General features: G+C 45.8%; 1 protein-coding gene across 3 annotated transcripts; it reads right to left on the minus strand.

Moving 5' to 3' along the window:
* Nucleotides 1–3,592: 3,592 nt before the first annotated feature.
* On the minus strand, nucleotides 3,593–99,562 carry LOC144508691 (short transient receptor potential channel 4-associated protein-like). Of its 3 annotated transcripts, none has more exons than XM_078236979.1 (19): nucleotides 99,410–99,562; nucleotides 84,679–84,810; nucleotides 79,883–79,999; nucleotides 71,326–71,383; nucleotides 68,055–68,110; nucleotides 57,578–57,706; nucleotides 50,920–51,121; nucleotides 46,719–46,910; nucleotides 44,571–44,713; nucleotides 40,719–40,847; nucleotides 35,695–35,753; nucleotides 32,518–32,619; nucleotides 32,158–32,241; nucleotides 31,259–31,349; nucleotides 29,350–29,490; nucleotides 26,569–26,680; nucleotides 25,413–25,525; nucleotides 12,747–12,953; nucleotides 3,593–5,320 (listed from the first exon to the last, which is right to left on the minus strand). In XM_078236979.1, the coding sequence occupies exons 1-19, from the start codon at nucleotides 99,533–99,535 to the stop codon at nucleotides 5,183–5,185; spliced, it is 2,331 nt and encodes a 776-aa protein (XP_078093105.1). In that variant the 5' UTR covers nucleotides 99,536–99,562; the 3' UTR covers nucleotides 3,593–5,182. The 3 variants fall into 3 exon arrangements, with proteins under 3 accessions (XP_078093105.1, XP_078093104.1, XP_078093106.1); XM_078236978.1 differs by having other exon boundaries at nucleotides 68,049–68,110; nucleotides 99,410–99,560; XM_078236980.1 differs by having other exon boundaries at nucleotides 68,049–68,110; nucleotides 84,679–84,803; nucleotides 99,410–99,507.
* Between the last annotated feature and the right edge of the window lie 12,698 nt (nucleotides 99,563–112,260).

Below are 112,260 nucleotides of genomic sequence, written 5' to 3' on the forward strand. Positions count from 1 at the left end.
TGGTAGGCTCTCCTGATACCTGGTGAGTTTTACAGACCATAATACACCTGGGAAGACAACATTCTCATTCCTGGGTTAGCATTTGCAAGGAGCATTAGAATTCTTTCAGAAATGCCTCACTGGAGAACAGCCAGTTGATGCCACTGTACAATCACAAGCACGGAACATGACAGCTTTGACTCATTCTTTTTGATTGATACTCAATGAATCTCTACTCAGAACTGAAGTAAAATCTCAAATATCATCTGGAATTTAACCACCGACTGCATTATTTTCCAGGAGGGCATTGGGTCCTAAACTCAAATGAATAAAGACTGCAAGCCTTTCCCCGAGCCTCACACCACTTTTATACATCTTGTATAAAACCCGCCTTATCCATCCCTCAAACAAAATCCAGCCTGCTCTGTTTCAATTACTGCACAGGTAATAAGCTGAACAACCAAATGAACCTTGCCAGTAGTTCCCCAACTCCATAGGATCCCTCTGTTTTTAAAATCCTGCAACAGGCTGGGATCTGTCTGACATGTCCATTAAGGGCAATGCAGAACACTCCACTATTTAATTTCCATTCATGTGTCCCATTGGCTTTGGGTCAGTGCTTGGTCAAGTCTTATAGAAAATGCCCACATGTTCGGAGTGAGCTGGACTAGCTATACATATTAAATTATCTAGAGAAACCTTTTATATCCAGTATGACAGACTTGGCAAATGAAGCAATAATTCTGCATCATCTAGTCTAATTGCATGGCCTGAAGGATAAGGTAGATCACTGATGCTCTTAACTCAGACGCATTGTAATCTGCTGCCAGCTCCTGGCCTCTCAATGTGCTTCACAATGTCATCACTGTTTCCATTGATGTGTAGGAATTGAGCACAGCATCAAAGACTCAGCCTGTTCTATTCCTTTTGCAGCCAATGGCAGAAATAGTACGGTGTTAGTCTAAAGTTCCGAAATATTTGCGAAGCTCTTTATTGACCCATTATTATTGATGGAGCATGACAACATTCATACGCTGAGCAGACATATGGCTACCAACTTAGATCCCCAATAGTCCTTGGTTTTTCAAGGAACCGCAAATGCAAAATGTACAGGTAATATTACACAGAGCAGCCCAAAACGTTGTGGATGCTGAGAAGTCAGAATTTTAAAAATTTGATGATTGCTAGCTTTTATTTTTAGAGATAAGAATGTCAAGAGATATAGAGTGAAAGTGAGTAAAATGGAGTTGATACAGATCACCCATGACTTTAAGAGAATGATGGAACATGAACAAAGGGTTGAATGGCCGACTTCTGCACCTATGCACTTTGTCCTAAATGGAAATTCCATCCTCGAAGAAATGAACTGCATGCAAATCCATAAAACAGATTGCAATCTGAAAATTTTAGGTTCAGCTGGAATTCAACAATGGACTGAATGAATGGGAATGACTGAGAAAATCACACGCCTCAATTATGGCAGAGAATGCAAAGTCTTTTCAGTGAGGCATGTTTTAGAGTTTCATCAGACAAACATACTAATATGGGAACTCAAAGTAGAGAGCAATTATTGGGTTATCTATAATCAGATAGTCTGGTCACTTAACAGATGTAACAATGAGCTTCAATAGGTCAGGAAGGAGACAGGTATGTGTGGCTGCAGACATGAATCTGCTTTCGACACTGGCATCCAAACACCACAAATTCAAAACTCTTGCTACAATAAGGCAGAATCTGAATTGATCATTTAGCTATTTGATTACCAACCGACATTGACCCAACCGCTCTGTAACCAACAGCCATTAGTTGGCCCAGGACTCTGAAGTTTGAACTCTGGGGTAAAATTGAGGATTGCTCAGCATTAAACCTATATAGGTTGTCAAGCCCAGGGGCTGAAATGAGATATAACCATTGCAGAATACATCCTGATGGGTGGGTTATAAAAATACCCTTGGGAGCTCTCTCTCAGTGCAGACAGTAAGCAGCTGAGCAATATAGCCCAGGTCCAATTCCTTTCCAAGTTACTGATTTCTGCTCACAAAGCACCAACTCTGAGTTAGGGACAGAAAGTCTGCAAGGTTCACTGTGTAAGTGCACTTGTGGAGGCTGTGACATTCACATGTTTCAGAGACAGATGCAATTAAGATTCACACAATAGTGATCACCCAGATGAGGCACTGGAGGTGATGAGGGACTGTAGGATGAAGAATGGAAGCAGTGATGAAAATTGTCAGCAGAGGGCAGGAGGGAAGCACATCAGTAACTAGACAGCGATATCCAAGGTTTAGTTAACACCTTTCCCCACAAACTCTTGGCATTAGCCAGATTGTTACAATAAGATACTAAGAAAACACCAGATGTACGAGAGGCAGAGAGCACATTCTCAGCCTGGTCACTTTGGGGAGGGTGGTGATGTTAAAGACAGTAAGGAGTCTAACAGTTAAAGTCCAACAGGTTTATTTGGTAGCAAACGCCACGAGCTTTCAGCGCGCTGCTCCTTCGTCAGGCGAGTGGAAGATCTGCTCATAAACAACAGGGCATAGAAAGACACAAACTCAATTTACAGAATAATGAATGGAATGCGAGTCTTTACAGCTGATCAAGTCTTAAAGGTACAGACAATGTGAGTGGAGAGAGCATTAAGCACAGGTTAAAGAGATGTGTATTGTCTCCAGACAGGACAGCCAGTGAGACTTTGCAAGCCCAGGCAAGTTGTGGGAGTTACAGATAGTGTGACATGAACCCAAGATCCCGGTTGAGGCCGTCCTCGTGTGTGCGTCCTCAGGTTCCGCACACGAGGACGGCCTCAACTGGGATCTTGGATTCATGTCACACTATCTGTAACCCTCACAACTTGCCTGGACTTGCAAAGTCTCACTGGTGTCCTGTCTGGAGACAATACACATCTCTTTAACCTGTGCTAATGCTCTCTCCACTCTCACTGTCTGTACCTTTAAGACTTGATTAGCTGTAAAGACTCGCATTCTATTCATTATTCTGTAAATTGAGTTTGTGTCTTTATATGCCCTGTTTGCTGTTTATGAGCAGATCTTCCACTCACCTGACGAAGGAGCAGCGCTCCAAAAGCTAGTGGCGTTTGCTACCAAATAAACCTGTTGGACTTTAACCTGGTGTTGTTAAACTTCTTACGATGTTAAAGACGACAAAGATGTCCAAGAGAAAAATGTCACCACACTCTACTGTGGCAGTGCTTTATATAACCGTTCTCGACTATCACTCCTCTGCCCTCTCCAAATTCCCGGAAGGAATGCCAATTATGGCCAATGAAGGAACTCGATCAGAAATAACTCCAATAAATATTTTTCTCACCTTCACAAACTTGTAACAAGTTGACAAACATCTCACCAGCTCAGACCCAAATAACGTGCACACCAATTCAGTAAAAGTTCAGATAGGAATATAGGGAGTATTGGTTTGGGATTCCAAAAATGTGTAAAAATATTAAAATGTGAAGCAGATCAGCTGCAAAATGGGAGAGCGGCTATGAGCCAAGTCACACAGGAAAACTGTTCTTACTGATGTACTGCACCTGGTTTAACACTTGGAATTATTTTGCAGCCTTGGCCAGGAATGAGATGACACCACTTGGAGATTGAGATTCAGTCTCAGTATTAGATTTACTTGATGCACTGCAAGGTAGACACTACAGGGAGAATCACGCTTAATCCAATACATTAACATTTTGCACCCACCTCATGCGAATAATGGTCTTTATTCATCAACTCAAACACCTCCATCACCATTGATAGACCTGCAATCAACAGTATTTTACCCTTATGTTCATTGATCATAAAACTCTCCTCAGTTAGACGTTTGGAAAGGTGAAATCTGTACTGGTTTGCCACTGTGCATGTGGACATAGCATAAACATCTCATGCCTTATACACTGACTGAAATAGTGATATGATTTTGTCATTTGTGGTCATACTTTTTTTAAACTTCCACCATCTCTCCACAAAATTATAAACTGCACTAAGTCAGGCACATTAAATCATTATTTTACATTTATATACAGCCCAGTCATCTAGTGAAGTGTAATGCTTTTACACAGTATGTGTGCCTCAATCAGCCTTCAGAAACAAACTCTCCTCATGGCTCAGGTTTTATTCTGAGCTTTACAGGCCAGGAAGATTCCCTTGCCAACTAGCAGCTGATCATAACCAGCTTGGCTTCAGAACACAACAGGGTAGAGAAAAAAATTAACCCTCAATGCGTACAGCTGTTCAGGAACACAACTTGGCTTACTTTTCAAGTACCCTGCCTATAGTCTGCAGAAACTCACTGCAAATTATCAAGCTTGGGTGAAGTGCTTAGGGGTGACCAGCACCCACAGAACTGCACCTAGTAAGCAGGCACCATCTTCAGGAAGGAAATAGGCAAGAGAGAAAACTAAAGTTAAACAGATGAAGAGGAGAAAAGCTCAATGAAAAACCATGCATTAGATCCTTTTACAAAATGGAAGCTTTCCAGACTTGCTCTACAAAAACCCAAAGGAATATTTAGTAGATTGTACAAGTCAAACTTTGGGAGTATTTAGCACACAGTATATATTATAAACTATGAGTATTTAATAAGCTGGACATGCTAGGCAAGTTTTAAGTTTGATCCTTGAAAGCAAATTCCCAAGAGAAACAGCTAACTTCAACCTGATGACAGCAAAAGTTTCAAAGTATTCAAAATAAAACAATGCTGCAAATGAAATAAAACCTTTAAACTCTCAATATACATTGACATTGTGATTCCACTAAAGGCTGCTCTGTTAGCCATTAGCATCTTCACATAACCATGAATTGTCGATGAGAAGATGCCAAATGACACTTGGAAGTAAATAATTAAAACACCGAATTAGAATTGGACATTAAAAAAAAATAGATTTTAAAAGTGCTCCACAGTATCTTTGACCAAAGGCAGTGCTGGCTCTCAGGCAGCTGTTCCTCTTGCACCCAGAATGGAACACATTTCTTCCGCCCCCCATAACACAGGTTCAGGCAACCCAAAAGGATGTTAATAAAGACAAAAGGCATGGTTATAATAAAATCAGCTGCTCCAATCATCAACCAGCTCTTCCAATCTCCAGTCCAGGTGCAAACAAACATCAGACAATAAGGCTTGAATATCCATGGTCTTGGGCTTACTCTGAAGCTGTATGGAGCATTAGTCCAATTAGCCCACAAGCTGCACATCAGTCTTCACTGAAGTCTTTATCAATGTTCATGTACACTTCATCAATGTAGCTAATGATTGCACAAGGAGCAGTTTGGTCAGGACATAGGAGCAGTGACACTGTCTCTTTCCAGTAACTGAAGCTAATGCAGGAGCTCTGTGGAAAAGGAGAATCAGGTTTAAAATCAAACTTGTAATAAGGAGGTCATTAAGTTTCTTCCCTCAGTCCCAAAGGAGGCAAGCAATGTTGGGATATAGTTCCTAGGTTCCAAGAGTCATACATTACCTCACCCAACTGACCATTTATCTCATGCACGAGGTGTTTTTTGTTGTAATGAAGGCAATTAGAGGGCGATCGATAAAGATGTTTGAAATGATAATGCAATGAGACAATATGGCTGGATAGTTAATGTAGTGAGTGGACAAGGGATCAAGAACCATGAGATAGATACAAGGTTAACAGAGATTCAAGATTGCTTTTTTAAAAAGTGTTAAAGGTCAAGAATGTGATCAAAGCAGAGACCATGGCAACAATTTGGTTAGACTGCTGTGGCAAGAAAGAGAATTTGGGAAGAGAACACATAGGAATCATAGAAAATTACAGCTCAGAAACAGGCCTTTTGGCCCTTCTTGTCTGTGCCGAACCATTTTTTGCCTAGTCCCATGCACTGACCTGCACTTGGACCATATCCCTCCACACCCCTCTCATCCATGAACCCGTCCAAGTTTTTCTTAAATGTTACAAGTGGCATTTACCACTTTATCCGGCAGCTCATTCCACATTCCCACCACTCTCTGCGTGAAGAAGCCCCCCCCTAATATTCCCTTTAAACTTTTCTCCTTTCACCCTTAACCCATGCCCGCTGGTTTTTTTCTCCCCTCGCCTCAGCGGAAAAAGCCTGCTTGCATTCACTCTATCTATACCCATCAAAATCTTGTCCACCTCTATCAAATCTCCCCTCATTCTTCTACGCTCCAGGGAATAAAGTCCCAACCTATTCAATCTCTCTCTGTAACTCAGCTTCTCAAGTCCCGGCAACATCCTTGTGAACCTTCTCTGCACTCTTTCAACCTTATTTACATCCTTCCTGTAACTCGGTGACCAAAACTGTACACAATACTCCAAATTCGGCCTCATCAATGCCTTATATAACCTTACCATAACACTCCAACTTTTATACTCGATACTCCTATTTATAAAGGCTAATGTACCAAAGGCACTCTTTACGACCCTATCCACCTGTGACGTCACTTTTAGGGAATTCTGTACCTGTATTCCCAGATACTTCTGTTCAACTGCACTCTTCAGAGGGGTCATGGGGGGGGGGGGGGGGGGGGGGGAAGAAGAGAGAGAGAGGGAGAGAGAGAGGGAGAGAGAGAGGGAGAGAGAAAAGAGAGGTTTAACACGGATATCAGAAGGACGTATTTTACACAGAGGGTGGTGGGGGCCTGGAATGTGCTGCCGGGCAAGGTGGTGGAGGCGGACACACTGGGAACATTTAAGACTTATCTAGATAGCCACATGAACAGAGTGGGAATGGAGGATTACAAAAGAATGGTCTAGTTTGGACCAGGGAGCGGCGCGGGCTTGGAGGGCCGAAGGGCCTGTTCCTGTGCTGTATTGTTCTTTGTACTTGTCTGCGTTAAATTCCATTTGCCATTTTTCTAGTTGGTCCAAATCCCTCTGCAAGCTTTGAAAACCTTCCTCACTGTCCACTACACCTCCAATCTTTGTATCATCAGCAAATTTGCTGATCCAATTTACCACATCATCCAGATCATTGATGTAGACGACAAACAATGGACCCAACACCGATCCCTGCGGCACACCACTAGTCACAGGCCTCCACTCAGAGAAGCAATCCTCCACAACCACTCTCTGGCTTCTTCCATTGAACAAAGAAGAACAAAGAAGAACAAAGAAGAACAAAGAAGAACAAAGAAGAGCCACCCACCTCCATGAATACTGACATTTTAAATATGTCTGCCAGGGCCCCTGCAAGTTCAACACTAGCTTCCCTCAAGGTCCGTGGGAATACCCTGTCCGGTCCTGGGGATTTATCCACTCTGATTTGCCTCAAGACAGCGAGCACCTCCTCCCCTTTAATCTGTAAAGGTTCCATGACCTCCCTACCAGTTTGCCCTATTTCCGTAGACTCCATGCCCGTTTCCTCAGTAAATACGGATGCAAAAAAACCATTTAGTATCTCCCCCATCTCTTTTGGTTCCATACACAGTCTACCACTCTGGTCTTCAAGAGGACCAATTTTATCCCTCGCTATCCTTTTGCTCCTAACATACCTATAGAAGCTCTTTGGATTTTCCTTCACTCTGTCTGCCAAAGCAACCTCATGTCTTCTTTTAGCCCTCCTGATTTCCCTCTTAAGTAGCTTCTTGCACTTTTTATACTCCGAGCATCTGATCTGTTCCTTGCTGCCTGTACATTTCATACAACTCTCTCTTCCTCTTAATCAGTGTTACAATCTCCCTCGAGAACCAAGGTTCCTTATTCCCATTTACTTTGCCTTTAATCCTGACAGGAACATACAAACTCTGCACTCAAAATTTCTCCTTTGAAGGCCTCCCACTTCCATTTACATCCTTACCAGAGAACAGCCTGTGCCAATCCACACTTCCCAGATCCCTTCTCATTTCATCAAATTTGGCCGTTTTCCAGTTCAGAACCTCAACCCGAGGACCAGATCTATCCTTATCCACGATCAGGTTAAAACTAATGGCATTATGATCACTGGATCCAAAGTGTTCCCTCACACTCACATCCATCACCTGCCCTAACTCATTTCCCAATAGGAGATCCAATATCGCATCCTCTCTAGTTGGCACCTCTATATACTGATGTAGAAAATTCTCCTGAACTCATTTTACAAACTCTACCCAGTCTAAACCTTTAACAGTATGCGAGTCCCAATCTATATGTGGAAAATTAAAATCCCCTACTATCACAACTTTGTGTTTCTTGCAGTTGTCAGTTATCTTCCTGCTGATTTGCTCCTCCAATTCTCGCTGACTATTGGGTGGTCTATAATACAACCGCATTAACGTGGTCATACCTTTCCTGTTTCTCAGCTCCACCCATAGGGCCTCTGTAGACAAGCTCCCTAATCTATCCTGCCTGAGTACCGCTGTCACATTTTCCCTGACCAACAATGCCACCCCCCAACCTTTTATCCCTCTGCCTCTATCCCGCCTGAAACATTGGAACCCTGGAACATTGAGCTGCCAGTCCTGCCCCTCCTGTAGCCAAGTTTCATTACTGGCTATAATGTCATATTTCCATGTGTCTATCCACGTCTTCAGCTCATCTGCCTTCCCCACAATACTCCTGGCATTGAAATAGACACACCTCAAAAGGTTATTTCCACCACACTCAACCCTTCCATTTGTGATTTTGCTTGAACTAACCTGTCTTTTTACCCCTGCTCCACTATCTGCTCTGGCACTCTGGTTCCCATCTCCCTGCAAATCTAGTCTAAACGCTCCCCAATAACACTAGCAAACCTCCCTGCAAGTATATTGGTCCCCTTGTAGTTTAGGTGTAACCCGTCTCTCTTGTACAGGTCCCACCTGCCCCAGAAGAGGTCCCAATGATTCCCCTACACCAGTTCCTCAGCCACGTGTTCATCCGCCCAAGCATCCTACTCCTACCCTCACTGGCACGTGGTACAGGTAGCAATCTTTAGATTACTACCCTCAGGGTCCTGCTTTTTAAGTTCCTTCCAAGCTCTTTGTACTCACTCTTTAGGAGCTCCTCACTCTTCCTACCTACGTCATTGGTACCAATGTGTACCACGACATCTGGCTGATCACCTTCCCACTTTAGAACGCTGTGCACGCGATCAGAGACATCCCTGACCTTGGCACCCGGGAGGCAACAAACCATGCGGGAGTCTCTGTCCCGACCACAGAACCTCCTGTCCGTACCTCTGACCATTGAGTCCCCTATCACTACTGCTCTCCTCTTCTTCCTCCCACCCTTTTGTGCTGTAGAACCAGACTCTATCAGAGTTCCGGCTGTCGCAGCTTGTCCCAGGTAAAGCATCTCCCACAACAGTATCCAATTCAGTATACCTGTGTGGAGGGGTATGGCCACAGGGGAACCCTGCTCTGCCTGTCCTTTCACATTGGATTAGGATACTGCTCAACATGGACCTGGTTGGGATAAACAGCCCACCTACAGAAAGAAATCCTTTGTTACAGCTTCAAACCCAGACAGCAAGAATCACCTAGTTATTCATTCGTAGACCATGAAGGCCATGCCTGGTTAAATCATGCTTCAGCACAAATACACACAGGCACTCTCCAGACCTGCTGAGAAGCTCATTATCCCATTCCAGCAAGGTTTAGCGTCCTCAGAATCCCTACAGTGCAGAAGAGGCCATTCGGTCCATCAAGTCTTCTGACAGAGTACCTTAACCGGTTTGAAGTGTGTATACTTCAACGCCAGGAGCATCCGGAATAAGGTGGGTGAGCTTGCAGCTTGGGTTGGTACCTGGGACTTCGATGTTGTGGCCATCTCAGAGACATGGATAGAGCAGGGACAGGAATGGTTGCTGCAGGTTCCGGGGTTTAGATGTTTCAGTAAGTGCAGGGAAGGTGGTAAAAGAGGGGGAGGTGTGGCATTGTTAGTCAAGGACAGTATTACGGTGGCAGAAAGGACATTCGATGAGGACTCGTCTACTGAGGTAGTTTGGGCTGAGGTTAGAAACAGGAAAGGAGAGATCACCCTGTTGGGAGTTTTTTTATAGACCTCCGAAAAGTTCCAGAGATGTAGAGGAAAAGATCGCAAAGATGATTCTGGATAGGAGCGAAAGTAACAGGGTAGTTGTACTGGGGGACTTTAGCTTTACAAATATTGACTGGAAAAGCTATAGTTCGAGTACTTTAGAGGGGTCGGTTTTTGTCCAGTGTGTGCAGGAAGGCTTCCTGACGCAGTATGTAGAGAGACCAACAAGAGGCGAGGCCACATTGGATTTGGTACTGGGTAACGAACCAGGCCAGGTGTTAGATTTGGAGGTAAGTAAGCACTTTGGTGACAGTGACCACAATTCGATTACGTTTACTTTAGCAATGGAAAAGGATAGGTATATACCAAAGGGCAAGAGTTATAGCTGGGGGAAAGGAAATGATGATGCGATTAGGCGAGATTTAGCTGGCATAGGTTGGGGAAGGAAGTTGCAGGGGATGGGCACAATTGTAATGTGGAACTTGTTCAAGGAACAGCTACTACGCGTCCTTGATAAATATGTACCTGTCAGGCAGGGAGGAAGCAGACGTGTGAGGGAACCGTGGTTTACTAAGGAGGTTGAATCTCTTGTGAAGAGGAAGAAGGAGACTTATGTTAAGATGAGACGTAAAGCTCAGTTAGGGCGCTTGAGAGTTACAAGTTAGCCAGGAAGGACCTAAAGAAAGAGTTAAGAGCCAGGAGGGGACATGAGAAGTCTTTGGCAGGTAGGATCAAGGAAAACCCTAAAGCTTTCTATAGGTATGTCAGGAGTAAAAGAATGACCAGGGTAAGATTAGGGCCAATCAAGGACAGTAGTGGGAAGTTGTGCGTGGAGTCTGAAGAGATAGGAGAGGCACTAAATGAATATTTTTCGTCGGTATTCACATTGGAGAGGGACAGTGATGTCGAGGGGAGTACTGAGATGCAGGCTGTTGGACTGGATGGGATTGATGTTCATAAGGAGGTGGTGTTGGCAATTCTGGAAAGGGTAAAAATAGATAAGTCCCCTGGGCCGGATGGGATTTATCCTAGGATTCTCTGGGAGGCTAGGGAGGAGATTGCAGAGCCTTTGGCTTTGATCTTTGTGTCGTCATTGTCTACAGGAACAGTGCCAGAAGACTGGAGGATAGCAAATGTTGTCCCCTTGTTCAAAAAGGGGAGTAGGGACAACTCTGGTAATTATAGACCGGTGAGCCTTACTTCTGTTGTGGGCAAAGTATTGGAAAGGATTATAAGAGATAGGATTTATAATCACCTGGAAAGGAATAATTTGATTAGGGATAGTCAGCACGGTTTTGTGACGGGTAGGTCATGCCTCACAAACCTTAGAGTTCTTGAAAAGGTGACCAAAGAGGTGGATGAGGGTAAAGCGGTTGATGTGGTGTATATGGATTTCAGCAAAGCGTTTGATAAGGTTCCTCATGGTAACCTTTTGCAGAAAATACAGACACATGGGATTGAGGGTGATTTGGTGGTTTGGATCAAGAATTGGCTAGCTGTAAGAAAACAAAGGGTGGTGGTTGATGGGAAATATTCATCCTGGAGTTCAGTTACTAGTGGTGTGCCGCAGGGATCTGTTTTGGGGCCACTGCTGTTTGTTATTTTTATTAATGACCTGGATGAGGGCGTGGAAGGATGGATTAGTAAATTTGCGGATAACACTAAAGTCGGTGGAGTTGTAGACAGTGCGGAGGGAAGTGGCAGGTTACAGAGGGACATAGATAGGCTGCAGAGCTGGGCTGAGAGGTGGCAAATGGAGTTTAATGCGGAAAAGTGTGTGGTGATTCACTTTGGAAGGAGTAACAGGAATACAGAGTACTGGGCTAATGGTAAGATACTTAGTCGTGTGGATGAACAGAGGGATCTGGGTGTCCATGTGCATAGATCCCCGAAAGTTGGCACTCAGGTTGATAGGGTTGTTAAGAAGGCATACGGTGTGTTAGCTTTTGTTGGTAGAGGGATTGAGTTTCGGAGCCAGGAGGTCATGCTGCAACTGTACAAAACTCTGGTGCGGCCGCATTTGGAGTATTGCGTACAGTTCTGGTCGCCCTATTATAGGAAAGATGTGGAAGTGTTGGAAAGGGTGCAGAGGAGATTTACCAGGATGTTGCCTGGTATGGTGGGAAAATCGTATGAGGAAAGGCTGAGGGGCTGGAGGTTGTTTTCGTTAGAGAGAAGGTTAAGAGGTGACTTAATAGAGGCATACAAGATGATCAGAGGATTAGATAGGGTGGATAGTGAGAGCCTTTTTCCTCGGATGGTGATGGCTAGCACGAGGGGGCATAGCCTTAAATTGAGGGGTGAGAGATATAGGACAGATGTTAGAGGTAGGTTCTTTACTCAGAGTAGTAAGGGCGTGGGATGCCCTGCCTGCAGCAGTAGTGGACTCGCCAACATTAAGGGCATTCAAATGGTTATTGGATAAACATATGGATGCTATTGGAATAGTGTGGATTAGAGGGGCTTTAGATTGGTTCCACTGGTCGGCGCAACTTCGAGGGCCGAAGGGCCTGTACTGGGCTGTAATGTTCTATGTTCTTAACCAGGCCCCTCTCCCTCATTCAGTGGAGAATGAGGAGCTCTGCACAAGTGAACATTCAACTTTCCTTGGCATAAAGGGTTGACTATCAAATTCACCACAGAGTAACTCTATCCATCATTCCCCATTCCAAAGTTAACATTCCCAGTAAACAGCATTCCTCAAGGTAAACAGTTCAACACAGGATAGCCATTAGTTTGCATTCTAAATTAATTTCACCTAGTTTATTAGAGAAGATTCAACTTGTATTTAAAATAATTGCAAAGCCTCAAGATTCATGCCTCAGCTATCCACACTCACGTTCTCCAGGCATGTGCTATCCTTATCTTTGTTGAGGTAATGCTCTTGCCAGAAGCGCAGCAGGCTGTGGAAATTGTTGAGAAGGAAGCCAGGATATTTCTCACAGAGCTCCTTCTCCTGCAGGGCGTTCAGGTAGAATGGCAGTTTGCCCTTGCGTCTTGCCAGCATCAAGATGACCAGGCTCGTATTCAGACAGCTAACATTTTCCTTTAACAGGACAAACACAATGTCAGTAAGATGCATTAGCAGTCAACCTCTTTCCTCCTCGGACGCACCAACGTGTTAAGAACAACACATTTAATAGAGTAAACGGAACAGATTTGGCTGATACCCAGTACGAGTGATTGGTCCAACTAAACAAAAAACCCATTCAAAATGAGGTTTCTTCACACATCATTTAATTGATAAACAAAATCAAGGGGCTTGGATGAAATGGATTAGCACAGTGGTCAATGGTCGGGAGCATAGATTTAAAGCGATTGGTAGAAAGATTAGAGGGGACTACGATGTTGTGGCCATTACGGAGACATGGGTAGAACAGGGACAGGAATGGTTGTTGGAAGTTCCGGGGTATAGATGTTTCAGTAAGTGTAGGGTAGCTGGTAAAAGAGGTGGAGGAGTGGCACTGTTAATCAAGGAGTGTGTAACGGCTGCAGAAAGGCATTTCGAAGGGGATCTGCCTACAGAGGTAATATGGGCTGAGGTTAGGAATGGGAAGGGAGCAGTCACGTTGTTAGGAGTTTACTATAGGCCCCCAAATAGTAATAGAGATGTGGAGCAAGAAATTGCTAAGCAGATTATGGATAGGTGTGGAGGTCACAGGGTAGTTGTCATGGGGGACTTTAACCTTCCAAATATTGATTGGAACCTTTATAGGTCGAATAGTTCGGATGGGGCAGTTTTTGTGCAGTGTGTGCAGGAGGGGTTCCTGACACAATATGTGGATAAGCCGACAAGAGGTGGGGCCACATTGGATTTGGTAATGGGAAATGAGCCGGGCCAAGTGTTGGATTTGGTTGTGGGAGAGCACTTGAGATAGTGACCACAATTCGATGTCTTTTGTTATTGCAATGGAGAGGGAGAGGGCCATACGGCAGGGCATAGTTTACAATTGGGGGAGGGGTAATTATGATGCAATCAGGCGGGAATTAGAATGGGAACAAAGATTGTCAGGCAAAGGCATTAATGATAAGTGGAACTTTTTCAAGGAACAAATACTGCGTGTCCTTGATAGGTATGTCCCTGCCAGGCAGAGAGGAAATGGCCGAGTGAGGGAACCATGGTTCACAAAAGAGGTGGAATGTCGTGTCAAGAGGAAGAAGGAAGTGTATGTTAGGTTGAGAAAACAAGGTTCAGTTGGCTCGATGGAGGGTTACAAGTTAGCAAGAAATGAGCTGAAAAAGGGGCTTAGGAGAGCTAGGAGGGGGCATGAGAAGTCCTTGGCGGGTCGGATCAAGGAAAACCCCAAGGCTTTTTACTCTTATGTGAGGAATAAAAGAATGACCAGGGGGAGGCTGGGGCCGGTCAAGGACGGCAGTGGGAATTTGTGCATGGAGTCAGAAGAGATAGGCGAGGTGATGAATGAATACTTTTCTTCGGTGTTCACCAAGGAGAGGGGCCATGTTTTTGAGGAAGAGATGGTGTCACAGGCTGATAGGCTGGAGGAAGTAGATGTTCGGAGGGAAGATGTACTAGCAATTTTGAATAAACTGAAAGTTGATAAGTCCCCTGAGCCTGATGAAATATATCTTAGGATTCTTTGGGAGGCAAGGGATGAGATAGCCGAGCCTTTGGCTTTGATCTTTGCATCCTCACTGTCCACGGGGGTGGTGCCAGAGGACTGGAGAGTGGCGAATGTGGTTCTTCTGTTTAAGAAAGGGAATAGAAATGACCCTGGTAATTATAGGCCGGTTAGTCTTACTTCGGTGGTCGGTAAGTTGATGGAAAAGGTCCTTAGGGATAGGATTTACGACCATTTAGAAAGATGCAGCTTAATCCGGGTTAGTCAGCAAGGATTTGTGAAGGGCAAGTCTTGCCTCACAAATTTGATGGAATTTTTTGAGGAGGTAACTAAGTGTGTAGATGAAGGTAGTGCAGTTGGTGTCATGTACATGGATTTTAGTAAGGCGTTTGATAAAGTCCCCCACGGTTGGCTTATGAAGAAAGTAAGGATGTGTGGGATAGAGGGAAGTTTGGCCGATTGGATAGGTAACTGGCTATCTAACAGAAGACAGAGGGTGGTGGTGGATGGAAAATATTCGGACTGGAAACCAGTTACCAGCGGAGTGCCACAGGGATCAGTGCTTGGTCCTCTGCTATTTGTAATTTTTATAAATGACTTGGAGGAGGGGGCTGAAGGGTGGATCAGTAAATTTGCTGATGACACCAAGATTGGTGGAGTAGTGGATGAGGTGGAGGGCTGTTGTAGGCTGCAAAGAGATATAGATAGGATGCAGAGCTGGGCTGAAAAATGGCAAATGGAGTTTAACCCTGACAAATGCGAGGTGATTCATTTTGGTAGGACAAATTTAAATGTGGATTACAGGGTCAAAGGTAGGGTTCTGAAGAATGTGGAGGAACAGAGATCTTGGGGTTCATAACCATAGATCTCTGAAGGTTGCCACTCAAGTGGATAGAGCCGTGAAGAAGGCCTATAGTGTGTTGGCGTTCATTAGAGCCGTGGGGTTATGCTGCAACTGTACAGGACCTTGGTGAGACCACATTTGGAATATTGTGTGCAGTTCTGGTCACCTCACTACAAGAAGGATGTAGAGACACTGGAAAGAGTGCAAAGGAGATTTACCAGGATGCTGCCTGGTTTGGAGGGTAGGTCTTATGAGGAAAGGTTGAGGGAACTTGGGCTTTTCTCCTTGGAGCGGAGGAGGTTGAGAGGAGACTTGATAGAGGTTTATAAGATGATGAGGGGGATAGATAGAGTGAACGTTCAAAGACTATTTCCTCGGGTGAATGGAGCGGTAACTAGGGGGCATAACTATAGGGTTCATGGTGGGAGATATAGGAAGGATGTCCGAGGTAGGTTTTTTACTCAGAGTGGTTGGGGTGTGGAATGGACTGCCTGCAGGGATAGTGGAGTCAGAAACTTTAGGAACATTTAAGAAGCTATTGGATAGCTTCTTAAACTATATCCTGGCCGGTAGGTTGGCTAAGGCTACTGGGGAGAATTTAAACTAGATAGGTTGGGGGGAGGGGAGCTGGAAGAGTTGACCGGGATCAAGGAACTAATTGATGGGGGGGGAGGATGCAGGGGTAAGGGGAATTACAAAATTAATGGTAGAGGAGAGGGTGCAAGTGAATGAAGGCGGTAATTTAGATAAGGGAGTAGAGGGAGAGGGTGTTCGCGACTCATCAAAGCGGGTCCAGATAAAAGCTGGAATAAGGACACTTTGCCTGAATGCACGAAGCATTCGGAACAAGGTAAATGAGTTGATGGTGCAAATCAGCACAAGTGGGTACGATCTGGTGGCCATTACAGAAACGTGGCTGAAAGGTGACCAGGACTGGGAGATGAATATCCAGGGGTATCAGGCGTTTAGGAAGAATAGACAGGAAGGAAAAGGTGGTGGGGTCGCGCTATTAAGACCATAAGACATAGGAGCGGAAGGCCATTCGGCCCATCGAGTCCACTCCACCATTCAATCATGGTTGATTTCAACTCCATTTACTCGCTCTCTCCCCATAGCCCTTAATTCCTCGAGAAATCAAGAATTTATCAATTTCTGTCTTGAAGACGCTCAACGTCTCGGCCTCCACAGCCCTCTGTGGCAATGAATTCCACAGACCCACCACTCTCTGGCTGAAGAAATTTCTCCTCATCTCTGTTCTAAAGTGACTCCCTTTTATTCTAAGGCTGTGCCCCCGCGTCCTAGTCTCCCCTGTTAATGGAAACAACTTCCCTACGTCCATCCTATCTAAGCCGTTCATTATCTTGTAAGTTTCTATCAGATCTCCCCTCAACCTCCTAAACTCCAATGAATATAATCCCACGATCCTCAGACGTTCATCGTATGTCAGGCCTACCATTCCTGGGATCATCCGTGTGAATCTCCGCTGGACCCGCTCCAGTGCCAGTATGTCCTTCCTGAGGTGTGGGGCCCAAAATTGCTCACAGTACTCCAAATGGGGCCTAACCAGTGCTTTATAAAGCCTCAGAAGTACATCCCTGCTTTTGTATTCCAAGCCTCTTGAGATAAATGACAACATTACATTTGCTTTCTTAATTACGGACTCAACCTGCAAGTTTACCTTTAGAGAATCCTGGACTAGGACTCCCAAGTCCCTTTGCACTTTAGCATTATGAATTTTGTCACTCTATTAATAAGAGATAATATCAGGGTAGTACTGAGGGATGACATAGGCTCTGAGGAACAAAACGTGGAATCATTATGGGTAGAGATGAGGAATAGTAGAGGGAGAAAGACACTAGTAGGTGTGGTATATAGGCCCCCGAATAATAATGTTGAGGTAAGGAGGGCTATAAACAAGCAGATAAGGGATGCGTGTAAAAACGGAACGGCAATAATCATGGGGGACTTCAACATGCACATTGACTGGCAGACTCAAGTCGGTAAGGGTGGAATGGAGGAAGAGTTCTTAGAATGCTGTCGGGATAGTTTCCTTGAACAGCATGTTACGGAACCGACGAGGGAACGAGCTATTTTGGATCTGGTATTGTGTAACGAGGTAGGTAGAATTAAGGATCTTATTGTGAAGGACCCTCTTGGGTCTAGTGACCACAATATGGTCGAATTTCTGATTCAGATGGAAGAGGAGAAAGTTTGGTCCCAAACTAGTGTCCTCTGTTTGAACAGAGGGAAATATGATAGGATGAGGGATGAATTGGCTAAGGTAGACTGGGAGAGCAGGCTGGCAGGTAGGATAGCTGAGGAACAGTGGAGGATTTTTAAGGAGATCCTTTTCAGTTCTCAGCAAAAATATATTCCAGCAAAAAACAAGGATTGTAAGAAAAGGGAGAACCAGCCGTGGATAACGAAGGAAATAAAGGAGAGTATTAAAATAAAAACAGCTGCGTACAGAGTGGCCAAAAATAGTGGAGAAACAAGTGATTGGGAAAAATTTAAGAAACAACAAAGAGAGACTAAGAAAGCGATAAAGAAAGGAAGGATAGACTATGAAGCTAGGCTCGCAATTAATATAAAAAATGATAGTAAAAGTTTTTATAAATATATAAAAAGGAATAGAGTGGCTAGAGTGAATGTTGGACCCTTGGAGGACGAGAGGGGGGAGTTAATAGTGGGAAATGAGGATATGGCTGAGTCTTTAAATAAGTTTTTTGTGTCGGTCTTCACGGTGGAGGACACAAATAGTTTGCCAAATATTAACGATAGAGGGTTGGCAGCAGGAGAAATACTTAATACAATTAATGTTACCAGAGAGGCAGTGCTGGGTAGACTAATGGGACTGAAGGCGGACAAGTCCCCGGGTCCGGATGGAATGCATCCCAGGGTATTGAAAGAAATGTCAGAGGTAATAGTGGATGCGTTAGTGATTATTTATCAAAACTCGTTGCATTCTGGGGTAGTGCCGGTTGATTGGAAAACGGCTAATGTTACGCCGCTGTTTAAAAAAGGAAGGAGACAAAAGGCGGGTAACTATAGGCCGGTCAGCTTAACGTCTGTAGTAGGGAAAATGCTGGAATCCATTATTAAAGAGGAGATAGCAGGGCATCTGGATAGAAATGGTTCAATCAATCAGACGCAGCATGGATTCATGAGGGGAAAGTCGTGCTTGACGAACATGTTGGATTTTTATGAAGATGTGACTAGGGCGGTTGATGGAGGAGAACCGGTGGATGCGGTGTTTTTGGATTTCCAAAAGGCGTTTGATAAGGTGCCCCATAAAAGGCTGCTGAAGAAGATTAGGGCACACGGAGTTGGGGGTAGTGTGTTAAAGTGGATTGGGGACTGGCTATCCGACAGGAAGCAAAGAGTCGGAATAAATGAGTGTTTTTCCGGTTCGAGGAAGGTAACTAGTGGCGTGCCGCAGGGATCGGTACTCGGGCCGCAACTGTTTACCATTTATATAGATGATCTGGAGGAGGGGACGGAGTGTAGGGTAACGAAGTTTGCAGACGACACAAAGATAAGTGGAAAAGTGAATCGTGTGGAGGACGGAGAAGATCTGCAGAGATTTGGACAGGCTGAGTGAGTGGGCGAGGATATGGCAAATGGAGTATAACGTTGAGAAATGCGAGGTTATACACTTTGGAGGAAATAATAACAAATGGGATTACTATCTCAATGGAAACAAATTAAAACATGCTACCGTGCAAAGGGACCTGGGGGTCCTTGTGCATGAGACGCAAAAGCCCAGTCTGCAGGTACAACAGGTGATCAAGAAGGCAAATGGGATGTTGGCCTATATTGCGAAGGGGATAGAATATAAAAGCAGGGATGTCTTGATGCACCTGTACAGGGCATTGGTGAGGCCGCAGCTGGAATACTGTGTGCAGTATTGGTCCCCTTATATGAGGAAGGATATATTGGCATTGGAGGGAGTGCAGAGAAGGTTCACCAGGTTGATACCGGAGATGAGGGGTTTGGATTATGAGGAGAGGCTGAGGAGATTGGGTTTGTACTCGTTGGAGTTTAGAAGGATGAGGGGGGATCTTATGGAGACTTATAAGATAATGCGGGGGCTGGATAGGGTGGAGGCGGAGAGATTCTTTCCACTTAGTAAGGAAGTTAAAACTAGAGGACACAGCCTCAAAATAAAGGGGGGTCGGTTTAAGACAGAGTTGAGGAGGAACTTCTTCTCCCAGAGGGTGGTGAATCTCTGGAATTCTCTGCCCACTGAGGTGGTGGAGGCTACCTCGCTGAATATGTTTAAAGCGCGGATGGATGGATTCCTGATCGGTAAGGGAATTAAGGGTTATGGGGATCAGGCGGGTAAGTGGTACTGATCCACGTCAGATCAGCCATGATCTTATTGAATGGCGGGGCAGGCTCGAGGGGCTAGATGGCCTACTCCTGCTCCTATTTCTTATGTTCTTATGTTCTTATAGGCACATGGAGTACTTCGGGATGATAGGGAGGAAATAGCTTGATCTGGGTTTCAGACAAAGCTCGGCACAACATCGTGGGCCGAAGGGCCTGTTCTGTGCTGTACTGTTCTATGTTCTATGAGGAAATATTTTTTCAGAAAGGGTTGTGGGGGTCTGCAACTCAGTGCCCGAAAGGGTTGTAGAGGTGGAAACTCTCAACCTACATGTCCAGGTGTGTACTTCACCTTCCAGGCTACAGACCAGGTGCTGCAAAGTGGGATTAGGCTGGGTGGCTCATTTTCCGGCGATGAAGGGCCAAGTCACCTCTTTCTGTACTGTAAATTTTAGGAACATAGGAACAGGAGGCCATTCAGCCCATCGAGACTGCTTCAATATTCAGTTAGATCATGGCTGATCATCGACCTCAACACCTCTTTACCACGCTATTCGTATATCCCTTTGTATCCAGAGATCTATCGAGTTCTGTCTGAAAGATGCTCAATGATTGGACTTCCAAGATCCTCTGGGATAGAGAATCCCAAATATCCATCACTTTCTTTCTACGATTCGATCATATTTTTGCGTACATTGAAAGGATGTCACAGGTAAGACCTCACGCTATAATTATGAACCAAGTATGCCATTAAAAAAATAGTTATACCTCATTCAACAAGGTTCAACGTCTCCAAAAGGTTTCTACAGTAACACTAACGCCACACAATGGAAGATTTTGTCAATTCACTGATTGCTTCTGGAACTTCAACACAGCACTCTGGAGAAGCCCAGGATCAGTGATACAATTTCTGTGTGCCATTTCACACAGTTGAGTGCTGATATATCAGAGATTATTCGGAGTTTAGCTTTTTACCTCCTTCTTCAGGATTACCCTCACTGCTGGATCCAACCTTCGCATTGCTTTTTTAAAAAATTATTTCACAGGATGTGCGCATCACTGGACAAGCCAGGATTTACTGCCCATCCCCAATTGCCCGAAAGTGATGGTGAGCTGCCTTCTTGAACTGCCCAGCACTCCATGTGGTGTAGATACACCCAGTGCTGTTGGGAGGGAATTCCAGGATTTACACCCAGCGACAGTGAAGGAACAGAGGTATATTTCCAAGTCAGGATGCTTGGTGGCTTGGAAGGGAATTTGCAGGCGGTGGTTTTCCCATGCATCTGCTGCCCTTGTCCTTCTAGATGGTAGAGGTCACGGGTTTAGAGGGTGCTGTCATTGGGGTCTTTGTGAATTCCTACAGTGCATCTTGCAGATGGTACACGGCTGCCACTATAGGTCGGTGGTGGATGTTGAAGGTGTGGATGGGATGCTAATCAAATGGGGCTGCTTTGTCCTGGATGGTGTCAAACTTCGAGAGTGTTGTTGGAGCTGCACCCATCCAGGCAAGTGGATAGTATTCCATCACACTCCTGACTTGTGCCTTGTAGATGGTGGACAGGCTTTGGGGAGTCAGGGAGTGAGTTACTTGGCACATGATTCCCAGTCTGACCTGCTCCTGTAGCCACAATATTATTTGACAGGTCCAATTCAGTTTCTGGTCAATGGTAACCCCGAAGATGTTGATATTAAGGGATATTTAGGGGTGGCATGGAGAAATGGTTGGATTCTCCCTTGTTGGAGATGGTCATTGCCTGCACTCATGTGGTACAAATGTTACTTGCAATTTATCAGCCCAAGCTTTGCTGTCTCTGGATGTGGACTGCTTCACTATCCAATCAGCTGCGATTGGCGCTGAACATTGCAGTGACCATCCCCACTTTGACTATGATGGAGGAAAGGCTTTTGATGAGGCAGCTGAAGATTGTTGGACCTCAAGACTATCCTGAAGATCTCCTGCAGTGACGACCTGGGGCAGAGATGATTGACCTCCAACCACCTTGCTTTGTACTAAATGCAACTCCATTAGCAAGTTATTGCTGAACAGGTGCTGCTTCAAAGCACTGCTGATGACCCCTTCCATCACTTTACTGATGACTGAGAGTAGACCGATGGGGCAGTAATTGGCCGGATTGGATTTATCCTGTTTGTGTACAGGACATACCTGGGCAATTTTCCACATTGCTGGTTGATGCCAGTGTTACATCGAAACTAGAAGCAGGAGGTGGTCATTTGGCCCTTCGAGCCTGCTCTGCCATACATTTTGATAAATCCAATATCCTGATCCCTCCTCTCTTTCCCCCCAATATCTCTTTAGCCCCGAGAGCTATATTTCGGCTTGAAATCAGACAACATTTTGGCCTCAACTACTTTGTGGGAGTGAATTCCACACATTCACCATCCTCTGGGTGAAGAAATTTCTCCTCACCTCTGTTCTAATGGGTTTACCCCTTATCCTCAAACTAAAACCCCTAGTTCTGAATTCCTCACCATTTCTGAATCTGCCCCTTTTAACCCTGTTAGAATTTTATAAGTTTAGGTGATCCCCTCACTCTTCTAAACTCCAGTGAATATAATCCTAACCGACTTAATTTCTCATATGACAAACCTGCCATCCCAGGAATCAGCCTTCGCTGTACTCTCTTTATAGCAAGGACATCCTTCCTCAGTTAAGGGCACCAAAGCTGCACACAATACTCCAGGTCTTACCAGCGCCCTATACAATTGCAGCAAATCATCCCTATTCCTATACTCAAATCCTCTCCCTATGAAGGCCAACATACCATTTGCCTTCTTCATTGCCTGCTGTACCTGCGTGTTTACTTTCAGTGACTGATGCACGAGGACACCAAGGTCTCACTGAGTATCCACCTCTCTCAATTTACACCCATTCAAATAATAATCTGTCTTCCTATTATTGCTCCCAAAGTGGATAACCTCACATTTATCCACATTATTCTGCATCTGCCATGCAGGTGCCCACACACTCAGCCTGTCCAAATCACACTGAAGTATCTCTGCATCCTCCTCACAGCTCACCCTCCCACCCAACTTTGTATCTGCAAATTTGGAGATAATAGATTTAGTTCCCTCTTCCAAAATTAATATATAATGTGAACAGTTGGGGTCCTAGCACAGATCCGGCAGATCAGAAAAAGACTCTTTAAGCCAACTCTTTGCTTCCTATCTGCTAACCAGTTTTCTACCCATCTCAAGACACCACCTGCAATCCCACGTGCTTTAACTTTACATGGTAGTCTGCAATGTGAGACCTTGTCGAAAGCCTTCTGAAAGTCTAAATAAACCACATCCACTAGTTCTCCTTGATCAACCCTACTAGTTACATCCTCAAAAGAATTCCAAAAGATTTATCAAGCATGATTTCCCCTTTGTAAATCCATACTGACTCTGTCTGATTATACCACTGCCTTCCAAATGCTGAGTTATGAAATCCTGGACAAAAGACTCTAGTAGCTTTCCCAGTATCAGTGTTAGGCTCACTGGTCTATAGTTGTTGCAGCTGTACTGGAACAGTTTGGCTAAGGGTGCCAGTAGTGGAGTCTTCAGTACTATTGCTGGAATCTTGTTGGTGCCCATATCATATCCTTTAAGTATCCAGTGCTTTCAGCTGTTTCTCACTATCACGTGGACCCAAAATGGGCTTAGTTTTGTAGGAGACAGAGGGCTGCTTTAGCGACTGGAAGCCAGTGTTCAGTGGTGTTCTACAAGGATCTGCGCTGGGTCCCCTATTATTCATCATTTATATAAATGACATAGATGAGTATGTGGGGTGCAAGGATTAGGATTAGTAAATTTGCGGAGGAGACAGTTTGGGCAGGTGGTTAACAGTGAGGCGGAGTGTCTTGGGCTACAGGAAGACAGACAGGATGGTCACATGGGCAGATAAGTGGCAGATGGAATTTAACCCTGAGAAGTCTGAGGTGTAACACTTTGGAAGGAATAATTTGGGAAGGAATAATTTGACAAGGAAGTATTCAATGAACGGCATGACACTAGGAAGTTCTGAGGAACAAAAGTACCTTGGCGTGTTTGTCCATAGATCTCTGAAAGCAGAAGGGCATGTTAAGTGGAGTGGTGAAAGATACATATGGGGCACTTACTTTTACCAATCGGGGGATAGATTACAAAAGCGGAGAAGTCATGTTGGACTTGTATAGAACTTTGGTGAGACCATAGCTGGGGTAGTGTGCAGTTCTGTTTGCTACATTAAAGGAAGGATGCGATTGCACTTGAGGGAGTGCAGAGGAGATCCACCAGGATGTTGTCTGGGATAGAACATTTAAATTAAGAGGTTGAATAGACTTGGGTTGTTTTCGTTGGAGCAGAGAAGACTGAGGGGCGACCTGATTGAAGTGTACAAGATTATGAGGGGCATGGACAGGGTGGATTGGGAGCAGTTGTTCCTCTTAGCTGAATGGTCAGTCACAAAGGGACACAAGTTCAAGGTAAGTGGCAGGAGGTTTGGGGGGCCGGGTGTGTGTGAGAGAAGAAACATTTTACTCAGAGGATGGTGACGGTCTGGAATGCGCTGCCTGGGAGGGTGGTAGAGGCAGTTCCTCACATCCTTGGACACATCATAACATTCAAGGCTATTGACCAAGTGCTGGTTTAAGTAGGTAGGGATTAAGTAGGTAGGTTAAGTGGTTCGCACGTGTTGGTGCAGACTCAATGGGCTGAAGAGCCTCTTATGCACTATGATTCTGTAATTCTGTGAATCAAATTGACTGAAGATTGATATCTGTGATGCTGGGGACTTCCAGAGGATCAACCACAACACTTCTGGCTGAAGATGATTGATAGTAAATGTTTTAGGTTCCACCAAACTATTTCACCAAAACAAAATGGACAAATTTAGTGTATTTGAATCAATGTTCATTATGTTATTCAATTTCTTGTGATGCAATTTCTGGTTTTCCACATTATTCTACACATGTGCAGACTCCCAAAGTTGCTGTCAGGTTCAGAGGAGAAACGTTGGCGAATGCTGATAGTTTAGCCATCACAACTACTGCAAAATCTGGCCACCGTGTTTCAACCAGTGCTGTGTGTTAGAGAGCAACCTCCATTTCAGCTGTAACATTACAAATGAGACCAGTAGGCACTTAAGGAGCGGTGTATAATAGGGACTTTTGCCACTCCCTCTCACCCCAACAATTTCACTTTCTTGGACGATGATGTTATCCAAACTGAATTACATCACCAGGTAATGCTAAGTCATAATTTACAATGGAATTTTAGGCATTCCGTAATTCACTAAGCGGAACCCCATCCAGCACTGGCAATCCTCCTCCCAGTGTTGGTAAAAATCTGTGCGCGTATCCATTACCAAACTTAGATTAAAATAGCCCATCACCTTTGAAGTTAGCCCTATGAAAAAATATTTTCAGCGTAGAGATGTTTGAACACAGGCCAAATTCCCATGGAGCTGCTCATGCTAAACCAGAGAATGTAGTTTTTACAAGACAGGAACATTATACCATAAAAACGGAATGTAGACACATCTCCTTAACATTAGGTGTAACTGTTTCGGATTCTTGAACTGATAGCAGCTAGGTTAAGGGTCTAGGACGAGAGGTAGAGATTAAACTCCACATTAGAACCCTGGCTTACTTCAATGACAAGAATAAAGAATTTCGAACTGTGTGATATCAATATATGTTGGAGTGTAAAAGCTGGACCAAACATTAAGTTTAGACACAATGTAAATATTTCATAAAAGAATTCGGCTTACTTGTGTAAGTGTCTGTACTTGAATAATATTAATTAGCCGGAAAAGAAATGAGAGTCGATTTTCCACACGGGAGATGTAGGACAGTAGACAGCACTGGGAAATCACTTCTGCAACTAAGTAGAATGCACAATGGTCAGAACGACAGAGGATAGCCACCCTTCCTCACAAAGGTCAGTGCAGAAATTATAAACCACATGATTTCACAAATCTTGCACAGAAACATACACGACTGGAGGAGTTTTACCAGCTCAGTGCAAACAGCTAAATTGCAGATCACACCACAGGCTACTGAAATTAGAGCCAGCCAAAGGTCCAGGAACCACCCCAACTCAACAATTTAGTCACATGCAGCAAACCTGCTATCATGTGCACTGGAGTCTACTCTGGGACAGCTAATGCTAACTAAACTGGGGATCAATGTAACCAACTCCACCAGAAGGAGAACGGTGGATTATTCCAATCTTTCAGATAGGAAATCAAGATCCCCATTAAAAGCTTCTGGCAACGTTTCCCATGGAAACATCTCAAGGATCACCAATAACGGGCTGGATCAGGGTGGGATGGCTGGATTCACTTGTCAGTGCATTGCTGTAATATGGCATGAATGCTGCCTGCCATTTGTCAGCCTAAACCTGGATGTTATCTATCTTGTGCGGTAGACAGACAATGTCTCACAACAGTTCTGAATAGAGTTGAACGTGGTAGGATCATCATTCTTAACCTTATGGAGGGAAGGTCATTGAAGAAGAAGCTGAAGATGGTAGTAGGACACTCCCTTGAGGAGCTCCTGCACTGATGTCCTGGGAATACAAGTGGTCTCCAATAACCAGTCATTTTCTTGTTGACTCCAGGTACGGGAGGGTTTGTTGCTTGGTCCCATTCACCGATTTTCTTAGGCTCTTTGACACTTGAAGGACATTTACTCACACTTTGAGATTTACTCTGCATGTCATGTTTCTCCTGACCACTTCGCTGTTAAATTGGCTTTTATATAATAAACGTAATAAAAATTTGTGCCTTCAGATTTGTAGGATATTGAAAAACTTATATTTTGCCATGCTTCTTTTAAGGACAGGAAGAGACAAAATGAACTGTTATATTGAATTATTTCAACTTGCCCACTGTTCATAGAAGGACAACTTAATTTTCATTCTACCTTTTACAGCATCTGTTTGGCTCTCAAATCGGTCCAAAGACAACACAATGCAGCGAACTAGCATGTTGGAATCAACTAAAGAACTGTTGATCTGATTCAAAAATATCTGAAACTGAATAAGACAGACAGCATCACAATTTGCTGCATTTTGGTGAAGGTTATCAAGTATGAAATCATGTTACTAGCTTGAAATAGATCAAAATATACACTGCTTGTTAAATTGAGGACAAGACTTGGCCTTTCTCAGTAACTGACAGAGGCTATCATGGCAAGTTGTTTATCAGATTATTACTTCCATCCGTGTGAAAAAAAGTAGGGCACATTCACTTAGTTAGAAACATAGAAACTAGATTTAGGCCTTTGAGCCTGTTCTGCCATTCATTATGATCATGGCTGATCATCAAATATCTTGATCTCTCCCCCTCCCCCCCATATCCCTTGGTCCCTTTAGCCCCAAGAGCTATATCTAATTGCTTCTCGAAATCAGACAACATTTTGGCCTCAACTACATTCTGTGGGAGTGAATTCCACACATTCACCATCCTCTGGGTGAAGAAATTTCTCCTCACCTCAGTTCTAAAAGGTTTACCCCTTCTCCTCAAGCTACGACCCCTAGTTCTGGACTCCCCCACCATTGGGAACATTCTTTCTGAATCTATCCTGTCTAATCCTGTTAGAATTTTTTAAGTTTCTAGGAGATCCCCTCTCACTCTTCTAAACTCCAGTGAATATAATCCTCACCAACTTAAGTCTCTCCTCATATGACAGACCTGCCATCCCAGGAATCAGCCCAGTAAACCTTTGCTGTACTCCCTCTATAGCAAGGACATCCTTCCTCAGATAAGGACACCAAAACTGCACAAAATATTCCAGGTGTGGCCTCACCAACACCGTATACAACTGCAGCAAAACATCCCTATCCCGATACACAAATCCTCTCGCTATGAAGGCCAACATTCCATTTGCCTTCTTTACCGCCTGCTGTATCTGCACGCTTACTCTCAGCGACTGATGTACGAAAACTCTAAGGTCTTGTTGAGCATCCACCTCTCTCAATTTACGCCCATTTAAGTAATAATGTCTTCCGATTATTGCTACCAAAATGGATAACCTCACATTTATCCACATTATACTGCATCTGCCATGCCCCCTCACACAGCGTGTCCAAATCACACTGAAGCATCTCTGTATCTTCGTCACAGTTCACCCTCCCATCCAATTTTGTACCGTCTGCAAATTTGGAGATAATACATTCAGTTCCCTCTTCCAGATTATTAATATATAATGTGAACAGTTGGGGTCCTAGCACAGATCCCTGCAGAACTCCACTAGTCACTGATAGCCAATCAGAAAAAGACCCACTTATGCCAACTCTGCTTCCTATCCATTGCTTCCTAAACAAAATCACAATTTTCCAGCATAGAAACAGGCCTTTTACCCATGTGCCAGTATTATTCCTCTCCATCTTACTCCTCACATCCTTCAATATTCTTTAAGCTTTCATGTTCATATAGGTTGCATTAGTAAGTTTACGAGGATTATTGCAGAATTGCAAATCACAAGATAAAGCTGGCAGACTTTGTTTAAAAGAATGCAATCACCAAACAAGTTCAATTTCAGGACTTAAAAACTGATCGGGGACAGTCAAAAAGGAAATTTTCTCCTCCACCCCTGACACTGTCACTGGCCCTGTCAACCATTTAAAAATTCTGGAGTTGGCTGTGTTTGGCCATGAAGCTTAAAGAGCCTTGGCACAGAGCAATGACAAGAATTCATCAACAGGAGTTCTTGTCTTCTGGGGCATGTACCTGGAGAGCAACAACACTGCTCCTTGCTACCAGAACACATACACCCCTTCACGGGGCAGCACGGTGGCACAGTGGTTAGCACTGCTGCCTCACAGCACCAGGGGCCCCTGTTCAATTCCCACTGGGTCACTGTCTGTGTGGAGTTTGCACATTCTCCCTGTGTCTGCGTGGGTTTCCTCCGGGTGCTCTGGTTTCCTCCCACAGTCCAAAGATGTGCAGGTTAGGTGAATTGGCCATGCTAAATTCTCCCTCAGACCCGAACTGGCGCCGGAGTGTGGTGACTAGGGGATTTTCACAGCAAGTTCATTTCAATCTGAACATAAGCCTACTTGTGACACTATTAAATAAACTTAACTGGACTTTGAACATGAGTCTTAAGAAGAATTCCCAGCATCCAGCACTGAGTCAGGGTGAATAGCAGGAAAAGTTCCAAGTCAGAGGTTGAATCTTCTGATTGGAGGTCACAAAGCCCGCTCCAGAGTGTGTGGGGTGGTTCAGCTTGGGAGGGCAGGAGGAAGAATGAGATGCGGCAGCAACATGTGGAACAAATGTAGCATTTTGGTAGCATCCAACATACAACCAGCAGCTAGTTTAAACGAAGAAATCTATTTAGTCATCAGCCAACTTTGTCAATGATTTTGTAGATTCATTCTTTGGATGTGGGCAGTGCTGGCTGGACTGGCATTTGTTCAACTAGGTGATTTGCTGGACCAATTCAGATAAGACAGTCAGAGTCAACCACAAGTGCCTCATACAGACCCAGACTGGGAAACAGTGACAGGTTTCCTTTTCTCAAGGGCAACAGTGAATCACTCAGGTTTTTCCAGCAATCAGCTGTGGTCACTTTTACCCACTGGTGAAATACAAGCATCTTTCAAAATCCTTAATGCAAAATCTTTGCGATACAAACAAAGACAATAGGTAGATGCTAACTTGCAGATCAAGCTGCGCCGTTCATTGTATAACAACTCACCTTCTCTTCTGTGTTTACATACTTATTAAATCTCTTGAAGGCATCAATGTTGAATTTCATCAGCTCACCCAAAAGGTCAAAATAACTCTGCAACACATCCCTTGATTTACACTCGCTGTCGATGATGCAGAAAAGAATGTGCTGCAAATACAAACATAAAAGACTCAACTCTTTTTGGAACAGCCACTGACCTCTGGCCCTGACTGCCATCACATTGCTCTTCTGAATTTCTGCATCCTGAACATTGACACACAACTTTTCAAAGATATTCCCCCCCAAAGTCTTTCATTAAATTTCAGGTTCCACATTATATTGAAATACAAAAACAAATTGAAATTGGATTCTCTCGTTAGATATTGCCTTTTCATCTCTGGGCTGAGAGCTCTCATCAGCTGGAGTTGATCTGATGAAGGGCTGCTCTTACTGAGCTCACAGAGGGCCTATCCCATCTGAACTGAGAACACTGCAGCTTTAATCTTGTTCCATTCACGTGTGTCACAACTAAGCTTCAGGATGTGTAGTACAAGAAGCAAGTTTGGGAAAGGTGGTGCTGGTGGTGGGGGTGGGGGTGGGGGGGTTTAATGAGTGAGCTCGACCACGTAACTAACTCTTCTATACTCAACTCAGTGGCCAACACTGGCATTACTTGCTAAACTTGAAAAAAATATTTTCCCCTGCAATAACTTCAAAATTAAGCAATAAATGTTAAATGAGATTTGTCCTCCCATTCTTTTCTGGTCTTTCCACCCCACCCCCCTCGAAAGCAGCAAGCCCCCCCGCCCCCCCAAAAAAAGCTGCAAGTATTTTCATACCCTGGAGAACAAAGAACAAAGAACAGTACAGCACAGGAAACAGGCCCTTCGGCCCTCCAAGCCTGGGCCGCTCCTTGGTCCAACTAGACCAATCGTTTGTATCCCTCCATTCCCAGGCTGCTCATGTGACTATCCAGGTAAGTCTTAAACGATGTCAGCATGCCTGCCTCCACCACCCTACTTGGCAGCGCATTCCAGGCCCCCACCACCCTCTGTGTAAAAAACGTCCCTCTGATATAGAACATAGAAAGCCACAGCACAAACAGGCCCTTCGGCCCACAAGTTGGGCCGATCACATCCCCACCTCTAGGCCTATCTATAGCCCTCAATCCCATTAAATCCCATGTACTCATCCAGAAGTCTCTTAAAAGACCCCAACGAGTTTGCCTCCACCACCACCGACGTCAGCCGATTCCACTCACCCACCACCCTCTGAGTGAAAAACTTACCCCTGACATCTCCTCTGTACCTACCCCCCAGCACCTTAAACCTGTGTCCTCTCGTAGCAACCATTTCAGCCCTTGGAAATAGCCTCTGAGAGTCTACCCTATCCAGACCTCTCAACATCTTGTAAACCTCTATCAGGTCACCTCTCATCCTTCGTCTCTCCAGGGAGAAGAGACCAAGCTCCCTCAACCTATCCTCATAAGGCATGCCCCCCAATCCAGGCAACATCCTTGTAAATCTCCTCTGCACCCTTTCAATGGCTTCAACATCTTTCCTGTAATGAGGTGACCAGAACTGCGCGCAGTACTCCAAGTGGGGTCTAACCAGGGTCCTATAAAGCTGCAGCATTATCTCCCGACTCCTAAACTGATATCCTGAGAGTTGCCTGGCCACCAGCAGACATACATATTTCTGCAGGACAGGAATGAGATATTGGGTCTCCATTTCACCTGATACCCAGCAGCAACACAACCCACTTGCCTGGAGGCAAGAGCCCTCCCCCCACCACACCAACCCTGCTCAACACCACCACCCATATCCAATGGCAAATCACTCCCACCCACACCCAGGGTAAAGCCATCCTGCCCTCCAAACAGCTGGTTAGCTTGACTATTTAACCAATGTTTCCCTTCGATTAAACGCAGCCTTACCTCCAGCAGGCCCCGTTTCAGAAGAAACATCTGGTCAGCATAAGAAGTCACTCCTCGTAGAAAACTCTCAACTGCTCTTGCCTGCCAGAATCTGCCAAGAATGAGACAGAAATTATAGCAATTCAACTAGCTCAAATTATCAATTTTCTGCCTTCCTCTTTCTAAAAGTGACGACATGTCGTTATAACCATTAATCACATGCGCACTTTATCAGCTTAATTTATTACTTGCACCATCGCTGCTCCCATACCTTGGATTTGCAAAATCACAATGTTACCTCGGCGAAAACAAAACTCAGTAAAGTGTGGATTGAGGCCATCACCGCCATAACCACAAGTCAGAGAGTCAGCATAAACTCAGCCATTACTTTAATGCACATTCTACAACACAATGCAGCCTTGATTCTCCAATCCAAATCCATCCTAAACCATATGCTTGACATGAACTGGTATTAGATTGCTTATGGACCAGCAGCTCATACCAATTGACATTTAGGTCCACTTATTTTGCATCAGTCTCTACTTCTGTAGCTGATGCTCGGATGAGGGTTACTGCGTATTAAGCATTAATATTAAAGTATGCATATCATCCTGGATAGATTAGGAAAGCTCAAAATTGGTCAGGATCTAAGTCTGGATAGCCAAAGGGTGATTAAAGCGATGGTGCTGTGTATCCTTGCCGATTAAAAAGCAAGTAATAGTTCCATAAGACTCGAAGCTAGCTCGTGCCATTCCTATTTTTAAAAAAAGGACAAATCCAAGTCAGAGATAACCTGGCATCCATTATTGGGAACATGCTGGAAGGGATTGCAAACGGAAAGGGTCATTAGAAAATCACTGCACAGCTTTTAAAAAAGGCTGGAGATTTTGGGCATTGTGGGGAGAGGGCAGGAAACCTACCTGAAAGAGGATTCTGCAGGTTCCTTCTTCATCACCTGTAATAACCTTGTAAGAAGTCCTTTCTTCCCATCACAAATCAGAGTTCTAGGAAAGCAGAAATATGATTTACACTAATTGCTGACGAAAAAATTTACTTTGGTTTTGGGGAGCAGTATGCTCTCATTTTAGAATTATAGCAGCATTGATGGATGTGTCTTCCTACACTCAGCACCAGGAATGTTAATCCTCGCATACATAACAAATAACATTGCATTTTTATTTTAAAATCAGAGCATATTGCTCCACAGAATCGGTATTATGGCAGCATTAATGATTGTGTAAGCACCATAATGGTCTTAATGAACATAATGGTCAGCTTACCTGTCAGTATTGACAACTGCTTCTACCTCAGGAATGTTAGCTTTGAGCGAGATTGCACCAAGTTCATTCAACTCCTGGCTGTTCAATAATAGATATCTATTCCTGAAAACCCAAAAACAACTGTTGTCACATGAAAGGAGAAATGCTCAGAAATTAAACCACTCGGTTGACATTGTCTAATCTATTAGATAATGTGACGTGTGCTGGTGATTGGATCTAGTGCAAAAGGCTAGTTAGAAATCTGTGCTTGCTCGAGGGATTGGTGCTTTAGTGTGTCACACTATTTCCAACACAAATTTTGGATTTAAAGTTCAAACAGGTCACAGAATTGGGAGGTTGAGAGGAGAAATCAGAACTATTCAGTGGGGCTGTTCCCGGGAGATAAAGATAAAGCAGAGGGCGTTGATAGAATAATTACAGAGGTGGCAAGAGAAAAATAAATATTTCACAATTTTTTTTTAAAGGTAGGCAATTGTTAACAAATTAAAACAGATGGCAACCGAAATAAATAAGGAAGTGGCCCTGGAAATAGTAAATTCATTGGTGGTTATTTTCCAAAATTCTTTAAACTCTGGAATAGTTCCTACAGATTAGAGGGTAGCGAATGTAAGCCTGCTATTCAAAAAGAGGAGAAAGAAAACAGGGAACTATAGACCAGTGAGCCTAACATTGGTACTGGGGAAGTTGCTAGAGTCCATTATCAAGGATTTCATAACTTGACATTTGGAAGGCAGTGGTATAATCAGACAAAGTCAGCATGGATTTACAAAAGGGAAATCTATTGGAATTCTTTGAGGATGTAACTAGTAGAGTTGACTGAGGAGAACCAGTGAATGTGGTTTACTTAGATTCTTTTGACAAGGTCTTGTATAACTGACTACTATGTAAACTTAAAGCACATGAGATCGCAGGTAATGTCTGGAGATAGATAGAAATCTGGTTAGCAGATAGGAAGCAGAGTTGGCATAAATGGGTCTTTTTCTGATTGGCAGTCAGTGATCTCTGTAGGCAGAAAGGCAGGTTAATAGGGTGGTGAAAAAGGCATATGGCACACTCGCCTTTATCAATCAGGGTATAGATTACAAAAACAAAGGAGTCATGGAGCTGTATAGAACTTTGGTGAGGCCACAGCTGGAATAGTGTGTGCAGTTTTGGTCATGTTATGGAAGGATGTGATCACACTGGAAGGGGTGCAGAGGAGATTAACCAGGATGTTGCCTGGAATGGAACATTTAAATTATAAAGGAGAGGTTGGATAGGCTTGGGTTGTTTTCTCTGGAGTAGAGAAGACTGAGGGGTGACCTGATTGAGGTGTTCAAAATTATGAGGGGCATGGATGGGGTGAATAGGGAGCAGCTGTTCCCTTTAGTTGAAGGGTTAGTGGAAGGTTTACGGGGAATTTGAGGAAGAACATTTTTTTTTTTTTACCCAGAGGGTGGTGGTCTGGAATACGCTGCCTGGGAGGGTGGTGGTTGAGGTGGGACGCCTCCCATCCTTTAAAAAGTACCTTGATGAGCAGTTGGCACACCATAACATTCAAGGTTATGGGCCAAGTGCTGGCAAGTGGGATTAGGTGGGGTCAGGACTTTTCATGCGTTGGTGCAGACTTGATGGGCCGAAGGGCCTCTTCTGCACTGTAGTATCGTGATTCTGTGACCCCCAACTGTTCACATTAATAATGATTTGGAAAAGGGAACTAAATGTATCTGCAAATTTGGAGATAATACATTCAGTTCCCTTTTCCAAATCATTAATATATAATGTGAACAGTTGGGGTCCTAGCACAGATCCCTGTGGAACTCCAATAGTCACTGCATGCCAATCAGAAAAAGAACCATTTATGCTTCTATTTTGCTTGCTATCTGCTAACCAGCTTTCTATCCATCTCAAGACATAACCTGCAACCCCATATGCTTTAACTTTACAGCTTTAGTAGTCTGTTAGTAGTCTCTCGTCAACATTAAGAGCATTCAAGTGGTTATTGGATAAACATATGGATGATATTGGAATAGTGTAGATTAGAGGGGCTTTAGATTGGTTCCATTGGTCGGCGCAACATCACGGGCCGAAGGGCCTGTACTGCGCTGTAATGTTCTATGTTCTAAGTTATGAGACCTTGTCGAAAGCACTCAAAGTCTAAATAAACCACACCCATTGGTTCTCCTCAGTCAACTCTACTAGCTACATACTCAGCAGTTTCATCAAGCATGGATTTCCCTTTTGTAAAAAGTGGTCAGCACTGCTGCCTCACAGCTCCAGTAACCCTGGCTTGGGTCACTGCCTGTGTGGATTTTGCACGTTCTCCCCATGTCTGTATGGGTTTCCTCCAAGTGCTCTGGTTTCCTCCTACAGGCCAAAGATGTGTGGGTTGATTGGCCATGCTAATTTGCCCACAGTGGCCCCGGATGTGTAGGTTAGAGGGAATTAGCAGGGTAAATGTATGGGGTTGTGGGGATAGGGCCTGGGGTGGGATTGTTGTCGGTGCAGACTCAATGGGCCAAATGGCCTCCTTTTGCACTGTAGAGTTTCTATGATTTTAAATCCATGCTGACTTTGTCCGATTATACCACTGCCTTCCAAATGCCGAGTTATGAAATCCTTGATAATGGACTCTCGCAACTTCCCCAGTAGCAACTTTAGGCTCACTGGTCTATAGTTCCCTGTTTTCTCGCTACCTCCCTCTTTAAATAGCGGGTTCGTATTAGTTACCCTCCAATCTGTAGGAACCAGTCCAAAGTCCAAAGAATTTTGGAAAATAACCACCAATGGATCTACTATTTCCAGGGCCACTTCCTTAAGTATTCTGGGATGAAGATTATCAGGACCTGGAGATTTATTCACCTTCAATCCCAATTTCCCCAAAACCATTTCTCTACTCATGCTGATTACCTTCAGCTCCTCATTAAAACATGTTTCTCTCAGCACTTCTGGCACATTGCTTCAGTCTTCACAAAGGAAGACATGAATAAAGTACAAATTTAATTCCTCAGCCATTTCCTTATTCACCGTTATAAATTCTCCCGTTTCTGTAAGGGGCCTACATTTGTTTTTGTCAATCTTTTTCTCTTGACATTTTCAAAGCAAACAAATTTTAGAAGTTTAGACACTGCAGTGACCCTGGTAAGTGATTACAGGCCCCATTACACAGTGATACTGAAAATGTCCCTAAATACTCACTCATGGTGATCACTGAAGCTCTGAAGTAACCTCAGGAATTGGATTTTCAGAGAAATCTCCTGTAGAGGAATAGCAAAGGTTTTAACGAGAAAGCCATTTAAGCAAAAACAGTTGAAAGAATACAGAGGATGTAACAATTATCTAATTAGGACCACATGTGCCCAGGTCTTAAATACAATGCAGAGGTGTGACAGAGTGCAGCACTCATGATGAATAGCAGGGGACACTTTTTGCAACTTGTTGGAATGTTACTCATCAGTTTAAAATATTTCTGGATACTAAATAAGCAAAATTTTCAATTGGTTGAAAGCTTTCAGTCCTAAAGTACCAATGAAGCCCCCACTATCATGGATGTCAATCTTCAGACAAGTCAAGTCACTCCACATGATATCAAAGGGATAAGGCACTGAATACAGCAAAGAAGTGAAAGGGAGAAAGAAACTTCAAACAATTACAATCACTAGGGAAAGGGTACTGAGAAAATTAGAACTAAAAGCTGACAAGTCCCCAGGTCCTGATGGGTTTCATCCCAGGGTCTGAAAGAAATGACTGCAGAGATATAGTAGATGCAAATTCCCTAAATTCTGGGAAGGTCCTGTAGATTGAAAAATAGGGAATGTGACTGTGCTTCACAAAAGGAGGGAGACAAAGCAGAAAGCTAAAGGCCAGTTGGCTTAACAACTGTTATAGGGAAAATTTTGCTATGGAGGTAATAACAGGGCACTTAAATCTTAAAGTCATTTTTGTGAAAGGGATTTAGTGTTTGACTAATTTATTAGAGTTCTTTGAGGAAGTAACAGCAAAGTGGATGAAGAACCACCTGTGGATCTGATGTACTTGATTTCCAGAACTCATTTGACAAGATGTCACATCAAAATGTTGCTACACAAAATAAGAGTTTGTGGTGTAGGGGGTAACATACTATTAGTATGGACAGAACATAGAACATAACAGCGCAGTACAGGCCCTTCGGCCATCGATGCTGCGCTGACCAATGAAACCAATCTAAAGCCCACCTAACCTACTCTATTCCACTATGGAGAATTGGTTAGCTAACAGGAAGCAGATTAAGGATAAATGGATGATTTCTGGATTGGCAAGATGAGTGGAGTGCCATGGGTATCAATGCTGGGGCCTCAACTATATCAATGACCTGGATGAAGGAACCAAATATATGGTAGCTAAATTTGCTGATGACACTAAGATGAGTAAGAAAGTAAGTTGAAGAGCACATAAGGAGGCTGCAAAGGATTAAGCGAAGGGGAAAAAATTTGGCAAATGGAGTATAATGCAAGAAAATGTGAACTTGTCCACTTTAGCAGGAAGAATAGAGAAGCCATATACTATTGAGGGGGGGGACTACAGAACTCAAGTACAGAGAGATCGGAGTGTCCTAGTACATGAATCGCAAAAAGTTAGTATGCCGGTACAATAAGTGATAGGACGACAAACAGGATGCTGCCAATTATTGCAATGAGAACGGAATATAAAAGCAGGAATGTTTTGCTACAATTGTACAGGGTGTTGGCAAGACCACATCTAGAGGACTGTACAGTTTGGTCTCCTTATTTGAGGGACATAAGTGCATTAGAAGCAAATTAGAGAAGTTCACTTGAATGATTCCTGGGATGAAGGGACTATCTTATGAAGAATGGTCGGACATGTATCCATTGGAGCTTAGAAGAATGAGAAGTGAAGGACTTGAAAGGATGTTTCTCCTTGTGCGAGAGACTAGAACTAGGGACACAGTTTAAATATAAGGGGTCCTGCCATTTAAATTTCTTTCTCAGGGGGTTACAAGTCTGTGGAACTCCCTTCCCCAGAGAGGGGCAGACAGATTCTTGACTAACAAGAGACACAAAGTTCACAAAGGAGTTCTGACAAAGTGCCAGCCAGACTCAAAATGTTGGCTCTATTCTCTCCACAGATGCTGTAAGACCTGCCAAGATTTTCCAGCATTTCCTGTTTTTGTTCCAGATTCCAACATCCGCAGTATCTTGCTTCTATTATAAGAGACAAAAGGTATTGGGTATAGGCAGGAATGTGGAATTGAGGCCACAATCAAATCAACCATGATCTTACTGAATGGTAGAGCAGGCTCAAGAGGCTGAATGACCTACTCCCAATTTGTAAATAGTGTTATGGTTCAGGTTAGAAACTCCAAAGTGTTTTATGTAGCCTTCCTGACTCAAGTTTTGCATCTTGAATTTGGCTAGGATAAGCATGAGATGTTTCACATAAGGTGCAATTCAAATGACCCACTAGGGAGCTTTTATCAAACTAAGTTTATTTAAGAATATAGTTAACATGTATAGTAAGAAAATTAGCAAGAACTTTTACAATTACAAACAAGAAATAAAACAACGACTACAATATATAACCCTTAAAGATATGTGTTCCAATTAAACCAAAACCCATAAACTAAAAAAAATATTTTCACAGGTTTAACACAGCACAGACTTCTGCTCATGTGATAATGGAAATTGAGTCCTTTGGTTGAAGACTGAGTGAATCCAGAGAACTGCAAACATTTTGGAGACAAGCCAGCTTCCCAAAACACCAGAAACACTGGTCCATCCCCCAACAGCAAACTTTCACCCTTCAGGAAAACAAGATCATGTTTCCAGCTAACCAACAGGCTTTTCAGAACAGGGAGAGCGGGAAAAAACACTTTTTAGCTTGCTGCCCCTTCTAAAACAAAATCAGAAACTCAAACCTGCAGCTCCAAACTGAAACTGAGAAATCGATCCTTGTCACTTGACCTGTCCAGGTTTTTTCTCCTCCCAATGACAACCTAAGGCTGAGCATGAATTCTAAAAACTCTTAAAAGTACACTAACTTCACAGCAAGAACACAACTTTATTAAAAATATTCTTTCATGGGATGTGAGCATCATTTGTTCCTTAATTAAGGCGGTAATGGTTAGCCACCTTCTTGAATTCAGTCCATCTGGTGCAGGTGTACTTAATGCTTGATACACAATGCTTATACATAAACATTGCAAATTTTTGTAAAATCCAAATTACAACAGGACAAATTTACCTCATCATAATAAGCTACAACTCCAAAGTTTGAACTAACTCTGCCAGATTTTGCACTGCTAGCTGTGTTTGGAGTCTGCACTATTTGTAACAAACTGAACCAGCTCCCAGAACACAACTCTGAGCCAAATAGCAAAGAAAGTAAATTGTACAAAAGCAAAATATCATAGATTCAGGATATCTGAAATTTAAAAAAACAGAAAATTCTGGCAATACACAGCAGTCATGATGTGGAGATGCCAGCGTTGGACTGGGGTGAACACAGTAAGAGTTTTAACAACACCAGGTTAAAGTCCAACAGGTTTATTTGGTAGCAAATACCATTAGCTTTCGGAGCGCAGTTCCTTCGTCAGATGAAGTGGAAATGTGCTCTCAAACAGGGCACAGAGACACAAAATCAAGTTACAGAATACTGGTTAGAATGCGAATCCCTACAGCCAACCAGATCAATGTGGGTGTCCACCCACATTGTCTGTATCTTTAAGATCTAGTTGGCTGTAGGGATTCGCATTCTAATCTGTATTCTGTAACTTGATTTTGTGTGTCTGTGCCCTGTTTGAGAGCACATTTCATCTGACTAAGGAGCAGCGCTCCGAAAGCTAATGGTATTTGCTACCAAATAAACCTGTTGGACTTTAACCTGGTGTTGTTAAAACTCTTACTGAATACACAGCAGGCCAGACAGCATACATGGAGAGAGAAAGAAAGAGTTAACATTTCAGATTGGTGAACTCTTGTCAGAACTGGGTTCAGTCTTTTGCCCGATTTGAACAGCTGGAGGTACATGTTGTTTGATACCATCTGCCTTCCATCATTGGGATGTATGCCTAGCTTCATACTGGCACTGAAATGCACTTGTGTGATTGGCAGAACATATTTTTGGCTTGATGGCAGCATCCTGTTAATGGAGAGTATCACTTGTGTTATGCATTGTAACAGCGTGCAATGGCTAACTTCACCTGTTCCTCAAATTTGAGACACCTTGAGGTAGATTTAACACTTCTCAGGGCTGAAACTGGTGGTCTTGGGTCTATTCATGAGTTTGAGAGATTATATAACAAGCAATGGGGTAGCCATTATCCTGCAGGTTAGCTTTGATACACCCTATTTCAGCATCTAGCTTCCAGTGAGCAAATGGTTTGGGCCATATTTACGAGGTTGTCAATAAAGTCAATCTTAGTGTTTAGAAATATAGAAATTCTAACATGTATACTGACCACACCCAAACAGTCCATGCTTGTAAAACTCAAAACAGTGTCCAACATTAGATATAATTCTGATTGTGTTAATTACACTGTCGGACAATTTAAAATGCCAGTTGAGCTCACAGTGCAGTTCATTTCGCGTGCTAGAAGCCACATATATTCATAGCTAGGGCTCTGCCCTTCACAGACAGAAGGAACGTGTGCACACTTTGCACCTCCTTCATCTAAATGGTAGCTTAGGGAACAGTCATTCCCTGGTTCATTCTCAAGGACAAGACTGCCCCTTCAGAGTCAACCAGCCTGGATTTGAACAAAGCTGGACAGATAACTGCTCCATTTTGCATTCTCCATGATAGCACCTCCACCAGAATCCACTTGCCAACCAATCAGCACTCCCTTCTCCTGCAGAATATGCTGTGGATCCCCAGTTAGTTTGGTAATTACTTGCGAGATAGCCTGATGAGTGCAAGATGACAAACTTAGATAGCATGTCTCCACGTTCTGTATGACCAAATGACAATATCCAATTAACTCACTGTTTCACAAGCTTCAGCACAGCACACCCCTGGATCTGCCCCTGTGAACTCTCTGCTCAGTGGTCATTAGGGCAAGTGATTAGGCACACAACAATCCAATACATCCAGTACATTTCAGGAATGTTACCAGAGCACTGAATGTTAGTGACAAGAGCAATTAATGACAGAGAGAATGGCAGTTTGCAAGTGATCATACATCAAGTCCTGCAATCAACCACTTGTGCCAGCAATTTCATACTCACCGGACTGCAGTCACAGATTTGGTTCTGTCCATGCAGCACATGATTAGTAGAATGTTTCCTCCATATCAGTTTGTCAAACAGATTATTCAGTCCAGGAATAAGTCGAAATTCTGCCAACATCTTGTGAACCTGAAAGAACCAGCATAGAAATCATTTACAAAGAACAAAGAACAGTACAGCACAGGAACAGGCCCTTCGGCCCTCCAAGCCCCTGTCAAACATGTGGCCCTAATTCAACTAAAAAAACCTTCTGCCCTTACTCAGTCCGTATCCCTCTATTCTCTCCCTATTCATGTACCCATCCAGATGCCTCTTAAATGTTGCTAATGTGCCTGCTTCCACCTCTGGAAGCACATTCCAGGCACCCATCACTCTCTGCATCAAAAACCTCTCCCGCACATCTCCCTTAAACTTTCCCCCTCTCACCTTGAGCCTACACCCCCCTGGAATTGGGAACAAGCCTCTAACTATCCACCTTGTTTACCCCTCAATTTTGTAGACCTCTATCAGGTCTCCCCTGAGCCTCCGCCTTTCCAGCAAAAACAATCCTAGTTTATTTCAACCTCTCCTCATAAGCGACACCCTCGCGAGCAGGCGCAACATTCTGGTGAACCTTCTTTGCACTCTCTCTCCAAAGCCTCTATATCTTTCTGGTAGTGTGGTGACCAGAACTGCACGCAATACTTGAACCACGGCCTAACCAAGGTTTTATATAGCAGCAACATGATTTGCCAACTCTTGTACTCAATGCCTCGGTCGATGAAGGCAAGCATGCCATGCCGCCTTAATCACCTTGGCCACCTGTGTTGGCACTTTTAGGGAACTATGGACCTGTATGCACAGACCCCTACTTTAATGTCCCTAAGGGTTCTGCCAGTTACAGTATAATTCACCCCCAAACTTGATCCTCCAAAATGCATCACTTCGCATCTGTCCTGATTAAACTCCACCTGCCGTTTCTGTGCCCAAATCTCCAATCTACATCCAGTTGTATCCTCTGACAATCCTTGGCACTATCAGTAACTCCATTAACCTTCGTGCCATCTGCAAACTTAATCAGACTACCCACATTTTCCTCTGGATCATTTATATATACTACAAACAGAGGTCCCAGTACTGATCCCAACACCACCAACTACAGATCTCCATTCTGAAAAACCTCGTTCCCCCGCTACTGTCTTCTATGACCAAGCCAGTTCTGTATCCATCTAGCCCAGCCCATCCAAATCCCACGTGATTTTAGTTTTTGAACCAAATGCTTCACTAATGTCCACATAAACTACATCCACAGTCCTTCCCTCATCAATTTTACATAAGAACATAAGAAATAGGAGCAGGAGTAGGCCATCTAGCCCCTCAAGCCTGCTCCGCCATTCAATAAGATCATGGCTGATCTGATAGTGGGTTCAATTCCACTTACCCACTCACTCCCCATAACCCTTAATTCCCTTAATGGTTAAAAATCTGTGACTTAAACGCATTTAACGAGGTAGCCTCTACTGCTTCATTGGGCAGAGAATTCCAAAGATTCACTACCCTCTGGGAGAAGTTCCTCCTCAACTTTGTTCTAAATTGACCCCCGTATTTTGAGGCTATGTCCCCTAGTTCTTGTTTCCATTGTAAGTGGAAATAACCTCGCTGCTTCTACCCTGTCTAGCCCCTTCATTATCTTACATGTCTCTATAAGATCTTCCCTCAACCTTCTAAACTCCAACGAGTACAGGCCCAGTCTACTCAATCTCTCCTCATAAGCTAACCCCCTCATCTCTGGAATCAACCTGGTGAACCTTCTCTGTACCCCCTCCAAAGCTAATATATCCTTTCTTAAATAAGGGGACCAAAACTGTACACAGTACTCTAGGTACGGCCTCACCAGTACCCTGTACAGTTGCAGCATGACCTCCCTGCTTTTATACTCCATCCCTCTCGCGATAAAGGCCAACATTCCATTTGCCTTCTTGATCACCTGCTGCACCTGCAAACTGAGTTTCTGTGATTCATGCACAAGGACCCCCAGGTCCCTCTGCACAGTAGCATGTTGTAATTTTTCACCGCTTAAATAATAGTCCATTTTACTATTATTCCTTCCAAAGTGGATAACCTCACACTTACCAACGTTATCCTCCATCTGCCAGATCCTTGCCCACTCACTTAGCCTATCCAAATCTCTCTGCAGACTGTGTTTCTTTGTCACCGCTTTAAAAAAACTCAATCAAGTTGGTGAGACATGACCTTCCCCGTACAAAACCATGCTGCCTGTCACTAACTGACCCATTTTCCTCCAAATGTGCAAATATCCTGTCCCTCAGTATTTTCTTCATTACAGGCGTCAGGCTCACCAGCCTATAATTTCCTGGATTATAAAGGGAACAACATTGGGTATTTTCCAATCCTTTGGAACCTCGCCTGCGGTCATAGATTATGCGAAGATATCTTAAAGCCCCAGCTATTTCTTCCCTTGCCTCCTGCAGTAATCTGGGATAGACCCCATCCGGTCCCAGGGACTGGTCTACCTTAGTGGGACATGAAAAATAAACCTAGACTCCCACTCAACTGTCATCTAACCACAGGTGCCAAAACATACTTCCATGGGCAGAGCCCAGAAAAGATCAATCTGACCCAAGGTCCAATTTTGGAATAGCTACATGGAATTGGGGTAGGTAGGGTGAAGTGGGGGCTTGCAAGACTTGTGGAACTGGCTCTAGGAGCCACCCTTGAGAGGCACACTGGAGGGTCAGAGTCACTAGAATTAGGAGTAATCACTTTTTCTAGCTTAAATTCTGCTGACCTCACACCAAGCTAGATTGGTGAGTCACGGATCTATCAGCTAGTTAATTAAACAAGTACATGTTCCAATTGAACACATTACAATTCAGTGGCACAATTTGCATATTTTTCTTGAGCACGGAATTGTTACGGTGCAAGAGGTGACCATTTGGCCCACCCTGTTTGCACTGGCTCTCAAAATGAGCATCATGCCAAAGTGCCATTTCCTCTGCCTTTTCCCTGTATGTGGTTTCTATTGTAATGAGTCTATGAGTCAACTGTCGTCCACCCACCTCGCTGGACCAATCCGAACCTCGCCAGGATTGATCACTGTCAAGCTTCTGCCCTCCGAACTACACAATTCTCTGTGAAATGTAGCAGAAAGGAGTAGCTGCAAGAACATCTACAATGCTGTTAGGAAGGGAGTTTCATGATTTTGACCGAGCAGCAGTGAAGGAATGGCGATATAGTTCAAAGTTAGAATGGTGTGAGGCTTGCAGATGGTGCTGTTCCCATTTACCTACTGTCCTTGCCCTTCTAGGTAGTAGAGATAATGTGTTTGGAAGGTGATGTTGAAGGAGTCTTGATGAGTTGTAGTGCATCTCACAGATGGTACACATTGCTGCCAATGTGCTTTGGTAGTGGAGGGAATGAATGCTTAATGTGGTGGATGGGGTACCAAACAGGCTGCTTTGTTGTGGATGATGTTGAGGTTCTCAAGTATTGTTGGAGGCAAATGTACAGCATTCCATCACATACCTGACTTGCGCCTTGTAGATGGGAGACAGGCTTTGAGGAGCCAAGTGTTATTCTCCACAGAATTCCTAACCTCTGACCTGCTCTTGTAGCCATGATATTTATATGGTTGGTCCAATTAAATTTCTGGTTAATGGTAACTCCTGGCATGCTGGTAGTGAGAATTCAGCAATAGTAATGTTATTGGTGGAGATGGTTTGACACTCTCCTGTTTGAGATGGTCATTGTCTGGCACCATGGAACAAGAATGTTACTGCTCTCAAAGGGAAAGACTCAAGAGACAAAGATCACAATTTGTGATGAAATCCGCCAACCGAGTCTGTCACCAACCTGGTTCCGTTGCCTTCCCATTAGCAGTACACACAACACGTACAGAACTTCCACTTTATACATGATCTCATGCATGATCTTCATGGACTGTGGGAGCCGACTCCTCAGCTGGCTGGCGGCTAGTACACTCTCATCTGCAGACTCTGAATGTAGAAAGGAAAGAAGTTTAGACATAGACTTAGTCTACATTTCTTTCAGCTCTTCCAAAGTTCTAAATGCCGTCTTATCTCTCCTCCCTGCATCCCTGAACACATCCAAACTCTCCCATCTCAAAACAAGGGCACTTTATCCTTCAATGCACATGTTGCTTTCCAAAAAAACCCGAGATTGGCATCATCAGGCCACATTCCGTGACTGACCCAGTCTACCCTCTTTTTTAAGATCTTAATGCTGCTCTGTGCAATTAGCCTTCACCATTCATCTAGGTTTTTCAACATAATTGTAATCTACTTCAGCTAGTTAACTTGATTAATTAACCAAGCCTTCTCAGTATGCACAGAAAGAGGCCATTTGGTCCATCACATCTGTGCTAGCATTTTGAAAGAGTAGTCCAATTTATTTGGTTACTAACCGCACTCTGGATGTACCTACACCACAACCTCTTTAGGTGTGGGAATAAATGCTGCTCTTGACAGTGATGCTGGACACCCATGAGCACATTTTTAAAAAGCCATTTTCTCACCCCCTAATCCTGCAAATTAATTACTTTAGGCAGCACCTACTAGATAACCACCACTCTCCAAGTAAAATAAAGTTACATCTCCCCCAAGATCTTTTGCCAACATTTTAAATCTCTAACATCTGGTCAGTGCAAAGTTTCTCCCTCCTTATTTTGAAATTTTCCTACTTTAAAAGTGTCAGTCATGGTTCAGTTGGTAGCATTCATCTCTGAATCAAAGTTTTGAGTTCAAATCCCAGTCCAAAGATGTGCAGAGTATGTGGATTGGGCACAGTAAATTGCCCCTTAGTGTCCAAAGATATGTAGGTTAGGTGGATTAGCCAGGGTAAATCTGCGGGGTTACAGGGATGGGTCTGGGCAAGATGCGCTTTCGAAGAATTGATGCAGACTTGATGGGCTGAATGGTTTCTTTCTGCCCTGTAGGGATTTTATGATTCCAAAAGGTGCCATCTGTCAGATGACACCAAGACCTATTCTGCCCTCAGGTGAATGTAAAAAATCCCGTGGTAGTATTCTGAAGAACAGTAGGGGCGTTATTCCTGATATTTTGGCCAACATTTATACCTCAATTATCAGCAAAAGCAGTTATTTGGTCAGTATTACATTGCTGTTTATGGAAGCTTGCTGTGTGCAAACTGGTTGCCATGCATGCTACATTACAACAGTGATTACAACTCAATAAATATTTCATTGGCTGTAAAAGGACTTTGGGGCATCCTGTAATCATGGAAGGTGCTATATAAATGCAAGACTTTAAGGAACATCAACCCTAGCTTCTCCAATCTGCCGATGTAACTAAAATCCTTCATTCCTGGTTACATCCAGGAGAGACGGTGGCAGTGGTAATATCACACTGGAGACAAAGGTTCAAAACCCACCAAGGCAGCTGGTGGAATTTAAATTCAATTAATATTGATCAGTCCAAAGATGTGCAGGTTAGGTTGATTGGCCATGCTAAATTGCCCCTTACTGTCAGGGGGATTTGTGGATAAAATACTTGGTTATGGGGATAGGGCTTGGGTGGGATTGTTGTCGGTGCAGGCTCGATGGGCTGAATGGCCTCCTCCTGCACTGCAGGGATTCTAATAAATCTGGAATATCAAGCTGGTCTCTAGTTCTCACCATGAAACTATCAACTGTTGTAAAAGCAATTTGACACACTAATGAATGACCTTTAGGGAAGGAAACTTGCCGTCTTACCTAGTCTGGTCTACATGCGACTCCAAATCCACAGTAATGTGGTTGACTCAAATGCACTCTGAAATGGAGGGCAATTAGGGACAGGCAACAAATGCTGGCCCAGCCAGTGACGCCTACATCCATTCTAAGAAACCTACATTTGTACTGTCATGGATAATTATCACCTTCAGAAATAATGTTGATAAATCTAATGGAAAGGCCCATTGCAGAATAGCAACATTAGAGGAAAGGGAAACACACACATCTCAATGATGGTTAGTGCAAGGTACCTGTGCTGCTGCTTTGGTCGGCTTCCTCAGTGGCCATGTGCATTAACGCGTCAAGAACCAGTGCGTTGTCCAGCCACGCGTACCACTCCTCCAGCTCCTGTAAGAAGTTTGAAGTGCCTGTTGTCTCAGAAACCTTCCGTGTTGCCAATTTACACAATCGTTCAATGAATCCAGGAATATTCAAAAGGGTGACTGAGTAGGGGAGAAGAGAGGCCACACTTTAGCGTCTGAGCTACAGTTCCCGAGTGGGTTTCATATGTACAAGAATAAAGTAATGAGGATAAAAGGCAAAATAACTGCAATGCACCCAGGTTCATTCTGATAATTATACAGGCTCAACATGCTAATGAACGCTCACACACAGGCTTAAGCTTGGGCTGATAATTTGGCAAGTAACCTTTGCACCACACAAGAGGCAATGGCTATCTCCAACATGAATCGTGATATTAGTTCAAGAGAAGCAACCCACCACCACCTTCAAGGGCAATTAGGGATGGGCAACAAACATTTGCATTGCCAGTGATGCTCATTATCCAAGAAAGATGTGGAAACTTTAGAGTGTAAAGGTTCACTAGGATGCTCCCTGCTCTCGAGGGCATTGGCTATAACAGGTTGAATAAACTAGGATTGTTTTCACTGAAAAGACGGAGGCTGAGGGGAGACCTGATTGAGGTCTGCAAAATTGAGACAGGCATAGACAAGAGTGGATAGTCAGAGGCTTTTTCCCCAGGGTGGAAGTGTCAATTACAAGGGGGCACAGGTTCAAGGTGAGGGTGAAAGTTTAAGGGAGATGTATGGGGAAAGTTTCACAGAGTGGTGGGTGCTTGGAACGCACTGCCAGAGGTGGTGGTGGAAGCAGGCACATTAGCAACATTTAAGAGGCATCTGGATGGGTCCATGAATAGGGAGGGAATAGAGGGATACGGACTGAGTAAGGGCAGAAGGTTTTTTTTAAAAAAATGTTTAGCTAGGGCATCATGATCAGCATGGGCTTGGAGGGCCGAAGGGCCTGTTCCTGTGCTGTACTTTATTCTTTGAAAGAATGAAAGGAAGCATTGATGCAAAGCATTTTTGACTTCAGTGTGAAGTAGGTCCCAAACTAAGTGCAGAATAAAGTTAAGGCGAGCTCCTTCAGGGGGGTCCCACTCTGCTTCATTCCAGATTTTCGGAGTGCTGGAATAGTGGTGGTTATGGTGCACGGAGGAGGACATGAAAGAGAGGGGTGAGAAAAACAGCAGAGAAGTATATTGAGTATTGGTTCATTCAAAAAAAAATTAAAGCATTGCATCCTTAAAGAAAGAACGTACAGGCCCTCCGTCTGTAATGGAGTCAAGCTCCAGACTCATTACTGCCTTACCTTAGTAAGAAGTCTCACAACACCAGGTCAAAGACCAACAGGTTTATTTGGTAGCATGAGCCTTCAGAGCGCTGCTCCTTCATCAGGTGAGGCATCAGGTGAGTCTGCAGCGCTTCGAAAGCTCGTGCTACCAAATAAACCTGTTGGACTTTAACCTGGTGTTGAGACCTCTTACTGTGCCCACCCCAGGGGCCTGAAGAAAAGGATAAATTAAAGAAAAATGAAAAGAGTGTGTTTTCTTGAAATATGGGTAAATCTAATGAAAAAGACATTTCCCATTGTTCTTTGTTTTCTTGTGAGTTTCAATATCCTGTTTACTGGGCCCAATCCCGTGAACAGATACTGTTTGTTTGAGTGATGTAAGCTAAGCCAATCCGTTTTCTAGAGAGCTGCACTTTAAGCCAATCAGATTACTTAGGGGGAGGGAAAAAGAAAAATGGCGGGAGGCAGAGGAAGCTGCAGTGGGGAAACACACGTGGGGAAGAGGAAGCTGCAGCGGGGAGACACACGGGGGGGAAGAGGAAGCTGCAGTGGGGAGACACACGGGGGGAAGAGGAAGCTGCAGTGGGGAGACACACGGGGGAGAAGAGGAAGCTGCAGTGGGGAGACACACGGGGGGGAAGAGGAAGCTGCAGTGGGGAGACACACGGGGGGGAAGAGGAAGCTGCAGTGGGGAGACACACGGGGGGAAGAGGAAGCTGCAGTGGGGAGACACACGGGGGGGGAAGAGGAAGCTGCAGTGGGGAGACACGTGGGGAAGAGGAAGCTGCAGTGGGGAGACACACATGGGGAAGAGGAAGCTGCAGTGGGGAGACACACGTGGGGAAGAGGAAGCTGCAGTGGGGAGACACACGGGGGGAAGAGGAAGCTGCAGTGGGGAGACACACGGGGGGGAAGAGGAAGCTGCAGTGGGGAGACACACGGGGGGAAGAGGAAGCTGCAGTGGGGAGACACACGGGGGGGAAGAGGAAGCTGCAGTGGGGAGACACACGTGGGGAAGAGGAAGCTGCAGTGGGGAGACACACGGGGGGGAAGAGGAAGCTGCAGTGGGGAGACACACGGGGGGGGGAAGAGGAAGCTGCAGTGGGGAGACACGTGGGGAAGAGGAAGCTGCAGTGGGGAGACACACGTGGGGAAGAGGAAGCTGCAGTGGGGAGACACACGTGGGGAAGAGGAAGCTGCAGTGGGGAGACACACGGGGGGGAAGAGGAAGCTGCAGTGGGGAGACACACGGGGGGAAGAGGAAGCTGCAGTGGGGAGACACGTGGGGGAGAGGAAGCTGCAGTGGGGAGACACACGGGGGGAAGAGGAAGCTGCAGTGGGGAGACACGTGGGGAAGAGGAAGCTGCAGTGGGGAGACACACGTGGGGAAGAGGAAGCTGCAGTGGGGAGACACACGGGGGGGGAAGAGGAAGCTGCAGTGGGGAGACACACGTGGGGAAGAGGAAGCTGCAGTGGGGAGACACACGGGGGGGGAAGAGGAAGCTGCAGTGGGGAGACACACGGGGGGGAAGAGGAAGCTGCAGTGGGGAGACACGTGGGGGAGAGGAAGCTGCAGTGGGGAGACACACGGGGGGAAGAGGAAGCTGCAGTGGGGAGACACACGTGGGGAAGAGGAAGCTGCAGTGAGGAGACACACGGGGGGAAGAGGAAGCTGCAGTGGGGAGACACACGTGGGGAAGAGGAAGCTGCAGTGGGGAGACACACGGGGGGAAGAGGAAGCTGCAGTGGGGAGACACGTGGGGGAGAGGAAGCTGCAGTGGGGAGACACACGTGGGGAAGAGGAGCTGTTTCCATGCGGTAAAAACCCAGTTTTAACGTCGAGGCAAATAATATTTGTAGACTAACATACTTCACAGTATGGGCACAAATATTACTGAGCAGTTAAAGCTCGTGTTTGTCGCAGTTTAGTGACTCATTTTTTCCAGTTTGAAGTGAAAGGCAGCAAGGTTTAGTCCTGTTTGTTATTTTCATTACTGTTGAGAAAAAGTGTAAAGTGCATCGTCTTGTAGTCTCAAGCGTGGACGTTTCTGCCAGAAACTGCCGGTGAGGGACAGTCAGCTATAAACGCCGGGCGTAGTTTTCACTGAGAAGACGGAGAGAACGAGGATTAGCTGAAGCTAACTTGCTAAGTAGCACTGCCGAGGAGGACAGACTTCAGCGCACTGGACCTACGTCACTACACGGACAGCTTGCTGCATTTTCTTTCCTGCTGCATCATCTTCCCGCTCGCAGACCCTTCTGGACTGTGTGTGTGGTGGTTGCGTGAGTAACTGGAGACGATACTATCAGACACTGAACGGTATCAGCAGTGTGTTGTTGAGGGTGTGTTTTCTTCATATGTGCACCAACGTATGGGCCCCAACGTTTATAAATCCAAGTGCTTGGTAATAATTTGAACATTTCTCAGGGTTGAAACTGTTTAATTAAAAAATCTTTAGTTTGGGACTCTTTACCTGTTTTATGAGACGCAACAATGCAAGAAAATAAATTTATTTTTGTTATTCCTTTTGCATGGTTGTCCTGAACCTTTTCTTATTATAAGGTTTACATACTTACCATTTGAGGAGGCACCGCGCTATTATTAATAGGTTATTACTCTAGATTGCAACTGCATACACTAATCCTTTTCATTCACGCCTGTACTGACATTTATTGGTAAATAGGAAATTTAGCCTCGCTCACCACCAACAGGTAAGAACTCAGGATCCTGTTAATTGAACATTTACATAGTAGCCCCTTATAACATCAAGCACATCCCAGGTACAGCTTTACTTAACTCAGAGGTCAGAGCATATAGTTGTCAGCAGGGGGTTACACCGGCATCTCCACATCATGCCTTACCTTGGTTGATTTCAGCTCGTGAAGGGCCTGCAGACTTCTTCTGTTGTGCATTTTTGGCAAGTAGTGTGTGCTTGTCATCGTTTCCCGTATCCAGCTCGGAAATAGTGACTGACAGAATGCGACAGAAATTAGCAAGTTGCTGCTGGTCAAAACTGGCAACCAGATTCGCAAGGTTTGGAATATCTTCCAATTGGATCATCTCCTTAAAAGGAATAGGATATTACAAAATAAGCCTAAATTAACATTTAGTTGTCCCTCACACCCAAAATGTTAGGGTACAATACAGAAACGTGGATTCCCTAAAAAAAAGTCACTGCACTTTATTTTATATGTCCGATCACAGCAGCATTAAATAAACTAGGCCCTGATCACAACCTTTGACAGCACCTTCCAAACTTGCAACCTCTAACACCTAGAAGAACAAGGACAGTAGATGCATGGGAACACCTTCTGCAAGTTCCCTGCCAAGTCACTCACCATCCTGACTTGGAAATGCATCACCGCTCCTTCATTGTCGCTGAGCCAAAGTCTTTACATGGAAAAGGATCAGCACTGAGTGCACCTACACCACATGGACTACAGTGGTTCAAGGACGCAGCTCACCACCACCTTAAGAGCAATTAAGGGTGGGTAATAAATGTTGGCCTAGTCAGTGACTCCCACATCCCCTTAAGTAAATAAAGGAAATCAGGGAAGATGCAAGGCCATGAGGAAAGAGCAAAGCATGGGATAAGTTTTTGGTAGCTTGTGAAAATATCTGACACAGACATGGTGGGTTGAACAGCCTCTAGAACAAAGAACAGTACAGCACAGGAACAGGCCCTTTGGCCCTCCAAACCCACGCTGATCATGTTATTCTACCTAAACTAACTGTCTGCATCCCTCTATTCCCCGTCTGTTCATGTGTCTATCCAGATAAGTCTTAAATGTCACTAACGTAACTGCCTCAACCACCTCACTTGGCAGTGCATTCCAGGCCCCCACCTGTGTAAAAAACTTCCCCCTTATCTTGAACTTGTAATTGTCATTTCTGCCCTGAGAAAAAGCTTCCAACTGTTCATCCCATCTATACCCTTCAATTTTATAAACTTCAATCAGGTCGCCCCTCAGCCTCCATCTTTCCAGGGAGAACAATCCCAGTTTATTCAATCTCTCTCATAGCTAATACCCTCCATACCTGACAACATCCTTGTAAACCTTTTCTGTACTCTCTCCAAAGCCTCTACGTCCTTCTGGTAGTGTGGTGACCAGAATTGGACACAGTATTCCAAATGTGGCCTAACCAACGTTTTATTTAACTAACTTAATTTGCCAGCTTATATACTCTATGCTCCAGCTGATGAAGGCAAGCATGTCATATGCTTTCTTCACCACCTTTTCCACCTGTGCTGCCACTTTTAAGGAGCGGTGGACCTGTACTTCCAGATCTCTCTGTGTGTCTATGCTCCTGATTGTTCTGCCTTTTCTTTTATAGCTCCCACCTGAATTGGATCTACCAAAATGCATCACCTCGCACCTGTCCAGATTAAATTCCATCTGCCATTTCTCTGCCCAATTTTCCAGCCTATCTATATCCTGCTGTATTCTCTGGCAATCTTCGTCACTGTCCGCAACTCTGCCAATCTTAGTATCATCCGCTAATCAGACCAGCTACGTTTTCATCCAAGTCATTTATATATATTACAAACAGCAGAGGTCCCAGCACTGGTCCCTGCAGAACACCACGAGTTATAGACCTCCATTCAGAAAAACACCCTTCCACCACTACCCTCTGTCTTCTATGGCCAAGCAGTTCTGAATCCATCTCGCTAGTTCACCCCTGATCCTGTGTGATTTAATCTTTTGCACCAGCCTGCCATGAGGAACCTTGTCGAATGCTTTACTAAAGTCCAAACATGTAGCCCTTCCCTTGTCAATCATTTTTCTCTGTATTGTAGCTGGTCATTCAACTTTGAAACCTGGGCTTGAATGCATGCCAGACTGAATGGAAGTCTTCCTCTGCTTGCTGTCCCAGCAGAAGTGAATTTGCATAGTCCCAATCAAATTCCTGATGCGTATGGGTCCAAAATATGGAACTGCTCTCAATGACTAAACTGGCCACAGTTAACTAATGTTCCACACTGCTAGTGGGGTGATCCAACATTACAGCTAAGTGAGGATAGGGGAGGGGAGCTCTCCTCCTCAACTCACTGTCTTTAACATGGTACCCAACACTGGGACCCACTCATCATGCCTTTAATGTAGAGAATGTCAAAGGCCCTTCAGAGGCAGGGAGAAAATGGGCACCAAACCAAAACAGAAGCTACTGGATGGGTGATCAAAAGCTTGATCAAAGAGGTGGGTTAAAAGGAGTGAGGTGGAGAAGTTTCGGATTAAATTCGAGATTGTGGGGCAAAAGACAGCTGAGGATGATAGAGTGAAGACAGAAGGAATGTACAGGCGAGAGTCAGAGGAATGAAATGAGGATGAGTTTATGGAGCAATTTAAATGCAAGGAATAGAATTTTATACTTGAGGCTTGGTGGGAGATCAGGAGTCAACGTACTCCAGTGATGGGTGAGCAGGACTTGGTGCATAACCGGAAATAGGCATTAGTGTTTGGTGAGTTGCTGTTATTGGAGGGTGGAGGAAGGCAGGCAAACGGAGAGAGATTACAATATTTGGCTGGAGGGAACACAGCCACACTTGAGGATTTCAGCAGCATTCGTATGTTCGTATATGGGGTGAGGCAAGGACAAAAATGAATGATACAAAGGGTGGCCGTAGGTGGCCTTTCTAAAGAAGAGGATATGGGCTCACAAAAACTCAGTTTGGGGTTGCATAAGACCTCTCAGTTTGAGGCAAAGGATGGATGAAGGATTATCCAGACTTGAAATGTTAGCTCTATTCTCTCACCACAGATGCCGGTAGACCTGCTGAGATTTTCCAGCATTTTCTGTTTTTGTTTCAGATTCCAGCATCCACAGTCACTTGTTTTTATATCGAGGGAAATGGAGGTTGGCACCACCCAAAGAGGAAAGGTGCGCCCAGACCCACATGGCTAAGAATGACAGCAAAGCAAGCAGCAGGCAATGCTCTCTTCAAATACACAGTTGTGGATACGGTGTGTGGTGTTGGCGGTGGCAGTGGTCACTGGCACGGAATCGGGCTCTGTGGCTCAGAGGGGAACTAGGAGAGCAATAGTAGCGGAGGATGAAATGGTTAGAGGCACAGACAGGCGGTTCTGTGGGCGTGAACGAGACTCCAGGATGGTAGTCTGCCTCCCTGGTGCCGGGGTCCTGGATGTCTCTGAGCGGGTAGGAGGCATCCTAAAAGGGGCGGATAACCAGACAGACGTCACTGTCCACATTGGTGCAAATGACGTAGGCAGAAAGAGCAGGGAGGTCCTGCGAGAGCAATTCAGGGAGTTGGGTAGTAGGCTAAAAAGCAGGGCCTCTAGGGTAGCGATCTCTGGACTACTCCCAGTGCCACAAACTAGTGAGGCTAAGAACAGGGAGACTGCACAGCTGAACGTGTGGCTAAAGGACTGGTGCAGGAGGGAGGGTTTCGAATTCGTGGATCACTGGGAAGTCTTCAAGAGAGGATGGCACCTGTACAAGAAGGACGGGTTGCACCTAAACTGGAGGGGTACGAATATCCTAGCTGGGAGTTTTGCTAGTGTGGTTCGGGTGGGTTTAAACTAATGTGGCAGGGGGGTGGGGATCAGAACAATAGGTCAATAAGCATCGAGGCTGGGGACAAGGTTTGGGGCCAAGACAAGGCTAAGAGGAAGGGCATTCTGGGGGAGGATGACCTCAGTGGGCCTGGAAGTCTGGAGTGCATCTAGCTTCAATGCAAGGAGCGTCACAGGCAAGAGAGACAAGCTTAGAGCCTTAATGCTTGCGCAGAACTTGGATGTGGTTGCAGTGGCGGAGACATGGTTAAAAGAAGGACAGGACTGGCAGCTGAATATTCCGGGGTATAAGTGTTTTAGGTGAGACAGAGGAGGGGTGAGGAGAGGTGGGGGAGTAGCAATGCTGGTTAGGGAGCATATTACAGCGGTACAGAGGGTGGACAATATGGAAGGGTCAGGTAACGAGTCACTGTGGGTGGAGCTCAGAAACAGGAAGGGCGCAGTCACTATGCTGGTTGAGGAACGGATATGAAAGGAGATTCTGGACAGGTGCAGAAAAAAATAGGGTTGTTGTAATGGGAGACTTTAATTTCCCTCACATAGACTGGAAATCGCTTAGGGCTGGGGGCCTGGATGGGGAAGAATTTATAAAATGTGTACAGGAAGGTTCTTTGGAACAATATGTTGACAGTCCAACTAGAGAGGGGGCTTTACTGGACCTAGTACTGGGGAATGAGCCCAGTCAGGTCATCAAAGTTGCAGTAGAGGAACATGTGGCAAATAGTGACCACAACTCTGTAAACTTTAGGATAGTAATGGAAAAAGATGAGTGTTGTCCTATGGGTAAGGTACTGAATTGGGGGAAGGCTAACTACAGCCGTATTAGGCAGGATTTGGTGGCTGTTGATTGGGAGAGGCTGTTCGAGGGTAAATCCACATCTGACATGTGGGAGTCTTTTAAGGAGCAGTTGATAGGACTGCAGGACAGGCATATGCCTGTTAAGAGGAAGGATAGGAAAGGTAGGATTCGAGAGCCGTGGATAACCAGTGAAATTGTGGGTCTAATCAAAAAGAAAAAAAGAGGCATACATGAGGTCCAGGCAGCTAAAAACAGATGGAGCACTGGAGGAATACAGAGAAAGTAGAAAACTCAAACAGGGACTTGGAAGGGCAAAAAGGGGTCACGAAATGTCCTTGGCACGCAGGATTAAGGAGAACCCCAAGGCATTTTATACATACGTTAGGAACAAGAGGGTTGTTAGGGAAAGAATCGGATTTCTCAGGGACAAAGGAGTGGAATTATGCTTAGAACCAAAGGAAGTAGGTGAGATCCTAAACGAATACTTTGCGTCAGTATTCACAGAGGAGAGGGACATGTTGACTGGTATTGTCTGAGAGAGATGTGTTGACCCGTTAGAAAAAAATCTCAATTACAAGGGAGGAAGTGTTAGGTTTTTTAGGAAACATTAAGACAGACAAATCCCCAGGGCCGGATGGCATCTATCCTAGACTCCTCAGGGAGGCGAGAGATGCAATTGCTGGGCCTCTAACAGAAATCTTTGTCTCTTCGCTGGACACAGGTGAGGTCCCAGAGGATTGGAGGACAGCAAATGTGGTCCCGTTATTTAAGAAGGGTAGCAAGGATAACCCGGGGTAATTATAGGCCGGTGAGCTTGACGTCCGTGGTAGGGAAGTTGTTGGAGAAGATTCTGAGAGATAGGATATATGCGCATTTAGAACTGAATAATCTCATTAACGATAGACAGCATGGTTTTGTACGAGGGAGGTCATGCCTCACAAATTTGGTTGAGTTTTTTGAGGAGGTGACAAAAACGATTGACGAGGGAAGGGCCATGGATGTCGTCTATATGGATTTTAGTAAAGCGTTTGACAAGGTACCTCATGGCAGGCTGGTGCAAAAGGTTAAATCTCACGGGATAAAAGGTGAGCTAGCTAGATGGGTGGAGAACTGGCTTAGCCATAGAAGACAGAGGGTAGCAGTGGAGGGGTCTTTTTCCGGTTGGAGGTTTGTGACTAGTGGTGTTCCACAGGGCTCTGTACTGGGACCTTTGCTGTTTGTGATATATATTTGGAGGAAGATGTAACTGGTGTGATCAGTAAGTTTGCGGACGACACAAAGATTGCTGGAGTTGCGGATAGTGATGAACATTGTCAGAGAATACAGCAGGATATAGATAGGCTGGAACATTGGCGGAGAAATGGCAGATGGAATTTAATCCAGATAAATGCGAAGTGATGCATTTCGGTAGGTCTAATGTAAGGGGGAGTTATACAATAAATGGCAGAACCATCAGGAGTATAGACACAGAGGGACCTGGGTGTACAAGTCCACAGATCCTTAAAGGTGGCAGCACAGGTGGAGAGGGTGGTGAAGAAGGCATATGCATGCTTGCCTTTATTGGATGGGGCATAGAATATAAAAGTTGGCATATGTTGTTGCAGCTGTATAGAACGATGGTTAGGCCACATTTGGAATACTGCATCCACTTCTGGTCGCCGCACTACCAGAAGAACGTGGAGGCGTTAGAGAGTGCAGAGAAGGTTTACCAGGATGTTGCCTGGTATGGAGGCTCTTAGCTATGAGGAGAGATTGGGTAAACTGGGCTTGTTCTCCCTGGAAAGACGGAGGATGAGGGGCGACCTAATAGAGGTGTATAAAATTATGAAGGGCATAGATAGGGTGAACAGTGGGAAGCTTTTTCCCAGGTCGGAGGTGACGAACACGAGGGGTCACGGGTTCAAGGTGAGGGGGGGCAAGGTTCAACACAGATGTCAGGGGGACATATTTTACAGAGGGTGGTGGGGGCCTGGAATGCACTGCCAAGCAAGGTGATTGAGGCGGACACGCTGGGATCGTTTAAGACTTATCTAGATAGCCACATGAACAGACTGGAAATAGAGGGATACAAAAGAATGGTCTAGTGGGCACATGAGTGGCGCAGGCTTGGAGGGCCGAAGGGCCTGTTCCTGTGCTGTATTGTTCATTGTTCAAACAATAGAAGAGGCTTTGACAGAACGTTCTGACCTTTTTCACTCCCAGAATATCTTCTATAAGTGTAGCAGTTTGCAAAAAGGTCTTTTTATTCGTCATAAGCGTGAAGAGGAACAGCACAAAGTCATTTCGTTCCGAGAGGCGTTTAGTCACTCCATCCGTCTGAAAGTAAAGAGAACATTGCATCACCCACTGTCAACAAATCTCTCCCGATATATCACCTATCTGTCCATGTCAAAACACATTTCCTGAGGTGCCCAACTAATCGCATTCTCTCATTTTCACCACCTCCCCCACTTGACAATTTGATGCAACCCGTTTTTCAGTCTTCCCAAATTCAGCCCCCCCGGCTCCATGATAACTTGGGAATATACACCAAGAGCAATGGGTCACTTGGTAACATTTATCCCTCAGACACAAGTTTCCAAGTACAGGAAAGAGAGAGAATCTGATGCAACAACAATAATCTCTCAATGTCAACAAAATGGAGATAGTCATCATAGAACAGTACAGCACAGAACAGGCCCTTCGGCCCACGATGTTGTGCCGAGCTTTATCTGAAACCAAGATCAAGCTATCCCACTCCTCATCATCCTGGTGTGCTCCATGTGCCTATCCAATAACCGCTTAAATGTTCCTAAAGTGTCTGACTCCACTATCACTGCAGGCAGTCCATTCCACACCCCAACCACTCTCTGCGTAAAGAACCTACCTCTGATATCCTTCCTGTATCTCCCACCACGAACCCTATAGTTATGCCCCCTTGTAATAGCTCCATCCACCCGAGGAAATAGTCTTTGAACGTTCACTCTATCTATCTCCTTCATCATTTTATAAACCTCTATCAAGTCTCCCCTCAGCCTCCTCCGCTCCAGAGTGAACAGCCCTAGCTCCCTCAACCTTTCCTCACAAGACCTACCCTCCAAACCAGGCAGCATCCTGGTAAATCTCCTCTGCACTCTTTCCAGCGCTTCCACATCCTTCTTATAGTGAGGTGACCAGAACTGCACACAATATTCCAAATGTGGTCTCACCAAGGTCCTGTACAGTTGCAGCATAACCCCATGGCTCTTAAACTCCAACCCCCTGTTAATAAAAGCTAACACACTATAGGCCATCTTCACAGCTCTATCCACTTGAGTGGCAACCTTTAGAGATCTCTGGATATAGACCCCAAGATCTCTCTGTTCCTCCAGTCTTCAGAACCCTACCTTTGACCCTGTAATCCACATTTAAATTAGTCCTACCAAAATGAATCACCTCACATTTATCAGGGGTAAACTCCATTTGCCATTTTTCAGCCCAGCTTTGCATCCTATCTATGTCTCTTTGCAGCCTACAACAGCCCTCCACCTCATCCACTACTCCACCAATCTTGGTGTCATCAGCAAATTTACTGATCCACCCTTCAGCCCCCTCCTCTAAGTCATTAATAAAAATCACAAAGAGCAGAGGACCAAGCACTGATCCCTGCGGCACTCCGCTAGCAACCTGCCTCCAATCCGAAAATTTCCCATCCACCACCACCCTCTGTCTTCGATCAGACAGCCAGTTACCTATCCAATTGGCCAACTTTCCCTCTATCCCACACCTCCTCACTTTCATCATAAGCCGACCATGGGGGACCTTATCAAACGCCTTACTAAAATCCATGTATATGACATCAACTGCCCTACCTTCATCAACACACTTAGTTACCTCCTCAAAAAATTCAATCAAATTTGTGAGGCACGACTTGCCCTTCACGAATCCGTGCTGACTATCCCGGATTAATCCGCATCTTTCTAAATGGTCGTAAATCCCATCTCTAAGGACCTTTTCCATCAATTTACCAACCACCGAAGTAAGACTAACCGGTCTATAATTACCAGGGTCATTTCTATTCCCTTTCTTAAACAGAGGAACAACATTCGCCATTCTCCAGTCCTCTGGCACCATCCCCGTGGACAGCGAGGACCCAAAGATCAAAGCCAAAGGCTCTGCAATCTCATCCCTTGCCTCCCAATGAATCCGAGGATACATTTCATCAGGCCCAGGGGACTTATCGACCTTCAGTTTATTCAAAACTGCCAGGACATCCTCCCTCCGAACATCTATTTCCTCCAGCCTATTAGCCTGTAACACCTTCTCTTCCTCAAAAACATGGCCCCTCTCCTTGGTGAACACTGAAGAAAAGTATTCATTCATCACCTCGCCTATCTCTACTGACTCCATACACAAGTTCCCACTACTGTCCTTGACCGGCCCTAACCTCACCCTGGTCATTCTTTTATTCCTCACATAAGAGTAAAAAGCCTTGGGGTTTTCCTTGATCCGACCCGCCAAGGACTTCTCGTGTCCCCTCCTAGCTCTCCTAAGCCCCTTTTTCAGCTCATTCCTTGCTAACTTGTAACCCTCAATCGAGCCATCTGAACCTTGTTTCCTCATCCCTACATAAGCTTCCCTCTTCCTTTTCACAAGACATTCCACCTCTTTCGTGAACCATGGTTCCCTCACTCGGCCATTTCCTCCCTGCCTGACAGGGACATACCTATCAAGGACACCCAGTATTTGTTCCTTGAAAAAGTTCCACTTTTCATTAGTTGCTTTCTCTGACAGGTTCTGTTCCCAACTTATGCCCCCTAATTCTTGCCTAATCGCATCATAATTACCTCTCCCCCAACTGTAAATCTTGCTCTGCTGTACGGCCCTATCCCTCTCCATTGCAATAACAAAAGACACCGAATTGTGGTCACTATCTCCAAAGTGCTCTCCCACAACCAAATCTAACACTTGGCCCGGTTCATTTCCCAGTACCAAATCCAATGTGGCCTCACCTCTTGTCGGCCTATCCACATATTGTGTCAGGAAACCCTCCTGCACACACTGCACAAAAACTGCCCCATCCGAACTATTTGACCTACAAAGGTCATCAACTTCAGGAAACGTAGTGGAGAACATGCCCCTATGTACATCAATGGGGACAAAGTAGAAATGGTCATGAGCTTCAGGTTTTTGGTGTCCAGATCATCAACAAGCTGCCCTGGACCCCCCCACGCCAACACTATAGTTAAGAAAGCCCACCAACGCCTCTACTTTCTCAGAAGACTAAGGAAATTGTGCATGTCCGCTACGACTCTCATCAACTTTTACAGATGCACCATAGAAAACATTCTTTCTGGTTGTATCACAGCTTAGTATGGCTACTGCTGTGCCCAAAACCCCAAGAAACAACAAAGGATCGTGAATGTAGCCCAGTCCATCACTCAGACCAGCCTTCCACCCAGTGACACTGTCTACACTTCCCACTGCCTCGGAAAAGCAGCCAGCATAATTAAGGACCCCACACACCCCGGACATTCTCTCTTCCACCTTCTTCCATTGGGAAAAAGATACAAAAGTCTGAGGACACCCAGCAACCGACTCAAGAACAGCATCTTCCCTGCTGCTGTCAGACTTTTGAATGGACTTGCCTGGTATTAAGTTGATCTTTCTCTACACTCTAGCTGTGACTAACACTACATTCTGCACTCTCTCCTTTCCTCCCCTATGAACGGCATGCTTTGGCTGTATAGCGCGCAAGAAACAATACTTTTCACTGTAATACATGTGACAATAATAAATCAAATCTCAAGGACAAAAATCACCAACATTTCAATGAATCGCAGAATCATAGAAACCCTACAGTGCAGAAGACGACTATTCGGCCCATCGAGTCTGCACCAACCACAATCCCATCCAGGCCCTATTCCCATAACCCCACATATTTACTCTGCTAATCCCAACACCAGGGTCAATTTGGCGTGGCCAATCAACATAACCCGCACATCTTTGGAGTGTGGAAGGAAACCAGAGCACCCAGAGAAAACCCACGCAGACACGGGGAGAATGTGCAAATTCCACAGTGACCCGAGGCTGGAATTGAACCCGGGTCCATGGTGCTGAGGCAGCAGTGCTAACCACCGTGCTACAGAATCGGCATTGCCGGAGGGGCTGCCTTTTAAGATCATAAGAAATAGGAACAAGTGTAGGCTGTTGGGCCCCTCGAGCCTGCTCCACTATTCAACAGGATCATGGCTGATCCAACATTCCCCTCGTTCACTTTCCTGCCTTTTCCCCGTAACCCTCAATTCCCTTACTGATCAAAAATCTATCAATCACAGCCTTAAATATACATACAGACTCCGCCCCCACAGCTCTCTGTGGCAAGGAGTTCCAAAGAGTGGTGAACCTTTGGAATTCTTTATCCTGGGAAGTTGTGGATGCTGAGTCTTTAAACATTTTCAAGGCTGTGATCGAGAGGTTTTCAAATCTGTAGGGGAATTAAGGGTTATGGAGATAAGGCAGCCGTGACGTTATTAAATGGTGGAGTAGGTTCAAAGGGCTGAATGGCTTATTTCTGTTCCTATTTCTTATGGTCTTAATATTCTCTAAACTAGAGGAAGTAAAAGTAAAGGGAGTACTTTATGGGCAAGTCATGGCAGGGCAACTCGGCCCAGTGGAATGCTCCTCACGAGGGGTGTGGGAGGTCAGGGACAATTCCCATGTCCAGGATGATCGTGTGTACAGGAGGCGTCTCCAGCTGCAGCTATTCAAAATCCACGTGTCAGAGCTGCAGTCACTGTGGAGCATCTGCAAGGATGCGATCTTCGTGGATAGCACATACAATGATGTGGTCACACCGCACTTCAAGAGAGTACAGGCAGAAAGTGAATGTGGCCCGGTGGCATGCTCTGCTGCCTCTCAGACCCGGTCTCAATTCCGGCCCCAGGTGACTTATGATCATCGCTGATTATCCAATTTAGCAACCTGTCCCTGCTTTCCCCCATATCTTTTGATCCCTTTAGCCCCAAGAGCTATACATAACTCCTTCTTGAAAACATTCATCACGATCATGGCTGATCGTCCAGCTCAATAGCCTAATCTTGCTTTCCACCGCCCCCCCCCCCCCCAAAACCTTTGACCTCATTCGCCCTAAAAGCTATATCCAGCTGTCTCTTGAATACATTCAATGTTGGGCGGCACGGTAGCACAGTGGTTAGCACTGCTGCTTCACAGCTCCAGGGTCCTGGGTTCGATTCCCGGCTCGGGTCACTGTCTGTGTGGAGTTTGCACATTCTCCTCGTGTCTGCGTGGGTTTCCTCCGGGTGCTCTGGTTTCCTCCCACAATCCAAAGATGTGCGGGTTAGGTTGATTGGCCAGGTTAAAAATTGCCCCTTAGGGTCCTGAGAGGTGTAGGTTAGAGGGATTCGCAGGTAAATATGGGGGGTTAGGGCCTGGGTGGGATTGTGGTCGGTGCAGACTCGATGGGCCGAATGGCCTCCTTCTGCACTAGGGTTTCTATGAATGTTTTGGCATCAACTACTTCCTGTGGTAATGAATTCCCCAGGCTCACCGCTCTTTGGGTGAAGAAATGTCTCCTCACCTCTGTCCTAAATGCTCTACCCTGAATCCTCAGACTGTGACCCCTGGCTCTGGACTCCCCCACCATCGGGAACATTCTCCCTGCATCTATCCTGTCTAGACCCATTAGAATTTTATAAGTCTCTATGAGATCCCCCCTCATTCGTCTGAACTCCAGCGAAAACAATCCTAACCGAGTCAATCTCTCCTCATACATCAGTCCCACCATCCCCGGAATCAGCCTGGTAAACTTTGCTGCACTCCCTCGAGAGCAGGAACATCCTTCCTCAGAAAAGGGGACCAAAACTGCACACAATACTCTCGGTGTGGCCTCACCAAGGCCTTGTATAGTTGCAACACATCCCTGCTCCTGTACTCGAAACCTCTTGCAAAGGCGGCCAACATACCATTCGCCTTCTTTACCGCCTGCTGCACCTGCATGCTTACCTTCAGCGACTGGTGCACAAGGACACCCAGGTCCCGCTGCACACTCCCCTCTCCCAATTTACAGCTGTTCTAGGCTAACAAGCCAGTGCTGTACTGAGGGACTACATTGTCAAGACAGACTAAATGCATTGCATTGTTGGAGCTAACATCTTTCAGATGATACATTCAAATGAGGACCAGAGTGCCATCTCAGTTTAATATAAAGGGCCCATATTATTCAGAGTGTAGCAGGAGAATTGTCTAATTAAAGAAGAACAAAGAGAACAAAGAACAGTACAGCACAGGAAACAGGCCCTTCGGCGCTCCAAGTCTGTGCCGCTCCTTGGTCCAACTAGACCAATCGTTTGTATCCCTCCATTCCCAGGCTGCTCATGTGACTATCCAGGTAAGTCTTAAACGATGTCAGCATGTCTGCCTCCACCACCCTATTTGGCAGCACATTCCAGGCCTCCACCACCCTCTGTGTAAAAAACATCCCTCTAATATCTGAGTTATACTTCGCCCCCTCACCTTGAGCCCGTGACCCCTCGTGATCGTCACTTCTGATCTGGGAAAAAGCTTCCCACCGTTCACCCTATCTATCCCCTTCATAATCTTGTACACCTCTATTAGATCTCCCCTCATTCTCCGTCTTTCCAGGGAGAACAACCCCAGTTTACCCAATCTCAAGACCCTCCATACCAGGCAACATCCTGGTAAACCTTCTCTGCACTCTCTCTAAAGCCTCCACGTCCTTCTGGTAGTGCGGCAACCAGAACTGGACGCAGTACTCCAAATATGGCCTAACCAGCGTTCTATACAGCTGCATCATCAGACTCCAGCTTTTATACTCTATACCCCGTCCTATAAAGGCAAGCATACCATATGCCTTCTTCACCACCTGTGTTGCCACCTTCAAGGACTTGGCAATATTATCACTAAAACATATTACCCAGTCACTGCTGTTATGGGAGCTTGCTGTGTGGAAATTGGCTATGATGGTGCCGGTGACACAATTTGGGACACTCAGGTTATGAAGGGGTGATGCAATTGTTCATAAAATAGATTTTAAATGATTGCTAAATGAACCAGCGGCAATATGGATTTAAAACAGGAATTTAGGGAGCTAGGGTGGAAGCTGAGAGCCAGGACAAACCATGTTGTCATCTCTGGTTTGTTGCCAGTGCCACGTGCTAGCGAGTTGAGGAACAGGGAGAGAGTGCAGATAAACACGTGGCTGCAGGATGGTGTAGGAGGGAGGGTTTCAGTTACATGGATAATTGGAGCACATTCTGGGGAAGGTGGGACCTGTACAAACAGGACGGTTTGCACCTGAACCAGAGGGGCACCAATATCCTGGGAGGGAAATTTTCTATGTGGCTATTCGAGGTACTGAGGAGGGTGTCAAGGTTGCAGGAGTGTACCAGCAGACAGGAAGGTGGGTTGAAGTGTGTCTACTTCAATGCAAGGAGCATCCGGAATAAGGTAGGTGAACTTGGAGCGTGGATTGGTACTTGGTTCCGGGGTATAGATGTTTCAGTAAGAGTAGGGAAGGTGATAAAAGAGGTGGAGTAGCATTGTTAATCAAGGATAGTTTAACGGCTGCAGAAAGGCAGTTAGAGGGGGATCTGCCTACTGAGGTAATATAGGCTGAAGTTAGGAATAGGAAAGGAGCAGTCACGTTGTTGGGAGTTTTCTATAGGCCCCCAAATAGTAATAGAGATGTGGAGGAAGAAATTGCAAAGCAGATTATGGATAGGTGTGGAGGTCACAGGGTAGTTGTCATGGGTGACTTTAACTTTCCAAATATTGATTGGAACCTTTATAGGTCGAATAGTTCGGATGGGGCAGTTTTTGTACAGTGTGTGCAGGAGGGTTTCCTGACACAATATGTGGATAGGCCAACAAGGGGGGGGGGGGGGGGGGTGGGCCACATTGGATTTGGTACTGGGTAATGAACCGGGCTAAGTGTTAGATTTGGTTGTGGGAGAGCACTTTGGAGATAGTGACCACAATTCGGTGTCTTTCATTATTGCAATGGAGAGGGATAGGGCCATACGGCAGGGCAAGGTTTATAATTGGGGGAGGGGTAATTATGACGCGATTAGGCAAGAATTAGGGAGCATAAGATGGGAACAGAAACGGTCAGGGAAAGGCACAAATGAAAAGTGGAGCTTGTTCAAGGAACAAATACTGCACGTCCTTGATAGGTATGTCCCTGTCAGGCAGGGAGGAAATGGCCGAGTGAGGGAACCATGGTTCACAAAAGAGGTTGAATGTCTTGTCAAGAGGAAAAAGGAAGTGTATGTAAGGGTGAGAAAACAAGATTCAGTTGGGTCGCTTGAGGGTTACAAGGTAGCAAGGAATGAGCTAAAAAAAAAAGGGCTTAGGAGAGCTAGGAGGGGGCATGAGAAGTTCTTGGCGGGTCAGATCAAGGAAAACCCCAAGGCTTTTTACTCTTACGTGAGAAATAAAAGAATGACCAGGGTGAGGTTAGGGCCGGTCAAGGACAGTAGTGGGAACTTGTGCATGGAATCAGAAGAGATAGGAGAGGCGATGAATGAATACTTTTCTTCAGTGTTCACCAAGGAGAAGGGCCATGTTTTTGAGGATGAGTGAGAGATACAGGCTGATAGGCTGGAGGAGGTAGATGTTCTGAGGGAAGATGTATTAGCAATTTTGAAAAACCTGAGGATCGATAAGTCCCCTGCGCCAGTTGGGATATATCCGAGGATTCTTTGAGAGGCAAGGGATGAGATTGCAGAGCCTTTGGCTTTGATCTTTGGGTCCTCACTGTCCACGGGGATAGCATTTCCACTCCATCTGACGAAGGAGCAGCGCTCCGAAAGCTTATGGTATTTGCTACCAAATAAACCTGTTGGACTTTAACCTGGTGTTGTGAGACTTCTTACTGTGTTCACCCCAGTCCAATGCCGGCATCTCCACATCACGGGGATAGTGCCAGAGGACTGAAGAGTGGCAAATGTTGTTCCTCTGTTCAAGGAAGGAAATAGGAATGACCCTGGTAATTATAGGCCGGTTAGTCTTACTTCGGTGGTCGGTAAGTTAATGGAAAAGGTCCTGAGGGATAGGATTTATGACCATTTGGAAAGATGCAGCTTAATCCGGGATAGTCAACACGGATTCGTGAAGGGTAAGTCTTGCCTCACAAATTTGATTGAATTCTTTGAGGAGATAACTAAGTGTGTCGATGAAGGTAGAGCAGTTGATGTCGTATACATGGATTTTAGTAAGGCATTTGATAACGTTCCCCATGGTCGGCTCATGAAGAAAGTAAGGAGGTGTGGGATAGAAGGAAATTTGGCCGATTGGATAAGTAACTGGCTATCTCAGAAGACAGAGGGTGGTGGTGGATGGAAAATTTTCAGACTGGAGACCAGTTACCAGCAGTGTACCACAGGAATCAGCGTTGGGTCCTCTGCTATTTGTGATTTTTATCAAGGAGGAGGGGGCTGAAGGGTGGGTCAGTAAATTGCTGATGACATCAAGATTGGTGGAGGGCTGTCGTAGGCTGCAAAGAGACATTGATAGGATACAGAGCTGGGCCGAAAAATGGCAGATGGAGTTTAACCCCAATAAGTGCGAGGTGATTCATTTTGGTAGGACAAATTTGAATGTGGATTACAGGGTCAACAGCAGGGTTCTGAGGAATGTGGAGGAACAGAGAGATCTTGGGGTTCATATCCACAGATCTCTGAAGGTTGCCACTCAAGTGGATAGAGCCGTGAAGATGGCCTATGGTGTGTTAGCTTTTATTAACAGGGGGTTCGAGTTTAAGAGCCGGGGGGGGGTTATGCTGCAACTGTACAGGACCTTGGCGAGACCACATTTGGAATATTGTGTGCAGTTCTGGTCACCTCACTATAAGAAGGATGTGGAAGCATTGGAAAGAGTGCAAAGGAGATTTACCAGGATGCTGCCTGGTTTGGAGGGTAGGTCTTATGAGGAAAAGTTGAGGGAACTAGGGATTTTCTCTTTAGAGCGGAGGAGGATGAGAGTCAACTTAGAGGTTTATAAGATGAGGGGGATAGAGTGCACGTTCAAAGACGATTTCCTCGGGTGGATGTATCTGTTACTAGGGGGCATAACTATAAGGTTCATGGTGGGAGATATAGGACGGATGTCCGAGGTAGGTTCTTTACTCAGTGGTTGGGGTGTGGAATGGACTGCCTGCTGTGATAGTGGAGTCGGACACTTTAGGAACTTTCAAGCGGTTATTGGATAGGCACGTGGAGCACACCAGAATGATAGGGAGTGGGATAGCTTGATCTTGATTTCGGACAAAGCTCGGCACAACATCGAGGGCCGAAGGGCCTGTACTGTGCTGTACTGTTCTATGAAGAAAAACCTACCTGCGACTAGTTTGAATTTGCAATGTATTGCATGATTGGGTGGTGGAAATGATTCGATAATTGCATTCAAAAGGCAATTCGATAATTATTTGAGTAAAAGATTGGCAGGCTCTGGAAAAGAGACAGGGATCCAGACTATTGGGTTTGCTCTTCAAGCAGATTGGACAGACATAGGACAAAAGACCTCTTTCTGTGATATAATATTCTGATTCCGGTTTCCTTTTTTTGCAGAAACTGGGCTGTGGTTACAGTTCTCAAATTGATAGATGAGAGATTTAACTGTTCCTTGTCATGTTATAGTTACAGAAAGCAGACCCACTCACACTTACACAGATACACGTATTGTACAATATGCTTAGACAATCCTTTATCAAGTCTTCACTCACTGCAAGACAAAAAATACATTAGATTTAGCAAACCTAGCTTCCATTTTAACTTATAACATTTAATAATGCAGAAGTGCTTGCTTTTGTAAAACCAGACAAAAACATCTTAGAAAAACATTTACTGGTTCATGTGACTGAAAGCTTTGCCCATTTCTGAGAATCCCACATGTTGTTTCAGCATAGACTCAGTTAGGGGATTGCAATACAGTAGGTTACTCCATTGCAAAGTTAATGGGAAGGGGGAAGTGAAACCAACTCAATGCAATAAAGCAGTACTCAGTTTGGAATACAAAAATATTGGACCCCATAGTGGAGATCGTTCAGCTCTAGCCTGTTCCGCCAATTAACTCAGTCACGGCAGATCTGACTGGTCTCAACTCCACTTTCCTTCCTATACCCACGTGCTTCGATCCCCTTGTCAATCAAGAGTCTATTTAACTCAGCCCTAAAAATATTCAATGAGCCTGCCTCCATTGATTTCTGGGGAAGAGTTCAACAATCTTGCGACCCTCAGAAAAAATTCTCATCAACTGTCTTTTAAATGGGAGTCCTTTTATTGTTAAGCTGCATCTCCTGCTTTCAGTCTCTCCTACAAGTGGAAATATCCTTTCAGTCAAGTCTCCTCAGGATCCAATGTTTCAAAATGATTACCTCTCATTCTTCTAAAGTCCAACAGGTACAGATCCAACCTTTCATTAGGGGTAAGCATTCATCCCAGCAATCACATCCTCTTAAATGAGGCCAAAACTGTAAGCAGAACTCTGTGGTCTCACCAATACAACAGTAACAAAATATCCCTTTTATATTCCATTTCTCTTGCTGTACCTGCATACTAACTTGTGATTCATATACCAGGACCCCCAGATCCCTCTGCACTTCAGGTTTCAGCCATCTTGCCCTATTTGAGTAACATGTAGTTTTTAATTCTTCGTGCCAAAGTGTACTAGTTTAGATTTTCCCATAACATACTCCATCTGCCAAAATGATGCCCACTCACTTAACCTATCTAAACCCCTTTGCAGGCTCATGAGCTCTTCACAACTTACTTTCCTATCTATCTGTGCATCATCAGTAAATGTAGTAACCATACATTCGTACCTCTCACTCAACTCATTGATAGAGAGAGTAAATAGTTGAGGCCCCAGCACTGTCCCATTGGCACTCTACTCATTACATCTTATCAAACCAAAAATGAATCTTTTGTACTTGCTGTATCCTGGTAGCTAACTAATCCTCTATCCATGCTAATAGGTTACCTCACTAGCTTTTATTTTGCTCAGTAACCTTTGATGTGGCACCATGTCAAATGCTTCTGGAAATCTAAGTACATCTCATCCGTAGGTTCCCTTTCATTCACATTTCTTGTTACTTCCTCAAAGTACCCAAATAAATTAAACACTATTTCCCTTTCGCAAAACCATGCAAGTTCTGCCCGATTGCACTGAGATTTTTAAAGTGCCCTATGATCTTAGTAATAGATTCCAGCCATTTCCCTGTGGCAGATGTTAAGCTGACTGGCCTGTAGTTTCCTGTCTCACTCGTTTCCTGAATGGGAGTCACATTCCCTATTTTCCAATCTGATGGGACCTTTCCAGGATTTAGACAATTTTACAAAATTAAAGCCAATGCATCTGCTATCTCAGCAGCCACTAGGATAAAATCCATCAGTACCTGGGGACTAGTCAGCTTTTAGCTCTAATAGTTTTCTTGGTATCATTTCCCAGATGATTATAATTGTTTTAAGTTCCTCCCTCCCTTTCAACTCCCAATTCAAACTTATTTCTGGGACATTAACTGTATCCTCTACAGTAACCAGACACAAAATATCCGTTCAATTCCTTAATTTCCATTATTATCTTACACATTTCCTTTTTTTTAAATACCTGTAGAAACCCTCCTGTTTTTATACTACGAGCTAGCTTTCTCTTGCACTCTCATTTCTCCATTTTTTAAAGTCATACTTTGCCGTTTTTTATATTCTGTCCAATCATCTGAGCTGCCATTAATCTTTGTGGAATTGTACATTCTCTCTCAATTTGATATTATCTTTAATTCATTTAGTTAACCACAGATGGTACATCCTCCCCTTAGATTGTCTTTCTGACAGGAATGCATGTGAGCTGACTGTTAAGAAATATCTCCTTAAATGTCTGTCACTGCATCTCTACTTAACCTAATTTCCCAGTTTAATTTAGTCAGCTGTCTTCATACCCTCACAATTGCCCTTATTTAATTTCAAAACATGAGTCTTAGACCCACTCTTCATCTCCTCAAACGGAATGCGAAACTCAATCATATTATTATCACTGTTACCCAAGGCCATCTCCCTCTATTATACCGATGTCATCCTTAATTAACAGAACTATCCCACCACCTTTATAAATCGTTACTGTTCTCTATTCAAGTGTCAGATCTTTGGACACTATCCTAAAACTAGCCCAGAGTTATGGTCTTATATGTTAGGTTATTGGCCTCTTGAGCAACCAGTCCCTTATCAAGGCAGAGTTTTTAAGTTTATTTATTAGTGTCACAAGTAGGCTTACATTAACACTGCAATGAAGCTACTGCATTTTTAACTTGACACCTGTTCTCTAGTCAAAGTTCTGCAGCAAGGCAACCTGACTGTTTGGGCCATCTTAAAATATTCCCATCAAGGCCAATATTTTCTTTCTGTGCTCATCTATGTTTGGGAATAGAGTCCCACACCCAAACCCCTGAAAGGTGTGGATAAAAGCTGAGGCCTCATTAAAGCTCACTGGGCATCATCACTAGTCACATCCTGCTCACCATGTTTGTTTTCTAACACTGAAGCAATTTTCAATCCATATCCTACGGTTATTTCTAATTCCAGGCACTTTTGTTTTTTTTACAGAAAGTCAATCAGTCCAAGTTCCACATTCAATACATAATCAGCTGACCATTTACTATGACACCTTTACCAGAGTTCTAATTCTCAGCTTAATTCAAGTAGAAATATATTTTTGTAACAGTCTTCCTTTATTCAGATGTTCCTGGGCCACACACTGGGAGCTACAAGGACACATGAGCAACATGCTCCAACACAATGTTCACATCTGCCACCAGAATGTGGTGCTCACAGATAAGTGGCAATTCTATTCGTTCCCTGGAACCCTCAGGCAACCTTCAACCCCCCTCCACCCCACCCACTCGCCCACTCCCCCAAGCATAAGAAACGTCTCAATATTCTACTCACTTTTTTGTTTCTTTTTCTGTGGTGCAAGCGTTGGCCGCATAAGGATTTCAATTAAAAGCTGCAAAAGTGGAAAAGCATGGAACATGTCAAAACGCAGGCACTTAAAAGCTTCTCAGCAGTCAAGAGGAAAGAGGACTTTTGTTTAGCAGGTGCGGACGAAGGCAGATTTGGTTATATCTGGTCTTTGTGCAGAATCCTGTGGATGGTACAAGGTTAAAACTGCTACATAAAAGCCAAATCAAAAGCTGTTGCATCCCATTTAGTTCCAATGCCTCCAACTTTTGGTAATGAATGACACCTCCTCAGAAATCTGGAGCCACTATATCTGGTGTTTACTTAGTAACCCATATAGCAAGTTTATGTAAGTGGGTGTGAAGAAAAGTGAGTGGGCTGGAGAGCACGAGAAATTGGAGCTGAAGAAGTCCATTGGCCCTTCAAGCCTGCCTCATTGTAAAAGTTCATGGCTGATCTACTTTTCACAGTGTGAACGACTAGGAGAGCGAGAGATTAGCAAAAAAGGTAGAGAAAACATGAGGCGAGGACATGTAGCTAAGCTCTGACATCTACAGTCCTGGACAGCATATTCACAGTTACAGGCAAGGATCACATGCAAGAAGGGCCTTGATACATCAGGGGGCTGCTTGACCTACCGAATCAATCAGCCAGGGCCAATGCCTTCAAGAATGAATAAGTGGGTGAATAAAATTTAATTTCTAAGAGGCACTCAGAACAGTCTTGGATATCTGGCTTACCAGCTTGCCTATAGTACTATTAATGGCTTTCACTTCTATCATATATAACCCTGGGTTTCAAGATAGAGAGGATTGGATGAGGAAAAAAAGGGAGGTTTATGGCTGATACAGGGACTCTAAATAGTGTGGGGGAGGGTACTTTAAAAATAAATTAGGAGAGCAAAGAGGGAGCATGAGAAACACTGCTGGACAAAAAAAAAAAGCAAAATCCCAAGGTGTTTTAAGTATAATAAGGGCAAGATGGAAACGGAGGAAAGAGTTGGACCCACCAGGAACAAAGTCACAAACTGTGCCCGGAGCCACAAGATGTAGGTGAGGTATTAAATATGTATTTTGCATCTGTGTTCACGATGGAGAAGGAAGATGTAGGTATAGAAAGCAAAGAGGGGACTGTGATATAATTGATCAGATTAGCATTGAGGAGGAGGGTGATATAATTGATCAGATTAGCATTGAGGAGGAGGGGGTGTTAACGGTTTTAGTGACCAAGTGGATAAATTGGGCTACACGGTTGCACAGTGGTTAGCACTGCTGCCTCTCAGTGCCAGGAATCCGGGTTCAATTCCTGGCTTGGATCAAGTCTGTGCCGAGTCTGTTAATTCTCCCCAAGTCTGCGTGGGTTTCCTCCGGGTGCTCCGGTTTCCTCCCACAGTCTGAAAGACATGCTGGTTAGCTACAATGGCAATGCTAAATTTTCTCTCAGTGTACCTGAACAGGCGCCAGAGTATAGCGACTCGGGGATTTTCACAGTAACTTCATTGCAGTGTTAATGTAAGCCTACTTGTGACACTGATAAATAAACTCAAGCCCAAGTAACAAATTTGACTGAATTTTGAGGTGACTAGGTGTGTAAATGAAAGGAGTGCAGTCAATGAAGTCCTTATGAACTTCAGCAAGGCTTTTGACAAGATTCCGCATGGAAAATTCATCAAGAAAGTAACAGCCAATGGGATCCAGGGCAATTGGATCAAAATTGGCTTGGTGGCAGGGGACAAGTATTGATGGCCAAAGGTTGTGTGTGTGACTGGAAACTGTGTCCAATGGTGTTCTGCAGGGAATAGTGCTGGGTCTGTTGCTGTTTGTAGTGTACATTAATGATCTGTTCGTGAATGTGGGGGGTTATGATTAGTAAGTTTACAGATGACATGAAATTTGGTGGTGTGATAAATAGCGTGGAGGAAAGCTTCAAATTACAGGATAACGTAGATGGCTGAAGAGTGGCAAATGGAATTTAAACCGAGATGACGACAGCAATTAAAAAGGCAAGGGAATACATAATGAACAGATGCTAGGAAGAACAGAGGACCAGAGGGAGCTGAGGGTACAGGCCCATAGAGCCCCTGAAGACAGGACAGGTAGATGAGGTGGTTAAGGCGACATATGGGATACTTGCCTTTATTAGCTGAGGCACAGAATATACGAGCAGGGAAATTATGATGGGATAAAAGCAAATTACTGCAGATGCTGGAACCTGAAACAAAAACAGAAAATGCTGGAAAGTCTCAGCAGATCTGGCAGCATCAGCAGAGAGAGAATAGAGATAACGTTCCAAATACTCAAAACATTGGCTCTTTTCTCCCTCCACAGATGCTGTCAGACCTGCTGAGACTTTCTGGCATTTTCACATGATAGGAGTTGTATAAAATAATTAGACCACAGCCGAGTACTGCGTGCAGTTCTGGTCACCACACTAAGAAGGATGTGATTGCACTAGTAAGGGCGCAGAGGAGATTCACCAGGATGTTGCCTGGACTGGAGCGTTTCAGAGCTATGAAGAGGGGCTGGTTAGGCTAGGCTTGTTTTCCTTAGAGCAGAGATGGCTAAGAGGAGACTTGATTGAGGTGTACCAAATTATGAGGGATGGAGATAGGGCAGATAGGAAGAAGGAACTTTCCCTTCAGCAGAGGGGTCATTAACCAGGTAGCATAGATTTAAGGTAAGCAACAGGAGATTTAGAGCGGATTTGATGAAAAGCTGTGTCATCCAGAGGGTGGTGGGAAGCTGAGGCTCTCTGCCTGAAAAGGTGATAGAGGCAAAACCATCAACATTTAAGCAGCATTGAGATGAGCATTTGAAATGCAACAGCATACGAGGCCACGGACCAAGTGCTGGAAAATAGGATTAGAATAGTTAGGTGCTCGATGGCTCATTACATTTGCACATGCCAGAGTACCTCCTCTTATGGTGGAGAACTCTGGCTTTATAAAAATACCAAGCTGCAAATATCAATATTTCAAATTGCAGAAATATCAAAGCAGCAATTCAACATCAGGTGCTCATATACTCCACCTTCTCCCATGATACAAGGAGATAGTAGAACCATTGGAAGAAATTATTGCAACATCCATGTTAAACCTGAGAAATTGATACAAGAATTATTGTACACACAATATCTCTGCAGATAACATTCTAGAACATTCTGCACTCAAACGTCAAACAAATCAAAACCAGTGCAGCAAGCAATTAGGAAGACAAATAGTATATTGACCTTAACAGCAAGGGGACTCGAGTACAGGAGTAAAGATGTCTTGCTGCCATTTTATGGAGCTTTGCTGAGACCACACTTGGGAGTATTGTGTACAGTTTTGGTCTCCTTATCCAAGAAAGCACGTGTTTGCCACAGAGGGATTTTAACAGAGGATCACCACATTAATCCCTGGGATGACAGGATTGTCACAAGGAGGCCTGTATTCACTAGAATTTCAAAGAATGAGGTGTGATCACATTGGAACTTACGAAATTCTTACAGGGCATGACAGGGTAGACGTAGATGTTTCCTTTGGCTGATGAGTCTTGTTCAAGGGACAGTCTCAGAACAAGAGGCAGACCATTTAAGATTAGCTGAGGAATTTCTTCACTCAAAACATGGTGAATCTTTGGAATTCTCTACCCCAGAGTGCTGTGAAAAATCATTGAGCATGTTCAATACAGAAATTGGTAGATTTCTAGATACCAAGACATACGGAGGTAGTGGGGAAAAGGGGTGTTGAGGTAGATGATCAACTATGATCTGCTTTAATTGCAGAGTAGGCTCAATGGGCCAAATGGCCTACTCATATTCCCATGTTCGTTTGCAATTCTGCTTTGAATACAGAGATCATAAAATGGCAGTCAGTGCTGCACTATTACCTCTATTCCATGGTACCTAATTCATGCAAAAGTAAGCATAGGGATTATCGACATATGATTAGATTTAAGAGGTGCATTGGCTAGAATGAGCTGGCAAAAGAGCTGGGTCGACAATGGATAGGCAATAACAGACATTTAATGGATGAACTTAAACAACTGCACATCCCTGTTTCGCGTAAGAGTAAAACGGGGAAGGTGGCTCATCCGTGGCTAACAAGGGAAATCAGGGATAGTGTTAAAGCTAAAGAGGAGGCTTATAAATTGGCCCGAAAAAGCAGCAAACCTGAGGACTGGGAGCAATGTAAAATCCAGCAGAGGAGGACAGAGGGTTTAATTCGGAAGGAGAAAATACAATATTAGAGTAGGCTTGCAGAAAACAAAACTGACTGCAAAAGCTTCTATAAATAAGTGAAGAGAAAAAGACAGGTGAAGACAAATGTCTTCATTTCCTCACTTCCCTTACGGTTAGAATCAGGTGAATTCATAATGGGCAATGAGATGGCAGACCAGCTGCACAAATACTTTGGATCTGTCTTCACTGAGAACACAAATAACCTTCCAGAAATACTCGGGGACAGAGGGTCTAGCATGAAGGAGGAACTGAAGGCAATCCTTATTAGTCAGGAAATTGTATTGGGGAAATTGCTGGGATTAAAACCCAGTAAATCCCCAGGGCCTGATGCTCTGCATCCCAGAGTACTCAAGGAAATGGCCCTAGAAATAGTGGACACATTGGTGATCATTTTTCATCATTCTATTGACTCTGGAAGAGTTCCAGTGGATTCGAGGGTAGCTAATGAAATTCCACTTAAAAAAAGGAGTGAAAACGGGGAATTATAGACTGGTTAGCCTGACATCAGTGGAGGAGAAAATGCTGGAGTCAATTATTAAAGATGTAATAACTGAGCATTTGGAAAACAGGAGTAACGATGTCTTGCTGCAGTTATGATGTGGAGATGCCGGCGTTGGACTGGGGTGAACACAGGAAGAAGTCTCACAACTCCAGGTTAAAGTCCAACAGGTTTATTTGGTAGCAAATACCATAAGCTTTCGGAGCGCTGCTACTTCGTCAGATGGAGTGGAAATGTGCTCTCAAACAGTGCACAGTACCTTTAAGACCTGGCTGGCTTTAGGGATTCGCATTCTAATCAGTATTCTGTAACTTGATGTTGTGTCGCTGAGCCCTGTTTGAGAGCACATTTCCACTCCATCTGACGAAGGAGCAGCGCTCCGAAAGCTTATGGTATTTGCTACCAAATAAACCTGTTGGACTTTAACCTGATGCTGTGAGACTTCTTCTTGCTGCAGTTATACAGGGTCTTGGTGAGGCCATACCTTGAGTAGTGTGCGCAGTTTTGGTCTCCTAGTCTGAGGAAGGATATTTTTGCTATTGAGGGAGTCTAGTGAAGGCTCACCAGACTGATTCCCGGAATGTCAGGACTGACTATGGAGAGAGACTGGAACAACTAGACTTGTGCTCACTGGAATTTAAAAAGATATGGAGGGGATCTCATAGAAACATACAAAATCTTGATGGACTGGACTGGCTAGATGTGGGAAGAATCTTCCCAATGTTGGGGAAGTCCAGAACTAGGGGTCACAGTCTAAGAATAAGGGATAAGCCATTCAGGACTGAGATGAGGAAGAACTTCTTCACTCGGAGTTGTGAACCTGTGGAATTCTCTACCACAGAAAGCTGTTGGGGCCAGTTTGTTAGATATGTTCAAGAGGGAGCTGGATGTGATCCTTGTGGCTAAAGGGACCAAAAGGTACGGAGAGAAAGTGGGAGTGGGATACTGAAAGTGTATGATCAACCATGATCATATTGAATGGTGGTGCAGGCTCAAAGGGCCGAATGGCCTACTCCTGCACCTATTTTCCATGAACTCATTATTGATGCTTAATAACTTGGTAATAGCACAATTGATGCACATGGACTGCAGGATTTCAAGAGGCTTACCACCACCTTCTCAAGGACAATCAGGGATGGGCAATAAATGCTGGCTGCGTTGTCAAGCTTGCAATGCATTTAATTGAAAAATTTGTAGTCCAACATTTATAATTCAAATTACACTTTTAAACCCACAGAAACAGGAAACCATCTATTCCATTTGGCCTATTCCACCATTCAAGGAGATCATGGATGGGGGGCATGGTGGCACAGTGGTGGGCACTGCTGCCTCACAGCACCAGGGGCCTGGTTTCAATTCTGGCCTTGAATTACTGTTGGTGCACATTCTTCCCGAGTGCTTGGGTTTCCTCGGAGGTGCTCCAGTTTCCTCCCACAGTCCAAAGATGTGCAGGTTAGGTTGATAGGCCATGCTAAATTGCCCCTTAGCGTCAAGGGGATGAGCAGGGTAAATGCTGTGGGGTTACAGGGGTAGGATGGGATTGCTGTCGGTGCAGGTTCGAAGGGCTGATTAGAACATAGAACATTACAGCGCAGTACAGGCCCTTTGGCCCTCAATGTTGCGCCGACCAGTGGAACCAATCTAAAGCCCCTCTAATCTACACTATCCCAATATCATCCATATGTTTATCCAATAACCATTTGAATGCTCTTAATGTTGATGAGTCCACTACTGCTGCAGGCAGGGCATTCCACGCCCTTACTACTCTCCGAGTAAAGAACCTACCTCTAACATCTGTCCTATATCGCTCACCCCTCAATTTAAAGCTATGTCCCCTCGTGCTAGCCATCACCATCCGAGGAAAAAGGCTCTCACTATCCACCCTATCTAATTCTCTGATCATCTTGTATGCCTCTATTAAGTCACCTCTTAACCTTCTTCTCTCTAACGAAAACAACTTCAAGCCCCTCATACGATTTTCCCACCATACCAGGCAACATCTTGGTAAATCTCCTCTGCACCCTTTCCAACACTTCCACATCTTTCCTATAATACGGCTACCAGAACATTACGCAATACTCCAAATGCACCAGAGTTTTATACAGTTGCAGCATGACCTCCTGGCTCCGAAACTCAATCCCTCTACCAATAAAAGCTAACACACCGTACGCCTGCCAACTTTCAGGGATCTATGCACATGGACACCCAGATCCCTCGGTTCATCCACACTACCAAGTATCTTACCATTAGCCCAGTACTCTGCATTCCTGTTACTCCTTCCAAAGTGAATCACCTCACACTTTTCCGCATTAAACTCCATTTGCCACCACTCAGCCCAGCTCTGCAGCTTATCTATGTCCCGCTGTAACCTGCCACTTCCCTCCGCACTGTCTACAACTCCACCGACTTTAGTGTCATCCGCAAATTTACTTATCCATCCTTCCACGCCCTCATCCAGGTCATTAATAAAAATGACAAACAGCAGTGGCGCCAAAACAGATCCTTGCGGTACACCACTCGTAACTGAACTCCAGGATGAATATTTCCCATCAACCACCACCCTCTGTTTTCTTACAGCTAGCCAATTCCTGATCCAAACCACTAAATCACCCTCAATCCCATGTGTCCATATTTTCTGCAAAAGCTTACCATGGGGAACCTTATGAAACGCTTTGCTGAAATCCATATACACCACATCAACCGCTTTACCCTCATCCACCTCTTTGGTCACCTTCTCAAAGAACTCAATAAGGTTTGTGACACACGACCTACCCTTCACAAAACCGTGCTGACTATCCCTAATCAAATTATTCCTTTCTAGGTGATTATAAATCCTATCTCTTATAATCCTTTCCAATACTTTGCCCACAACAGAAGTAAGGCTCACCGGTCTATAATTACCAGGGTTGTCCCTACTCCCCTTCTTGAACAAGGGGACAACATTTGCTATCCTCCAGTCTTCTGGCACTGTTCCTGTAGACAATGACGACACAAAGATCAAAGCCAAAGGCTCTGCAATCTCTTCCCTAGCCTCCCAGAGAATCCTAGGATAAATCCCATCCGGCCCAGGGGACTTATCTATTATTACCCTTTCCAGAATTGCTAACACCTCCTTCTGCACTGTAGGGATTCTATTCTATGATTGTGATCTACAACGTAACTTTCCCCCATATCCTTCAATACCTTTAGGCAACAAAAGTCTGTTTCATTTAGTATCAATTATCATTTGCAGAAGGGAAATCCAAAATTCCACCAACCTTTTCATGTAGAAGTGTTTCCTAATTTCACTTGTGAAGAGTCTAGCTCTTTTTTAAAAATACTTTACCACTATAGTCCTACTCTCCCTAACCCATTATAATCTTCAGAACTCCATTGTAAAGGAATTTAAGAAAGGAGACATCCTGGGGACATAATTTGCTTTGTGCAGACCAGCATCTAACAAATTCAACTTACTGACAAGTCTCTTACTTTAACAAATGAAAGGTTGGTCAATGCTATTGTATGGGCAGGTAGGGGAAGTAGCTAATCACTCTGACCACTAAAGATTTTACTTTCAGGAAGAGAAACTCTTTTGGTGTCCAGAATGCTCCAGCAGTGCACTGTTCATGATATAATAAAGACAGTATTTCCAGATGTTAGCTAGCATGGTGTAGCAAGGAAGCATTGCAATTTTACACAGTGGCATCCAGTCAGGCTTCTAATGAGAAATTGGTACTCAGTCTGATCTGTCTCACCCAAACCCTTCTCCCCTCTCACACAAAGGATTTGCTTCACATTCTAAATGATCCCAAAAATATCTTCAAAGCACTTTAGTGCAACACTTACATCTACTCCACCAAACAGATCGAAAACATGAGTGTTGGGAAATTTGGACTCCTGGGCACCTTTCCCATCCTCTGTCACAAATGCCATTGCCTCCATTGAGAGAAGTGGAGCAATTTCCTGCACATAAGATGGATAAAAAAGGAACAATCAACATCTCAACAGACCAAATTTCAAGCAGCATGATCCTTTCACCCCAACCTGATGTCTTGAGGAGTGTACATATTACAGAGGTGGTGGTGCTGGAAGTCTTAAAGCGCATCAAGGTAGATAAATTCCTGGGACCTGATGAAGTATATTCCAGGATGTTGTGGGAGGCTAGGCAGGAAATTGCGGGTCCCCTAGCCGAGATATTTGAATCATCGATAGTCACGGGTGAGGTGCCTGAAGATTGGAGAGTGGCAAATGTTGTGCCTTTGTTTAAAAAGGGCTGCAGGGAAAAGCCTGGGAACTACAGGCCAGTGAGCCTCACATTTGTGGTGGGTAAATTGTTGGAAGGTATTTTGAGAGACAGGATCTACAGGCATTTAGAGATGCAAGGACTGATTAGGGACAGTCAGCATGGCTTTGTGAGGGGAAAATCATGTCTCACAAATTTAATAGAGTTTTTTGAAGGGGTAACCAAGAAGGTAGATGAGGGCAGTGCAGTTGATGTTGTCTACATGGACTTTAGCAAGGCTTTTGACAAGGCACCGCATGGTAGGTTGTTGCATAAGGTTAAATCTCATGGGATCCAGGGTGAGGTATCTAAATGGATACAAAATTGGCTTCTTGACAGAAGCCAGAGGATGGTTGTAGAGAGTTGTTTTTCAAACTGGAAGCCTGTGACCAGCGGTGTGCCCACTGTTATTTGTCATTTATATTAATGATTTGGATGAGAACATAGGGGGCATGGTTAGTAAGTTTGCAGATGACAACAAGATTGGTGGCATAATGGACAGTGAAGAAAGTTATCTCCAATTGCAACGGGATCTTGATCATCTATACAACACTCTGCCATTTATACAATAAATGGCAGAGTCATCAGGAGTATAGAAACACAGAGGGACCTAGGTGTACAAGTCCACAAATCCTTGAAGGTGGCAACACAGGTGGAGAAGGTGGTGAAGAAGGCATATGGTATGCTTGCCTTTATAGGACGGGGTATAGAGTATAAAAGCCGGAGTCTGATGATGCAGCTGCATAGAACGCTGGTTAGGCCACATTTGGAGTACTGCGTCCAGTTCTGGTCGCCGCACTACCAGAAGGACGTGGAGGCGTTAGAGAGAGTGCAGAGAAGGTTTACCGGGATGTTGCCTGGTATGGAGGGTCTTAGCTATGAGGGGAGATTGGGTAAACTGGGGTTGTTCTCCTTGGAAAGACGGAGAATGAGGGGAGATCTAATAGAGGTGTACAAGATTATGAAGGGGATAGATAGGGTGAACAGTGGGAAGCTTTTTCCCAGGTCGGAGGTGACGATCACGAGGGGTCACGGGCTCAAGGTGAGAGGGGCGAAGTATAACTCAGATATCAGAGGGACGTTTTTTACACAGAGGGTGGTGGGGGCCTGGAATGTGCTGCCAAGTAGGGTGGTGGAGGCAGGCACGCTGACATCATTTAAGACTTACCTGGATAGTCACATGAGCAGCCTGGGAATGGAGGGATACAAACGATTGGTCTAGTTGGACCAAGGAGTGGCACAGGCTTGGAGGGCCGAAGGGCCTGTTTCCTGTGCTGTACTGTTCTTTGTTCTTTGTTGTATTTGGGCCAGTGGGCTGACAAACGGCAGATGGAGCTTAATTTAGACAAATGCGAGGTGATGCATTTTGGTAGATTGAACCAGGGTAGGACTTACTCAGTTAATGGTAGGGTGTTGGGGAGAGTTACCGAACAAAGATCTAGGGGTACGTGTTCATAGCTCCTTGAAAGTAGAGTCACAGGTGGACAGAGTGGTAAAGAAGGCATTCAGCATGCTTGGTTTCATCGGTCAGAACATTGAATACAGGAGTTGTACAAGACATTGGTACGGCCACACTTGGAATAGTGTGTGCAATTCTGGTCACCCTATTATAGAAAGGATATTATTAAACTAGAAAGAGTGCAGAAAAGATTTACTAGGATGCTACTGGGGCTTGATGGATTGAGTTAGAAGGAGAGGCTGGATAGACTGGGACTTTTTTCTCTGGCGCATAGGAGGCTGAGGGGTGACCTTATAGAGGTCTATAAAGTAATGAGGGGCATAGACAAGATAGACAGTCAATATCTTTTCCCAAAGGTAGGGGAGTCTAAAACTAGAGGGCATAGGTTTAAGGTGAGAGGGGAGAGATACAAAAGTGTCCAGAGGGGCAATTTTTTCTCAGAGGGAGGTGTCTGGAACAAGCTGCCAGAGGTAGTAGTAGGTCCAATTTTGTCTTTTGAAAAGCATTTAGATAGTTACATGTGTAAGATGGGTATAGAGGGATGTGGGCCAAATGTGGGCAATTGGGATTAGCTTAGGGGTTTTAAAAAAAAAAGGGCGGCATAGACAAGTTGGGCCGAAGGGCCTGTTTCCATGCTGTAAACCTCAATGGCTCTATGATCTGGATGGAGTGACCAAATACTCTCTCTACCTGGGGATTACAAGATAACAAAATACTTGCTCAACTTAGAGATCAAAATATCTTTTTCTTTCAGACTCAGACTGAATCAGATCATTTCCATCATTTTTTGCTAATTTCAGAGCTTGAGAAACCTCGGTTTCCTTGATTACTATGGTAATCCATAAATGTAGGCTTAGTGAGCAACAAATAAAATAAGGCAAGAAACATTAAGCAGAGGTGACACAGCACAAAGCTTAGCAAGAGGTCACTCCAACAGGCAAGGCTCCCAGGAGATGGAGTGAGATAGCATGTTCATCTTCTTACTTAGCAATCCTCTCCTTCCACTTAATTCTTACAAACAGTGGTTCTAGGCAAGCTGTTCCTGTACATCTACAACACTGGCATCTACCCCACAATTTGAAAATGGGATGCCCAAAGAGACGGTGTTGCCATGGGATCCGTTCGAAGGCCAACACTCGCTAATAGCTTTGCTGGTTTCCACAAGAAACGAGTCTCAGACAGAATGACACCTAACCTGTGCTCAAATTCACCTCTGAAATACAGCTGTCAAATGAGCTCCCTTGTCTCTAAGTGCTGTTGATAAAGCTATAAGAGGGCTCTCTATGCTGTCGACCAGTACCTGCCTCCCTTTACTGGTCAATATATGGATTGGCAATCCTATAGTTCCACATGCTGTAAGAGTATAAGCAACCTCGTAAATAGGGCACAAGCCATTTGTTCACTGTATAAGCTTGATGTTGAAATAAGGTGAATCCAAACCATCCTGCAGGATATGGCTACCCTGATCACATCACTGCTCACTGTATAATGCATAAACTCATGAATGGGCCCAAGGCTTCCATTTTCAGTCCTTTAAAGTGTCTACCTCAGAATACTCTGAAAGTTTAAGGTGCATTAAAATTTTGAAGGTGTGAAGCTAGCTGTTTCACACCGTTATTCTGCAGTAGCAGCACGAGTGCTATTCTTTATTGACAAGACGCTGTCATCAAGCCAAAAAGATGTTCTGCCTATCATGCAAATGAGTAATATGGTATATGAATTTCAGTGCAGAGGGGCCAAGTATGCATGTCTTTATGTCCCAATGGTTGGTGGATCATAAACAGCCTGTGCCTTCAGCTGTTCATAACAGGCAAAGTACTGACCATTCAAAACCAGCCCATGCTTGCAAAACTCAAAGCACTGTTCAATGTGATTCCATGATTGGACAGCACTTGCTAAACAATCCTAACTGTGCTAAGAATTATACTGACAACAAATTTAAGATTACCAGGCTGGCTCACTTACATGTGCCCGAAGCTACATTTTTTCACACACAGTTCTGTCGTTTGCAGACAGATGGAACACACTCTGCCTTTTTCAACCAAACAAAAGCTTGGGCTCAGCCATTCCCTGGTTCATTCTCCATGGCAATGCCGTGACCAGAGTTGACTTGCATTAACTTAAAAACTTGGCAGTTAAATGTTGCCTGGTGCATCCGCTATGGTAACACCCTACTAATCAGAATCCACCTCCCAACCAACCAGCAGTCTCTTCACATGCAACATAAGTTGCTCCCTTTACAAGTTGTATTCTTGTAAAGCTGTCCTCATGAGACGAAGAAAAACTTCAACAGCATGTTTCTTCTTTCAGTAATATCCAAGGAGGATTGTTCTCCTTGAGACAGAAGAGAAGTGGTGACTTAATAGATTTCCAAAACGAGAAGTTTTGATGGTGTAATATAGAACAAAGGTAAAGATTGTTTCTCGTGTCAAGTAGGGCAATAACAAAGTCACTGATGCAAAATCGTTGGAAAAAGATGGAGACAGTAAATGAGAATTTTTTCCCCCCACTTAGCCATGACGAGCTGGAATTCTCTACGGCAAAGATGATGCAAGCTGGTTCTAAAATTCTACATTTCTTGTTGTAACAATTATCTATTATATTCACAGAAGATCAAGTTGATGACTACTTTGATTCTGCTCTCTTTTCATTTGTTATTTTTTCCCCCCACACAGAAAAAACAAAACAGAGAGGATGTTCTGGTTGCTAAGATACATAGCAGCCTTTTTCCATTTGTGTGAATGTTCTTGCCTTCAGGCAGCAAATAGGTGACACTGCCGTTCACAATTTAACAGGCCACATTATTGCAAGATGCTTTGGTTGTACCACAGGCAGGAGTTTCAGCGGTTGAGAGATGTGTAGGCTTACATCAGTGTCTTGCATCACAATCTTTGTACTGACCTTTAAAATACCATGACACAGCAACAGCCCATCATTGTTGGGTTGGCTGTTTGTGTATAACTTCTGAACCAGATGTGGGATTCCATTCCATTTCGCAGTTTTGTCCCTCTCTCTCAGCAAAGAATCTGGAATCTGCAAAGAGTTAGATGCCACAGTTACAAAAAAAATTGAAGGCTATATATTCAGCATGTAATTTAGGTTTCGGATTTCAGAAGAGTCTAATTTAGATCTACAACTCCAGGCCTTGCTCCTGGCCTTTTTACAGTACGTTCTTCCTCCTATTGGAGGGGCAGGTTTTGGTGAGCAGATTCAGTAAGGTGGAATAGCGTGTTTCCAAAATTTACTTTCTAAAATGGAGGACTTCATCATGAAAGGGGGACAGGTGGGTTAAGACATCTAATGCTCCATGTCAACAGTCACTGCATTGCTTTTATTTCCTCCTTCACTGTCCCACTACCACTCTCCACATCTCACTCCAGAATGTATGTTTACTTTTAAACAAGGTCCTTGCCATTATTAGCTTACTGTGGATGATATCATGGCCTTGACAGAAAACTGAGGGCAGATGAAATCTTCCCCTTAACTGAAGCCTTCTCACCTGGTTATACCTTCCACCACTTGTTCACTCTTGAAAAGTGTGAGGTGATACACTTTGGAAGGAGTAATTTAACACAAATGTATTCAATGAACGATAGGACACAAGGAAATTCTGTGGAATTGCCTGCGTTTTGGCCCATATCCCTCTAAACCCATCTTACCCATGTAACTGTCTAAATGCTTTTTAAAAGACAATTGTACCCACCTCAATACTTCCTCTGGCAGCTTGTTCCAGACATACTCAACCCTGTGAGAAAAAATTGCCCTTCTGGACACTTTTGTATCTCTCCCCTCTCACCTTAAACCTACGCCCTCTAGTTTTAGACTCCCCTACTTTTGGGAAAATATATTGACTATCGAGCTGATCTATGCCCCTCATTATTTTATAGACCTCTATAAGATCACCCCCAAGCCTCCTACGCTCCAGAGAAAAAAATCCCAGTCTATCCAGCCTCTCCTTATAACTCAAACCATCAAGTCCCGGTAGCATCCGAGGAAATCTTTTCTGCACTTTCCATTTTAATATCCCTTCTATAATAGGGTGACCAGAACTGTACACGATATTCCAAGTGTGGGGCCTTACTAATGTCTTGTACAACTTCAACAAGACGTCCCAACTCCTGTATTCAATGTTCTGACCAATGAAACCAAGCATGCCGAATGCCTTCTTCACCACTCTGTTCACCTGTGACTCCACTTTCAAGGAGATATGAACCTGTACCCCTAGATCTTTGTTCTATAACTCTCCAACACCCTACCATTAACTGAGTAAGTCCTGCCCTGGTTCAATCTACCAAAATGCATCACCTCGCATTTAAATAAATTAAACTCCATCTGCCATTCATCAGCCCACTGGCCCAATTCATCAAGATCTCGTTGCAATCCTAAATAACCTTCTTCATTGTTCACTATGCCACCTGCAAACTTACTAACCATGCCTCCTAAATTCTCATCCAAATCATTAATATAAATAACAAATTGGACCCAGCACCAATCCCTGAGGCACACCACTGGTCACAAGTCTCCAGTTTGAAAAACAACCCTTTACAACCACCCTTTGTCTTTTGTCATCAGGCCAATTTTGTATCCATTTGGCTACCTCACCCTGGATCCCGTGAGATTTAACCTTATGCAACAACCTGTCATGTGGTACCTTGTCAAGGCCTTGCTAAAGTCCACGTAGACAACATCAACTGCACTACCCTCATCTACCTTCTTGGTTACCCCTTCAAAAAACTCTATTAAATTTGAGACACAAAGCCATGCTGACTGTCCCTAATCAGTCCTTGTGTCTCTAAATGTCTGTAGATCCTGTCTCTGAAAATACCCTCTAACAACTTACCCACTACAGATGTTAGACTCACCAGTCTGTAGTTCCCAGGTTTTTCCCTGCAGCGCTTTTTAAACAAAGGCACAACATTTGCCACCCTCCAATCTTCAGGCACCTCACCTGTGGCTGTCAATGATTCAAATATCTCTGCTAGGGGACCCGCAATTTCCTCCCTAGCCTCCCACAATGTCCTGGGGTACACCATCAGGTCCCAGGTATTTATCTATCTTGATCCACTTTAAGACTTCCAGCATTCCTTCTCTGTTATATGTACACTCCTCAAGACATCACTATTTATTTCCCCAACTGCCCTAACATCCATACTTTTCTCAACAGCAAATACTGAGAAATATTCACTTAGGATGTGACCCATCTCTTGTGGATCCGCACAGATGACCTGATTAGGGATGCATTGAATAAGTCTACCAAATTTAGTTCTTTTGAATTGGTCTATGGACAGGAGATCAGAGGACCATTGAAATTAATTTGTGAAAAGTTGCGAAAAATGAAGTCAGAAACTATCCTTTTATAATACGTCTCAAACTTCAACGAAATACTAAATGGGACCTGTGAGGTGGCGAGAAAACATCTAAAGACAACCCAGCAGGGAATGAAAGCAAGGCTGATGAGAAGGCCCAGACTCATTGTCTTACAATAGGAGTGGGTTTGTGTTATTAATTGTCAGGCAAATCCCTAAAAGCTAGATTCAGTGGGCTGTAGCACCCGAAAGGAAACTGAGCAAGGTAAACCATGCGGTAAACAGCCCAGACAGATGCAAATCACACACGTGTGTGAACATGTTAAAGAAATATGGGATAAAGGAAATGAAAACAAGCATGGGGTCTTGGTAATAACAAAGGGGGAAGACAAGGGGTTAAATTCTGACAGTGACTTCCCAATGAATCATTTGGGCAATGAGGAAGTAATGGAGAATTTAAACCCGTGATTACGTCATCTCCGAGATAAGAGCCAGAGCGAACTGAGAGTTACTGCAATCCTATAAATATATTTGCGGGAATAAACTTGGTAGAACAGGGTTAGCGATACATGACAGAGATGTGGGGGACACCATTCCCGCCAAGCAACATCCATACAGGTTAAGTCTAGCTAAGTTATCACAGGTACAGGAAGAAATTGAATATATGCTTTAGAATGACAATATTGAATCGAGTTCTATGGTTGGAGCTCCCCTATCCTCATGGTACCCAGACTGGATGGAACCCAGAGACCATGTGTGGGCTAAAGGCAGGTGAATGCCAAATCCAAAAGGGACTCATTTTCTATTCCATGTTTGGAAGATGACATCGAAAGCATTGGATGGTTGAAATTCATCACCAAAATAGACTTGCTAAAGGGCTGTTGGCCTTTAGCAAGGAGATCTACACTTTTGTGATGCCTCAAGGACTTCATCAATTCAAAGCACCGCTGCTTGGGTTCAGAAAGCCCCCACAACTTTTCAAAGACTCACAAATAGCAATTTGAGATTGAACCACTGTTTATTAAAGTTTATTTATTAGTCACAAGTAGTACATTAACACTGCAATGAAGTTACTGTGAAAATCCCCAAGTCGCCACACTCCGGCATCTGTTCGGGTACAGAGAGAGAGTTTGGCATGGCCAATTCACCTAACCTGCACATCTTTGGACTGTGGGAGGAAACTGGAGCACCCAAAGGAAACCCATGCAGACATGGCGAGAATGTGCAAACTCCACACAGACAGTGACCCAAGCCGAGAGGCAAACGCAGGTCCCTGGCGCTGAGGGGCAGCAATGCTACCCACTGTGCTGTGTGTATTGATGACAGTGGGGCTCAGCCAGAGTTGGGAAGAGCAGCTACATCACCGAAAGGAACTGGTTGACCGCTTAGAAGTCAATCTCATGATGAATTTAGCAAAAAGCAAATTTGCCACGGCCCAAATTTCATCAAGTGAAACCTGTTGGACTTTAACCTGGTGTTGTTAGACTCCTTACCAAATTTCATATCCAGGACATGGCCAAATAGCACGAGTTGCAAAAAGAAAGGCCATTTGGGACTAGGGACTAAATAGTCTGGATCTGTATTCCTTGGAGTTGAGAGGTGACATTATAGAACATAGAACATAGAAAGCCACAGCACAAACAGGCCCTTCGGCCCACAAGTTGCGCCGATCATATCCCTACCTCTAGGCCTATCTATAGCCCTCAATCCCATTAAATCCCATGTACTCATCCAGAAGTCTCTTAAAAGACCCCAATTATTCAAACATCTTCGATCCTGAGGGGGCTTGACAAGGTAGATGGTGAGAGGTTTTTAATAATGGTAGAGTCTCAAACATGGGGACATAGTTACAAGTGGCCCAGTGGCATAGTGGTTAGCACTGCTGCCTCACAGTGCCAGGGACCCGGGTTCAATTCCAGCCTCCGGACACCGCCTGTGTGGAGTCTGCACGTTCTCCCCGTGTCTGCGTGGGTTTCCTCCGGGTGCTCTGGTTTCCTCCCACAGTCCAAAGTTGTGCTGATTCGGTTAATTGGCCATGCTAAATTGCCCCTTCGTGTCATGGTGACTAGCAGGGTAAAATACATGGGGTTAAGAGGATAGGGCCTGGGTGGGATTGTAGTTGGTGCAGGCTCAATGGGCCAAATGGCCTCCTTTCGCATTTTTGTGATTCTTTGGAGATAAAGTGCTGGTCATTTAAAATGGAGGTGCATAAAAATTTCTTCTCGCAGAGGGTGGCGAATCTCTGGAATTCTCTGCTTCAAAGGATGATGGAGGTTGGATCATTAGATGTATTCAAAGTGGACATTTATTCAAGGAATAGAGGGCTATGGTTAAATGGCACAGAAAAGGAGTTGAGGCCGGCATAGATCAGCCATGATCATATTGAATGGCGGGGCAGGCCTGAAGGGCCTACTCTACTTTTATTCCTTGTGCTCTAACACTCAGGAAGCTGGACACCATCTAGGACAAAGCAGTCCGCTTGACTGCTACCCCTTCCACATTTACTCCCTCCACTGTTGACGAAGCGTGACAGCAGTGTGTACTAATTACAAGATGCGCTGCAGGAACTCACCAAGGTTCCGAAGCAGTATCTTCCAAACCTACAAATCACCACCATCTGAAATTATAAGGACAGCATGGGAACACAACCACCTGGTCACTCACCTTCTTGATTTGGAAATATATCACCTTTCCTTTACTGTTGCTGGGTCAAAATCCTGGAATTCCTTCCTTAACACAGGGTGTACACCACGTGGACTGCAGCAGTTCAAGGCAGCAGCTCAGCACCACTTTCTCAAGGACAATTAGGGACATGCAATAAAAGCACCCATCTTATGAATGAATTTGGCCTTTATCGCAAGAGGATTTAAGTAGGAGTAAAAATATCGTACTTCAATTGTATAGAGCCTTGGTGAGACCACACCTGGAATAGTTTTGGTCTCCTTACCCAAGGAAAGAAGTCCTCGCCCTAGATGTAGTGCAACAAAGGCTCAGTAAATTCTTGGGATTGCGCGATGAGGAAAGATTAAATCGACTGGGCCTTTATTCTCTTCAGTTCAGAAGATGCAGGAAGGATGTTTCCCTGGGTGGTGGGTCTAGAACAAGGGGGGGGGCACAGTCTCAGAATAAGAGGCAACACATTTAGGATGGAGATGAGGAAGAATTTCTTCACTCAGAGTGGTGAATCTTTGGAATTCTCTGCCCCAGAGGGCTGTGGAGGCTCAGTCAATGAGTATGTTCAAGGCTGAGATTGATAAGATTTCTACATATTAAAAAGGATATGGAAATAGTGCAGGAAATGCAGATCAGCCATGCTCTCACTGAATGGAGGAGCAGGTTCGATGGGCTGAATCACCTACTCTTGCTCCTATTTCTTATATTCTAGAAGGTGCTGAGTGGCTCAAGATCAAACAGATGGATTTAATCAATTAGGGCTTCCCAACTCCTGGGAAAGACCACTGTCCACTCATGCCAATCCAAAAAAACATTCACCACTATTGTCTGCTTTCTATCCCTTAGGTAATTACGGATCCAAACTACCATTGCCTCTCACCTCTTGGGTTAATTTATTTATATTCTCACACAGAATATGGCCATCATTGGCTAGGCCAACCTTCATTGCCAATCCTAATTGCCCTTGAGAAGGAGGTGGTGAGCTACTTTCTTGAACTGCTGAGGTCAATGTGGTGTGGGTCCACCTTCTTGGAAGGGAGGCCCAGGATTTTGATCCAACATAGAAAATAGAAGGGGTAGGTTATTCAGCCCTTTGCGTCTGTTCCACCATTCATCATCATGGCTGATCAAAATCAATATCCTGATCCCACCTTCTTCCCATTTCCCTTGATCCCTTTAGCCCCAAGAGCTATATATCTAATTTCTTCTTGAAATCACACAATGTTTTGGCCTCTACTTTGTGGTAGTGAATTCCACACATCCACGACAGTGAAGGAATGGCGAGACAGTTCCAAATCAGAATGCCATCACCCAATTAAGATGCCTTTGAACTGAGTGGCTTGCTAGGCCAGTGAACAGTCCACCACATTACTGTGAATCTAGGGTCAGACGTAGGCCAGACCAGGTTAAGGACAGCAGATTTCCTTTTCAAGGACATCAAATGGGTTTTGGACTTTTAATTCCAAATTTTTAATTGAATGTCGTGGTGGGATTTATACCTGGGTCCCCAGAGCATTTCCCTAGATCTCTGGATAACAAGTCCAGATATTCCAATCAGAATCACTGTAAAAAGGACAAGATCGAAAGGTCTGTGGCACTGCAGTTGGAGGGGGAGAACATAAACGAGCAGGCCATTCAGCCCTTCAAGCCTGCTCTGCCATTCATTCCGAGCTTGGTTGATCCTCTATGTCAATGCCATATTCCCGCTTTCGCCCCATACATGTTGATGCCATTAAAAACTAAAACATTATCTATCGCCATCTTGAACATATTCAGTGGCTTAACCTCCACAGCTTCCTGTGGTAGAGAATTTCAAACATTTACCACCTTCAGTGAATAGATTTTTCCCTCATCTCAGCCCGAAATGTCTATCCCCTTATCCCAAGTCTGTGACCCCCGGGTCTAAATCTTCCCTGCACCTAATGTGTCCAGCCCTGTTCGAACTTTATGCATTTCAATGGGATTTCCTCTCAGCTTTCCACACACTAGCCCCAGTCGAACCAACCTCTCCTCATAGGGCAGTCCCGCCAACCCTGGTCTCACCCTAGTGAACCTCTGCTGCACTCCAAGTATATCCTTCCTTAGGTAGGGAGTCCAAAACTGCATGCAATACTCACCAAGCCCCCATACAACTGCTGCAAGACATTTCCACTTGTGAACTCAAATCCTCTTACAATGAAGGCTAACATACCTTTTGCTTTCTTAATTGCTTGCTGTACCTGCCTCTCCACTTTCATTGACTGGTGCACAAGAACACCCAGATCCGTATGTACATCCACACTTACCAATATGTCACCATTTAAACAATACTCTTCCTTTCTATTTTTCACAAAGTGTATAACTTCACATTTCGCCACGTATTTACTGACTCAACTTGTCAAGACCACCTTGAATCCTCCTCGCATCCTCCTCAATTCTGTCCGATTTTGTGTCATCAGCAAACTTGGAAATGTTACATTTGGTTCCCTCATCCAGGTTATTTATATATATTGAAAGCTGGGGCCCAAGCACAGTTCCCTGCAGTAAGCCACAAGTCACTACAGGCCACTTGGAAGACCCATTTACTCCCACTCTCAGTTTTCTGTCTGTCAACGGATTCACAACCCATGCCAATACATTACTCCTTATCCCATGTGCTTTAATGTTTCCCAGTAACCTCGAGGGACCTTATCAAAGTCTTCGGAAAGTCCAAACACACCACATCCACTGGTTTTCCTTTATCTAATCAACTAGTGACAAACAAAAACACTCCAGTAGATTTGTATTGCATGATTTGCCTTTCATAACCCCATGCTGCCTTTGTCCAGTGTGGCAATACTGTGCCGTTAAGAAATGTATTTATCATGTCTTTTTTGTGCAGGATCTGTTGTAGCAGTTTTTTTTTTTAAGCGGACCCATTCTGTCCGGATCCAGCAGCACTATATTGTTACTGCAGCAGCATAATTGATCTTAATTGCTACAATATTGGTTTTAATCTGGACTAATGCAGGGTTTTGTTATTTTGTGATTTCCCCTGGGCTATTGCAGAGTACGGTTTTGTTAGGTTGATTGACAGATAAGGTTATATGACTGGGTACAGCCAGGCTTTCAGGGAGATAGAACATAGAACAGTACAGCACAGTACAGTACAGGCCCTTCGGCCCACGATGTTGCAGCCTCAGAGCAGCCTGCTTTTTGGGATCTTTGGAGAGAGATCACTTTCTGCGCATCTCTTACTGTCTGAAGTGGAGATTGGAATCTGAGGTTCGACTGTCTGGGAGTGGAGCTCTCTGGAAGTTGCTGCATGAGAATTATAAGACCAGTATCTGTCTGGATCACTCTCCAATTGTGCAGAAAGACCATAAATCTAGCACCCACTTTGTCTTTGTTTTTATATCTTTGTTTTTATATATCCAAAAAGCAGAAAGCCAAGTGGTTCTAAAAAAAAGGGATGTGTGTCTGGGGGGGGGGGGGATACTGCTAAATTGGAACAATAGAGATAGCTAGCTGTTAAAAGTTATACTTTAAGTATTTTAATTGGTAAAAGTTATGCTAATTCTTGTTATATTCTAACTGCATTCTTAAATAAAGTCTGTTTTGATAAAAGCTTCCTAGTGGGTCACTGAAATGAAACATCATGCTCACCCTAATGCCAAAATCAAATGTAAAAGTTAGAACAAAGAAAAAAAAGAGCAAAAAAATTACAGCACAGGAACAGGCCCTTCAGCCCTCCATGGCTGCACCAACCATGCTGCCTGCCTGAACTAAAACCCCCTACCTTTCTGGGGACCATATCCCTCCATTCCCATCTTATTCATGATGCCCCTTAAAAGTCACTATCGTATCTGCTTCCACGATCTCCCCCGGCAGCGAGTTTCAGGCACCCACCACTGTGTAAAAAATCTGCCTCGTACATCTCCTTTAAACCTTGCCCTTCACACCTTAAACCTGTGCCCCCTAGTAATTGACGCTTCCACCCTGGGAAAAAGCTTCTGACTACCCACTCTGTCCATGCCCTTCCTAATCTTGTAGACCTCTATCAGGTCGCCCCTCAACCTCCATCATTCCAGTGAGAACAAACCAAGTTTCTCCAACCTCTCCGCAAAGATCATGCCCTCCATACCAGGCAACATCCTGGTAAATCCAAAGCTTCCACATCCTTCTAGTAGTGTGGCGACCAGAATTGAACACTATATCCCAAGTGCGGCCTAAGATTCTATAAAGCTGCAACATGACTTGCCAATTTTTAAACTCAATGCCCTGGCCGATGAAGGCAAGCATGCCATATGCCTTCTTGACTACCTTCTCCAACTGCTTTGCAACTTTCAGTGACCTGTGTACCTGTACACCCAGATCCCTCTGCCTATCAATACTCCTAAGGGTTCTGCCATTTACTGTATATTTCCTATCTGTATTAGACCTTCCAAAATGCATTACCTCACATTTGTCCGGATTAAACTCCATCTGCCATCTCACCGCCTAAGTCTCCAACTGATCTATATCCTGCTGTATCCTCTGATGATCCTTATTGCTATCTGCAATTCCACCAACCTTTGTGTCATCCGCAAACTTACTAATCAAACCAGTTACATTTTCCTCCAAATCATGGAAGGATGTGGAATGGACTGCCTGCAGTGATAGTGGAGTCAGACACTTTAGGAACATTTAAGCGGTTATTGGATAGGCACATGGAGCACACCAGGATGATAGGGAGTGGGATAGCTTGATCTTGGTTTCAGATAAAGCTCGGCACAACATTGTGGGCCGAAGGGCCTGTTCTGTGCTGTACTGTTCTGGGTTCTATGTTCATTTTTATATATTACAAACAGCAAAGGTCCCAGACTGATCCCTGAGGAATGCCATTTGTCACAGTTCTCCATTCAGAAACGCATCCTTCCATTGCTACCCTTATATGACTGAGCCAGTTCTGTATCCATCTTGCCAGCTCACTTCTGATCCCATGCGACTTCACCTTCTGCACCAGTCTGCCATGGGGGACCTTGTCAAAGGCCTTACTGAAGTCCATGTAGACAACATCCACTGCCCTAACTCAATCATCTTCGTCACTTCATCGAAAACCTCGATCAAGTTAGCAAGACATGACCTCCCCTTCACACAACCATGCTGCCTCTCGCTAATATGTCCACTTATTCCCAAGTGGGAGTAACTCCTGTCTCAAAGAATCCTGTCCAATAATTTCCCTACCACTGACGTAAGGCTCACCGGCCTGTAATTACCTGGATTATTCTTACTACCCTTCTTAAACAAAGGAACAACCTTGGCTATTCTCCAATCCTCTGGCACCTCCCCTGTAGCCGGTGAGGATATAAAGATTTCTCTCAAGACCCCAGCAATTTCCTCCCTTGCCTCTCAGTATTCTGGGGTATACCCCATCAGGCCCTGGGGACTTGTCTACCGTATGTTTTTCAAGAGCCCCAATGCCTCCTCTAGTTCTAGGCTAACTTCATAACATACCTTGGAGTTTCTGATCTGGTCGCCAACACCAGCCCCCTTAGTACTTCCCAAATGTTATCACGTCTTTTACAGCAGACCATAACATCTTCCCCACTACTAACGTCGGGGAACTTAAAGCCATTAGAACAACAAAAAAAGGGGCATCACAAGTTCCAATCCAGTTTTTAAATAAATCTGATGGCAGGGATAGATGACAAATATTGTTTGATGTTGTGGTTAACAATTCATTTCACAACTACGGCTGACACAATGTGATTAGCTGTGATGCCACCAGGAATGGTTCAGGGGCAATGATCTAACTTCAAGGCCACAGTCACAAAGCCATTCCTCATCTTCCAGTTGCGAAGAAAGAGCCCATATCTTTCCTGGCACGTCCTCAAGCAGGTGATGGTTGTCCAGATGTACTTGATCTCAGAATTTTGTACCTTTTTCCTGACAGAAGGTGGTGGAAGAGAGAATGTCTGGGGTGCGTGGGGTCCTTGATTTATGCTGGCTATTTTACCCAGGCAGCAGGAAGTGTAGACAGAGTCAATGGATGGGAGGCTACGTTCATAACCCTTTGTAGTTTCTTGTGATCTTAGAGCAGAGGCCATACCAAGCTGTGACACATCCAGAAAAGATGCTTTCAATGGTGCATCCATAAAAGTTGGAGAGAGTCGGAATGGACATGCAGAATTTCCTTAGCCTCCTGAGAAAGTAGAGGCATTGGTAGGCTTTAACTATAGCGCCAGCGTGGAGGGATCAGGACAGGTTGTTGGTGATCTGGACACAAACCTGAAGCTCTCGACCATTTCCACTTCACCACCATTGATGTAGACAGGGGTATGTCCTCTACTACGCTTCCTGAAGTCGATGACGATCTCCTGCGTTTGCTGAAATTGAGGGAGATTATTTTTGTTGCACCATTTCACTCTACTCTCTAATCTCATTCCTGTGCTCTGTCTGGTCATTGTTTTGAGACCCGAACCACTACGGTGGTGTCATCAGCAAACTTGAAAATTGAGCTGGAGTGGAATTTGGCCACAGTCATTGATGTATACAAAGTATAGTAAGGGGCTGAGGGCACAGCCTTGTGGGACCCCGGTGATGAGGATAATCGTGGAGGAGGTATCGTTGTCTATTCTTACTAAATGTTGTCTGTGGGTTAGGAAGTCTAGGATGACGTTACAGAGGGAGGAGCCGAACCCTAGGCCACGGAGTTTTGAGAGGAGTTTCTTATGGATCATGGTGTTGAAGGCTGAGCTGTCGTAAATAGGAGTCTGACGTAAGTGCCCTTGTTATCCAAGTGTTCCATGGTTGTGTGTAGGGCCAGGGAAATGGTGTCTGCTATGAACTTGTTGCAGCGAAAGGTAAACTGTAGTGGACCTAAGCAATCTGGGAGACTGGAGTTGATGCATGCCATGACTAACCTTTCAAAGCATTTCATAATTCCAGATGTCAGATCCACCGGGCGATCATTAAGGCACACTGCTTGGCTTTTCTTTGGTACAGGGATGATGGTCGTCTTCTTGAAGCAGGTAGGGACCTCAGATCTGAGTAAGGAGAGGTTAAAGGTGTCTGCGAAAACCCACACCAGCTGGCCTGTGAAGGATCTGAGTGCTCGTCCAGGTACCTCATCCGGGCCAGTCGCTTTCCGTGGATTGACTTGGCCGATTTGACATCTGTGACGGTGACCTCGGATATCGGTTTGGCCAAGACTTCAGAGGCAGATGGTGTATTCTTACTGACCTCCTACTCAAAACGGGCATAGAATGCGTTGATTTCATCGGGGAGGGGTGCCTTGCTGCCAGCAATTCTGCATGCCTTTTCCTTTTAGTTTAGATCTACATCTTGCCACGATCGGTGTGCCTAGCCTGGGATTCTAGCTTGGTCCGGCACTGTCTCTTGGCATCCTTGATAATTCACCGTAGAATATCATTGGCTGACAGCTAACCATGCAGTTACTGACACAGGACCTCAAAAAAACAACTGTCTGAAATCCCAGAGCCCATACTGGAACACACTCCAATTTACAAACTAACAACAGCTCCACCTCAATGGCATGCCTCCTAGCTCACTGCAAGCATCATTGATTGCAACCTGATAACTGACTCGGGTGGAGAAATCCCTTCCAACCTAGTAACCAAATAAATCAAAGTCTCGGGCATCCTAAGGTATGGCCCAGAATTGAAAATACTCCAGTCTGTCATAGAATTCTATAATAGACAGTTGTTTTTAGCACAGCAAAGTTATAGTCAAAAATAAAAGCAAAATACTGGAGATGCTGGAAATCTGAAATAAAAACCTAAAGTCCTGTTAAAACTCAACAGGGTTTGGCAGTATCTGTGGAGAGAGAGAGTTAACCTTTCAAGTTTGTTCTTTCATCTTGAGTTGTTCCAGAACTGTTTTTTTATTCCAGAAATAGCAAAAGGTTAAATCACAGAGGCGGCCATTCAGCCTGCTGTGTCTGTGCTGACTCTCTACAAAAGCAATTTGTTTGCATACTAGTTGAGGGAATTAGGAAACCAAGGTACACCGATGTTTAAAACAATAAAACTCTGAGTTTTTCTAACATTTACCTGCAGAACAAGCCTCAGTCCCCACTTAGTTTGAATGACGAGCCATTAGATAATGTAGTTCTCCCCCGTGCCCACACCTTCTCCTAACGAAGAAACACCAGCACCTTCCCGCACCAAATGAGGAACACCCTTATGAGGCAAGGTTAGACCAGCTAGGCTTGCATCTGCTGGAGTTTCAAACAGTAAGCAACTTGATTGAAACACACAAGATCCTGAGGGTTCCTGTGTGGGAGAATCTAGAACTAGGAGTCACTGCTTAAAAATAAAAGGTTTAAATGGAATTTAAAATGGAAAGGTACTGAATTTCTTTGAGGGTTGCGAGTCTTTGAAACTCCCTTCCTGAAAAGGTGGTGTAAACAGGATCTTTAAATATTTTAAAGGCAGGTAGATAAATTCTTCGTAAGCAAGGCAGTAAAAAGTTATTGAAGGTGGGCAGGGTGCAGATTTGAGGTAACTGTCAGATCAGCCATGATTTTACTAAATTGGTGGAGCAGACTCAAGGATCTGAATGACCCACCCACCCTTTTTCAAAGCTTCAACCGGATTAAGGTGGGTGCATCTCTGAACAGAGACATTTACATATGCAGATCTTCTAAAGGTCACAAGACAAGTTGAGAAGGCTGTTAAAAAAGTGTTCTTGGCTTGATAAATAAAGTACAAAAGAAGCTATGGTAAACCTTTGGAGAGGATGTAGATTGCATCAGAGACAACAGACTTCAGTAATGTGGAGAAACTGGAATTATTCTTAGAAGGATTAAGAGACTAGAGGTGTTCAAAACTATGGAAAGTTTTAATAGTAAATAAGGATAAACTATTTTCAGTGACAAGAGAAGGAATAGAGATTTAACATAGTCAGCAAAGTGATGAAAGGGGTGATGAAGGTAATATTTTTTCTCACAGATTTCAAATGAGTCCAAAAGACATGCTGGTTAGGCTGTGCTAAATTCTCCCTCAGTGTACCCGAACAGGCATCAGAGTGTGGCAACTGGGGGATTTCACAATAACTTCATTGCAGTGTTGTGATAGTTTTTGCAGTAACACCAACTTTTTGCAGTAACTTCATTGCAGTGTCAATTTAAGCCTACTCGTGACACTAATAAATAAACTTTAAACTTGTGATCTGAAGTGCACAGACTGAAAGGGTGGCAGAAACTGATTCAATTGCAACTTCCAAAAAAAATTGAAGTAGGTGAAAAGAAAATGTACAGGTTTTGAAAGAAACAGCACAGGGAAGATCGGATTGATGGCCTGCTGATTCTTACCGACCGTGTCAAAAATCAATGAGTTTATACACAGTCTAGACAATATTTTGGGTACAAAAATATAATCCTTCTATTACTGCATTAACATTCCAGTGAATTCGAGCACGGCAGTTTAAGAACTGGAAATGAGTTTTGCGAGGGTTTAACAAGACTCCAGTTAGGATTTAACCACAGGATTTCCTCTGTAACCCACACCTTCCCTCAACCCGAGAATGTGATCACTCTCCCCGATAAGGGAAGAGGCTGATTACCGGCTCCCTCCGAATGAAGCTGGGCCTACAGCGACCACTCACTCGCCACCCCTCCGGCCCGCTTCTAAACGAAGTCCCAGGCTTCCGGGGCCTTCGCCGCGGGCCACCAACTGACTCCCCAGGCCTACCTGTGAGACCCTGGTGGGCCCGTGCCCCGTGTAGCGACCATGCTGAAGGCGGGGTACGATATTCTGGGCTCGGCTGGAGCGAGAAGCGGCGCTCGGAATCTCCGGAGACCCGGGTGCGGCCGCCATTTCCCTCACAACGGAAAAGAGCAGCCCCGCCCCATTGGCCCAAACCCGGACAGACCCCGCCGCATCCGGCGCTCCCATTGGCCCAAACCAGAACAGACCCCGCCCCATCCGGCGCTCCCATTGGCCCAGACCAAGGCAAACTCCGCCCCATTCGGCGCTCCCATTGGCCCAAACCAGAACAGATCCCGCCCCATCCGGCACTCCCATTGGCCCAAACCCAGACAGGCCCCGCCCCATCCGGCACTCCCATTGGCCAAACCCGGACAGACCCCGTCCCATACGGCGCTCCCATTGGATCACAGAAGGAGGACACTCGGTCCATCATGTCTGTACCAGCTCTCTAATTGGGCATCATGCCCGGTGTCATTGCCCTGCCTTTTGCCCGAACCTCTGCACATTGTTTCTATAGTAAGAAGTTTAACAACACCAGGTTAAAGTCCAACAGGTTTATTTGGTAGCAAAAGCCACACAAGCTTTCGGAGCTCTAAGCCCCTTCTTCAGGTGAGTGGGAATTCTGTTCACAAACAGAGTTTATAAAGACACAGACTCAATTTACATGAATAATGGTTGGAATGCGAATACTTACAACTAATCAAGTCTTTAAGAAACAAAACAATGGGAGTGGAGAGAGCATCAAGACAGGCTGAAAAGATGTGTATTGTCTCCAGACAAGACAGCCAGTGAAACTCTGCAGGTCCACGCAACTGTGGGAGTTACAAATAGTGTGACATAAATTCTGATTCTAGGATCGCATGATAAAGACTCAGGAGGAAAAAAGCAGAAATATTTATGTGAAATAGTGTGACATAAACCCAATATCCCGGTTGAGGCCGTCCTTGTGTGTGCGGAACCTGGCTATCAGTTTCTGCTCCGCGACTCTGCGCTGTCGTGTGTCGCGAAGGCCGCCTTGGAGAACGCTTACCCGAATATCAGAGGCCGAATGCCCGTGACCGCTGAAGTGCTCCCCAACAGGAAGAGAACAGTCTTGCCTGGTGATTGTCGAGCGGTGTTCATTCATCCGTTGTAGCAGCGTCTGCATGGTCTCCCCAATGTACCATGCCTCGGGACATCCTTTCTTGCAGCGTATCAGGTAGACAACGTTGGCCGAGTTGCAAGAGTATGTACCGTGTACCTGGTGGATGGTGTTCTCACGTGAGATGATGGCATCTGTGTCGATGATCCGGCACGTCTTGCAGAGGTTGCTGTGGCAGGGTTGTGTGGTGTCTTGGTCACCATGCAGACGCTGCGACAACGGATGAATGAACACCGCTCGACAATCACCAGGCAAGACTGTTCTCTTCCTGTTGGGGAGCACTTCAGCGGTCACGGGCATTCGGCCTCTGATATTCGGGTAAGCGTTCTCCAAGGCGGCCTTCGCGACACACGACAGCGCAGAGTCGCGGAGCAGAAACTGATAGCCAGGTTCCGCACACACAAGGACGGCCTCAACCGGGATATTGGGTTTATGTCACACTATTTCACATAAATATTTCTGCTTTTTTCCTCCTGAGTCTTTATCATGCGATCCTAGAATCAGAATTTATGTCACACTATTTGTAACTCCCACAGTTGCGTGGACCTGCAGAGTTTCACTGGCTGTCTTGTCTGGAGACAATACACATCTTTTTAGCCTGTCTTGATGCTCTCTCCACTCCCATTGTTTTGTTTCTTAAAGACTGGATTAGTTGTAAGTATTCGCATTCCAACCATTATTCATGTAAATTGAGTCTGTGTCTTATAAGTTCTGTTTGTGAACAGAATTCCCACTCACCTGAAGAAGGGGCTCAGAGCCTCGAAAGCTTGTGTGGCTTTTGCTACCAAATAAACCTGTTGGACTTTAACCTGGTGTTGTTAAACTTCTTACTGTGTTTACCCCAGTCCAACGCCGGCATCTCCACATCATTGTTTCTATTCCAGTTATCTAACTCCCTCTGGAATGCTTCGCTTCAATCTTAATGTATTCCAGACCCAACCATTGGTCGGGTTGTGTTCATGTGATACAATGCAAGGAGGGGCCTCAACAGCAGCCAGGCTGCATCCAGATCCCAATCCCCATCCGGATCTTGATCCCCATTCGGATCCCAATCCCCATCCGGATCTTGATCCCCATTCGGATCCCAATCCTCATCCGGATCCTGCTCCCCATCCGGATCCCAATCCAGATCCCCATCCGGATCCTGATCCAGATTCCCATCCGGATCCTGCTCCAAATCACCATCCGGATCCCGATCCAGATCCCCATCCGGATCCCGATCCAGATTCCCATCCGGATCCTGATCCAGATCCCCATCCGGATCCTGCTCCAGATTCCCATCTGGATCCCGCTCCTTATCCCCATCCGGATCCCGCTCCAGATCCCCATTCGGATCCCCCTCCAGATCCGGATCCCAATCCAGATCCCCATCCAGGTCCCGATCCAGATCCCCATCCGGATCCTGATCCAGATTCCCATCCGGATCCTGCTCCAAATCACCATCCGGATCCCGATCCAGACCCCCATCCGGATCCCGCTCCTGATCCCCATCCAGATCCCACTCCAGATCTCCATCTGGATCCTGCTGCAGATTCTCATTTGAATCCCGCTCCAGACTCCCATCCTGATCCAGATCCCCATCCGGATCCCGATCCAGATCCCCATCCGGATCCTGCTCCAGGTCCTCATCTGGATCCAGATCCCCATCTGAATCCCGATCCAGCTCCCCATCCGGATCCCCATCCAGATCCCACTCTAGATTCCCATCCGGATCCCGATCCAGATCCCCATCCGGAATCTGATCCAGATTCCCATCCGGATCCCACTCCAAAGCCCCATCTAGATCCCGATCCAGATCCCCATCCGGATCTCGATCCAGGTCCCCATCCGGATCACGCTCCAGATACCCAACCGGATCCTGATCCAAATCCCCATCCGGATCACGCTCCAGATCCCCATCTGGATCCCGATCCTCATCCGGATCCCGATCCCCATCTGGATCCCGCTCCAGATCTCCATCCAGATCCCCATCCGGATCCTGATCCAGATTCCCATCCGGATCCCGCTCCAAATCTTTATCCGGATCCCGATCCAGATCCCCATCTGGATCCCAATCCAGATCCCCATCCGGATCCTGCTCCAGATTCCCATCTGGATCCCGCTCCTGATCCCCATCCGGATCCCGCTCCAGATCCCCATCCGGATCCCGATCCAAATCACCATCCGGATCCCGCTCCAGATCCCCATCCGGATCCCAATCCAGATCCCCATCCGGATCCTGCTCCAGATTCCCATCTGGATCCCGCTCCTGATCCCCATCCGGATCCCACTCCAAATCTCCATCTGGATCCTGCTGCAGATTCCCATTTGAATCCCGCTCCAGACTCCCATCCAGATCCTGATCCAGATACCCATCTGGATCCCGATCCAGCTCCAGATCCTCATCTGGATCCCGATCCAGATCCCCATCTGAATCCCGATCCAGCTCCCCATCCGGATCCCCATCCAGATCCCGCTCCAGATCCCACTCTAGATTCCCATCCGGATCCCGATCCAGATCCCCATCTGGAATCTGATCCACAATCCCATCCGGATCCCACTCCAAAGCCCCATCCAGATCCCGATCCAGATACCCATCCGGATCCCGACCCAGGTCCCCATCCGGATCACGCTCCAGATACCCAACCGGATCCTGATCCAAATCCCCATCTGGATCACGCTCCAGATCCCCATCCGGATCCCAATCCAGAGCCCCATCCGGGTCCCGATCCAGACCCCCATCCGGATCACGATCCAGATCCCCATCCGGATCCCGAACCAGATCCCCATCCGGATCCCTCTCCAAATCTTTATCCGGATCCCTCTCCAAATCTTTATCCGGATCCCGATCCCCATCCAAATTCCGATCCAGATCACCATCTGGATCCCGATTCCCATCCGGATCCCGCTCCAGATCCCAATCCGGATCCCACTCCAGATCCCCATCCCAATCCAGATCCCCATCCGGATCCTGATCCAGAGCCCCATCCAGATCCTGATCCAGATCCCAATCCCCATCCGGATCCCGAGCCAGATCCCAATCCAGTGCCCCATCTGGATCTAGATCCCCATCCTGATCCAGATCTAGATCCCAATCCAAAGCCCCATCCGGATCCCAATCCAGATCCCCACCCGATCCAAATCCCCATCCAGATCCCAATCTAGAGTCCCATCCGGAATCTGATCCAGAGTCCCATCCGGATCCTGATCCAGAGCCCCATCCGGATCCTGATCCAGAGCCCCATCCGGATCCTGATCCAAATCTCGATCTCGTTCCTGATTGTCATCTCCATCCAGATCCTGATTCTAATCCAGATTCTCAGCCCAAACCAGATCCCAATCCTGATTCAGATCCCGATCCTGATCCCCATCTGGATCCTAATCCTGTTCCCAATCCTGATCACCATCCAGATCCTGATCCCAATCCTGATTTTGATCCTAATTCAGATCCCAAAACCAATCTAGATTCTCATCCCAATCCAAATCCCGATTCTAATCCTGATCTACTTCCAATCCAGATTCTGATCCAGATCCTGAACTCCACAGCTACTCCTTGTCGGCAAATGGCAGTCATAAAATAACAATATTTTGAGGTACTTTGTCTCTTTGGAAAAGATGAGAATATTGAAGAGAGTCAGACATTCTTTTATTCTAACCAATATACTCTTGTGTATTTGTACATCGGTAGAGGGAGTATGAGGTATCTTGTTTTAATTCCAATAATGTTGTCATCTGCAGGAAGAATTATTGTTCATCCAGGCATACCACATAGTTTATACGTAAGTTCCTATTGCTGGCAAGATTGGAATTTACTCCTCATTCCTAACAGCTAACAGGATCCACTATAGTTTGCCTACCGCCGCAACAGGTCCACAGCAGATGCAATCTCCCCAGCCCTGCACTCAACTCTGGAACACCTAGATAACAAAGACACCTGTGTCAGACTCCTAGTTATTGACTACAGCTCAGCCTTCAACACTATTATTCCCACGAAACACATCTCCAAAATCTGTGGCCTGGGCCTCGGCACCTCCCTCTGCGACTGGATCCTGAACTTCCTAACTCATAGACCACAATCAGTAAGGATAGGCAACAACACCTCCTCCACGATCATCCTCAACATTGGTGCGCCACAAGGCTGTGTTCTCAGCCCCCTACTATACTCCTTATACACCTCTGACTGTGCGGCCAAATTCCCCTCCAACTCAATTTTCAAATTTGCTGATGACACCACTGTAGTGGGTCGGATCTCAAACAACAATGAGACTAGAGTACAGGAACGAGATAGAGAATCTGGTGAACTGGCGCGGCAACAATAATCTCTCCCTCAATGTCAACAAAACGAAGTCATCGACTTCAGGAAGCGTAGTGGAGAACATGCCCCTGTCTACATCAACGGGGGTGAAGTAGAAAGGGTCAAGAGCTTCAAGTTTTTAGGTGTCCAGATCACCAACAACCTGGCCTGGACCCTCATGCCGACACTATAGTTAAGAAAGCCCACCAACGCCTGTACTTTCTCAGAAGACTAAGGAAATTTGGCATGTCCGCTACGACTCTCACCAACTTTTACAGATGCACCATAGAAAGCATTCTTTCTGGTTGTATCACAGCTTGGTATGGCTCCTGCTCTGCCCAAGACCGCAAGGAACTACAAAAGGTCGTGAATGTAGCCCAATCCATCACGCACTCCAGCCCCCCATCCATTGACTCTGTCTACACTTCCCGCTGCCTCAGCAAAGCAGACAGCATAATTAAGGACCCCACGCACCCTGGACATTCTTCCACCTTCTTCCTTCGGGAAAAAGATACAAAAGTCTGAGGTCACGTACCAACCGACTCAACCGAAGCTTCTTCCCTGCTGCTGTCAGACTTTTGAATGGACTTACCTTGCATTAAGTTGATCTTTCTCTGCACATTAGCTATGACTGTAACACTACATTCTGCACTGTCTCGTTTCCTTCTCTATGAACGGTATGCTTTGTCTGTATAGCGCGCAAGAAACAATACTTTTCACTGTATGCTAATTCATGTGACAATAATAAATCAAATCAAATCAATAAGCTCATTAGGCGGCAAGGAATCAAATGTGTTGGTAAGGATTGGAGTCACATAGACAAGGCTTGGTAAGGATGGCAGCTTCCCTGTGAAATTGGTGGGTTTTTATGACAATCTGACAGCTTCACTGAATCAGAATCATAGAGCAGAATTTAATGCAGACAATGGGAGTCTTTCTGGCTGGCTGGAGAAGCACCGAGAGCCCCACATCGCCTCCTCACCGAGGATCCACCATAAGTGGCCAGTGACGAAGTTCGCTGAACGACTCTGGGAGTAGAAATCCCACCTCCCCAATAGGTGCAGGCCTATCAAAGACCGGCAGCTCTTCATTGTAGGAAGTAATGAGAGAGTAATGGTAACTTCTGACAATGCACCTATCAGAGGTTCAGGATCAGCAAGGGACCCAGGCCACAGGTGGGTGAAGGTGGCACCAGTTCACCAGATTCTCTTTCCTTTGTCTGAAGAGGTAAAAAGCAGGTGAGTGCTACTAGTTGAGTAGCAGTCACAGGAGCTGGAATGGGCATGATAGACAAACTGACCACCTTCTGTGCTGTAACATTCTATGGACCCAATTTATTGCCCTCTCTCAAGGTGAGCTTGGAGGGTGGGGGAAGGGTGAGGGGGGTGGAGAATTACTGAGATGGAGAGCTTGCTGCCTTCCTGCCTCTGTCCAAAGTTATAATTACAGATTGGGGGTTGCAGGGAAATTGAAATAAAGTATTAGGTGCTCTCAGGAGCTTCATCTCTTCCCAATACCGGACCCTCAATCAAAAACTAAGCCTTACCACAAGCGACTCCTCCTTCTGGGACCCACAAGCAAACATGCCAGGGTTTTCAGCTACCTGCATGGCAATTATCCCACCTGGCTGATACCAGCAGCAGTGGGATGAGGCCCTTAAGTAAGCAATAATTATAACTTTGGACAGAGGCAGGAAGATAGCGAGTTCTCCACCTGATTAATTCTCCACCCCCTCACCCTTCCCCCAACCTCCAAGCTCACCTTGAGAGGGCAATAAATTGGGTCCATAGAATGTTACAGCACAGAGGGTGGTCATTTAGTCTATCATGCCCATTCCAACTCCTGTGACTGCTACTCAGCAGTCTCCCGTGAGGCACCTTTGACAAGGTGCCTCACGGGAGACTGCTGAGTAAAATAAGGGCCCATGGTATTCGAGGCAAGGTACTAACATGGATTGACGATTGGCTGTCAGACAGAAGGCAGAGAGTTGGGATAAAAGGTTCTTTCTCAGAATGGCAACCGGTGACAAGTGGTGTCCCGCAGGGTTCAGTGTTGGGGCCACAGCTGTTCTCTTTATATATTAACGATCTAGATGACGGGACTGGGAGCATTCTGGCCAAGTTTGCCGATGATACAAAGATAGGTGGAGGGGCAGGTAGTATTGAGGAGGTGGGGAGGCTGCAGAAAGATTTAGACAGTTTAGGAGAGTGGTCCAAGAAGTGGCTGATGAAATTCAACGTGGGCAAGTGCGAGGTCGTACACTTTGGAAAAAAGAATAGAGGCATGGACTATTTTCTAAACGGTGACAAAATTCATAATGCTAAAGTGCAAAGGGACTTGGGAGTCCTAGTCCAGGATTCTCTAAAGGTAAACTTGCAGGTTGAGTCCGTAATTAAGAAGGCAAATGTAATGTTGTCATTTATCTCAAGAGGCTTGGAATACAAAAGCAGGGATGTACTTCTGAGGCTTTATAAAGCACTGGTTAGGCCCCATTTGGAGTACTGTGAGCAATTTTGGGCCCCACACCTCAGGAAGGACATACTGGCACTGGAGCGGGTCCAGCGGAGATTCACACGGATGATCCCAGGAATGGTAGGCCTGACATACGATGAACGTCTGAGGATCGTGGGATTATATTCATTGGAGTTTAGGAGGTTGAGGGGAGATCTGATAGAAACTTACAAGATAATGAACGGCTTAGATAGGATGGACGTAGGGAAGTTGTTTCCATTAACAGGGGAGACTAGGACGCGGGGGCACAGCCTTAGAATAAAAGGGAGTCACTTTAGAACAGAGATGAGGAGAAATTTCTTCAGCCAGAGAGTGGTGGGTCTGTGGAATTCATTGCCACAGAGGGCTGTGGAGGCCGAGACGTTGAGCGTCTTCAAGACAGAAATTGATAAATTCTTGATTTCTCGAGGAATTAAGGGCTATGGGGAGAGAGCGGGTAAATGGAGTTGAAATCAACCATGATTGAATGGTGGAGTGGACTCGATGGGCCGAATGGCCTTACTTCCGCTCCTATGTCTTATGGTCTTATGGTCTTAGTACTACTCACCTGCCTTTTACCCGTTGTCCTGAAAGTATTTTCTCCTCTTCAGACAAAGGAAAGAGAAAGAGAATCTGGTGAACTGGTGCAACGACAATAATCTCTTCCTCAAATGTCAACAAAATGAAGGAGATAGTCATCGACTTCAGGAAGCGTGGTGGAGAACATGCCCCTGTCTACATCAATGGGGACGAAGTGAAAATGGTCGAGAGCTTCAGGTTTCTAGGTGTCCAGATCACCAACAACCTGTCCTGATCCCTCCACGCCAATGCTATAGTTAAGAAAGCCCACCAACGCCTCTACTTTCTCAGGAGGCTAAGAAAATTGGGCATGTCAGCTGCAATTCTCACCAGCTGTTAGACAGGCACCGTAGAAAGCATTCTTTCTGATTGTATCACAGCTTGGTATGGCTCCTGCTCAGTCCAAGACTGCAAGAAACCACAAAGGGTCGTGAACAAAGCCCAATCCATCACGCAAACCAGCCTCCCACCCATTGACTCTGTCTACACTTTCCGCTTCCTCGGAAAAGCAACAGCATAATTAAGGACCCCACGCACCCCGGACATTCTTTCTTCCACCTTTTTCTGTCAGGAAAAGGAGACAAAACTCTGAGGTCATGTACCAACCGACTCAAGAAAAGCTTCTTCCTTGCTGCCATCAGACTTTCGAATGGACCCTCAAATTAATTGGTCCTTCTTTACACCCTAGCTATGACTGTAACGCTACATTCTGCACTTTCTCCTTTCCTTCTCTATGAACGGTATGCTTTGTCTGTATATTGTGCAAGAAACAATACTTTTCACTATGTTAATACATGTGACAATAATAAATCAAGTCCAAATTTACAAATGCATTTTGAGAGTCATCATTGAATCTGCCTTCACCGCTTTCCGTGTAACTTCCAGATCTGAAGCACTTGTAGCTAAACGCAGTTTTTTTCTCATATCACCTCGATGTTCTTTTGTCAGTCACTTTAAATTGTATTTTTTTCGTTAATTTAGTCATGTCACAAGTAGGCTTCACTTCAATGAAGTTACTGTGAAAATCTCCGAGTCGTCACACTCCGGCACCTGTTCGGGTACACTGAGAGAGAATTTAGCATGGCCAATGCACCTAACCAGCACGTCTTTCAGACTGTGGGAGGAATCCGGAGCACCCGGAGGAAACCCACGCAGACACGGGGAGAACATGCAGACTCCGCACAGACAGTGACCCAAGCTGGGAATCGAACCCGGGTCCTTGGCACTGTGAGGCAGCAGTGCTAACCACTGTGACACTGTGTGCTCTCTGGTTCTCAACCCTTCCATCAATAGGAAGTTTCTCCCTATCTGCTCCATTCAGGCTACTCATGATTTTGAATAATGTTATCAAATCTCTTGCGAAACAAAAATAATCGAAAAGAGTTGGGGGATCTGGGTCTAGGCCGGGGAGGGGGAACAAGGTCTGGGGGTAAGGGTCAGAGATCAGGGCCGGGGAGGTCAGAGGGTCAGGGCTGTGGGTCAGGGAATGTGGGGGACAGGGTCTGGGAGGGGGGAGGTCTGAATCTAGGCTGGACTGGGGGGGTGAGTCAGAGGGTCTGGGCCGGGAGGCTGGGGTGGAAGGTTGGGTCAGAGGATCAAGGAAGAGGGTCAGGATCTGGGTTTAGGCCGGGGTAGGGTTCTGGGGAGCAGAGGGTCAGGGCCGGGGGTCTGGGTCTGGGGGGCAGAGGGTCAGGCCCGGGATCTGGGTTTAGGCCGGGTGGGGGTCAGAGGATCGGGGGTGGGGGGGTCTGGGGGGCAGAAGGTCAGGGCTGGAGGTCTGGTTCGAGCCCAGGGTAGGGATCTGGGGGGCAGAGGGTCAGGGCTTAGGCTGGGTAGGGGTCGGGGGCGTGGGGGGAGGGGGGCAGAGGGCAGTGTCTAGGCTAGGGTGGGGGTCTGGGGGGTCAGAGTCTGGGCTTCCCTAGGACTGGGTTCTCAGCCCCTCACCCTCACAATGTGCCGGGCTGCTGAACATTTGGGCCAATCTGTGTTTAACCCAAACCCTCCCGGAGATTGAAGTGACTGAGGGAGAATGCCTGCCCTCTGACCCCGTGACCCCGGGCCGGCGGGTGTGGGCGGGGCCATTGCGGGTGTGGGCGGGGCCGGTTTGCGCGGCAATGGCGGCGGTGCTGCTGCAGCTCGGGCAGTGCGGGAACCAGGTGGGCCAGAGCCTGCTCCAGCTCCTCAGCCAGGATGGCGGCAGCGGGAACGGCCGCAACGAGAGATACTGCAGCGTGTCACAGGAACGCTTCTTCAGGCAGGAGGAGGAGCGGGGTGAGGAGAGGCGGGGGGGTGAGGAGAGGCGGGGCGGGGGGGTGAGGAGAGGCGGGGCGGGGGGGTGAGGAGAGGCGAGGCGGGGGGTGAGGAGAGGCGAGGCGGGGGGGTGAGGAGAGGAGAGGCGGGGGGGTGAGGAGAGGAGAGGCGGGGGGTGAGGAGAGGAGAGGCGGGGGGGTGAGGAGAGGCGGGGGGGTGAGGAGAGGCGAGGCGGGGGGTGAGGAGAGGCGAGGCGGGGGGGTGAGGAGAGGAGAGGCGGGGGGTGAGGAGAGGCGAGGCGGGGGGGTGAGGAGAGGAGAGGCGGGGGGGTGAGGAGAGGGAGAGGCGGGGGGGTGAGGAGAGGAGAGGCGGGGGGGTGAGGAGAGGCGGGGGGGTGAGGAGAGGCGGGGGGGTGAGGAGAGGCGGGGGGGTGAGGAGAGGCGGGGGGGTGAGGAGAGGCGGGGGGGTGAGGAGAGGCGGGGGGGTGAGGAGAGGCGGGGGGGAGGGGGGGTGAGGAGAGGCGGGGGGAGGGGGGTGAGGAGAGGCGGGGGGGGAGGGGGGGTGAGGAGAGGCGGGGGGGTGAGGAGAGGCGGGGGGGTGAGGAGAGGCGGGGGGGAGGGGGGGTGAGGAGAGGCGGGGGGGAGGGGGGTGAGGAGAGGCGGGGGGGAGGGGGGGTGAGGAGAGGCGGGGGGGGAGGGGGGGTGAGGAGAGGCGGGGGGTAGGAGAGGCGGGGGTGAGGAGAGGCGGGGGGGTGAGGAGAGGCGGGGGGGAGGGGGGGTGAGGAGAGGCCGGGGGGGGAGGGGGGGTGAGGAGAGGCCGGGGGGGGAGGGGGGGTGAGGAGAGGCCGGGGGGGGAGGGGGGGTGAGGAGAGGCCGGGGGGGAGGGGGGGGTGAGGAGAGGCCGGGGGGGGAGGGGGGGTGAGGAGAGGCCGGGGGGGGAGGGGGGGTGAGGAGAGGCCGGGGGGGAGGGGGGGTGAGGAGAGGCCGGGGGGGAGGGGGGGTGAGGAGAGGCCGGGGGGGAGGGGGGGTGAGGAGAGGCCGGGGGGGAGGGGGGGTGAGGAGAGGCCGGGGGGGGAGGGGGGGTGAGGAGAGGCCGGGGGGGGAGGGGGGTGAGGAGAGGCCGGGGGGGGAGGGGGGGTGAGGAGAGGCCGGGGGGGGAGGGGGGGTGAGGAGAGGCCGGGGGGGGAGGGGGGGTGAGGAGAGGCCGGGGGGGAGGGGGGGTGAGGAGAGGCCGGGGGGGGAGGGGGGTGAGGAGAGGCCGGGGGGGGAGGGGGGGTGAGGAGAGGCCGGGGGGGGAGGGGGGGTGAGGAGAGGCCGGGGGGGGAGGGGGGGTGAGGAGAGGCCGGGGGGGGGAGGGGGGGTGAGGAGAGGCCGGGGGGGGAGGGGGGGTGAGGAGAGGCCGGGGGGGGAGGGGGGTGAGGAGAGGCCGGGGGGGGAGGGGGGGTGAGGAGAGGCCGGGGGGGGAGGGGGGTGAGGAGAGGCCGGGGGGGAGGGGGGGGTGAGGAGAGGCCGGGGGGGGAGGGGGGGTGAGGAGAGGCCGGGGGGGGAGGGGGGGTGAGGAGAGGCCGGGGGGGGAGGGGGGGTGAGGAGAGGCCGGGGGGGGGAGGGGGGGTGAGGAGAGGCCGGGGGGGAGGGGGGGTGAGGAGAGGCCGGGGGGGGAGGGGGGGTGAGGAGAGGCCGGGGGGGGAGGGGGGGTGGAGGAGAGGCCGGGGGGGGAGGGGGGTGAGGAGAGGCCGGGGGGGAGGGGGGGGTGAGGAGAGGCCGGGGGGGGAGGGGGGGTGAGGAGAGGCCGGGGGGGGAGGGGGGTGAGGAGAGGCCGGGGGGGAGGGGGGGGTGAGGAGAGGCCGGGGGGGGAGGGGGGGTGAGGAGAGGCCGGGGGGGGAGGGGGGGTGAGGAGAGGCCGGGGGGGGAGGGGGGGTGAGGAGAGGCCGGGGGGGGAGGGGGGGTGAGGAGAGGCCGGGGGGGGAGGGGGGGTGAGGAGAGGCCGGGGGGGGGAGGGGGGGTGAGGAGAGGCCGGGGGGGGAGGGGGGGTGAGGAGAGGCCGGGGGGGGAGGGGGGGGTGAGGAGAGGCCGGGGGGGGAGGGGGGGTGAGGAGAGGCCC

The sequence above is a fragment of the Mustelus asterias genome, chromosome 20 (assembly GCF_964213995.1).
Source record: "Mustelus asterias chromosome 20, sMusAst1.hap1.1, whole genome shotgun sequence".
Classification (NCBI taxonomy): domain Eukaryota; kingdom Metazoa; phylum Chordata; class Chondrichthyes; order Carcharhiniformes; family Triakidae; genus Mustelus; species Mustelus asterias.

Coding starts and splice junctions, on each gene's coding strand:
- LOC144508691 (XM_078236978.1), bottom strand. CDS start 99,535: ATGGCGGCCGCACCCGGGTCTCCGGAGATTCCGAGCGCCGCTTCTCGC. Junction 84,811..99,409: donor GGCCCACCAGGGTCTCACAG/GTAGGCCTGGGG, acceptor AACTCTTTGCAG/ATTCCAGATTCTTTGCTGAG. Junction 32,242..32,517: donor GCAGTTGTCAATACTGACAG/GTAAGCTGACCA, acceptor CTGCTTTCCTAG/AACTCTGATTTGTGATGGGA.